The sequence below is a fragment of the Dipteris shenzhenensis genome, chromosome 15, assembly GCF_047967505.1.
Source record: "Dipteris shenzhenensis isolate YYH24624 ecotype China chromosome 15, Dip_SZ_1.0, whole genome shotgun sequence".
NCBI lineage: Eukaryota > Viridiplantae > Streptophyta > Polypodiopsida > Gleicheniales > Dipteridaceae > Dipteris > Dipteris shenzhenensis.
The window spans coordinates 46,072,257-46,216,435 of record NC_141610.1 but is presented as its reverse complement, the minus strand read 5'-3'; the positions used below and the strand labels follow the sequence as shown (position 1 = coordinate 46,216,435).

Sequence of the window (144,179 nt, the reverse complement as noted above, 5' to 3'; positions counted from 1 at the left end):
GGTTAAAGGTCATTGTGCCTTTACCCTGGTTATGTACAATACTCAAACACATATATAAATGAATGAAAAAGAAGATTAGGGTATTCTGCACTCACCAAAACTTGTGTGGCTCTCTGTTTCTCTCTCTCCCTCTTCCATTCTTGCTTCCACCATTGAGAGCACTCTTAACTGGTATCAGAGCCCGGGTGATCTAGCTAAGCGTGCGTGAATGCTTGAAGCTCAACAGCTCTATGAGAGAAAGGAGAAGCTCTGTGGGAAGCTTTGTGGGTGACTTTACTTACATCTGAGTATGTAGAGACCTTGAAGGAACCTTTGGAAAAGTCACTTTGGTTTTGCGAAGTGGTTTTGAGAGCTTGTTAAGTGTTTTCAAAGAAAAAGTCGTTTTTTGAGCTTTTCCCTGTTCCGTTCGATGACAGAGACTCCGTATTGACTTGTAGAGGTAACTATTGCTTGCTTTTGGTGTCCACTTCACTTCAGGAGCTTGGAAACTCCTTCATTCTTGAGTCTGGGATCATTTCATTGGATCTCTGACTCACTGTGTCAGTTTCTACGTTTTTCTGCCCAGGTGTTGGAACTCAAGTTTGGAGCAACCATTTGCAGATCTGTCAGTTCTGTTGGACTCAGGAGGTCCTAAAACTTCTATGTTGCTCATCATTTGCACTCTAGTGGAGTTTACAAACAGCTTTGTTTCCAAAAACGTTTTTCAGTCCGTGTGTTGGACCCAGTGATTGAGACCACGGTTTTCAAAACCGTCTTTCCCAGTGTGTTCCGGACACCTAAAAACCCCTACCTGTCAGTTCTTACGTGATTCGGTGGAGGATTTTCAGAGTTATAGATCTCTGTGTATTCGATTTCGTCTCTCTATTTTGCATTTTTCATTCTAAGGTTTTGAAATCTTAGATTTATGCCACATGGTAGTGGATAAGTGTTGACTCCCATTTCTCACTCATCGGTTGGGATTTCGAAGTTCCGGCAGAAGAGAGATATTTGCAGATTTTCTTGCTGAGTCTGATTATGCAATGGCGCCCATGTTTTGAGGCATCTCATGTTCTATTTTTAATAGCGGTCATTACTATGGGACTATGATTTCTTGAGCATACCTTATGCAAATCACTCTGGTTACAGTTTGAGCAGTGTGCGCTCATTCGTGGTGTGTATTGGGTTGCAGTGGATGATTTATAGGCCATTTAGATGCATTACGGTCCTTATTGGATGCGCTGATAGGCCCAAATTGCCTTGTGGGATGCTATTTTTATGGACGCTTTGCACATGGATGCTATTTTATGCTGAGGGACAGCTTTGACACATTGCAAGTGATGCACTGATAGTGCTATGCTCTCTTGGATGAGATATTATTGATGCATATGCTAGTGGACGGTGTTTATGCTTGAGTCATTTGGCACTTATTGGCATTTTGGATTGCCATTGCAGTTGGCATTTTCTTTTGGGCCAGATTTGCTCATATGGATGCATAGTATATGCACATGAGTCAGATGCATCTTTTGATGCTTTGAGCTTTGAGTTTTGGTGATATTTCACTCTATTGTGGCATACACATTTGGGTGCACCTGGTATTTGGTGTGATTCTCTCTCGTAGGCACTAGCATTTGGGATTTTTGTTTCATTTGCATCATGGCATTCTCTTCCATGTCTAAAAAGGAGTTTTTTAGCATTAAAAAGTTTGATGGGACAAACTTTTCTTTGTAGAAAGAACAAATAAGGGATGTGCTTATTCAAAAGAAGCAAATTAAACGCTTGGCAGGTATTGAAGCTAAACCTAGAGATATGTCTGAGGATGATTGGAATGAGTTGGATGCATTAGCAAAGTCTACTATTAGACTTCATCTTGCGAAGTCAGTTTATTTCATAGTAGTAAATGAGCAGACTACGGAAGATTTGTGGAAGAAATTGTGTGCCACTTATGAGAAGGAAACTGCCTTTGATAAAGTTTACCTCATGAAGAGGTTGTTTGAGCTGCAGATGAAGGAAGGGGTCTCCATTGCTTCTCACTTGAATAAATTCAATATTTTTTTCAGCCAGCTTCAGGCTCAGAAGATGAATTTTGATGCAGAGACTAAGGCAATATTTCTCTTATGTTCATTGCCATCCTCATGGGATACCTTCTGTATAGCTGTCAGTAACTCTGCACCTGGTGGAGTACTAAAATTTGATGATATTGTGGGTAGCTTGTTGGCCGAGGAGATTAGACGAAAGTCTATGGACAGCAACAAGCAGGATGCAACCTTAAATGTGCAAAGGGGCAGATCACAGTTCAGGGGGAAGTCCCAAGAAAGAGGGAAGTCTCGTAGCAAATCCAAGGCACGGAACATTGAGTGTTACCACTGTGGCAAGAAGGGCCATATGAAAAAGGATTGCTACAAGCTGAAAAGAGAGCAAAAGGATAAGAAAAAGAATGCAAATTGAGGTACAAATCAGAAGGAAGAGAGTCCAAGGGAGGACAAAGGAAAAGTGCTCTCAATGGAAGCAAGAACGAAAGAGGGAGAGAGAGAAACAGAGAGCCACACAAGTTTTGGTAGGTGCAGATCAGAAGGAAGAGAGTCCAAGGGAGGACAAAGGAAAAGTGAAGATCGAGGAGATCAATGCAGTCACACATGATAGTGACAATGACGTTCTCTTCATGTCTAGTTTATTTGCAGAGTTGCTTACCACTTCAGATGATGCATATTCCCAGGATTGGATTTTGGATTCTGGTGCTTCATTTCATGTTACTCCCCATAGGGAATGGTTCTCCACTTATGACAGTGGAAAGACAAGTTGTGTGCATCTTGGAAATGACTATGCATGTGACATAGTGGGAGTAGGTGACATAAAATTTTCTTTTGCAAATGGGTCTGCATTTACTTTGAAACATGTGAGACATGTGCCTAAGTTGACCAAGAGTCTTATTTCAGTGGGTCAGCTAGATGATGCTGGTTTTCACACCACTTTTGGCTTTCAGAGTTGGAAAATCCAGAAGAGTCTCTATGATCTTAAGCAAGCACCTAGAGAATGGTATCAGAAGTTTGATGCTTTCATTCGGTCCCAGGGTTTTAGAAGGAGTAAAATTGATCACTACCTCTACACTAAAAAGGCTAAGGATAATAGCCTGATAATCCTGGCACTATATGTGGATGATATGCTATTGGCTAGCAAGAATACTTATGAGCTAGATGCATTAAAGGCCAAGTTGCATGAGGCCTTTGATATGAAGGATTTGGGACTTGCAGGTCATATTCTTGGTATGCGTATCACGTGTGATCGGAGTAGGAAACTCCTTTGGCTTTCACAAAAAGAGTATGTTACAAAAGTATTGCAGCGTTTCAATGTGGAGGGGGGGAAGGCAGTGAGTACTCCATTGCCTCCATATGTGAAACTGAGTCACACAAATAGTCCCAAATCAGATGAGGAGAGGGCCATGATGGCCAAGGTTCCCTATGCATCAGCAGTTGGGAGTCTTATGTATGCTATGATAGCTACTAGACCAGACATTGCATTTGCAGTGGGAGTTGTTAGCTGGTATATGGCTAATCCAGGAAAGAGGCATTTGGAGGCAGTTAAGTGCATCATGAGGTACATGAAGGGTACCAAGGAGATGTGCATCTACTTTGGTAGAGGAGACATGCGTGTACTTGGGTACACAGATTCAGACTATGCAGGGCATGTGGATAGGAGATCCACTTCTAGTTATGTGTTCACCTTTGCAGGTGGTGCAGTGTCATGGATGTCTTGCGCACAGAAGTGCGTTGCTTTGTCTACCACAGAGGCTGAGTATGTTGCAGCCACAGAGGGTTGCCAGGAGGCTATATGGCTTGATCGGCTAGTGGGAGATTTGGGGATTCATACAGGTGTACCAACATTGCATAGTGATTCCATGAGTGCTATTTCAGCTAGCACGGAATCTTGTCTTTCATGCAAAGACCAAACACATTGAGGTCAGGTACCATTTCATCAGGGACGTACTTGAGGACAAGCACATAGAGCTTGTCAAGGTTCATACAGATGATAACCCTGCAGATATGCTGACAAAGAGTCTGCCTAGTCAGCGGTTTGAGTATTGTCGTGTATTGATGGGCATTGGATAGTATGCTCACTGGTTGTTCTCCCTTAAAGGCACATTGTCCTTTAAGTGGGAGGTTGTGGGGGTTAAAGGTCACTGTGCCTTTACCCTGGTTATGTACAATACTCAAACACATATATAAATGAATGAAAAAGAAGATTAGGGTGTTCTGCACCCACCAAAACTTGTGTGGCTCTCTGTTTCTCTCTCTCGCTCTTCCGTTCTTGCTTCCGTTGAGAGCACTCTCATATTGTACATAACTGGGATAAAGGCACAGTGACCTTTAACCCCCACAGGGAGAGGCAGATTTGTTCCTTATGTGATCTACAATAGATTGAGTCAGAGAAGCATTTCATCTTCAGGTGCCCAGTGTACTATGAGATTCGAGGCCGCTACTATCGTCTCTTTAGAGATAGCTTCGGATGGCTCTCCCACTTCCTTTCTTATCCAGATCAGAGCTGCTTAGCCACCTTCATTCATGAGGCAATTAGGCACCCAGAGGGCTTACTCAAGTTACAGGGACAGGGATAGGGCATGCAGCCAAACTCATCTTAGAGCACCAGCATTCTTTCAGCCAAATCACAAAAACCATCTTTCTTCGTGTACTCAACAAGGTAGAGTCACACCCGATAGAGGGAGGACACACAGATCATGCTTGGAGACATCCCTTCCATGTTCAGAGCCAGAGCGCAACTACGCAACCTACAAGAGTTACCATGGCCCTTGTTAGACGTACAACCACAACCAAGAGGCCACGTCGGACCACACCCATAGATAGCCACCAGTGTTCTATCTTTGATCTTATACTACCACAGCCCCACCAGCCACCATTGGGTCCATCAAGACATCCCTTCCAATGACTAATGACCTCCAGCAATTGTTGTATCAAACCAGACTTGACACTGGATTTGATGTGATACGATGATGATACATATGAGGTTGATGTTCTGATTATGTAGTACTGATGCTTTTATGACTATGTACCATTTAGAATCTAGCATGGGTGATGATGCTCGTTTGGTAGCTTCACCCTTTCAGCTTGTTGTACCAGGTTTCTTATAGTCTCATAGACCCATCAACCTTCCAAAGACTTTAATAAACTCTCTCTCTCTCTCTCTCTCTCTCTCTCTCTCTCTCTCTCTCTCTCTCTCTCTCTCTAGATGACAACTTCACCCTCCTACAACAAGAGCATCGAAGGGAAGGCATGGTACAAGTAATGGCAACAAGAGAAGCACAGAAATGGGTAGCATACAGGGATGGTAGAGTGATCATCCGAGACAGAGGAGACAAGAAAGAGAAGGAAGAGGGAGAATTATGATGGTGTCGAGCCCATGGGATGAGTACACACACTGGGCAGAAATAGCAGTATGTAATTGTAATGGCACATTACGGTCTGATCCGGGAGGCTTCCTGGAAACATACACTGATAGGGACATGATCTTTTACACTGAGACACAGGAGAACCCAGAGAGAGGGCTGCCCACAGTGATAGGATAAACATGCGAGCCAACTCATAAGAGGGAGCTGAGGAGAGATAGTGGAGTGCAAAGCTCTAGGGGGGTAGCTATCCTCTTCAAACCACACCTGAGGCCATTCATATCTATGGTACGGCGAGAGGAGCATGCATGACACCTGGATACGAGTTCATCTCCCGGATGCCCAGTCTGTCTTTATGGCGATATGCTACTTTCCTCCAGACATGTCTTCCTATGCACGAGAGGTCACCGCAAAGGGACACAGCCCATATGAGACGATGATCCATGATGACATCACAAAGTTCTCTAGACAAGGAAACACCCTCCTGCTAGGAGACTCTTAGCAGTGATACAGAGGCTCGAGGGCAACGAGCACTAGGACAAGCACGTTTCCGGAGGCAGCATTCTACCTTAGACCACATATTCACTTTGAGAGCTATCATTGAGGAGGCGAGATTCAGACACCAAAAAGTCTACACATGCTTTACACGGTCCCACGTTCCCGCATGGTCAAGCAACTACACAAAATGCAGATTCCAGAGACGCTAATTTGGGGGTGGTGAGCTTATATGAGTCAATCGGAAGCAAAGTGCATGCCCCAGGCAGTCTATTGGACAGGGTTGAGAGCATGATTGGAGGCGAGGGTTCATCACTCTTGGGTGACCTCATGATACAGATGTTATACGCTGATGACATGGTCCTCATATCATCCTCAGTGGAAGGGTTGCAGAGACATATGGAGGCACTAGAGGTGTTTTGCTGACAAAGAGATTTGACAATCAACCTTGGGAAGACCGGTCTTTGACACCTCACATTCAGTGACTCGTCGACTCAGTTTCACCTATAGTGAGACGAGCCAGTGGAGATATTACAATCCTACACATATTTGTGAGCAGTCTTCATAGGACCCCTCTTCACGATGACACATATGCAGCTCAGGCACGACTCACACGAGGACAAGGTGCTTTGGCCTGACTAGAGAGACAGTGCTTCCAAGCACACTTTCAGGACCCACAAACAAAGAGCTGGCTCTTCGACACACTAGTGCGACCAACAACCATTATGCACAACCATTCTGATGTGACTTACATAAGATCGAGTGGAGGAAATTTGAGCAACTACAGCTGACTATGGGGTCCAAGATGATTCAGAGTAAGCCCTTAGTTCCACATGAGATAGTACAAGCAGGGTTCACCAACCACATGACTCCCCTACAAATTGATGCCATCTTTCAAACAATGACTTCATCCACAGAGTCTGGGACTTGCCTCGATGGAGATTACCGAGGCTGGCCTTGGAGTCATCTAGACAACTAGCACAAAGTGGAGCAGACACATGGTATGCATGGATATCCACATGGTTTACCAGGCATGGTATCCAGATGGACAAGCTCCGCCCTTTTCGGTACAGCATAGACGCACCCCCTGAATCGATCCTGTGAGATGAGATCAATCATATCATATGGCTAGATCTCCTTCAGCTTCGTACGTCTCAGACTTGGGGGGGAGACCAAGAGCTCCCCACCAAGTCCCAATTCTACCGCGACCACTTCCTGAGAGTATCGAAGGAGGGATTCATCATCAGACCCCAGTATCTAAAGGACAGAGGAGTCTTGCATGCACTGAGGTTGCATGCACTGAGGATTGCCATTGGACAGATCTGTATTTCATCTCATCAGTTGAGGATCGAGATGGGGTGAAACAGACATACCCAGGGAGCAGCGGCTATGTATGCTTTGCACACTAGGAGTGACTGAGACAAAGGAGCATTTCGTATAAGTTAACCAGGCCTATTATGAGATCAAGGGACGATACCATTGCATCTACCAAGAGGGGAACGGCTTCGGTCCACTCTCACGATTGATCCACTTCCAAGATCAGGTTTGCATTGGCCTATATTTACTTGAGATGTGCCAACACAAGGAGATCCTACTACGACAGATCAGAGAGTAGTAAGAGGCGATCAAGCCACAGGATAGAGAGGCTGATAGAGCACAACGTCACGTCACAGACTTCTATGCATTTGAGTTAGCCCCAAGACACATCGGGATGGGAGGTGGAGGAGATAGTTGACATGCGGGTGGCCCGTATTACTGAGAGAGGGATGCAAAGACCACCTGCAACAACACGGAGAGTGACCAGAGCACACTCTCTTGAGGTCCATCCTATCACAGCTTTCCTCAGAGGAGAGTGCCCGAGGTGAGGGGTTACTCTAAACATAGCCAACGGGTTCAAAGATCGAGGAGACCATGTCCCCCTCCGCCACCACAGCATGGCACAACCCGACAGATGCAGATTTGAGACATTTTCATCGCTCACAGGCGAGCTACCATGGTGTCGGGCTTTGGCTTCTAAGCCTAAGTCTCAAATCTTAGCATGTTACATCTCTCAGATAGTTGCTAGTTGCTAGGATCCGAGTTATGTTGGGATATCTCAAGGTGTATGCCTCAGGCACACCTTATGTTTCTATGTGTGAGTGCTAGAGGCACAGTTAGGTGCCCACAAGCACAGTTAGGTGGTGGAAAAGCCACATAGGATGATTGAGTGAATCTAGGAGCAGATTGACGAGATGATTGAGGAGCTTTGAGGTCATCAGTGATGTCAGTGACCTTGTATGAGGTGCCTACTTAAGGACCTCTTTCTTCTTCATTCTGTGAGCAAGTATTCTGATTTTGTGTAAACTCTACTCTTTCCTTTCAGTGTTCCAACATGGTATCAGAGCCATTTGATCCTCCTTGAGCCCATTTCTGCCACATCATCATCATCTTCTTCTTCTTCTTCTTCACCATCTCTCCCTCTTCTCCCAAAATCTTGCTTGAGCTTGTTCTCCTTCAATCCTCAACCATTTCCCACGTCCTTTCTGCTGGAGATCCCTCTGGTTGGGGCGAACTTTGGGCTGGAAGGAATTGACGAAATTCGCGCGCTGCTCGTCGCCATTGCAGAAAAGTCGTCGAAATCCTCTACTGCAAGTTCTCTGCACCTGCTCTGTCTTTTCCTAATTCCTTCCAGGGCAAGCTTCTCCATACCTAGAGCTACCTTGTGCTGAAATCTGAGCAGCAATGGCTGCATATTGAAGGAGAAAACAGAGAAAAACCAGTCGACTTTATTTATGAAGGTGAAGGCGACCTGACGCATATTTTCGCCTCTTCTTCCCAGAGGATCTACTGTGGTATACCAGCTTTCTTTTGCCTCAGAAAGCCCTCTTTCTTTTGCTTTGAAGAGTGTGATATGAGCCCTCCAAGTTCAGCTCTCTAGTTTTGACAATTTTGACATACTTTTGAAAATGATGCTACATAAAATGCTACTCTAGCATTTCTGGTCTTTTGAAGTTCTTAATAACTTCACTACAAGTGTTGCTTCAGCTTTGTTTTGACTTGCTAGACTTGGATGTGATTGGAAAGTGCTTATTTCATTCACTCCTATGAAGCATGCAAAAGTAGCATCATTGTTTGAAAACTAGTCACTACTATTTGCTACATCAAGTGGCTATACTTTGGAAGTATTTCAGTTCTTTTTGCCTTGTAAGAGAGATAGACACTGCCCAATATCTGGGTTAGACCCTCTCATGGCTACTTTATATAATCTTGAGAAGTTCAATGGAAAGGGGTTCCATACATGGCAAATGAAGGTAAAATTTGCATTAATGCGGGAGAACTTATGGGGACTTGTCAAACCTACTCCTACCGCTTCTTCTACGGCCTCAAATGCTGGGGAATCTTCAGCTCCGACACGACCGGCAAGGGATCCAGCAAGAGAAGAAAAAGCATATGGTATAATTGCTTTAGCTTTGGGTGATGATTACATACATCATATATCTGACTTGGAGTCTCCATCGGAAGCATGGCAGAAGCTAGATTTGATTTTTGGTGCAAGCTCTCATATTTCTAAACTATCACTTAAAATCTCTTTCTTTGAATTAAAGATGGCAAGTGATACTACTTTAGCTGCCCATGTCAACTATATGCGGAGTCTTATGACTCAGTTAGCTTCTATCAACTCTCCTATCACCCCTGATGATGCTATGGCAGTACTACTTAAGAGTATGCCTGAAAGCTTTGATCACATTGTAAGCACTTTGAAGAATCTTCCCAATCCAAACCTTGAAGGCATTATCTCAGCTCTCCAAGAAGAAGAAAGACACATGGAGTTAAGGAAAGGCAATGACACTGCTTATGTTATGAAATTCCAGAAGGGCAAGTATTCTCCTTGCAATCACTATGGAAAGACAAATCACCTTTCAAAGGACTGCTTCAAAGTTAATCCATGTAAGCACTGTGGCAAAAACAACCATAGTGAGAAGTTCTGCAGAGACAAAGCAAAGACAGAAAATGCAAATCTACTTACAGTGAATTTGCCTCCACAAGATGAGGCATCCCATGAAGATTATGCATTTTAAATCATCTCTATGTATGCTCCAGATCACTCTTTTTATGTCAAGGTACTCAGCCTGGATAGTCCTCCAAAATGAATGAAAATAAATTATTGTGTGTTGTGTTTTGTGTGTTTTGTAAACACCTCTGGTCACCTTATGATGTAGGCCATGTGTATGTTTGTTCCATGGTACCTCCTACAGACATTGTGTGCATGTACATGTAGGAGAGATAACCATTGGAAGGTCTGTTTGTATCCCTTTCTGTTTACCTTACACCCAAGGAAACCCTTGCTAGCATGAGAACCTAGCCATAGATTTATCCTTGACCACCATGAGATGGCATGAGAAACTATGAGACTAGATGTATCCTTGACATAGCTTGAGGCATTCCCTTGAGGGGGGGTTTGTTGGGATATCTCAAGGTGTATGCCTCAGGCACACCTTATGTTTCTATGTGTGAGTGCTAGAGGCACAATTAGGTGCCCACAAGCACAGTTAGGTGGTGGAAAAGCCACATAGGATGATTGAGTGAATCTAGGAGCAGATTGAGGAGATGATTGAGGAGCTTTGAGGTCATCAGTGATGTCAGTGACCTTGTATGAGGTGCCTACTTAAGGACCTCTTTCTTCTTCATTCTGTGAGCAAGTATTCTGATTTTGTGTAAACTCTACTCTTTCCTTTCAGTGTTCCAACAAGTTATATATCTGATTTTGCTCCATCTATTGAGCTCTGGAGAGTTACCAGGTTATTAGGTTATCAGCCTATCAGCTTATCAATTTGGTAGTCTTAGCACCCAACAAGGGCCTTAGTTTGCCCTTTGCTCTAGTCCACTAAGGCTTGAATGAGATCATACACTTGGTGTACTTTATACCTTGTCCCATAGGCCCGCGAGGTCTTCCATGGACGTTAATACTTCTCTCTCTCTCTCTCTCTCTCTCTCTCTCTCTCCATCTGGAGGCCTTAGGGATATTCTACACACAGAGAGACCTGATAGTCAACCTTGGGAAAACCAAGGTTATGATCTTTGACACCTTACGTGTAGTACTTCCCTGACATAGCTTCACTTACCGAGGTGAGCCAATGGAGATAGTACAATCCTACTTATACCTAGGGGCAGTATTCATAGGCCCAATTTTCACGTGACCCATGTATCCAGAGCACGACTCACACGAGGGCATGGTGCCTTGGCCTGACTAGAGAGGCAGTGCTTCGAGGATCCACCAACAAAGGGCTACTTTTCGACACCCTAGTGAGACACACTACCATATGGGGGAGATTTGAGCGGCTACAGGTGACACTGAGGTCTAGGATGATTCGGAGTAAGCCCTCAATTACTCATCACATAGTACAGGAAAAGTTCGCCATGACCCCTCTCCAAGTTGATAACATTTTTCAAACTGTTTCATTCCTCCACAAAGTTTGGGCCCTACCCCACTAGAGATAACTGAGCTTGGCACTAGAGTCATCTAGGCAACTAGGAGAGAGTGGGGTTGATATAGTAAGATATGCATGCATATCCGCATGGTTTGCCAGTCATGGTATCCAGATGGACCAGCTTCCCCCCTTTCAGTATAAAATAGATGCACCGCCCGAGTCGATCCCACAAGATATTATACGGTTCGATCTCCTCCAGCTCCATACATCTCGGACTTTGGGGGGGACCAAGAGTTCCCCACAAAGATCCAGTTCTATTGTAATCACTTCTAAGAGTATCGAAGGATGGGCTCATCATCATACCCCAACACCTCGAGGACAGAGTCTCACATGCACTAAGGATCGTTATTGGGCAAATGCAAGTCCCATCAGCTGAGGATTGAGGCAGGTAGAGTTGCAAGGATACCCAAAGAGCAGCGGACATGCACGTTATACACATTGAGGGAGGTCGAGACAGAGGAGCATTTTCTAAGCACCTATCCAACCCACTGTGAGATATAGGGACGATACCAGTGTCTCTTCCAAGAGGGGCATGGCTTTGGTCCACTCTCATGACTGATCCACTTCCATGACCAAGTCTGCATTGGGCTTTATCTAATTGAGATGTGACGACACAAAGAGACTATTAAGATAGATCAAAGAGCAACAAGAGGTGACAGTGCCACTGGTTATTGAGGGAAACCGAGCATAGAGGCATGTTACGGTTTTCTATGCATTTGAGTCAACTCCAAGACATTGAGGTGGAGGAGAAGCTAGCTGAAATAAGGGCAATATGGATCAATAGAGAGCCGAAACGATACTATCGAGCGAGGGATGCAGAGACCACACACGACACGAAGAGTGGCTAGAGCAAATAGGATCGAGATCATGCCTATCTCAACTCTCCTAAGAGGGGACTGCCAAAGACAAGGCATCACTCCTGACATAGCTCATCAGATCCAGAGATTAAGGAGACCATGGCCGCCGCCATAGCGCGAGAGAGCTCAAAAGACGCAGATCCAAGATATCCTCACATCCCACCAAAAAGCCACTATGGTGCCGGGTTTCAGCTTCTAAGTCCCCGCTTTCACTTTGTATTTGAGTTTTGTTTAAGCTCTTTAGATTAGTATAGCAATCAACAAGGGCCCCAGAATGCCCTTTGCTACAGCCCCTCGAGGATTGATTGAGTTATTTTCGCTTGATGTACTTTGTTCCATAGGCCCACGAGGCCTCCCAAGGACCTCTCTCTCTCTCTCTCTCTCTCTCTCTCTCTCTCTCTCTCTCTAACAAAGGAGTCCCCCATGCATTGAGGATTGCCATTGGTTAAATGTGGGTTTCGTACTATCAATTGAGGATCGAAGCAGGGAGAGCAACAGGTATACCTCCCAAGGACCTCTCTCTCTCTCTCTCTCTCTCTCTCTAACAGAGGAGTCCCCCATGCATTGAGGATTGCCATTGGTCAAATGTGGGTTTCGTACTATCAATTGAGGATCGAAGCAGGGAGAGCAACAGGTATACCTAGAGAGCAATGGATCTACACGCTATGTACGTTGGGGGCGGTTGAGACAACGGAGCATTTTATTTGTGTTTGCCCAACCTACTACAAGATCCGGGGGCATTACCACTGTCTCTACCTGGAGGGAAGTGGCTTCGTCCCTCTATCACGACTAATCCATTTCCATGACTAAGTCTGTATCGCGCTCTATCTCATGGAGATGCGTCAGCACAGGGAGACACTACTGCAATAGATCAAAGACCAACAGGAGACGGCCAGACAACCACAAGGAGCAAAGGATGACCAGGCACAACGACGTGTCACAGACTTCTACACATTTGAGTCAGCCCCTAGTCAAAGTGGAGTGGAGGAGGAGCTAGCCGACATGAGAGAAGTCTGGATTAGCCCAACACGGTACCACTGAGAGAGGGACGCTGAGACCACATGCGCAACAGAGTGTCCCCACAGTACTCTATTGAGGTCCGACCCATCACATCTTTCCTCAAGGGAAACAAACAAAGAGGAGGGGTCACTCTGGACATAGCTCAGAGAGTTCAGAGAGCGAGGAGACCGCATCCCCCACAACAACACGAGACAGCTCAACAGACACATACGAGATATCTTCACAACCCACCAGAGAACCATTACTGAACCAAGCTTTTGATTCTATTTCTTAGTCCCAAGGCCGAGACTGACTTGTTTTTCAGTTTGTACCAGATATTGGATAGATTGATTGGGTCCACTATGCAGTTGCAATTGGCTATGACTATTTCTATTCACTATGATTTTGTTAGCGTAGATTAGTACTCAGCAAAGGCCCTAGCGCGCCCTTTGCTTCAGCCCACTGAGGCTTGTATGAGTTCGCTTTTCTGTGTACTTTGTCCCATAGGCCCACGAGGCCTCCCGTGGACGTTAATACATCTCTCTCTCTCTCTCTCTCTCTCTCTCTCTCTCTCTCTCTCTCTCATTTTGGAAATAAGAAGGCCTTAGGAACCTTGGTATGTGGCCCAAACCCCCTTGTGGTATATGTGGTTAATGGAATTAAAAGAGATGCCCTTGGCAAGTGAAGATATTAGGGGAATGAAATCCCATAAGCAAAGGTAACATAAAGAAATCCTTGGATATAATTAAGGTGATGAGCCCCTCTCCCATTGTCCTACCAATTTTTGGACAAGGGAGAGGCAATGGCGTGGCTAGGAGGAAGGGGCTTCGGACCCCTCCACACTTGGGACTCATCTATGACGTGGCAGGTTTCGATTGGTGGCACAACACAGGTATCAGAGCTTTCAGGAAACCCCTAGTATGTTACATAAATTCACTTCCTAAACCTGGATCTTGGTTGCACAATATCATTCAAAAATGTGACACTCGTCAAAATGTGCAAAATGTCTAGCAACACTCTTTCGTTTTTGCGAAAAGTATTACTTAAGAGAACGGTATCACCAAAAAGAACCTGTTAGGAACTACAATTCAATGCAGCCTTCACTACATGTTACGGTCACTCCCTTTCTCAATGATTGATCTTGTATCTGGACCTGCCCAATTCTCTCTCTGAACAATTAGATTTCTTTGCCTTTGCTAACACAGCCCCTATACTGTATGAGTCTTCCACAGACACATCATTTTCAGTCTTGGTTGACACAAACAAAGAACCAAGAGACACTCTAACCAAACACAATCATCCCAAGAAAGATGTAACCCAATCCTAAATTTTGGAGAAAGCCCCACAAATATATTGTTGAGACGATTACATATTGATAGGGTTGTGCAAGAACGTCATGCAATTAGGTTATGCGACTATCTTCTGCATTATCTGAGGACATTAAAGACTAGCCTCAAAAACCTCCAGCCCTTACTTCAGTGCACATCACACCCTTGTCAGCACATGGGACTATAACGGAACATATTATATACGTATGAATAAATACAAACACTGCAAACAGCTGCAGACACATATCAGAACAAAACAAAGGACTGGGAATGAATTGTTACCACATGAAACAAAAGAATTCTGTGGGATTGTTTCCTCTTATCTCTGCAAAATCAAGTGCAGAGGTCCTCATGTTACTGCACCTTCTCATCTCACTACACTTTAATGTTGAACATTAAATTTGCTGACCTTGATGGCCTGCAATTGCTTTAGAAACATGTAGCATTCTTGTTCATGGTTTATTTGACATAAGTCAACCTGATGGCCACATGAAGCCAGGAAAAACACGCCCAATGTACCATACTAATCGTAAGCCTCCCGTCCAAAATCCAATACAACTTCAATCTGCAGACTCCCCCCAACCAAAAACGGAAGAGTATTAGATCGTCATAAGCCACAAAGATGCCAACTCAAACAGACACTTAACAGGAATGCATACAGGACCTTCAAGCATCTTACAAAAGAGTAATGATACATTGTCGCCCTTGCAAATCTAAGAAAAACAGTTGTAGAAATATAAAGCTATAGTGAAGAGGTAGTACTGCCGCGATGGCATGGAGATATGAATGAATATATATTTCACTAGGAAAAATAGATGTAAAACGAACTAATGAGATAACCCAAACAATCAGTAATCAAGTCAAATTAGCAAGGACAAGAATTATACTTAAGTCAAATTAGCAAGGACAAGAATTATACTTTCTCCCAGAAGCCGAATAATACCTACAGACAAAGCAGCTTTTACATGATATGCATCCTTCAACGATACAAGTAGGTTATCTATGTCTTTGTAAAAGAAGAATGCATGGATGTGTGAAGTAATATCCTGCCTTATAGAAAGGGATTGCGGCCTGGGGAGTTTCTAACAAACAGAATGAATCCTCTAAACTGTTCGCAGGTAGTGGAGTATAGAGCTAAAGGACTAGAAATTCTACATATTGCCAACTGCAGATGAGAAATTGGACTAATAATGCAAACCAAAGTCTAAATCTATATGCAAGATATGCCAGTTTGCCTGATACTAAAAATATGCAACACCTACATTTGCTTGAGCAAAATGTGCAAAAGAGGAAACTATCATTTCCCATGCCCCAAGAACAAACCAAAACCTCACAAAATAACAGAGGACAACGAAACATGTCTTTCTAAAATGCTACAGCTATTCTCATACGAGAGACAGCTATAAGGACATTACATGGACTCCACACATCGAATTCTCCAAATTACTTTTGTAGCGGGGCGACTGCACTATTTGTTGTTGATCTTTTATTTCAGGCCACCACCAAGTGAGCAGTATAGGATGGGAAACATGATGTACTTCAAGATCATCTTTGTGAGCTAATAGACGATTGCAAATCTAAGAATGCCTGACTAAATGGAAATGGACGAAATTTAAGTGTTACACACACCCAACTTAAATTTATATGGGTCGCTCTTAGTAATGTTGACCAGGTGTCGCTACCTTTGGTCACTATTATGTCATATGATAACGCATGATAGAATTTCCTTCCACGAGTTATCCATCGCACATGAGGATTAAATCCTTTCCCCAAGATCAGGATAGAGATGCCATATCTTGCCAATACTTACAATATTCCAATGAGATGAGAATTCACCATGTAGGTGGGTTTAAAATCATTGCACTTTCACAAGCTGAAAGTTCAGCACCTTAGACATATGCTAGACTGTATCCTGACACTGAGTATTATTATTATTGGTCTCTATATATCAATCCTCTTTTTATATCAAGTTCACATGCTTCTACATTAAAAGATATGCATTGTTGGTCCAAGCATTGGCTAGTGAGGCAGTGTGATTTTGTTGGTGCAGTACCATCCACAGCACGTCAATTAGTGGGCAACTAGTGCATACATCTGAGATGGTTCATAATCACAGTTTGAATCCAGGAAATATGTTTCGGGTTGTAGCCCAGGAGGATACATTGGGGAGCGCCAATTATTCCCTGTGGGGTTTTATGGTGAAGAATCCCTTAGTTGAAAAGAGTCATTAGAGCTTTGTCACAGGTGAAGAGGCCTGCCCAAGAGATGCAGTTATTTGCTCATGTTACACCTCAGAACGTAGATAATGCACATGATAAAGCAGCAAGCTCAGGTAAGGTCACCTGCGCTTGCAGCTCTTGCTAAAGATCAAAGGAGATGGAATGCTAGAGATGTCCAAGCTATGTCTCTTATTGCCTCATCTGTTATGAGCTCACTATACCACATAATCGTTCCTCTGGAACTTCCAACCAAACTTGGGATACTCTGCAGAAGATGTATCAGACAAGGAATGAGGCCAAGGTTGCTTACTTGAAAAGACAGCTTGATAGTGCTAGATGCAGAAAAGTGATTCACTGTTGAATCAATTGACTAAGATCCAAGATCTTAAAGAACAGTTGCTGAATATTGATCACGTGATACCTGACAGCTAGATTGTGTCCACTACTTTGAACTCAATGCTAGATCCTTATTTGTCTTTTCATCTTCTCTAAATCTGCCCACGATGGGTAGTACAGGTCGAAGAACTAGGGGGGACGATGATGGGGATCAAGCGCTGTTTGCAAAAGCCAAGAACAGCCTTATTTTGGTGGCCACTCGTCCAAGACTGATTCAGCAGAGCCACCACAGAAAAAAGTGTCATTACTGTAAGAAGCCTTGCCACATATCAACGAGTGTAGGAGGAGGTTGAAGAAAGAAAAGAGAAGGAAACTGAAATGAATGCATCAAATGCAAACAAGAAATGTGCTTCCGCAAACTCTGTGGCTAAATATTTGTCCTTCTTGGTTAGCAGTTGGAATGACATGTCTAATGCCAATCAAGAGATAACTTCACTTAGTGTGAGTGGGGCTTCAGCTACAATCTTAAATTTTTGACGACATGATTAACAGCATGCTCCAGAGAGAGTGCCTTGAGCCAACAATTCTTCATACCCTATGAAGGGAGTTGGGACGATGTTGCTAAAATCAGTTGATGGAACTGGAGCAAACTATGTTGATACAGCCTGGATGAGTCCATTGTGTGATAGAAAAGAACTCGACATCTCTGAGGATTCTCTATACAGTGAGCGTTGGATATAAGCCATGAAGTTGGATTCTATCCAGAAAAACAATACATGGGATCTGGTGGATTTACCCATTGGAAAGAAAGGTATTGGGACAAAGTGGGTATACAAGATCAAGAGAAAATATGATGGTACAATTGACATGTACATGGGAAGGTTACTTGCCAAAGGGTATCCTCAGCAAAAAGGGATAGACTATGATCAAACCTTTACCCCCACTTTGACAATGACCACTATCAGATGTGTTGTTCCAATTGGCTTCTCATGATTCAGCATTGGTATGTTGTAAAGCGTGCTTTCAGATATCTGCAAGGTACTCACTCAATCTCTTGGTTCTATGACCGTGGGGTGACTCCAAGTTGCATGCTTTCAGTGATTCAGATTGGGCTGATTAAGACACTCTACCAATGGCAATTGTTTCTTTATTCATAGTCCATGCATTTGCTGGTTGACCAAGAAACAATCCACTGTTGCTACATCATATTGTGAACCTTAGTACAGGTGTATGGCTCTGGATATTGATGGCAGATCTTCGTGGTAGTTTACAGCCATCTGATCCTACTCTCCCTGACAATCAAAGTGCTATTGCAGTGGCACCGAATATTGTGTTTCATGCCCGTACGAAACATAGTGAGAATTCTCAAGATGAATTCTTTCCATGCAGCTCTCTCAGAAGGGTGCACGCCACCCTCTTCCCCCCCTATTGGCAATTGGTTGCTCTACCAAATTGAAGTTGCCTCCTCCTATCCAAGACTCAGCCTCTAGACGAATTGGAAACCTCATAGGAGACGGATATCCAAAGTCATTTCTTACACCTCTCAGCGGATGGGTTCATCATACGGCCGAGCTACATAGATACCCCTTTCACATGGCATACGAGTGGCCATCGGACAACTATGGACCTCATCGCACCATCTGCAGGTAGAGACTGGCAGATGGACACGTGTGGACGTAGAGCAGCGGATATGCTAGCTTTGCAGGAGCGAGCCTAAGACAAAGGAGCATTACATATGCAGATGCACCATTTACTACGATATCCAGGGCAGGTATCATTGCTTGTTCTGAGAGGGTTTTGGGCCTTTGCATTAGGTTATGGAGTTTGAGGACCAGAGATGCCTGGGTCTATTCCTACTAGAGATTTGACGTCGCCGATCGGCCATCTTGAGAGAGCGGACCTTTGTCAAACCCACTCCACCCAGCCAGAGATCTATCACTAATTTCTCCATAATAGTCCCTCCACCCGTATCGTGCCATCTACACCAGTAGTAGCCTCTGCATCGACACCCCTCACTTGCCAGCAACCACCATCTTTCAGCCGGGATCACTTTGGATAGAGCACTTGCACTCAGTCGGGCACGGCGTCCCCGACTATCCAAGCCACACCCCAAATGCCCTTTTCATGGACAGATTCGGGCCATCATTGAGCAGCATCGGAGGCGTTTGCCGAGACATGCTGATCTCTCTGGCCTACATAGCATCATGACGGATATACTGGATGAGCAAGAGAGAGCAGTATCTTAGATAGTTTAGATCTATACAGTTTCCCTCTTCATTGCATTTCCACCCCTAGTTAGAATAGAGTTGATTCCAATATTGTCTCTCTCTTTCACTGATGAGACTCCATTAGTTTAAAGATGTATTGGTTTTGGTCTCATAGGGAGAGGCCAGAAAGAGGACAAGATTCCAAAGCAACTAAATATAGAGGACGTGAATACACGCGTCAACAGGAGCGGGCTAGGAGTGGACAGCAAAGCAATAACGAAGAACGCTACATCATCCACCTTGGCGGTATCATCATCGTCATCATCCTCGTCAACATCCACCTCAGGGTCTTCTACTTTAACTTCGACTTCGACATCCACATCACTCAATACATCACCTACAGTTGTTACACCAAGTTCACCACCTACTTCACTGTCTCTGGATACCCATGCTGACCTACAGTACTCTTCTCTTGAAAGGAGGGCTAGCTAAGAGGGAGGGGAGTCACCTCTTCATTGGTATCCCCTCTCTCTGGTACACTTGCCTCAGCACCATCAGGAGCCACCCACACCAAGACGCAATACCCCTCACCTTCACCCTCGCCTCTCCCTCTCAGTCAACCACCCTCCTTGTTCCAGCTTCATGGGATGTCTTCGCCATTGCCACAAACATCTCTCCACCTCACCCAACTCCATCCCCTTACATTCATATCAGCCTCTTACCAGTTCCACCTACCACGAGGACCTAAATACCCTAGGGTCGAGATGCCTACTGCATGGGAGTCCCTGCTCATAGAGGTACATAGCATACGAGTGCGAGAGGAGCAGGCCAGAGTCATACAAGAACAGGCCGTCCTCATCCAGGAGCTCAACCGAGACATCGTATAGATCAGGGAGGAGAGGAGGTGACCACCCTGAGGACAGCCCATGTATGTACTGCATCGGCGGCTATAGAGGCTCCGAGTGCCACTATGTCAGTCTGCCATTGCAGAGACGACCAAGTGGGTAGATGTGGCAAAGCGGGAACCTGCAAAGGCAACCATTTCGGCCACCCTCTTGGAGCAGCAGCAACAGAGGGCCAGTAAGGCCCTCGACATCAGAGTTCGTGTTATTTCCCGCACAGATACCGGTGACGCAATTACCTTTGTGACCACCACCTTGGGGCTCAGAGCATGAGATCGAGGAGGCCTGCCGAGTAGGGAGAGATCCCAACCGAGAGCAGCCCCTTGTCATACGTTTCAGGGACACCCAGGCACGATTGGCAGCACTCCGATGTAGATAGGCCCTGCGTGACCACCATACGATATCCATGGATGAGGACATGACACCCTTGCAGGTCGAGGAGAAGCATGTTCTCTTACAACAGCGGGATGTGGCTCGCAAGGAGGGGAAGTGGGATGTGGTTTGAGATGGCCAACTTATGACACACCCCTGTAGGGCACCCACTCTTTCCACATAGGGAGGCGAGGAGCAGGGCATCGAAGAAGCTCCATCTGCCAAAAGACACAGCCGGACCACTGTCGCACTGTGTCCAACCAATGTGAGTCCGCTGTCCGAGCATACACCCCTCCTGATCTCGGATCTCTGGGGGCCTGCTGGCATAGAGCCCCTCTGGCCAGACCAAGGGTCACCACCAAGGTTTTCTTTCGCCTTAACAAGCAGAAATGCTCCCACTACAAGGAGGAAGAAGAAAAAAAAGCGGGGGTGAGGAAGAACGTCGGAGGGGAAGGGGGATCAATGCTCATAAACAGATATAGAAGCAACTCTTTATATTTCCGTCCGTCCACAAAGTAGGACAGGATACAATACCAAAAGATTCTCCTACTAACTGTCAAGCACTCCTAGATCTCTGAGCCCGTGTGCTCCATCTCGAGCGCACAACGGAAGACTAATAGTAATGCTCAGGAGCTCACACAATGTGGTGTGGGATGTGGAATCACAGACTTCTTAACTTAATGTGTATAGATGTGCAAGCCAGTAAATAGACAATGCTCATAAACAAATATAGAAGCAACTCTTTATATTTCCGTCCGTCCACAAAGTAGGACAGGATACAATACCAAAAGATTCTCCTACTAACTGTCAAGCACTCCTAGATCTTTGAGCCCGTGTGCTCCATCTCGAGCATATGTAGACTCTCTGTCTAGATCCCTTCCACCTTGCTGTCCAGAAGCCAGCCTAGGTGGGCAGCACCTTGAGCTCAGTCTGCAGCCCTATGTCAGTTCCTTCTCCTGTGTGTAGGTCCAAGGGTGGGCTTGCTGCTGCTGCTGTCTGCTCCCCAACTCCCCAACTGCTGCTCCAGGTGATGAGATATGGAGGCCTGGAGGCCCTCCTTTTATAGGCCCAAGAGCCTGGCCAGCCAACCGACCCAGCAGCCCTAGAAAGGCCCGACTGCTGGTTGGTTCAGCCCCTGGCCGACCTACTGACCAGGCCGGGGGGTTTGCCAGCCCATTTGCTGGCCTCTGCTCCCCCGCCTTGCCACGTGGGCCTGTGCCACTGTTTGCCTCCATGTGAGGCCTGTTCCAGCCTGCTGTGCTGGCCCGCCATGTGCTTCTAGCATGCGCCTATGAGCCCTGCATGTCTTGCCTCCCGCCAGGTTACTTTCCAAGCCCCAAAGTGCTGCTGTTCCTGCTGATGTCACTGTGCTTTGTCTAGGGCTTGCTACAGGTCGAGATCCTGCCCACAACCCTTGCCATCCGGGTCGCCTATTACGTGACTGCATCCTGCCATGAAGGCGCCTTGAGCTGCCTCTGCCAGGCCCTTCACTGGCACCTGGGTACCATGCTTTTGTGCTTAGGTTCACCCCCCCGCCCCCATGCTCTCCTCATATGGGGGCTTACAGATGGGGAGGTGATGATTCCAACACCCCCTCTAACCGACACATCCAGGCCCAATGCCAACACGTCGATGACGATGCTCCAGTAACTCCCTAGTCGTAGTCCTCTGGAACTTTTCGATGTCGAAATATTTTCCTGGCTTTTCATCCAGTGGCTACTGCTCCACCAAGTCTGGTTCCGCTTCCGCACACCATCCTGGTACCTAGGTCCATCTTTGCTTCAAGCTCCTCTCTGTCTACTACCATGAGTATCTTCCCTTGCCTATCTACCATGTCCTTAGGCTTCGCCTCCACTCCCGTTGTCACCTTCCACAACTTCCAAGCCACTAAATGACTCCGGATCTTCACTTTCCAGATCGGGTAGTTGGTCCCATCCAGTTCCCAAGACTTTCCGAAGTTAGGAATAGTGAATGAGAGAACTGGGGGACGAGGAACGGAGAGCAGGGGCTGAAGAGGCTGTAGCGGTCAACATCTCTGTTGTTTATACCACACAACAAAGTCAACCAAACTCAATTTTCAGTAGACCAGAACTCTGAACGCACCTGACTAAACCTGACTAACCCTCCTCGCAAGTGCACTGTCCTCCAGTCATGAAAGTCGATTCCCTAGAGCTTCTGAATAAGGGTCGTCCTTCAGCAAGGTCCCTCCCTTCAGGCTCCCACACCTATGAGCCTCCTACTTGGGCTCTGATACCATGTTAGAAATGACCCAACAGAGGGTACGCACAGCGGAAGACTGACAGTAATGCCCAGGAGCTCACACAGTGTGGTGTGGGGTGTGGAATCACAGACTTCTTAACTTAATGTGTATAGATGTGCAAGCCAGTGAATAGACGATGCTCAGAAACAAATATAGAAGCAACTCTTTATATTTCTGTCTGTCCACAAAGTAGGACAGGATACAATACCAAAAGGTTCTCCTACTAACTCTCAAGCACTCCTAGATCTATAAGCCCGCGTGCTCCACCTCGAGCATATGTAGACTCTCTGTCTAGATCCCTTCCACCTTGCTGTCCGGAAGCCAGCCCTAGGTGGGAAGCACCTTAAGCTCAGTCTGCAGGCCTATGTCAGCCTCCTCCTCCTCTTGTGTGTAGGTCCAAGGGTGGGCTTGCTGCTGCTGCTGCTGTCTGCTCCCCAACTGCTGCTCCAAGTGAGGAGATATGAGGGCCTGGAGGCCCTCCTTTTATAGGCCCAAGAGCCTGGCCATCCAACCGACCCAGCAGCCCTAGAAAGGCTCGACTGCTGGTCGGTTCAGCCCCTGCCCCTGGCCGACCAAAACTGACCCCCTTGGGGTCATCCTACTGACCAGGCCAGGGGGTTTGCCAGCCCATTTGCTGGACTCTGCTTCCCCGCCTTGCCACGTGGCCCTGTGCCACTGTTTGCCTCCATTTGAGGCCTGTTCCATCCTGCTCTGCTGGTCCGCCATGTGCTTCTAGCAGGCACCTATGAGCCCTGCATGTCTCGCCTCCTGCCAAGTTACTTTCCAGGCCCCAAAGCACTGCTGTTCCTGCTGATGTCACTGCGCCTTGTCCAGGGCTTGCTGCAGGTCGAGATCCTACCCGCAACCCTTGCCATCTAGGTCGCCTATTACGTGACTGCATCCCGCAATGAAGGCGCCTTGAGCTGCCTTTGCCAGGCCTTTCACTAGCACCTGGGTACCATGCTTTTGTGCTTAGGTTCACCCCCCCCCCATGCTCTCCTCATATGGGGGCTTACAGATGGGGAGGTGACCATTCCAACAGGGCGGAGCGGGCGGGGGGTGCAGCGAGCGGAGTCTGCACATCTATCCTATGCACATAAGTTTAAGAAGTTTGTGATTCCACACCCCACACCACACTATGTGAGCTCCTCGGCTATTCTATTAGTCTTCCGTTGTGCGTACCCTATGTTGGTCGATTTCTAACATTGCACTCTATTCACAGCGGCGGTGTCAAGGATGTGACATTGAAGCTCCACAACGGCTGAGCGAAAGATCACGAGGGGCTATGCACTGAGATTGGATTGCTATCCTAGTCACGGGGAGATCCCATGAGCCTGAAAAACTACAGGACCATTATGATTGGGCATGTCATGTCCAAGATCTATGCATCAATACTCGACACGGAGGTCAACAAGTTTGCAAAGATGCGAGGACATAGGGCTGATGGCTAGGCAGTATTTCAGGGACCACGAATCAAGTACTTGCACTTAGGGGTGTCATAGAGGAGGCCAGGTCACGGAAGCAAAGAGTATACTGTTGCTTTGTGGATTTCCGCAAAGCCTGACACAGTCCCACAAGCCTACCTCATCAGACGCTTGCAAACATTGGGGTATGACCAGGAGATCATATTGGCTGTTATGGCACTCTATGAGAGAGTCCCAGGCTGAGTTCGGGCAGGTGCCGGATGGACGGAGGAGATTATGAGCACCATTAGAGTCAAACAAGGTTGCCCACTATCACCAACCTTGTTTGGCCTCTACATAGACGGAGCTCGAGGCCTTCATGGGATCAATAGGGGGGGCTGGTTACTCTCTTGGTACTCTGATTCAGATTCTCTTATACACAGATGGCGTGGTTCTGATGTCCTCTTCTGCTGAGGGCCTCCAACGACATTTGGATGCACTACAAGTTTTTTGTGAGTCACATGATTTAAAGGTCAACCTTGGCAAGACCAAGGTTATGATCTTCAACACATCTCGACAGTCATGCAGAGAGAGCAGTTCACATTCGATGGATCACCGGTCGAGATTATCTCCTCATATACCTAGGTGTCGTCTTCTTTGGCCCGATTTTCACGATGAGGCCAACGATGCAGGCCCATTTGACCAGGGGATATGCCTCGCTTGCTTACCTGGAGAGAGTGCTTCCATTCACACTTTCAGGACCCCTGAACCAAGGCTCTTCTCTTTGACTCCTTGGTTGAACCAGCAGGCATGTAAGGCAGCCCTTGTTGGGGGACGGATCTCTAAGACACGGAGTGGACTCAAGTAGAGCGACTATAGATCCTCTTGCTCTCACGGATGATCCGAGGCAAGCCATCCGTGCCACATCGTATCATTCAGGCTGAGTTCAGCGCGTCTCCACTGCAGTTAGATGATGCATTCCAAACCATTACCTATCTACACCCCGTCAGACAGTACGGGTCCAGTACAACGACGTGGCGCAGGTTGCCATGGCTAGCTCTGTCTTAGTCCATGGACCTCGCTAGTGGGGATGAGAGAGGTTGGTATGCCCAGACACGTAGGTGGTTCGAGAGATTGAGGCTTCACATAGACTGACTGCCTCCCTTCCAATACATAGACTGACTGCCTCCCTTCCAATACAGCTTAGATGCTCCCTCTATCCCGCTAGGATACCATGAGGTCAACCAAGTCATTCAAAAAGATCTACTACAATTGCATACTTTCAAGACCTGGTTGGAAGCTCAGTTTCTACAGAGACCACTGCCCGCGCATCTCTGAGGAGGGCTTCATTGTCTTACTAGAGTACACTTAGGACCACTTGCCACACTCATTGAGGATCTCTATTGGACAGTTTCGAATCTCATCACACGACTCCGCATCAAGAGCGGAAGAGCTGAGGGGATACCCAGGGAGAGACGCCTATGCACATCATGTGATCGACAGGAGGTGGAGTCAAAGGAGCACTTCGCGTTCAGATGCCTTGTGTATTATGAGATCCACGGTCAATACTAGTGCCTTTTTAGGGCCGGTTTTGGGCCACTATCCAAACTTCTCTCATACCCAAACCAGGGATGCCTCGCTGCCTTCATCCATGAGGCAGTCCGCCACAGGGAGCACTTACTCATCAAGACGCAGAGACAATCTTCAAGCACATGGCCCGACCCTTCTTAGAGAGGGATCACAGAGTTCTTCCAGTCAGATCACACGAGCCTCGCTGCGATTGCTAGCAGGCGCAGCAGAGATCCAAATCCTGAGACACGCTGCACTCGACAGCGGACGGACATGCAGATCACATTGAGAGACACAGAGAGAGAGAGAGAGAGAGAGAGAGAGAGAGAGAGAGAGAGAACTTTACTTGAAAGAGGGCAAAACATAAGAGCATTTCATCCAACTAGCATCAGCTCAAATACAAGTATGAATTAGAACTATAGACCCAAAGCTCATGATCACATTCCATCAAGGTAAATCAGAAAGGAAAGTATACCTCTGGCGGTACAGGTGGATTTCGTGCCCATTTAGTACCTCCGGGAGCCCAAGGAGCTGTACAAAATAAGTGTTACTCTCTCTCTCTCTCTCTCTCTCTCTCTCTCTTCATCCATCTCTATCTCTCCCTCCCCCTCCAGCTAAACACAAAGATAGAAGAGGTTGTAGTCCATTAAGGGCACGAAAATAGAGAATTTGCTTGTTTGTAGAGGGATTGAAAGGAAAAGACACAGAGGTCCTTAATGAGAACTCAACCATTGCTTCAAAGCACCAATGCAGATATCTAACCATCAATCATAAAGTACCTTCAAGCTGGGCAGCAGGAAAACATGAATAATGACATTAATGTATACACAGCCATAAAGACATGAGAACGTGAAGGCAATGTGAAACCATAGACGGCTTCAATTCAACTGTGGTCCATAATTAAAACTATAATATTTGGTTACGATATATGCATTTTGATTTCCTCACTATTAACGTATCACAGATGCTATTTGTATCACTTGTCCTTCATGCAATAATCAATTATTTGTCTAGAGGTTTCTTGCTTCATGACATTGCACAAACCATGGTTACAAATTTAGAAGAGCCCGGTATTCAATGTTGAACATCAGGGCACACCTAGTGTTCATCTAGTGAGACTAGAGGTGGACCCTTTGCCGAGGGTTAGAGCCAAATCAAGCCTCACAAAACGTACACACTCAGTGGTCGTACAAAGGCCACAGCCGGATCACCCGCTTGTGGGGATTATCGTGTCACCTCCCCACCAGTGAGCCCCAAATGAGGAGGACATAAGGTTGGTGAACCAGCAGCATAGATTCGGTCTAAGAGAAGCCACATGGACATATATGACGACTGCCACGAGGGTGGATCAGAGAGAGAAGGTAGCCTGCCATGTAGGCAACAAGTGGATCTGCTGTAGCAAGGTCTACAGAGGTCAGAGAAGCGGTACGGAATCTGTACAGTAGAAAAACAGGGCTGTCGGGCCCACTCAGAGGCCATACCTGCTCAGGGGCATCAGGTACACTTGTCTAAAGCATCAGTTGGTACTGCGACTGGAACAGACTGGGACTGTACCAGTCAGCAATACAGCAGCAGAGTCAACCTCCACATGACTGTTGCAGATTCTAACAACTCCAGGTGGTCGGTGCAGGTCCAGCAGGCAGCAGATGGGGTGGGGCAGGTTCCAGCAACAGGCGCCTCAACCAGTGCCTTAAATAGGCCTCTATGCAGGTCAGCTATCCAGCTTCTACCAACAAATCGCAACCCTTTGGTCAATTCGCATTGATAAAAGATGTGGACAGGACGGGCTGGGATCCAATTCACAGCAAGGAGAACCAGCCCACAGCACCCTGGGGCGCATCACACTTTATAGAAGGAATTTGTCTAGAAGCTGGGAACTCCGAACAGCAAGCAGGAAACTCAAAAATAGGGCCGGGAAACAAATCACAGTGGAGAGACAATGTGGGAGAGGAAGGGGGGGAAGAGAAAACACAGCACTGAGGGCCAGAAATAAGGGCTGGGCTCCCCCAAAGGTTGCAATAGCAATCTGTTTGTACAAGATGCCTCACGTGCGTGCACATTATACAAAATATATTTAAGCACGAATGACATTTTTGGTAGATATAAAATGTTTCCATACCCCTTGAAAAGCTAAAAACGTGATTGAGTGTTAAGCAGCGCTAATGTGTGAAACTCTCCCACGGACTAGAAAACATCCTGTTCTTTGTGAATGTCAATAGAACGATATCTAATCTTGGCATTCTAAATCATTATCAATCACTCAAAAGGCCCTACCGTCTCTAATTCCTCACCAATATATGGATCAGGATGTTGCTTTTTTGCAAGGCGTTGCTCCCCCAACAAAATCATCCTATCGATCGTTTCGATATCAGCCTGCCCAAAAGGAGGTGCAATGTGAACCTTAATTTGAAAAGCAACCACTTGTATGGAAAAACACTTTTCAAACTAACTAGTTGAGATTGATCAAAACAAAGTATTGCAATCGCATAACTATAAGAAAGCTCTAGATATTTACCTCATCTCTGTTGGCTTCGAACTCTGCTCTTCTCTTGTTTGCCTGTAGGCATTATGACATGTGCCAATTCCATGAGTAGAATCAAAAGCAGCCTAAACAAGATTTTGTGTTTCTATAAAACTTGCAAAGATAAGAAAGTTTTGTATATGCATGTTACAACAATGTCACTCCCAAATACATGCAAGGTTTCAAAGGTGTTGGTATTCTTTAACAAGGCCAAGACACCAACTTTTTAGAGTAGGTGAGCTAGAAAAGGCTCAACCACATAACAATCTAAATACCTTGTCTTTGGTTGTCAATTTAACCTTGATTCCAATGTAGCTAGTAAGAAAAACCCAGATTTCCACAATGTTAACAAAACATATCACCTTTCAAAATCTTCATTATGCAATAAATCCAAGGCTTCTCCATTCTATATAACTCTTCTCAATAAAAGGTTAGCCTTTGGACAATTGTTATGTGCATAGATTGCACGCTTTGAAAGAAACATAGCATAACAAGGTGAGAGCAAGCAGTGGCCTCAGCACACTTTAACAGAGCAGCAACAAATCTTGCAATGTTCATTGTCCGTGGATTTTTTGTACATAATTAACTTGCTCTTTGTTCTTAAACGTCTTTCTAATTCTTAGACAGCTGCAAAGCAAAAACAAATTTATGATAGGGATGGAAGACTAAATAATGAAATTGGACAACAGCTAGTAAGTCTTAAGCATGACAAACAAGAGGACACGCTCCTCTAAGGAAGCTTTTCAATGTAGCAATGAAAAAGAATTTTATGATGAATTGGGAGGATAAATCATGAAGTGGGACAGCCAGCTAGCAAGAGATAAGCATGAAAGTCTTGATGAGGATGATAATATAGATCCACTGAGAGATTTAGCTCTTCACAATGGGTAAGGGCTGCTGGTCTCGCTGGTGCCTTTGCTGCACCTGCTAGAACCTGCACAAATGCACTTCGAGAGGCTGGAAGAGATCTGGATTCCCTGCCATTGCTGGTACCACTCACTGCTCTCCGCTAGTGCCTTTGGTGCACTGTGGAGAGGTCCTTTACAGTCTGCAAGGCTGGCTGTCTGATGCCCTCATGTGGCCCCAATGGGGGCCTTCTATAGGGGCTCAAAATGCCTCCACAGACTGGCTGACTGGCCTGCTGTACTGGCCAACCCAGTATGTGGCAGTGCAGACCTTGGGGGCCCATGAAAACCCCCAGCTCTTCTCCAATTCTGCCCACCAACAGGCCTCTCTGCCTGCCTCTATGCAGGCCTGTTCATAGCCTCATCTGCCCCTCCAAAGGGGCTCAATCTGGGCTGCTGTTCCAGCCCAAACAAGGATCCATGTGGGCCCCAAAGGATGGCCACCACCATGGCTCTCCTGTGGACAGTTCTGCCCCTGTGGATGGATCCACACAAAATACAAGAAGAATAAACCCTAAAAAGGATAATATATGCTGCATGCGTGGGAGGCTATATGCTGCCCATGTGACAGCATGTCCATCCCTCATCCCTCCCCCTATTCCTATACAGATGTCGATACCCCATGCTCTCCACTTTTGGACGTTTACAAATTGAGCGTTGACCCATACTTTCTGACAATATAGGCCTTTGAGGCTGTCCTGGCCGGCCAGTAGGGCAGAGGCAGCAGCAGCCAGGTCAGACAGTGGTCAGCCGGTCAACCAACCAGGTCAAAGGCCTGGATCTTTTCAGCCATCAGGTCAGCAAGATCAAAAGGGCTTGCAGCCCAATATATCCCCCCCATCAAGGGGGCAGAGAGCAATCAGTCGAGCCATATTGCAGACTCCAGAGTACATTCCAGGCAGAGTGCTAAGACAAGTTTGGGGCTCGCCGCTCCTCCTTAAGCCACAGAAGACCATGCTTGGAGGCACACAGCAGATGGAAAGAGCAGGAGTGTTGGGTAACACCTGTGGCCTCAGATCTACCATCAGTGGAGCAGCATCCCGCTGTCCACGCAGTGTATCTTGTGAGTAACCTTTTGTACTTATCTTTTGGTCCGTTCGTTGCACATATATAAAGTTTTGGTTGCTATATCTCACTGCCTATCTCCAGATCTTGTATGATAGTGGGAGCATGGCAAGTGGGGAGAGACCCCAACAGAGAGCAGCCTCTTGTTATACGCTTCAGGGACACTCGGGCACGCCTAGCAGCTTTGCGTCGTAGATCAGCTCTATGGGATCAACCCACTATATCTATGGATGAAGACCTGACTCTTTTACAGATAGAGGAGAGACGTCCCCTTTTGCAGCTGCGTGATGCAGCTCGCAAAGAGGGGAAGTGGGCAGTAGTGCGGGATGGAGGTCTCATTACCGGACCCCACCATCCACCTAACCACTCCTCCACATAGGGGTCTATGAGACTCAGGATACTAAGACCCTTGCTTGCACCATTTGGAACTGCAATGGTACCCTCTGGCCTGAGCCTAGGAATTTTTTGGAGCCATACATAGGAAAAGACATAGTCTTCTACATAGAGACACATCAGAGCCCAAAGCACCCCTTACCAGTGGTCACAGTCTATATATCATCTCTTATTGGAGCGATCTCAGTGGAGAGGAGTGATCCACATTCCAAGTTTCTTTGGATCCGACTACGACGCACCACCAACCGTGATATCTTCATAGCAACCTGCTACTTCCCACCAAAGACCTCACATTTTTCCAAGGCAGTATGGGAGGAGGCTGAGACATCACCATATACACCCTCTATCATGATATCATAAATCTCTTGAGCCGCAGAAATGTTCTCCTAGTGGGGGACTTCAACGTGAGGACAGGAGCACGCCAGGTGCCACTACTAGATTTTTGAGAGGATGTTTTACTTCTGGACATAGATCTAGCTGACACTGACATATCACGATTGTCTGCTGATAGATGGGGCCCTATCACTTCTAACGGACATGCACTACTAGATCTAGGTACGATACACGATCTCATTATCTATAATGGTCTTGAGCGATGGCCGTGGCTTCACATGCTTTCCACATGGAGGGGGGTCTAGCATAGTTGACTATATCTTGGGATCCCCTGCCTTCACTTCACATTCACAGACTTCTCCGTTTCACCACCGTCACCTGGGGCTGATCACACATATCTCTTCTTCAATATCACCACTCCCCGCCTTGCTCTACCACTCATCACACCATCCACCTACACTACCTATCACGACATACACTTTGACCACAGCCTCTCACCCATATACTCTGCACACCTCTACACTTTACTCACCTATATTGACCACATTCCACTCCAAGAGGACTGGGCCACATTGATTAACTGATCACTGCACGAAGCTGCCCTTCACGCCTTCCCGTACCCCACACGTTCTAACCGTCCACCGCCTTTAGGTTCTGTGCCATGTAATAGGTGGTACGATGATGAGTGTAAGGCTCTTCGCCAATGACTCCGACTCAAATCCCAACATGGCCTACCAAGTGAACCAGACACGTTACGCAAGTACCGCCATCTAGTTCCCCAAAAGAAACGAAACTTTGTTCGCCCAAAGGAGGATAAATTATTGAACATCCCACTCACTGACATCTCTCTCTTCAAACCTGGGGTGCAGCCGACCGGGGTTACAGTGGCGCTCGTCATACGTCGGATAGCGGCCAGGAGGACACGACAAGTTACTCGTCCAGATAGCAGATAGTGATCCATTACGGGCTTCTTGCCTACACTACCTAGCCCACCGTTGAGTGTATCTTGATGTTATGTATGCCTATTGTATTGTATTGGATCAGACTATGTCTCCACATGAGGATGATGATGCCAAGATGGCTGCATAGGTTTATGGTGGACATGTACTATAATATCACTGACTATGTCTACACAGTTTTCTAGCATGGGTTGGGATGCTCGCTTAGTAGCTCCACCTTTTTGCTCATTGTATCAGGTTTTTCTTCAGTCTCATAGACCCATCGGTCTTAAGCAGACTTTAATAAAGTTTCTTTCTTTCTTTTTCAGCTGCATATAGGGTTTGGGCTTGGCCTAGCAACCAAGGCTGATACCCTATAAATACTCTCACACGCTGTTCATATTGTCCAGCCCTCCATGGTATTCCTTGCATGCAGACCCATACTCTAGACCCTTATGTTGCCCAGGTGGCAGCCATGATGCTGCCCACATGGTAGTGCATCTAGAAAAACCCAAGTTGCACCTACATAGTATGCCGACATGGCAGCCTCTCTTACACCCATAATACCTACAAATATTAGGCCCCTAGGTAGATCCTCATGTGGAGAACCATAGTGTTTTGAAAATTAATGATGCAATATGTATTTTCCACTGACCTACCCTTGGGGTCATTTGGTAGTTAAATTGTCAATTTGCAGTAGAACAGATGTCAAGTGTTATTCTGTGAAGATTCAAGATGAACAAGAAGCCGACCATCGCTACCATCTATAAGAAGAGAAATCTGCAATAGCTCATCAACACACCTGTAAAATTGGGGCAAATAAAGCACTGGCAAAACCAACAAGCAATAAAACTTCTCAAAGCCTTGCGAACAAAGAGATTCACCAGTGGAAAGCAATTGTAAGTAGAAGAGCAGCAGCAAGCAGATCTAAGGCGGTGCATCTTGTGTTAAGTTGTGAGGAGATCTGCACAGGAATCACAAAGCTAATGCAAGCACACAGAAGGTGATATCGCAACAACAAATGCAAACAGAAGCACCTGCAAACCATCCAAACTTGCAATCAACAATCGTGTCTACAATCGTTTAATAGTGCAAAGCAACAATAGATCTCCTGCAAGTAAATCATAGAGGCTTGGCACTGCTACTCCAGTAAGGCAGCCACACAGCAAGTAAGCTTGCAAAGCAAGCCTGAAGGAGCAGCAAAGGTATCTTCAAGAAGATAGAACTTGACGGAAACCTACGCATAGGCAAAAAACACTTTTTCCTGACATTCATTGTAATCCAGAAAGCACCTCAATAGAAACCTAGTGAAGAACACACACTTGCTAGTGTGTTTCAGCATCATCTTCAACCGATCCCCGATTGTAATTTGGTTACCCTGATATGAGAGAAGGGCTTGCAAAAGGGAGGAGATTCTCTCTTACGATATAGAGAAGAGCATGGTTGTGCTAGGAGGCAACTGCGGGATTAAGGATGTTACCTACCAGCTTTGAAAAGGTAAGAGCTCAAGTCTTATTCTATTTGTTTCCTAATTCTGATGTGCTTTCATGGGAAAGGCATTAATCATTTGCTTAGGTGCCATACTTGCATTCGATTGACCTGCCCTTACAAAAGCATAGACATCACCCACGTTTGTGTGACACAAAAGACACTATGTGAGTGTCTCTTTCCAGAGAAAATTAAATTGAATGGAACCATTGCTTGGCAATAAAAGTATGGCAGCTTCAAGGGAAAATATACTTTCCTAGATAAACTTATCCAATAGATTTAAAAAGTTTAAATATGCAACAATGTTAGCCTGTAAAGACTCTTATGGATGCCAGTGAAGACCTAGATGGTAGCCTATGATGGGTTAGCTTTAGTTGATGCAACATTGAATTGGCAGCTTGTGGGAACCTTATTTACCTGATAACAACTAGGGTAGGCATCTCATTTGCTGTGCATAGAGTGAGTTGGTTTATGAATCAGCCTTGCAAGCTTCATTGGAGACAGCAAAACTATTTTGATGTGCCTGAAGTGTACTATGCCTTTTTCCCCTTCCCCCCGCCCAAGAAGGGTAATGCCTTTGACCATAGTTTCATGGATATTCTGTGTCGATTGGGATGGATGACAGGAAATCATCAGACCAGGTATCCCATTCCATTGTGCCTCTCGCTTGCCCTTCCAAGGTCTAAGGTCCTATGAAATCCAAACAGACTTCATTCCATTACATCTCCATAAGCGAAAAACCCAAATTCTTAATCCATATTGCAATAGAACTGAAGGAGGCTAAGGTGCTCGATTCAGAACTAAGGTGTCAGCATGTCATCAACTGAAGAAAACAGGCTGCCCTTGCTGATTTTACTCCATCCGCGAGTTCTAACCTTCAAGTGTATTCATTCTGACACAAATGGGCAGATCCATGCAGTTCTCACATAAGACCTTCAATGGTCCCACTAGATCCAGCCTAGCGAAATTAAAATGTCACTATTTTTGGTGTTGTAAAGCAGTTAAAGCGGAGATTTCGAACCCACCCAGTTAAAGCAGCTAAAGCAGAGATTTCCAACCCCGCCCAGTCTTTGATAGCAGATTGTTCACTTTTTGACCACACTAAAGGTGGGCCAGTAACAAAAGAACACGGTGCGGCCTCTTTAGCCTAAATCAGTTTGCAACATTTGCAAAGCCTTGAGTATCAGGAAACTCCACACTGCTTCAGGGTGGCAGATTATGTCATTTTGGACGTGGCTGAGCAAGCTTTGCCCAAATTTCAGCAAGTTCTTGAGCCTGGAACAACTTGCAGGTATGGTACCACCTTAGTCACATATGATCGCCACTTTCAGCATAATGCTTCAACTTGGGTGGAAAAACTATGGCCATGAGTTAGGGCTGATTGCTAGAGGCCAATCATAAGCTGGAAGTCACAATGGTTATTTCGAGATGAGGGAGGTTCACAAGCTTAAGGAATCCAGTCCTTCTAACTAGACCCGCAATATAATCCTATAAAGAAGATCATCGGCATTGTGGAGCTACAAATGCGAGCCAATCAAATGGCCCAAAGACAAGCCAATGATGAAGAGCCAAAAGTAAATACTGCAATATACACAAGTGCTTCAGGACCCCAACAGTTTCAGCACATGCATTTATCTCTCTTAGCACAAGAATCTAATCAAAGGAAAAAACAAGTTGCCGTAAGTGAATGGCTCACTTAACTTGAGACCAGTTGGTTCCACATGGATGGTGAGTTCATGAGGTTCAATCAGCTCAGTAGGACCACAAAGTAAAGTTTTCATTATCGTTCGGACTCCACAAAGCATAACAGGACCTTGCATCACAGGTAGAGAGGCATAAACTAATTTGTGCCTACTAGTTTTTCAAAATGATGGGAAGAAGCCAACTGCTCTCAACCCCATCCGTTGCAGGCACTATTTAAACATTAAGGAGAAGGGATGTCACGTGCATCATTGTAGATTAGAGTGGCGTGGACAAGCTACTTCTACTGCTTGTACACAGTAGAATATGTGAGAAAGTACGTTTGGGACATTTTGTGAGCCCTGACCCAAGGAAAAGAACCGGCATGAGAGGCTGAGCCCTCATTAAAAGGGACAAAAGGGATGCCTTCAATCCGTAACTTGTTATCATCACTCGTGAATATATCATACTAGAAGCCTGAACACATGCCATGATGTCATGTAGCAAGAGTCACTATGCTTAACATTTTTCGAAGAGCTTATCACTTGTCACAGAGAACCCTGGACCTGTTCTTTCTATAATCCCCCAAGGCCCAATTTGAGCCAGCCTCTTTCAAATTAGAGTTCCCCTCACTGTCTATTAAAAAGGCCTTGCCTTCATTCATTCTTACTCTGTAGAAGTCGCTACCAGGCTATCATCAAGTTCATCGGGACACCAAACACTGGCGAGACGTGTGTTCTTAGCATTCTGGCGACGAGTGCTCTCTTGCCATGTGACCAAAGCTGCATGCACATTTTATTCTTCAAATTTCCTCGCGGAATATATATTTGTCGCCATTACAAACCTCGATGTAAAAAAGGTCACGATGCACTGCCCAGAAAAGGGTCGTCTTAAGCGCACGTCTATACAGCGAGCACACACGCTGGCGCTGCTGAGCACGGTAAGCCGCAAGAGCGCTGGCACTCATTGTCGATCGTCTTCGATGAGCGCAATGCCGAGGATCTACGGGCACGAACTGCAAAATCCTGTGATCCAAAAAACGGCATTCCAAAGTCATGAATTCAGCTCCTCCAAATTGACAACATTCTCTTGCAAAATACGCAAATGCACACCAAATCATCTGTTCTGAATGACAGCAGAAGTGGGCTCGGATTAATGCAAGCGAATACCTCAAAAAATTGATGCGGCAAATAGACAACAAGACGAACGGAAATCCTACCCGGGGGCGAAGGACAACTAGCCTCCGAACAAATATGCCCAAGATTCTCAAATTAATGTCCCTTGTTCTCATCTATATATTTGTATATATGCAATTCTGTGTAATTCTAGTTGGTTCTCTCTCTCTACAACTCCACGTTTCTCTTCACACGTGTCACCTTCACAACGCTCCCACAAGTAAAGGTTTTAAAAATCGAAACAAGGTGAATGATTCATAACGCCTGCCCAAGATCTAAAAAGAAGACGAATTGAATGTGCAGCATAGAAAAGGGGGCAGAAAGCTGAGAGAGAGAGAGAGGGAGAGGGAGAAAGGGAGAAAAAGAGAGAGAGAGAGAGAGAGAGAGAGAGAGAGAGGATTTGAAGGGAAGAAATTAGCAATGAGAAACTTGGACTAATAAAAAAAGTGGCACTAATTCGAAGCGTTGGTGTAGCACGAATCCCATAAAAAAATGAGCTTTCTGAAATATGGCAGGCCAAAAAACATTGCAAGTTGCTTCGCAATTGGGAGAAGCTTGCGTGGCTGCCATGTAGGCACTATGGCAGGCATGCATGACCGCCTTCTCATGTGCACAGCTACATTGCCACCCAAAATTCAACCACTAGGCTAACAAACCAATAGAGATACTCTCCTCTGCCACGTAAAATATAATCTAAAACTATTCCTTCAATTTTTACATCCTTTGCCCCAATCCTGTTGTGCCGCAAACAACAACATTCGGGTCTCCTACTAGTTTCCACAAATGTAATCAGATGTGCCCCTTTTGATGGACCATGGGGGTGTAAATAGGAGAGTGAGTGTGGGGAAAAAATATAGAATTTCCTTTTTTCCCTTGAGCACGAGACCATCTTTTGCACTTAATTTGCGAGACCCCATGGAATGAGAAACATCATAGGTGCTTACTAATGGGAATTTAGATGAGGTCTCCTAATCCTAGTTGTTGACCTCGTCAATCATGCTTGGTAATCCATAATACTTCCTTATTCAATATTGATACTAAATGTTGAATCTATTAATGGCTTACCTTTTTCACTTCAACTAAGAGTTCATAGCTAACTCTAGCTCCTAAGAATAGGCCATGATTAGCCAAGCCCATACTCCAAAAACATAGATCCCTTGACCTCTTGCTCTATACGTAGTATATACTTGTTTCCTCTCTTCTTCTTCCCTTTTCTTTCTTTTCCTTTTTTTGTAGAAAAACCCACAAAGCTTTTTAAGTGAAGGCCAAATTTCCAAATACAGGTCCAATGGTTGGGAGCAAGAACACTACCCAAATGATTCTCACAAGTAGAAACGTATATGGAGCCTTATAGAGCCGTGAAAATGAGAACCTATTATCTTGTATGACACTCTACATATCTTGATTATAAATACCATTTGGATTGACCATTATTCTCAACATAGTATCTTTGTCTTGTTTAGCTTTATGAGGAACTTCCAAGCAGAGTACCTTCAATTAGTTGCTGTCAATTTAGGGGAATGTAAGAGACCTACATCATCCATTGATCATTCTGTGGGTATTTGTTTCGTTTAGTTATTTTTCCACATGCTTACAAACCACACATGTAAGTTCTTACTATATGACTCATGTATGAGCCAATTATATTAGCCAACAAGCCTTGAGTTTACTTTTAGATAAACAACAAGCACCTTCATTAATTGCATGCACACTGAACAGAGAACACTGAGACCTAATCATGGTTTTTGATTTGAGTTGTCTAGCTCAGCAAGTTAATACTAATCTTTTGTTAAAGGAAGGATGTTTAATTAACTTTGCATGAGTAGGGAAGTCATAAGGCAATCTATTTTTAAAATATAGGATTAATTAATTAACTAATAAGTTTCTTTATGCTAAACTAGTTTAGAATCATTATTTAAATATTTCTTGTTAATCAAGCTAGCTAAAGCTTCTTTTCTACTTAGTTCTTTTAGCTTTTTCTCCCTTAATTTTATATCTCACTCTTAATTCTCTTCTTCTTGGCTAAATTGTGATTTGCTCCCTCAATTCCTCTTGATATTGATTATTGCTATTGTCTACCTACCAACCCCTTTGTATCCTCCCCTCTTGATTTTAATTCTCGCTCTTAATTTCTTTTCTTCTTAGCTAAATTGTGATATGCTCCCTCAATTCACCTTGATATTGACTATTGCTATTGCTCAATGCTATTTACCCTTGTTTTTCCTACTCCAATGCTTGCAATAGCCATCAACTCCATATTTCTAAATCTTTTCAGTGCTTTTCAAGATCAAAAAGTAGGGCATGGAGTTATACCTTTAGGAATTATAACTAAAGATTGGGACTCTAGTGCATGATTGGGGTAAATTTTCACAAAGAGAGACAAGAGTTCAAATATTGGGGGCATCAATACATAATATCACCATCCATGATCTCATATGTAGGTTATTGATTGTAGATATTGTATTGTGTAGAGCACATATTGTGGCCTTGAGTACATGTGGGCAAAGTGGCATGCTAGCATGATCTTGCTACTTATATAACATGCTTGTTTACATATGTGATTTGTGCAAATGCAATAGCTTTGAAAGACCAAGAGGCAAATGTGGAATCATGAGTGCATGTTTATAGATGGAAGGCTCTATGCTTATCAATTATTGATACAATTTTATGCTTCTAGAAACTCATGAACTTCTGGAGGAAGGCCTTACGTATTGTTGGGCTTTGTGCTCATCCTACAAGCAACCATTGCCTCTCCTCATAGACACGTATTGTTAAGCCTTGTGCTCATCCTACAAACAACTATTGCCTCTCATCATAGACACTCCTACTCCCATGCATCCCCCCACAACACCCCTACTCCCATGCATCACCCCATAACAACCCTACTCCCATGCATCACCCCGCAATCCTACCTGTCCTTTTAGTCTTTGTTTCCAATCCTTGCCTCTATCTACCTAATACTTTTGCCACATATTGTTCTCTATGAACTTAAGACATTCTCATTTAAGCTTTCCAACAATATTATTATCAAGTGGGTTGTACCTTACATTGCAACAAGAACCTAAATGAAGTAATTATATGGTAGATGGCCACAAAGATTCAACAATTATTAATATTTTTTTCCTAAGGATGCAACATAGTTAGTGCCATAAAAAGATACATTGAAAAGACCTAGAGTAATCATAGGTAAGGACTAAAATAAATAAATAAAAGGAAGGGTATCATTGTGAAGGGGTGTGATGGGATGCATGGAGATTTGCAAAAAGAGGCAATATGTGCTTGTACACACTAAGCACACGACTATGTATTACTTAAGGGGTTCCTCCATAATAATATGTGAACTTTCAAAATCTCAACCCCTAATTATTTTCATCAATCCTCTTTTTAGATTAATAGAAAAATTAATTTCATTGCTATGCCTCTAGAGGAATCTTTGAGCATTTATCTCGTGTCTAGGATGAATTGTATCAGTACTCTAGTTTGCCTTGAGACTCTGGATGGTTGAATCGAGAGGTATACACATTTTGATAAATAAAACATCTTTTTGATTTGGTAATGTACGACATGTCTCACACTCTATTATGGATGGGGGGAGAAAGAGAGAGAGAGACAGAGACAGAGAGAGACAGAGAGAGACAGAGAGACAGAGAGAGAGACAGAGAGAGAGAGAGAGAGGGGGGGCGGGGGGCTAACGTGTACAAGACTCCAAAAATATGTAGACTAAAATTACATTTCAAATAAATAAGTACGCATATGATATAGAATTCAACTTAGAATAGCAAATCAATTGCATATCCCACTTAATCCAATTGAATCAACATTGCAAATCCCTTCATGCTATTATGGGAAACATCAAAATTAAATAGGATCCATCATAGAATGTACCATTTTGGAAATACAAAATACGCATTCAAGGAACAAAAACTATATGGGTCATAAAACTTTTTCTATATTCAGTAAAGAATTGAACGAGATCATCTCTACGGCAAATGATTTCTAATAACTCATAAAGCATATGTGTGAGGAGTTAACATCCACACCCAACACTTGTGGCTCTTCATATCTAAATATAAAAAATTATGTCCTTATCTATTAGGCTATTTTGCAAACAAAATGATGTCCTTATCACACATTTCTTAAGAATATTTGGAGTATATTTATCTCAATGATTGTGATCTACTAGTTTAATGGTTGAAATTTTTGTCGAGGCTAGATCCAAACCCAATAGACTAATGTGTTTGTATGTGAACTATGGTGATATGTAGCACTTGATCCACCATCTAGTAATGTCCCATGTAGCTCTTAACCATCGCACTGCATCTTTAGAGGTGGGACCTTTTAATCAACATCCTCTAGTTTAGCTTGAAATACTAACGGGTTGTCTACTATCTCTTGCAACTCTTTACTGGATTTCTCCACATCGTGCAAATAATTTTTTGATAGAAGCTATTAAATCAACTTTTCCAATATTTTGGTACCATGTTTAATACTTGGTCCAATATTACCTAGATCTGTTGCCTGCTTCAAAGTTTTGAATAGATTGACAGAAAATTTTTATAGTACAGGCAGCTTACCTCTGGATTGCGTTCCTCAAGAATCTTCTATCTAGCCTTCCATTATCATATTAATTGTATTATTGGACTATACCCCATTGTGCAGATGCACCCTTACAAGTGGCCAAATTGTGTTGGTCTCATCTTTCCCCAAGAAATTTTGAATTTTATTGAGTACCCCTGTTTTACTCTTCCTAATCCTTCCACCAGAGTTGTTTGTCCTATTCAAATTCTTGAACTGAAACGTTGGATTGGGTAACTACAAAAACATCAACTTTTTTTGGACCTCAAATAGCTTCATGCACCTTGATCATTACAACACTCATGGAGATCAATTTCAGTGTCAAAAGAACAAAAGTCTTCTTATCAGATGTAGCTGCCAACTCTTGGATGATTATAGCATTAGTTTGTGGCGCTTGTTACTCGAGTCAATAGTCTTGTTTCTAACCATTGTTGCTTTTGAGTCAGCGGTCTTATTTCTAACCATTGTTGATTATCAAAATTTCCTTCTCTTGTTTGTGTTTGTACCATAATGGATAGTTTGATCTTGTGCAATGTCCTTATAACTATTAGTTATTGCATATTTGATCTATTCCCTAATTCTAGCTCTAGGTATTTCTTTGTTGGTTCCAGTTATTCCTTTATTGGTTCTAGTTATTCCTTTGGTGAGGTGGTCAAGGACTCGTATTTGGCTCCAAGGTGATCAGATTTGTGCAAATAATTTCATGCTACTTCTTGCATTAGATTCATTCTTGCATTGGCATTGTACTAACATACCTCCATGAGGTGATTCTTTTGGCAAATCTAGTATTCCAACTTCTGATTGCCTTTGGTGAGATCTAAATTCTTCAACATTTCTTCCATGAGTTTCTCCACTTTCCACAATCTGGTTGCTTTCTTAGATTTGTGTTTATTCTTTTTGGATTTCTTTGGCTCCATTTTGTATTTCTTTTTCTTATTCTTTAGTTTCTTTTTACGCTTCTTGTCATCATCATTAGGCTCACTGTCTGACATGGTAGTATTTGAATGCGACTCTTCTTTAGACTCGAAATTTGAGTCCCCCAACTTGGAATCAAATCACTATGCAAATTAGGCTCACTATCTAACATCTCGGTATTTGAATATGACTCTTCTTCAAGCTCAGAATTTGAGTCCTTCAACTTGGAATCAAATCACTCTACAAAATTTGATTCATCCTTCTTCAATTTGCTATCGAAAGTATCGCATCTTATTTCCCCTCATTTCACGTAGCTGATGAGTGCATTAAAACCGCCTCTACTTGCGGACATATATAATTCTCCAACTACACTTTGGATATCTAGAAATTTTTCATAAGTATGGCCTTTTGACGATCTACATGAAAAGGGGAGATGGGATCTACATGAAGAGGGGAGATGGTTATTGAAAAGGCAACTCATTAAGATACACTTTATTGGGTCGATATTTATAGAAGACATATAAGGGAAAAGTATAAGTGATCACACAAGCAAACAAATGCCATTCAATTAAGAGAGAAATAATGTGACATTGATGCTCAGAAAAACGACCTCCAATTCAAACTTCTCTTGTGACAGTAATAGTAAGGGAATATAGTGCTCTATGTTTGATGACTCTTGTCATTCAAAGTAAATGAAGCATGTAGAGATGTCCATGGTTGATTGTACAGGTGTGTAAAGTCAATGGGATCATGGATGCACTAGCTTTGATGATAAAAATTAAAGGGTTTAGACTTCAAAACGAGCAAAAGCATCGTGTGAATGTGGGTATCACCTCGAGGGCTTCAATCTGGTCGTACCAATAGTATCAAACCAAAGAAAGTTGAAGACATCACAGTGGGGATCACGAGGGCAAAAGCAAGAGGATATCCTTTATATGAATGTATAAAAACAATGCCCTTTGGAGGTTCTTCTTGGAGGTTGTGCTAGTCCATTAGATGCTGGTGAGCTTGTGATAATCATTAGAAATAAATAAACTCAAGAGTACTTGTGAATATCTCTTTGTGCTTTTTGGAGAGGTTAGGTTGCCCTCGTCAAGGTGAGCAATACAAATGCTTGATTGATAGTGTGAGTAATTTTAAAAACTTGTGATTTGCCTTAGACGTTGTGCTAGTGCATTGGATGCTTGTGAGCTAGTGATTATCATTAAAAATAATAAATTCAAGAGTACGTGTTTGTGACATCTCTTTGTGCTTTTTGGAGAGGTTAGGCTGGCCTCCAATGTCAATAGAAAACATTTTTCTCAACACATTACAAAACTTGGAGTTTCAAGGTTTTTCTCGGATTTTAAAGCTAAAATAGAACTGAATTTCCTAATAGATTTTAAAAATTCGAGAAAATATTTTTTATGGATTGCACTTTCATTGCATATAGCTTGCACGTTTTTTTTAGTGAGCATTGTTAATGCTCTCATGGGAGTAAGGAGCTCAATGGCTTGAGTGAAATTGTATGTGTGAATTTTAGAAACTGCAAAGTGCCGGCCGTAACTGACCCATCACTCTCAAAAGAGCCCTACGTGAGGTGAGCCGAGAGCGGGAGGAGGGAGAGCCTCTAGCCAAGGAAGGGGAGAGGAGGGGGCGATGGAACAGAGGAAGGGGAGGAGTTTTAAAAGAAGAAAGGGAGGAGGAAGGGACACGTGGCAAACAGCCAAAAAAGCGAAAAGAGATGTTAAGCATGTGACCAAAAAGACTAAGCATTTGTATGTGACATCGTCTCTCTCAAGTAAGCCTGTTCGGGCAACACCTCAATTCTGCAAAATCCATGTTTTGCCTGCCTCAATCCAACCCTTTTTTCCATATCTTCTTTGCTTCTTCTCTTCTTCTCTTCCTCTTCTTCAGATCTCCATTTCCCCATCATCGATCCATTTCATCCATTTTCATCCCTTCCTTCCCACCATTTCATCCATCCCCTTGGCCGCCTTGCCTCCCTTCCTGCTCTGCTCCCATTTTCCTCCCCCTACCTCCCTTCTCTCGACATCATCGTGCCAGTTTCCTCCCCCTAGCTCCAGTTTCTCCATATGATCGTGCCAGCCCTGCGCTGTTTTGCTTTTGGACGATCGCGTCCCGTCCTATTGCGGTCTTGACTCTGAAGCTCCTTGCAGTGGAGGGCGGCGACATTTGGACTCGTTGAATTACCTGCTGCCTTTATTTAATGCGAAACGGTAGCTCGCCACTCCCTTTTTTTGCAGCAAATTTTCGTAGATGGGTCGGTGAAGGCTGATAACGCTAACTGTGGCAAGCAAAGGTTGAGATCACATGCTATTCACCACGTTGTGGCTCAATAGACACCTTGCGTCTCGCCCGCCGCCCCCCCCCCCCCCCGTACTTTGAACCACCTTTGTCTTCTTAGGCTGTGTCACGCCTATGCCAATATAGAGCCCTTGGACCTGTAATTCTACATATACTTTTATTGTCGCTTCACCCTTGGCTACCTTCTAGCATATACTTTTATTGCTTAGTATAACATTTAGTTGTGTTTTTATTCCAAAGTCTCTTTATCTCTACTCAAGGTTTATTTATGGCATTTAATGTTTCTAATCCTTGGTTGAAAACGATAACGGAGAGAGCGAGGCGGGAGTTCATGAGCGGGGTGTTTGGGCGTTTTTTCCAGGACCATAGGCGTGAGTGTTGGGAGGGTGTTGTCTTTGAGGAAGTTCCAGCACAGGCTCCGGTGTCTTAGTGCCTTCAAGGGAAGGATGAGGGTGTGTTAGGTAGTGAGTGAAGCAGAGGGTGAGAAGGTACGCATGAAGCCAGCCTCCTTCATACGCTGATACGGTGAGTAGGTGGTTAACGGGAGGGTTTCAGATGAAGACGTGCATTTGTTATTGCATGACACTTTTCGAGGCGTTCCAAGGAGACGGAGAAAGAAAGAAAGAAAGTTTAATAAAAGTCTTCAAAAGACCGAAGACCGAAGGGTCTATGAGATTGAAAGAAATCTGATACAATAAGTTGAATGGGTGGAGCCTCTCCTCGAAGCGTCAATACATAAAAGGCTTCGAAAGACGGAAGGGTCTATGAGATTGAAAGAAATCGATACAATAAGTTGAATGCGGACCCTCTAAGTGGGCATCAACACTTAAGACAAGTACAACATAATCATAATCATCAAAGCACCAATACATAAAAATCTCGGAGCCCACGGAGAGGAAGCTGTGGTGTGGCATCATTGTGATGATCACCCGGAAGTTGGTGGAGAAATCAAGTCTAATAGGGAGCCTGGTGGTGACATAAAACCTATGATAGAGTGTTGGTGATGGTGTTAGAAATGACCCAACAAAGGGTACGCACAGCGGAAGACTGATAGTAATGCCCAGGAGCTCACATAGTGTGGTGTGGGATGTGGAATCACAAACTTCTTAACTTATGTGCATAAAATAGATGTGCAGACTCATCAATAGACAATGAACCAGCCAGAGAGAGAAACCACCAAAATAATATATTTCCGTCCAAAGCTATGGACACAATACAAAAGAGAGATCTAGAGTCCCACCAATGGTGTGGTCCTCTAATCTTACCACAAGGTACTTCTCCTATCTGCTAGCTATCTCTAGACTCGAGCCTATGTGCTCCTTGTCGAGCGTCTGTAGACTCTGTCCAGACTTGATCTCTACACCTTGCTGCCCTGGATGTCAGCCTAGGTGTGCAGCCCTAACTCAGCTTGTCTGCAGCTCTTCAGCCTCCTATACACCTCCTGGATGTAGGCCCTATAGGTACTGATCTGCTGCTCCAGATGATGATCAAATGAGGGCTGGAGGCCCTCCTTTTATAGGCCCCAAGGGGGCTGACAAAAAACCGACCAGCCTGCAGCAAACTGGCTGACCAGTCTGTGGCTGGTCCAGCCCTATAAGGGCTCACAACCCGGGGCCTTTTGGGCCCACACTTCTAGGGCCTTGGCCCTCTTATCAAGGCAAGGGCCCAGCCTATATAAAGGCAGGTCCCTGCCTCATGGCAGCCTCTTTTGCTGCTCTACTAGGCCTCATCCAGCCCTGTACTTCTCCGTACAGCTGCGTGCCACCTGTCCCGGGTCTGCACACCCTCCGTACTGCTCCATACAGTTGCACGCCACCTGTCCCGGGTGTGCACACCCTCCGTATTGCTTCGTACAGTTGCACCACCTGTCCTGGGCCTCCTCTAGGTGTGCTGCCTTCATGACAGCCATGATGCTGTCCATGTGGCAGCCCCTTCCTCTCTTTTTCTGTGGGGTACTGCCCTAGGTCTCCCTCCCCCATGCTCTCCTCATATGGGGGCTTACAGATGGGGAGGTGACCAATCCAACACCCCCTCTCACCGACACATCTAGGCCCAATGCCAACACGTCGATGACTACTTTCTCTTCCCGGCTTTCCATCGAGTGGCTCCTGCTCCGCCAAGTCTGGTTCCGCTTCCGCACACCATCCTGGTACACAGGTCCATCTCTGGTAGCTCCTCCTGGCACCACCTCCTTCAGTTATGTTCCCACCTTCGAACTCAAGCAATCTAGCCGTCACGATTTTCCAGTGGTCCCCCTCATAATGAGTGAACAACTTGGAGTCTTCCAAGCACCATGCTCTGAGGGTTTGTTTCAACCTGTCCTTCCTTTGGCAAGGTCTGCAACCAATGAATATTTCCAGATAACCTGGACCATGAACTCTCATTGAGTTCTGAAGCAGGTACTCCTTTGGCTTCAATACTTTGTGTCCATCACCTTCTAGCAATCTGCGTCCGAGATTTGAAGAAGCCCCAATACTTCCCCTTCTGCCTTCGAAGAAGGCCGATTCCTTCCAATCTTGTATCACTTGAGATAAATGAAGAGCAGAGTTTTTCCACAGCATGCTATGAAGGCTCAAATGCAAAATATCAAGTACATACTAGACTGTTGTACTGCCTATATGTTTGCTCTGGAAGCAAACCCTGTACGTCAATGAGGCACCCGCCAAGAGCCTGTGTAATCCTTCACTGTCCCCTTCTGAAGTAGAGCATCCATCTGACCATGAGACCCCAGGGCCCTCCATGGAATCCATCCTTGTGTTAGTGTCAACAGCCACACACTTGGAAGATACCAAGTGCTCCATGCTGTCCTTCACCTTCACAAAGGCATCTGACTCCTCGTCGACCCACATCTCTAGGTCAGACATCCTCACTGTGATTTCCGGATCAACATATGTGACCTTGGTAACACTCGGTGATGTCACCATGAACAACTCTTTGATTACCACATTTGCTTTGGCCTCTCCTTCTGAATCTGAGTCGGACTCCTTTTTGTTTTTCCGATCCGCCTTTTTCTTTCTGCAGTCCTTTGCAAAATGTCCTAGCGTATCACAGTAGAAGCACTTCTTCTTCAGCTTCCTTTTCGAAGTCTCCTTGTCGTCAGAGTTGTTTTTCTTGGACTTGCCATCGTTAGGCTTGCCCTTTCCTTTGCGAGTGTAATCCTTCGCCAGCATCTCCTTGTCGTCTTTGTCCTCGTTGTAGAGCCTCTCCTGAGCTTCCTCTTGTAGCAGTAATGGACCCAACTCCTCAAACGTCAGAGGTTTGGTCCTCTGTCCTACTGTCACAGTCATACCAAAGCACTTAAAACTCCGAGGTAGTCTCCTCAATACCATCAAGGCCAAATGGCATGAGTTTGTCTTCTAACCAACTGCTGCCAGCTGATCCCTCACCACCTTGACCTTCGTTAAGTGGCTATGTACTGTATCTCCTTCTTCCTCCTCCCCCAGTTTTCTCTCATTCACTATCCCTAACTTTGGAGAGTCTGGGAAACTGGACGGGACCAACTACTCGATCTGGAAAGTGAAGATCTGGAGTCATTTAGTGGCTTGGAAGTTGTGGAAGCTGACCACGGGAGTGGAGGCCAAAGCTGGAGGACATGGTGGACAAGCAAGGGGAGATAGTCATGGCAGTAGACAGAGAGGAGCTCGAAGCTTGGGAAGATAGAGATGCCCATGCCCTGGCATTAATCATAGTCAACTCTACAATCTTGATATGGAAGAAGTGCTAGAAATTACCCAACAGAAGGTACCCACAGCGGAAGACTGATAGTAATGCCCAGGAGCTCACACAGTGTGCGTGTGGGGTGTGGAATCACAAACTTCTTTACTTAATGTGCATAATATAGATGTGCAAGCTCAACAATAGACAATGAACCAGCCAGATAGAGAAACCACCAAAATATATATTTCTGTCCAAAACTATGGACACAATACAAAATTGATAGATCCAGAGTCCCACCAATGGTGTGGTCCTCTGATCTAACCATAAGGTCCTTCTCCAATCTGCTGGCTATCTCTAGACTTGAGCCCGCGTGCTCCACCTCGAGTGTCTGTAGACTTTCCTGTCCAGTGTGTTCTTCTCCACCTTACCGCCTGTGAATCAGCCTAGGTGGGCAGCCCCTGCCAAGCTGTCTGTAGCACATAGGTCCCTGTTCCACTGCTCCAACCTGCTTGTGAATGGCTGCTCCAGAAGGTATGATGATCTCAGCACCTTGCTGCCCTAGAAGACAGCCAAGGTCCAGCCTCTCCCTAGAGCTAAGTCTGCAGCACCTGTTGCACTCTCTCACCTCCTGTAGATAGGCCCAGAGAGTAGGCTTCCTGCTGCTCCTTTCTGCCCTGGAACTGCTGGCTATGCTGGATGATGAATGAGGGCTGGAGGCCCTCCTTTTATAGGCCGAGGGGCCTGTCATAAAAACCCACCAGCCAGCTTCATACTGGCTGACCAGACTGGCCGACCAGTCTGCTGCTGGTCCAGCCCTTTAAGGGCTCACAAAACTAGGCCTTTATGGCCCACACTTTAGGGCTTTTGGCCCTCCAATCTAGGCAAGGGCCCAGCCCCTAGGTCAGCCCTATATAAGGCCTGGTTAGCTGCCTCAAAGCAGCCCAACCAGCCTCTCTCCTGGCCAACCCATGTGCTGGTCTGTCCTGCCTTCTGGTCATCTGCATCTGCTCCGTACCTTGCTTCCAGCCCTCCGTACTGGCCCGTACAGTTGTGCTGTCCGCCTGCATGTCTGCTGCAGATACTCGCAGCCCAAAGACCTCGCTCCAGGCTCTCCAGGATGCTCTTGAGCAGTGCTGCCCACATGACAGCCTTGCTGCTGTCCATGTGGCAGCCATCTCTTTCACTCTTGGCTGAGGTGCTGCCCATGTGGCAGCCCCCTCTCTCACTTCTCTGGGCATCTTCTGCCCTAGGTCTCCCTCCCCCACGCTCTCCTCATTTGGGGGCTTACAGATGGGGAGGTGACCTTTCCAATAAGAAGGAGATACGGTACATAGCCACTTGACGAAGGTCAAGGTGGTGAGGGATTAGCTGGCAGCAGTTGGTCAGAAGATAGCAGACTCATGCCATTTGGCCTTGATGGTACTGAGGAGGCTACCTTGGAGTTTCAAGAGCTTTGTTACGACTGTGACAGTAGGACAGAGGACCAAACCTTTGATGTTTGAGGAGTTGGGTCCATTACTGCTACAGGAGGAAGCTCGAGAGAAGCTCTACAACGAGGACAAAGACGACAAGCCGATGCTGGCGAAGGATTACACTGGCAAAGGAAAGGGCAAGCCTAATGATGGCAAGTCCAAGAAAAACAACTCTGACGACAAGGAGACTTCGAAAAGAAAGCAGAAGAAGAAGTGCGTCTACTGTGATACGCCAGGACATTTTGCAAAGGACTGCAGAAAGAAAAAGGCGGATCGGAAAAACAAAAGGGAGTCCGACTCAGATTCAGAAGGAGAGGCCAAAGCAAATGTGGTAATCAAAGAGTTGTTCTTGGTGACATCACCGAGTGTTGCTGAGGTCAGATATGTTGATCCAAAAATCACAGTGAGGATTTCTGACATAATGATGTGGGTCGACGAGGAGTCAGATGCCTTTGTGAAGGTGAAGGACAGCATGGAGCGCTTGGTACCTTCGAGGTGCGTGGCTGTTGACACTAACACGAGGGTGGATTCCATGGAGGGCCCTGGGGTCTCATGGTAGGATGGATGCTCTACTTCAGAAGGGGACTGTAAAGGATTACATAGGCTCTTGGCGGGTGCCTCATTGAGGTACATGGTTTGCTTCCAGAGCAAACATACAGGCAGTACAACAGTCTGGTATGTACTTGATATTTTGCATTTGAGCCTTCATAGCATGCTGTGGAAAGACTTTGCTCTTCATTTGTCTCAAGTGATACGAGATTGGAAGGAATTGGCCTTCTTAAAAGGCAGAAGGGGAAGTATTGGTGCTTCTTCAAATCTCGGACGTAGATTGCTAGAAGGTGATGGACAAAAAGTACTGAAGCAAGAAGAGTATCTGCTTTAGAACTCAGCGAGAGTTCATGGTGCAGGTTATTTGGAAATATTCATTGGTTGCAGACCTTGCTAAAGGAAGGACGGGTTGAAACAGACCCTTAGAGCATGGTGCCTGGAAGACTCCAGGTTGTTCATTCATTATGAGGGGGACAACTGGAAGATCGTGACAGCTCGATTGCTCAAGTTCAAAGGCGGGAACGTGATTGAAGGAGGTGGTGCCAGGAGGTGCTACCAAAGATGGACCTGTGTATCAGGATGGTGTGCAGAAGCGGAACCAGACGTGGTGGAGCAGGAGCCACTAGATGAAAAGCCAGGAAAAGATTATGACATCGAAAAGTTCCAGAGGACTACGACTAGGGAGTTACTGGAGCATCTTCATCGACGTGTTGGCATTGGGCCTGGATGTGTCGGTGAGAGGGGGTGTTGGAATGGTCACCTCCCCATCTGTAAGGCCCCATATGAGGAGAGCATGGGGGGGGTGAACCTAGGAAAAGAAAGAGGGAGGGGGCTGCCACATGGGCAGCACCTCACACAAAGAAAGGAGAGTACTTGGCAGAAGGAAGCTTGCCTCGAGGGCAGATCTGGCAGAGAATGGCCAGGTGACTGTCAAGGACAGGGCGGAGCAGATCTGCGCAGCATCTCCATTAAGTAACGAAGGGGCGATGACGTCAGCCACTGTACGGATCTGTACAGACTGCTGCAGGACAGTGTATGGAAGGGGTACGGGCAGGACATGGCGCCGGAGAGCAGGGGCTGAAGAGGCTGTAGAGATTGACATCTCTGCTGTTTATACCACATAGCAAAGTCAACCAAACTCAATTTCAGTAGACCAGAACTCTGAACGCACTTGACTGAACTTGACTCACCCTCCTTCTCGCAAGGGCACAATCCTCCAGTCGTGGAAGTCGATTCCCAAGAGCTTCTGAATCAGGGTCGTCCTTCAGCAAGGTCCCTGCCTTAAGGCTCCCACACCTGTGAGCCTCCTACTTGGGCTCTGATACCATGTTAGAAATGACCCAACAGAGGGTATGCATAGCGAAAGACTGATAGTAATGCTCAGGAACTCACACAGTGTGGTGTGGGATGTGGAATCACAAACTTCTTAACTTATGTGCATAAAATAGATGTGCAGACTCATCAATAGACAATGAACCAGCCAGATAGAGAAACCACCAAAATAATATATTTCCGTCCAAAGCTATGGACACAATACAAAAGAGAGAGAGATCCAGAGTCCCACCAATGGTGTGGTCCTCTAATCTTACCACAAGGTACTTCTCCTATCTGCTGGCTATCTCTAGACTCGAGCCTGCGTGCTCCTTGTCGAGCGTCTATAGACTTTCTGTCCAGACTTGATCTCTACACCTTGCTGCCCTGGATGTCAGCCTAGGAGTGCAGCCCTAACTTAGCTTGTCTGTAGCTCTTCAGCCTCCTATACACCTCCTGGATGTAGGCCCTATAGGTACTGATCTGCTGCTCCAGTCTGCTGAGGCTCTGCTGCTCCAGATGATGATCAAATGAGGGCTGGAGGCCCTCCTTTTATAGGCCCCAAGGGGGCTGACAAAAAACCGACCAGCCTGCAGCAAACTGGCCGACCAGTCTGTGGCTGGTCCAGCCCTATAAGGGCTCACAACCCGGGGCCTTTTGGGCCCACACTTCTAGGGCCTTGGCCCTCTTATCAAGGCAAGGGCCCAGCCTATATAAAGGCAGGTCCCTGCCTCATGGCAGCTTCTTTTGCTGCTCCACTAAGCCTCATCCAGCCCTGTACTTCTCCGTACAGCTGCGTGCCACCTATCTCGGGTCTGCACACCCTCTGTACTGCTCCAAACAGTTGCGCACCACCTGTCCCGGGTGTGCACACCCTCCGTACTGCTTTGTACAGTTGCGCCACCTGTCCCGGGTCTCCTCTAGGTGTGCTGCCCTCATGACAGCCATGATGCTGTCCATGTGGCAGCCCCTTCCTCTCTTTTTCTGTGGGGTACTGCCCTAGGTCTCCCTCCCCTGATATGGGGGCTTACAGATGGGGAGGTGACCATTCCAACAGATGGTTGGTATGTGTGATCCGTTGTGGTCTCCTAGCTGTGGCCCTATGTCCGACAAGTGCCATTGTCACCACCGTGGGTGGTGCCTCAGATTTGGTGAGCATGGAGGGAATGTCTCCAAGCCTAATCTGTACCTCAACCTGCTAGCAGTCTGTCGTGTCACTCACGTTGGTCCTCTTATCTACTGTCTCTGTGGGGCTTGCTTGTTCGTGCTGTTTGATCGGAAGGACTTAGTGATCGTGCTTTGAGTGGAGTCTGGCTGTACAACTTGATCTTGCCTGTGTGTCCTGAGCAGATGCTTCCTATGTTGGAGGTTCTCATGAATGAAAGTCACCAGGCATCTTTGATCTAGGTAGGACAAGAAACTGGATAGGGGTCTGAAGCCATCCCTGAAGAGACAGTGATAGCAACCTTGGATCTTAGATACAGGGCATTTGAAAGCGAAGTGCTCCTCCGACTCGTTCTCCTGCGGATCACATAAAGTACAGATGTGACCTTCTCTGAGTATGCCCTCAGCGTGCCCTCTCAATACGAAGTCGGTGTGATGGGACATGGAACTGCTTGATCGATTTTTTGAAGGAGTGGGGGAGGTGGATTCATGTATATCCTGGCGGGTCTATGAAACCCTCCTTTGAACTCTGCAAGCAGTGGTTCCTGTAGAAGCTGAGCTTCACATGAAGTTCACCGGGTGCCAACCAGGTCCCGAATGTGTGTAGCTTGTGGTTGGCACTTGAATGTGTGTAGTTGGCAAAGGAGGGCCAGAGGTGTTGCAGACTTAGCTCACTTGGGGCTGAAGCCAAGGTTGTGGGGAGTAATAAGGTGTTCAGATCATGGACGGAGAGTGTACATAAGCTCGAGGTGGAGCACATGGACTGAGAGATCTAGAGGTACCAAGCGGATAGTAGGAGAACCTTTGGGTAAGATCAGAGGACCATGATTTGGTGGAACTCTCGATTTGTGTTTTGTATTGTGTCCATAGCTTTGGACGGAAGTATATTGTTTTGGTGGATTCTATATTTGGCTTGGATCACTGTCTATTTGCTAGTCTACGAAGTTTGTGATTCCACCCACACCACACATTGTGTGAGCTCTTGGGCTATTCTATCAATCTTCTGATGTGCATACCCTCTGTTGGTCGATTTCAAACCTGGTATCAAAGCCCATATAGGAGGCTCACAAGTGTGGGAGCTTGAAGGCAGGGACCTTGTTGAAGGATGACCTTGATTCAAGGGTCTGACTATACTCTGTGGATGTTAACATGCCCCCCTTCCTGTTGCTAATCTGCCCTCGGGTCAGCCGCGCTAGAGGAGGTGCGTCGTGAGGACTGTCAGTAGGACTGCATAGCGGTCTAGCTATCGTGGAGTGAGGTACGAGCGATACTTCCAAAAATGGGTGGCGTGCATATCCCTGTACGTGCGGATGTGATGTCCGTGGATATTGTGGATGCGGATATAGAGGCGGAGGTCTTGGAATTGTGTAGGATCGATGTCGGTAATGTGCACTATCCTAGTGCTCACAAGACTAGAATAACCTTGGTATAAAGCCCTTGGAAGAAGCGATGACGGTGGTGTTTGCTTTTTGATTTTGTTGTGTGGTATAGCAGCAGAGATGTCGATTTCAGAAGCAGAAACCTCTTCAGCCACTCTTCCTTCTTCCTCCTCCCATCCACTTCGTTCGTTCACCATCCCTAACTTTGGAGAGTCTGGGAAACCGGATGGGACCAATTATACTTTCTGGAAGGTGAAGATCCGGTGTCATTTGGTGGCTCGGAAACTGTGGAAGCTGACAATGGAGTGGAGGCGAAGGCAGCAATCGAGTGTTTTCCTAGAGCAGCCACATGAGCCACCTAACCCGCCAGAGTTGGTTGTCCAACTGTCATCCAAGAGGGCTTTGATGCCTATTTAGGGCTGGATGTGGGGCTGAAAGATGCCCAACCATGGGCCCAATTGAAGGCAAAAAGGCTGGAACACGGCCAGCAAAAGGATACCGACATAGCAGCGCTGCCCAGGCCCCATACAGGTCCTGAAAAGGGCATGACATGTCGACAACAGACTAGAGTATGCTGGTTGCAGGTTCGCAGCAGAGTAGAGCAGGACTGCAGTGGTACGGATATGTTATGAGACCCCAAGGGACAGATGCCCCCCACAAAGTCTACCGACCAGCAGGCCCTTGATGGCCGCCTGCCCAAAATAGCCGACCCATGAGGGTCCATTGGTGCCCTACCTTAGCGTGTTTTTGCTGCTGGTGTTGGTATATATTCGGCAGGTTTCGTACCTGCTTTTGGCATGTATATACGAGATTGTTTTTGGCTATACATCTGTTATATGGTCTCTGTTGGAGTGGTCACCTCCCCATCTGTAAGCCCCCATATGAGGAGAGCATGGGGGAGGTGGACCTAGGGAAGTATAGACTGCCACATGGGCAGAGAATGGGGCTGCCACATGGGCAGCACATGACCTGTCATGTGGGCAGCACAAAGCTATGGAATTCAGGTGCCAAGGAAGGGCCTGGCAGAGGCTGTACAATGGCGAAACAGGGCGCAATTGGAGGTGCAGCATGGCAACCTGTTTGGGCAGGCTTGTGCGCAGGGTTATGGCGTGCAGCAGGTCTTGAACATGGCGGGACAGGTACGGACCTGTATGGCTGCAGTATGGCTGTGTGGCGGGGGTCTGAGGGCAGGTGTGCGGCCTGCAAGAGGGTCTCCAGCAGCAACAAAAGGGCAGCCTAGCAGCAGCCCAAAAGGGCCTGGCTAGGGCCCTTATATAGGGCTGGTCGGACCAGCCAACCAAGTTGGACAGCAAGCAGACTGGTCGGCCAGGATGAGGCTGGCTGGTTGGTTCTATGACAGCCCCTTGGTGGCCTATATAAGGAGGGCATTCAGCCCTCACTTTACATCATCTGGAGCAGCCTTCACAGAAGCAGCAGGAGCAGTCTTCTACCCATCTTGGAGCCTATACTTTGGAGAACCAAGAGACCTAGAGAAGCTGCAGACGGAGCTTGGAGGGTTGCCCACCTAGGCTGATCTACAGGCAGTAAGGTGGAGAGGATCACTCTAGATAGAGAGTCTACATTTGCTCATGGTGGAGGACGCTGGCTCAGAGATCTAGAAGTGCTTGACATCTAGTAGGAGAACCTTTTGGTATTGTATTTTATCCTACTTTGTGGACGGACGGAAATATAAAGAGTTGCTTCTATATTTGTTGCTGAGCATTGTCTATTTACTGGCTTGCACATCTTTGCACATTAAGTTAAGAAGTCTGTGATTCCGCACCCCACACGCACACTGTGTGAGCTCCTAGGCAATACTATTAGTCTTCCGCTGTGCGTACCCTCTGTTGGGTCATTTCTAACAGTCTCTGGATCAGAAGTGTTTTCTTTCTATACATGCATGCACACAGATTGAGTTTGTATTTGAAGTGATGTTGTGTGATCTATCGTTCAAATATCTATTCTGCTGTGTAGGAGTTTGTTGCAGCAATTGATTCTATTTCTGGACACCAAGCAGCAAGAAGTCCTCTTGCAAGTCCTTGCCTTGGATGTCTATCTGTAGAGTGGAGCTGAACATCAGTTGCAGAAAGATATGGTTTTGGGGCTCTTCCCTAAGCCACTGAAGACCTTGATTGAGAGGCACACAGCAAGAAGGAGAGATCAGGAGGATGGGTTACACCTTGTGGCTTCAGATCTAGCATCACTGGAGCAGCTGCCATAGATCTAGTCTCTAGAACTAGTGAAGCAGCATCTTGCTGTCCATGTGCACTCTCGTACTCTTTCTTTGGTCCTAGCCAATTCTCACTATGTATCTTCAGATCTAAGCGTTGGTTTTATAAATACATGGAGTAGGATACATAATAGTACGTGATCTTGTGGGCTAGTAATATTTTATTTTTGGTTGTGTTTTATGGTTTGGGCTAGGCCTAGCTAAGTAAGGCTCATTCACGAGTTTGTGCTGTTTGGTAACATATGATACAAAGAGAACAATGCAACGTTGGTTTGGATATTCAACTATCACACTCACACCTAGGAACCTTGATCGAACCAGCAATGATATGGGCCTTAGATTTCATAGTACCTTGGGCATCTCATCAGTGCATGCCCCTTCATCTCCACTCATATATAAAACATAGAGTGCATAGAGTTGAATCTCATCGATGCTGTGCGGACTCAATCTCACTACTTGCATTGATTTTGGAATTGATGGGATGAAGTTGAGAGCCAGCCCAGCTAGTTGACCAATAGCATACTTGATCTGACTCTTGGTTGTTTGGAGGTGACTACATCAGCGTGGAGTCTGTGGAAGATAAGCTAGGTGGGGCAACTTTCTCTAAGATGATATATTAAAGGCTAAACCGCTTCTATTTTGGAGGCTGGCAATGCAGAGAGGGGGACCACAGGTAGTCTGGCTAGCACAACAATGTTAGATTATTTGCTGATTGTCCTATGGCTGGACCAGTCCTATAGGTTCTGTTAGAATTATAGATATAATTCAGCAGTGACCAATGTAATATAATAAGTTAGTTAGGGGCACTTTTCCCTCATTTAGAGGTTTTTCCCCCTAACTGCAGTTAGTTCACTAACTATGGTTAGTGACTACTAAGGTTTTGTCACTAGGACAAAACCTTATCCTACTCACTTTGTGTTGTACTTTTTTACACTCTATTTTGCAACTACAGCTTCCAAGCTTTCGACTCTCTCACTCTCTCTAGCTCTCACTCTCTCCATTTCCTTCATTTGGTATCAGAGCAGGTTCTAGGCCTTTGAGCCCTCTGCTCCTTCTCGTACCAGCGCCTTGCCTCCAGCTCCAGCCCGCTCCAATCTGTCCGTACAGTCCGTACGACTGTACGGAATCCTGACGCATAGTGTCGTACAGCTCCCGTAATACCTCCGTACAGCTCCCGTAAAACATCCGTACTGCTCCCGTACGGATTGCCGTACATATCGACGTTGCTCCGTCCAGATCGCCGTACTGTGTCGTACAGATCGCCGTACAGCACAGTACGGGTCATCGTACCTGAGCAGTATTCCGTACAGCGCCGTCCGTACCGCGCCGTACATCGCCATCCGTACATCGCCGTACTTGAGCAGGAGCACCTGGACAATCTTGTCGTACTGACCGTACAATCCGTACTGTACCGTACCACCGTACAGTTAGTACTGTACCGTACCTCTTGCACTCTTTACAGATTTGTGTGCATTTCTGCATTTTCAGATCTGTACTTGCAGATTTTCACAGGTTGCATTTAGCCACAGGTGTTCTTTGGCAGGCACATCTTGCAGAAAACCATAGTTTGGTTCAGTTGTTTGGGAGTATATTTGAGGCATTTCGCAGTGCCCTGAACTTATATCCGTTTGGTGATTGATCAGCCTTGTACATGACATTGGCACTACAAGGGGGTGTTAGAATTATAGATATAATTCAGCAGTGACCAATGTAATATAATAAGTTAGTTAGGGGCACTTTTCCCTCATTTAGAGGTTTTTCCCCCTAACTGCAGTTAGTTCACTAACTATGGTTAGTGACTACTAAGGTTTTGTCACTAGGACAAAACCTTATCCTACTCACTTTGTGTTGTACTTTTTTACACTCTATTTTGCAACTACAGCTTCCAAGCTTTCGACTCTCTCACTCTCTCTAGCTCTCACTCTCTCCATTTCCTTCAGGTTCCTCCTCAAAGGGGAGATAAGATCCCAGACGGTCTCTACGAGGACGAAGTACACCAGGGCATTACACAGATCTAGATAGTTGGGGAGACTCAGCCACCTGAGGGTTTAGAGTGTTTTGAATAGTAGATGCTATTCAACACGGCTATGCAGAGCTTCAGATGTAGGTGCTTAGGCATAGGAAATCCCTCTTTGAGCATGAGAGAGCACTCAGGAGAGACCTCGACTCCATAGAGAGGTTTTGGGAGCAAGAGCTAGGCTCATCGTGGATAGCAAACAGTTTTAAGTTCGCACGACCTGCACTTCAAGCGACTTGAGGCTGGATGAATAGAGTACTCCTTCCACTTCTCATGGTCCCTGTTGGGTGCAGTAGGGTGATAGGATGACACACAAGTTTTTTCAGAGTATGGGACCTAGATCGGCAAGGACTCAGATCCTGTGGTTCAGAGACAAGGAGGGTCTACGCCAATTTAATCTGCATGAGATATGGGAGATCACCACTTCCTTTATAGGCAGCTTTTCAAGGCAAGTGACCACCCCGAAGATATTACGCGTGTGGGAGAAGATCTAGGCAGGTGCCTTTAGTGGTCATGCCTCATATGATGTGAGAGTTAGAGGCACCTTTCACGAATGCCAAGAAGCTTAAGGTTTTGATCATTTCCATCGGTCTTTTGAAGACTTTAGTAAACTCTCTCTCTCTCTCTCTCTCTCTCTCTCTCTCTCGTGGGTGGATGTGCTCGATCCCCATTCGGCCGTGTCTCATCCCCAGTGACATAATCCCACAAATGTTTGCCAACTAAAAGATTGCGTACCATAAAAGTCCATAAAGAGTAATTGGTACCATCCAACTTATCCTCCTGTGTGAGGACGCCAAAGTTCAAACACTTCATTGGGATTGTTTTGAGCCATAATTGCCAAAGAAAACCAAATGCAGCAACTGTCACAAGAAATATCCCTTCCTGGGATTTATAGGTGCACAACACAAATCCCTGCCGGGATATAGTTGCAAGCTGCCTACTGCTCAAAAATTATCCAATCAAAGGCTCAAAATGCCACTAGAATGTCCTTCAAATGCCCAAAAAATGCCAAAATAAGGTGTGGGGGGGATAGGATAGATATTTGCTAGTGGAGGACGATCACCTTACTGGACATGCTCTGTTGGAAAGGTCACCTCCCCATCTATAAGCCCCCATATGAGGAGAGCATGGGGGAGGGAGACCTAGGTCAAGACACGCCTAGAGGGAAATGCCTGGAGAGGGGGTTGCTACATGGGCAACACCTCTCTGCAAAGAAAAGAGAGATAGAGGGGCTGCCACATGGGCAGCCTGTTATGGGCAGCAAACAGGCTGCCATGTGGGCAGCATATTCATGGACTTACTTGGCCAAGAGTGGAACCTTTGGTGGAGTAATCCTGTACAAGGTAGACACATGGCTGGAGCAGATATGTCGCACAAGTTTGGGGCTGTTTGGAGCTCTAGATAGAGGCGGACAGAGACGAGCAGGTACATGTGCAGTACGGCAGCAAGGCAAGGACTATGGGCAGGGTCGTGGCCTGCATCAGACCCCTGGAAGCAGGCCGTACAAAGGTGCAACCATGGCGCTGCAAATATGGCAGGCTGCAGCCACCATAGGGCGGATATGGCCTGGGCCAGTGGCGCAGTGCCACGTGACCAGGCGAGTACAGATGGGCCAGCAAGGAGAGCCCTTGTAGGGCTGAGCCAACCAGGTCGGTTGGCCAGCCAACCTAGCAGACTAGCCAGTTGGCCCATTTAGGGCTGGCTGGTCGGTTGGTTCAAGGGTGCCTTGGCCCTGTATAAAGGGGCCCTTTGGGGCTCCATAAAACATTCTCAGGAGCAGCAGTTCAGGGAGCTGCTCCCTGAGCCAACCAGGTCGGTTGGCCAGCCAACCTAGCAGACTAGCCAGTCGGCCCATTTAGGGCTGGCTGGTCGGTTGGTTCAAGGGTGCCTTGGCCCTATATAAAGGGGCCCTTCGGGGCTCCATAAAACATTCTCAGGAGCAGCACTTCAGGGAGCAGAAGGAGCAGCATACCAGCAACCTATGAGCCTACATCCAGGAGGACACAGAGGCTGGAGAGCTGCAGACCTAGCTCAGCAAGGTGCTGCCCACCTATGCTGATACACAGGCAGTAAGGTGGAGAGGACCATTTTGGACAGAGAGTCTACTACGCTTGAGGTGGAGCATGCGGGCTCAAGTCTAGAGATATCCGGCAGGTAGTAGAAGTACCTTGTGGGAAGATCAAAGGACCACGCTCTAGTGGGACTTTGGATCTATCTCTCTTTTGTTGTGTCCATAGTTTTGGAAGGAAATATATTGTTTTGGTAGCTTCTATATCTGGCTGGATTATTGTCTATTGATGAGTCTACACATCTATGTGATGCACGTTAAGTAAAGAAGTTTGTGATTTCACACCCCACATACACTATGTGAGCTCCTGGGCTATTCTATCAGTCTTCCGTTGTGCGTACCCTCTGTTGGTCGATTTCTAACATGGCCTAGAAAATCTTAGCTAAAGTCTTGGGCTTGTAGTTGCATCTAGATCTTCTTGATATCTTTCATGACACAAATTGGTTTTGTTCAGGATAGGAGCGGATCGGGCAACATCTTCACCTTTTGGGAGGCCACTGATTGGGCAAGATAGGAGTCTATAGTCTCTTATGATCCTTCTCTTGGATTTTGAGAAGGCTTATGACAGCGTGGGTTGGGCCTTCCTTGAGGGAATTATGCAACAGGTGGGGTTTTCAGCACAGTGGATACGTGGGATCTTTTTTATATGCTGGGAGCTCTCACAAGATCCTTAGTGGGCTACACTGTGGCGAGACTGTTCTCCTCATGAGCTCGGTGAGGTACGACTGTCCTTCGGCTCCCTTTCTCTTCCTTTTTGTGGAGGCGGCCTTGGGGACCGGGGTATTACCTATGTTCTTAAGGGGCAGGGTTAGGTATGCGGCTCCCGATTCATTATGAAGAGGAGCTTTTAGAATTGGAGTTCGCATGTGATATGGATCTTTTTCTTGAGGGGGCGGTAGGCTCCATAGAGGGAGTTGTATTGCTTGGGTTTTGGGGCCAAGGTCTGTCGGCTTTCGCACGGAGGAGGAGCTTTCTTTTTTGGGGAGGAGGGGGGGGGACTTATCATGGCTGCCAGGTCGGGACTGTTTCAATAGAGCAGCAGGTTGCCCTGGTCCTAGAGAGTGTTTGTGACAAATTGCTTTATTAGAGTCCCACCAAACTTTCCTTGGCAAGAAGAGCTTGCGGTCAATCAGGTACTTCAAACCACTGCTTGGTACATTGCATGTTGTTGGTGTTTTTATAGAGGATTTACGGGGCAATTCAAGTGCTTGGTGTGCAACCTTTTGTGGGAAGGATCTGATGGCACGCAGAACTCAAGGGTGAGGATGGCTTGGTAATGATTATTTTACCTCATGCAGAAGGGGACCTAGGCATCGTTTCCGAGAGATGGAGAGTAGGGCCGTCCATGGAAAGCTTATTGTATGAGGTCTTACTCCATGTTAAAGTTGCGTAAGGTCTTGCTCCAGCAAGGGCTTCTCAAGAACATCCCGCAGATTGGGGGTCAATGGCAGGCCTCTCAATATCGGATTTTCACATGCACCACTGACAAGGAGCGGTCTCTCCTTGATGAGGAGCTTTATGAGACTTTGGTTTTGAGAGGGCCGCCCTTTGTGGGAGCTACAATGGGATTCCAAAGAGTGGTACTAGCCATCCTTGGTGGGCAGTTGGAGAGGATAAATTGGATCCCCTTTTTGTCCTATACCATCCGTAGTGTGAGAGAGTAGAGTATCTGGGTGTGTGAATGAATTCATGTTGTCAATATTGTGTGAGAGGTAGAGTATCTGGGTGTGTGAATGAATTCATCTGTATTATGCTTCTAGGTAACAAGGGAACGAGGGCATGCTAGTGTTTTAGCATCTAGGTTATGTCACTTTCTCTCAAGCTAAGAGCAGCCCCCTTGTAACCAAGCCGATCTATAATCCCATTAGTGCTCCACTATGCTATGTGAGGAGTACCACATTTAACACCATTCACATGCTCAGCTCCTCTCCTCCCACTCCACAATCTCAATTCATTAGCAAGAAGAGAGAATAGTAAAGGGTCTTCAATCTTTCATTCCACCTCCCAAAACGATGTTTGTAGCAATCCAATGTATCCATTCTTTAACAATGCATCCTTGTTTGTAGCAAGGCCTCCATGAAGCACAAGCTTGTGTGTTTTTAGAGGGCCTTGCTTTCCCCATCAAGGAGGAACTCTCAATTATTAGTATGATTGCCTACGAAATTGGCTATGTCCATTATTGCACCATACATTGAAGTTACACCTAGTACACTTTTTTTCGATGTCAATGGAACACTGCTCTGTCCGTATTATGACTAGTATGTGGGATAGCAGTGCCTAAAAACACATGTCCCATTGCAGGAGTTGGTTTAAGGTAATAAATCCTAATTCTTCAGTTTTGGTTGGTGATAATAGGAATTGCCAATGCATTGGGAGCATTCCTTTGAAGACTGGTACGTGAGAGAGAAAGGTACTGCCCAGTGTCCTTTAGGTACCCGTCTCTATAAGGATTTATTGTCTCCATTAGTCAAAGAACTAAAAACAGAATGAGAGCCGAGTTCTATGACAGAATTGCTGATCCCATCAAAGGTAAATAGAAAGGTTATTGCACGAGGGGTAGATGATAGACCATACACAATTCATGCTTTGCAGTCTTGGAAGATGCATATAGCTCAAGATTGTGGCATGAGAGGTTTGCCCATGTTAGTTATGGAACACTCTTAGAGATGCAGCAAACAAGCAACACGGAGACTCCTTGCCTAAGGAGGCCACATTTAAGGCCAAGGTTACAATGGAGTCCTACACTCAAATATGTGTGGACACATGTCTACTAGGTTGTTTTATGGGGCTTTTACTTTGGAATGACATGGGTGTAAAAGAAGCCTCATGCCTTTGTCTAGTTTCTTGAATAGAAGGCTAGAGTTGAGAATAACCAGGTAAGAAATTAGAAACCTTCTGTTGTGACAGAAAGTACCCCTCTATAGCATGGGATTTAAAGACAGCTAACTTCAGCGCATACAAAAACCTGGTGGCTGAGGGAGAGAATGACATGATGGGACACATGTCTACTAGGTTGTTTTATGGGGCTTTTACTCTAGAATGCCATGGGTGTAAAAGAAGTCTCAGGCCTTAGTCAAGTTTCTTGAATAGAAGGCTAGAGTTGAGAAATATCCAGGTAAAAAGTTCAAAACCTTATGTTTTGACAGAAAGTAAACATCTCAATCAATGAGGGTAAATTTCAATTAGTTAATAAAGGTCTGAATCTGTAATATGGGGAAACAGAGGCCAAGTTGGGGGAAGGTTCAAACCTTATCTAACCTACTTTGCAACCGTGGGTTCAACCCAGCCCTAGTTGGGCTAGAATAGTTTGGTCCTGACTGCCTAAGTATTAGATGTCCTACGTCACTTCAGAAGTCTTAGGTGATTTAAAGCTCCTAGGTAACAGAGGGATAAATTGCGGCCTCCTCGCCTTTCTTGGCACCAATGACTTCATACACCCCCGATAAGATATTACTTCTATATATAAGTGCATTGAAATCATCCAAGTTTGAGGGGAGAACACTTATGATATATTTATCCTTCTCGATGTGCATGAATTCATTGACTCTAGATAAGACATCGCTTCTGAAATCTTTTGCCTGCATACGTGTGGAGATGGGGAAGGGGAACGGTGACAAGGCGAAAACACAAAAGCAACTCCATTTGGAGGACTTCAACAAACGCAGCAACCGGAGCGGTTTGACAGTAGACAGCACCCGGGCCTAGAAGAAAGGGGCCCACCCAAAGCCCATGCCGCTCACCACATCCTCGACCTCTATGGTTACCACCACTATTTCACCACCATCATCCGCCTCATCATCTACGCCACCTCTCTCCTCCCCCTCTCCTGCATCATCATCACAAGTCTCCTCTCTAGTAGCCTCACCATTGGCCCCACCGGCCACGGCTCCATAGTACTTTCCCCTCGTATCACCTCTACCTCTCAGTCAGCCACCCTTCATCACCTCGTCCGGCCTCGCTACTCCTACATACCACTCCCCCGCCTAGATCATCCTGTCCCCACCCTTAGTACAACCTCAGCAGCCCACCTTCATTCCAACCCCTCTCGAGATCCAGTTCCCACTTGGACCAGGACATTTTAGGCCCCCACCAGATGCTTGGGACTCCCTATTGGCTGAGATACACAGGATCCAGGCCCCTCATGCAGAGCTGACACATTACACCCAGGAGTAGTCCCGATATACCCAGGAGCAGGCCCACATTATACACGAGCAGGGCACCCTTATCCAGGGACTCAAGCACGACATCACACAGCTTCGAGAGAAGCTCGGGACCCTTAGAGCAGCGCCTGGAGGGACCCCAGTCACAGAGATGGAGGCACAGATAGCCACGATATAGTCGGCTATAGCAGAGACGACTAGATGGGTGGACGTGGCGAAACGGGAGCCCGCAAAGGCAACCGTTTCAGCAGCCATACAGGAGTAGCAGCAGAGGGCTTCGAAGGCCCTCAACATCCAGATACGAGGGATCACGCGAGACAGCACCAACACCACTACGTCGCCCACGGAGGAGGCGATCACCTTTGTGACCACCACCATGGGGGTCCCCGACCATGGCATAGAGGGAGCATGGCATGTTGGGAGAGATCCCAACCAAGAGCAGCCCCTAGTCATTCGCTTCAGAGATTCACATGCTCGACTAGTGACACTCCGACGCCGAGCCGCTCTATGAGAGCATCCCACCCTGTCCATGGACGAGGATTTGACACCACTGCAGATTGAGGAGCGACGAGTTCTTTTGCAACAGCGGGATGTTGCCCGCAAGGAGGGAAAATGGGCCGTGGTACCCGTCCGGCTCCCATCCGTACTCCCTAGGGGGACGGGGCCTATGAGACTCAGGTTTCCGAGACCCTAGATTGCGCCATTTGGAATTGTAATGGTACCTTATGGTCAGACCGAGGGAACTTCTCGGAGTCTTATACAGGACGAGACAGTCTTTTACACGGAGACACACTAGAGCCCAGAGCGTTCGCTATCGATAGTCAGTGGCTACACATGGGAGTCAGCCTTCAGGGATGAGACGAGGGATACAGGAGGAGTCCGAGGATCAGGCGGGGTCGTAGTATTGTACATGTCTTCCCTCGCTGGAGCCATCTCCAGTGAGAGGAAGGACGCACACTCCCGATTCATGTGGATCTGGATCCAACGCACAGACACCCGTGACCTTTTCATAGCAATATGCTACTTCCCGCCAGACACATCCCACTTTGCCAGAATGGCACGAGAGGAGGGTGAGACATCGCCATATGCACCCTTACATTAGGATATCCCAGACATTTCAGCCCGCGGGGAAGTTCTCCTTATTGGGGACTTCAATGACAGGATGAGCACGCGCCAGGCACCACTCTTGGACTTCGAGAGACAACTCTATCATGCTACCAGACATGGACCTAGACGGAGCAGGTATGACCAAGACCTCATCGGACCGACACAGGCCTATTACACCATATGGACACGCGCTCCTTGATCTGGGCAGGATGCATGATCTCATCATCTACAATGGGCTTGACCTATGGCCCTCCTCAGGTGGCTTTACTTGCTTCCCACACGGGGGGGGGGGCACTAGTGTAGTAGATTACATCATGGGATCCCCTACCTTCACTTCATGTATCACCAACTTCACCGTAGCACCACTCCCTCCAGGAGCTGATCACACATACCTATTCTTCACTATTGCCACCCCATGCTTAGCCACACCACACACACCACATAGGAAGCACGACACCTACCACGACATACACTTTGATCACAGCCTCTCACCGGCCTACTCTGGACGCCTAAACAGACTTCTAACCTACATCGATCACATACCACTCATAGAGGACCGTGCTGCCTTGATTAGTTGTACACTCCACGAGGCTGCCGTCCAAATCTTTCCCCACACCACACGGTCCACTAGACCACCACCTCTTGGTTTTGTACCCTGCAACAATTGGTATGATGCGGAGTGCAAGGCTTATCGCTGACAGCTCCGACTTGAAACCAAATGTCACCTCCCGAACACACCAGACATGGTACGCAAGTACCGACGTCTCGTACGTCAGAAGAAGCAGGCATTTCTTCGTCGAAATGAGGAGTTGCTGCACATTTTGTATAGCAACAACTCTTAAGGATTTTTGGCGGAGATTCGTTGAGCGTAGGTCTCCATCACCCCTCACCGATACGAGAGTCTGGCACACGTATGCACACCATCTTTATGATGTCCCACACCAGCCCACTCTAGATCTCATACACATACGTCGCCCCACCACCTGCACGTTGTTCACCAGAGGGGGAGTCAAGGATGCGACATTGAAACTGCACAATGGCCGAGCTAAGGATCACGAGGGGCTATGCATTGAGTTTATCGCATATGGGATCGACACGTTAGCCCCGATCCTAGCAAAGCTATTCAATGACGTTGTTTGCCTTGGCTTCCCTCGCACCTGGACAATCAACACCATCACCCCCATCCACAAGGCAGGGGATCCCATGGACCCGAGTAACTATAGGACTATCATGATTGGACATGTGATGTCCAAGATCTATGCAGATGTATTGGATGCATCGGTCAACGTGTTCGCAGAGATGAGAGGGCTCATAGCAGAGGGTCAGGCCGGTTTTAGGCGAGACCATGGGACTATGGATCACATACTCACACTCAGGAGTTTCATTGAGGAGGCCAGATCACGGAAGGAGAGGGTGGGACATGTGATGTCCAAGATCTGTGCAGTTGTATTGGATGCATCGGTCAGCCTGTTCGCAGAGCTGAGAGGGCTCAGAGCAGAGGGTGAGGCCGGTTTTAGGCGAGACCATGGGACTATGGATCACATGCTCACACGCAGGAGTGTCATTGAGGAGGCCAAATCACGGAAGGAGAGGGTATATTGCTGCTTTGTGGATTTCCGCAAAGCCTTTGACACATTACCTCGAGCTCATCTCATCACACACCTACAGACACTGGGATTTGATCAGGAGATCATCTGGGCAGTCATGGCACTGTATGAGAGTCTCAGGCCGAGTTCGGATAGGCGCAGGCTGGACAGATGAGATCATGAGTACCATAGGAGTCAAATAGGGTTGTCCCTTATCACCGACCCTGTTTGGCCTCTACATCGATGAGCTTGAGACTTTCATGGGGGCGTTCGGAGGGACCGGTTGCTCACTTGTCGGGAGCATCATCAGGATTCTTCTTTATGTAGATGACGTGGCACTCTTGTCGTCCACACTCGAGGGGCTCCGGCGACACCTGGATGCACTGTAGGTTTTTTGTTTATCCCATGATTTGGAGGTCAACCTTGGCAAGACCAAGGTCATGATCCTTAACACCTCTCGAGCAAACATGCAATGGAAGCAGTTTACTTTTACTTTCGGTGGGTCAGTAGTTGAGATCGCATCCTCATACACTTACTTGGGGGTCATCTTCTCCGGCCCGATCTTCACGATGAGACAAGTGATGCAGGCTACACTGAGCAGGGGATACGCCTCACTGGCTCGGCTAGAGAGACAATGCTTCCACTCCCACTTCCAGGACCCTCAGACCAAGGCTCTTCTCTTCGACTCCTTGGTCCGACTAGCTAGTATGTATGGCAGCCCTTGTTGGGGGCTTGACATGTCAGAGATAGAGTGGACACGGGTGGAGCGCCTGCAGATCCTCATGCTCTCACGGATGATCCGGGGGAAACCGTTTGTACCACATCACATCATTCAGGCCGAGTTTGGTGCTTCTTCACTCCAGCTAGATGCAGCCTTTTAGACCATTATATATCTACACCGGGTTAGATCAGAGACAGAGGCTGCCATGGTTGGCTCTCGATTCCTCCATGAGGTTGGCAGCAAAGGGAGACGAGCGATGCTGGTATGCATGGACTCATAGATGGTTTGTGAGACTAGGGTTCCACATCGATAGGATACCTCCTTTTTCGTACAGTTTAGATGCCCCTCCGGTACTCCCACCCACCATCCCGATTGGGCCACACACCAACCAGGTCATTTGTGAGGATCTCCTGCAGATACACACCTTTAGGACCTGGTTGGAGCCAAGGGAGCTTTCAGTGAAGCTGAGTTTCTACAGAGATTACTGTCTTCGTATTTCAGAGGAGGGATTCATCACACCACCGGGGTACACTGAGCTTCATATGCCTCACTCACTACGGATCTCCATCGGACAGTTTCGGGTATCATCACACCGCCTCCGCATAGAGAGCGGCAGAGCAGAGGGGATTTCTAGGGAGCATCGCTCATGCATATTGTGCGATTGTTAGGAGGTCGAGTCGGAGGAGCATTTTATTTTTAGGTGCCCAGTGTACTACGAGATCCGAGGTTGCTACCACTGTCTCTTCAGAGACAGTAGCTCTGGGCTTTTTTCAAATTCCTCGCCTATTCAGATCAGAGATGCCTTGTGGCCTTCATTCACGAGGGGGTCCGACACAGAGAGTACTTACTCAGGCGACGGGGCTTGGCCACATCATTAGACACCTCTCAGAGCAGGATCACAGAGTTCTTCCCATCGAGTGACATTGATTGCTCAGTCTCTAGCCGCAGACATGACGGACCCCAACCCGACGATCGCAACACGACACACGAGACATCGAGGGGACACACTGATCACTTTGGGGGACCTCCCGTCATTGTTTAGACCCGGGATACGTCCCACGGGAGTCACGGTGGCTCTGGTCTTGCGTCGAGCCTCGTCCAGGAGAACGAGACGTATAGCACCCCTTGACGGGAACCAGCGTCCCATCACCGGCTATGCACCAGCTAGGGCGACATGACATACGGAGGATTCTGCTCCGCTCCAGTCCTTTTCTTTTCATTGTTACATCCAGATGTATTTGATTTGATTATGTATGATCAGACTCAGGATTAAGCATGGGTGATGATGCTCGTTTCAGTAGCTCCACCCTTACTGTGATTTGTATCAGGTTTTCTTTCAGTCTCATAGACCCATCGGTCTTCCGAAGACTCTAATAAAATTTCTTTCTTTCTTTCTTTCTCTCTCGTGGGTGGATGTGCTCGATTCTCATTCGGCCGTGTCTCATCCCCAGTGACATAATCCCACAAATGTTTGCCAACTAAAAGATTGCGTACCATAAAAGTCCATAAAGAGTAATTGGTACCATCCAACTTATCCTCCTGTGTGAGGACGCCAAAGTTCAAACACTTCATCGGGATTGTTCTAAGCCATAATTGCCAAAGAAAACCAAATGCAGCAACTGTGATAAGAAATATCCCTTCCTGGGATTTATAGGTGCACAACACAAATCCCTTCCGGGATATAGTTGCAAGCTGCCTACTGCTTAAAAATTAGCCAATCAAAGGCCCAAAATGCTATGAGAATGTCCTGCAAATGCCCAAAAAATGCCAAAATAAGGTGTGGGGGGGATAGGATAGATATTTGCTAGTGGAGGACGATCACCTTACTGGACATGGTCTGTTGGAAAGGTCGCCTCCCCATTTGTAAGCCCCCATATGAGGAGAGCATGGGGGAGGGAGACCTAGGGCAAGACACGCCTAGAGGGAAACGTGTGGAGAGGGGGTTGCCACATGGGCAACACCTCACAGCAAAGAAAAGAGAGGTAGAGGGGCTACCACATGGGCAGCAAACAGGCTGCCGTGTGGGCAGCATATTCATAGACTTACTTGGCCAAGAGTGGAATCTCTGGTGGAGTAATTCTGTACGAGGTAGACACATGGCTGGAGCAGATAGGTCACGCAAGTTCGGCGCTGTTTGGAGCTCCAGACAGAGGCGGATAGAGACGAGCAGGTACATCTGCAGTACGGCAGCAAGGCAAGGGCCATTGGCAGGGTCGTGGACTGCATCAGACCCTTGGAAGCAGGCCGTACAAAGGCAAAACCATGGCGCTGCAAATTGGGCAGGCTGGAGCCTGCAGGAAGGCCCACAATAGGGTGCATATGGCCTGGGCCAGTGGCGCAATGCCACGTGACCAGGCGGGTACAGATGGGCCAGCAAGGAGAGCCCTTGTAGGGCTGGTTGGGCTGAGCCAACCAGGTTGGTTGGCCAGCCAACCTAGCAGACTAGCCAGTCGGCCCATTTAGGGCTGGCTGGTCGGTTGGTTCAAGGGGGCCTTGTGCCCTATTTAAAGGGGCCCTTTGGGGCTCCATAGAAGATCCTCAGGAGCAGCACTTCAGGGAGCAGAAGGAGCAGCATACCAGCAACCTATGAGCCTACATCGAGGAGGACGCATCGGCTGGAGAGCTCCAGACCTAGCTCAGCAAGGTGCTGCCCACCTATGCTGATACACAGGCAGTAAGGTGGAGAGGACCATTTTGGACAGAGAGTCTATTACGCTTGAGGTGGAGTATGCAGGCTCAAGTCTAAAGATATTCGGCAGATAGTAGAAGTACCTTGTGGGAAGATCAAAGGACCATGCTCTAGTGGGACTTTGGATCTCTCTCTCTTTTGTTGTGTCCATTGTTTTGGACGGAAATATATTGTTTGGGTAGCTTCTATATCTGGCTGGATGATTTTCTATTGATGAGTTTGCACATCTATGTGAATTTACATTAAGTAAAGAAGTTTGTGATTTCACACCCCACATACACTATGTGAGCTCCTGGGCTATTCTATCAGTCTTCTGTTGTGCATACACTCTGTTGGTCGATTTCTAACATGGCCTAGAAAATCTTAGCTAAAGTCTTGGGCTTGTAGCTGCATCTAGATCTTCTTGATATCTTTCATGACACAAATTGGTTTTGTTCAGGAGAGGAGCGGATCGGGCAACATCTTCACCTTTTGGGAGGCCACTGATTGGGCAAGATAGGAGTCTATAGTCTCTTATGATCCTTCTCTTGGATTTTGAGAAGGCTTATGACAGCGTGGGTTGGGCCTTCCTCGAGGGAATTATGCAATAGCTGGGGTTTTCAGCACAGTGGATACGTGGGATCTTTTTTATACCGGGAGCTCTCCTGAGATCCTTAGTGGGCTACACTATGGCGAGGCCGTTCCCCTCATGAGTTTAGTGATGTAGGATTGTCCATCGGCTCCCGTTCTCTTCCTTTTTGTGGAGGCGGCCTTGCGGTATTACCCATGTTCTTAAGGGGCAGGGTTGGTAGATAAGCGGTTCTCCATTCATTATGAAGAGGAGCTTCTAGAATTGGAGTTCGCAAGTGATATGGATCTTTTCTTGAGGGGGCGGTAGGCTCCGTAGAGGGAGTTGTATTGCTTGGGTTTTGGGGCCAAGGTCTGTCGGCTTTCGCACAGGCACAGAGGAGGAGCTTTCTTTTTTGGGGGGGAGGGGGGGGGGCTTATCGTGGTTGCTAGGTCGGGACTGGTTCAATAGAGCAGCAGGTTGCCCTGGTCCTAGAGAGTGTTTGTGGGATGGCATGCAAAACTCAAGGGTGAGGATGGCTTGGTAATGACTATTTTACCTCATGCAGAAGGGGACCTAGGTATCGTTTTTGAGAGATGGAGAGTAGGGCCGTCCATGGAAAGCTTATTGTATGAGGTCTCACTCCATGTTCAAGTTGCAGAAGCTCTTGCTCCAGCAAGGGCTTCTCAAGAACATCCCACAGAGTGGGGGTCAATGGCAGACCTCTCAATATTGGATTTTGACATGCACCATTGACAAGGAGGGGTCTCTCCTTGACGAGGAGCTTTATGACACTTTGGCTTTGAAAGGGCCGCGCTTTGAGGGAGCTACAATGGGATTCCAAAAAGTGGTACTAGGGCAGTTGGAGAGGATAATTGGATCCCTTTTTTGTCCTATGTCATCCGTATTGTGTGAGAGGTAGAGTATCTGGGTGTGTGAATGAATCCATCCTCAGTAAAGTGAAGGAAGTGTTGTCTATAGAATGCCATTTTGGTGGTATGTCCGACCTATGTCCTTGAATTTACACGTGCCATTGTTCGTCTTGGATGAATGATGAACCTCTTGATGTGTGAGGTGTGAGGTGGGAGACTCCATGGTGTACTGGTATATAGGGAGATGATCAAATGGACATGCCGCAAGAGTGAAACCATATGGGAGCCTAGAATGTACGGAGACGTTATTCCCTTTAGTTGCAAGCTACATAGATGATGAGAGAGCCCTCCATGGTAATCTCTTTTTACGTCCTTGGTTTTGCCTTATGTCTGTGCTGTGTTGAGGTAGATTATAGGATGAAAAGTGGCATTCGTGAGTGGGTGTCTTGCTCATGAAAAGCCAGTAACAGATTGCAAAGTACAAGTTTGCCGATGGTGCAATGTGATTTGGGCTGTGTGCCATGACCATTTAATATGCTAAAAATGAAAATGATGCTTCATTATCCACTGATACAGTGGACATCAATGTGTCCAACCAATCTTCCCTCATGTCCTTATGTATGTGGATGATTATAGAAGATAGAGCTGCATGACTGAATGGGGATATTGAGCAAGAATGATAGTCGTCGTCGTTACATTTTCAGCTTAGCAAGATTTCCTCGAACTCTCTTTTTCATGTATTTTGATTCAGACACAGCAGCCTTCAGTGCACCTGCGGCATTGCTCCCTTTTGTTCTGTACAGTCATGTAGATACATTTGCTCTTTTGTTTACGTTTCCTTCATAATATTGGATGTTTTAATTATTGCTTGTTTTTCCGAATTTGGGTTTTCCATCTTTGTATTTGAGCATTTTCTATTATAGACTGTCAAATACTGTGTAATCCCAGGTGGAAAGTCAATTCGATTGAAAGGAAATAATTGTCATCTGAATTGTATAAAAGCTGTGGCATGTGGATGTGGTTCTTTCTGTGCTTTTGAACTTGAAAGGTAGCTACGTCTCAGCAATGGTCTCTTTTTGTATGCATTTCTTACTCCTGTGTATGAGTGAATGAAGACCTGGCTTATGTGGGCATACTTTGCTATTGTTGTTTCCTCTTTACATGTTGTCTTTCTGAGATCCTTACGTAAGCATAAGGACTTTATATTGAAGGCTGACTGGTTTGTACATTGCCATACAGCCGATCTTTCCATTTTTGAACAACTTGCTGGCAAGACGGCGTGGAAAAAGGATCCTTTGCGAGTTCGGCTCACAGCAGCCAGGTCCATAGAGGAGACAGGGCTTGACCCATACCATGGAGGGTTTTTGTCTCCGCATGGAACACCACCATCTAACAAAGAGATCTGGAGCAAGGTGTTGCTGGGTGAGCCGAAAGCAGAAATTTTGATGGGCCAAGAGGGGTGTGATACCAAAACATTTGCTGTTGTTGCTGCGTCTTCCAAGTCCCAACATTCCTCAGATGAAGAGGATAGACATATTGAACGTGAATCTGATGTATTGAATGTGGAAGCAAAAGGTAGAGATTCTCTACCTGAAAATGGACATGAAAAAGAGAAGCAAAGCCACAAGAAAGGCCTTAACGAGAGAGTTAAATCACATTCCAAGTTGTTCAAAGCAGCCAATCTGGTTACCACTGAAGGCAATGAAAGAAAAAATCTCAATCCAGGCGTTTCAAAGCTGGCCATGACTGATTCATCAACTGTGGAAGTGCATGCTAGGCCCCAAAAGTTGGGGAACATAAATCTGCCTACTCAAAATAAAGAAAGAAGTAGGAGGTTTCACAACAAAATGGTTGCAAGGCGTGTTGACAGAGGAGCCTTTTCCCATGCTTTGCATGAAACACCAAAAGCAGATATTTTGACGATAGTGAATGAGGATGATGGGGCAGTTGATGGCAGGAATGTTGTTGATGAAACACCTCCTACAGCTACCTTGCATCGCAGTGAAGCTTCAACAGAAATTGCCTTGTCTACATCCGAGGAAAGAGCTCCTTCAGTTCCAACAGAACTATTGCTAGAGGAAGCATGTGACTCTGCACTAAGACACTCTTCTTCAGAGTTGTATACTTCTGAAAAGTTGGGTGATAGTGAAGGTCCTGCAGTGTCCATGGATTCAGCAGTAAGTGTAAATGCTGCAGATGGATCAGTTAACAATCCTGATGGAGAGAGAGTGGATTTGATAGCTCGCAAGTTGAATGCTCGTAGCAGATGGAAACGGGTTACACACACTGTCACACTTATAAATCATATGGCTGCAAACATAAGGTCAGCATCCTCTGATCTGATAGAGGATACACCAGTAGATGAAATGCTACAGCAGCAGGCCACCCAAGATGATGCAGGCGGGGTTGGAGCAGCTGCTTTTGAAGGTGCAAAAACTGCAGCACGGTCCAGATCTCATGGCAGGAAGGGGATGGAGGGATTGCTAGTACGGCAAGACAGAGGCTTCATTACATTTTTCCAGGACTTTTATGTTGCTTGCTTAAAGGTTCCTTAAATGACTCAAATTTGCACTCTCTGCCATGGTTTTTGCTTGTGATGGAAGCTTGAATGGAACTATTGGACGTATCTCGTGTTAGCAACTCCATCCTTGGTGATTTCTCTGAAAGCGATTTTTTTTGTAGTAAATGTTGGTCTCAATTGTTTGTACTAATGCTTTGTACCTGTTTTCTCAAACTGGTATGTGAGCCACTGTTGCAAAAAGCCTTCACATAATGGATCGAAGGGCTGTATGTTCATCTGTGCTGGGTGAGCTGACAGACCGTGCTGATGTATCTGCGGCTATTGCTTTGGATTTGGGACTGTAGGCATACTCTTGCAGCTTTTCCATATTGATATTTGTCCATCAAATACTTCAGCTTGTGTGGTAACTCTGTTGGAAACGACACTGCTCAATCTATGTCCCCTGAAGGGTTATCTTACATTGCAGTTCAGTCTGGCCCGTTTTAGCAAGTTCCCATATGAGGAGGCACAAGAGGCATTAGGTTTAGGTTAGTTGAAAATCGTGGCCTGTCAGATTAGCTGGTTGGCAAGCCCCTCTGCCAAGTAGCTGACTATGTCGTTGTTCAGGTAGGACACCCTGATGCCAGCTTAGTCAGCCATGTAGGCAGCCTTAGGGCTGCCACCCAAGGCTCCCAAGGTCCTTTATGGTGGGGTGCATACTTATGCTACTTTGTCACAACGTTGAGCTTAAGGATGGCAGGACGGGAGGAGACAAGTATTTGCAGCAGTCAGCTTTGTTTTACCGGGGGGGGGGGGGGGAGCAGCTTATGTGTTTAATTTGTTTGCTTCATTATTGGAAGTTTCCTTGTTTTAAAGTAGATCTCCTTCTGGCTTTTGTACTCTCTTTGCATTAGAGCGTGCGTTTCAGAGAATCTGTCATGTGGTATCAGAGCCTTGTTGATCTATGTGAGGATGTGGAGCTGAATTGAATAAATGCCTCTGTCCATGTGAAGGTGATGCTGATGCTGGGTAAGTTTGCAAGTTCTCATTTCTTGTGGCGGTAGAACTTTGAGCAAGCCTCTAGTGCTTGTGTGAGGTTTCCAGCCAAGTAGAAGCAAGTGGAAGAGATTGGATGTTACAGTAAGAAATTAGCAAATATATCAGTAAATAATGTGTTGGAATGTCTTGCTATTGATTCTTTGGTTTTGGCATCTCTTTGGCTTTCTCAAGTAGCTGAAAGTTCCCTTCCCTTTTAGGATAGATTGAAATTGAGTTGGTGCTGATTTTCTTCATTGACATTCAGCATATTTGAACCAGAATCGAACTCCCAAGAAACAAAAATCGGGCACCAAGAAATGCCGACTATCGAATCAGCACATCTTGGAGGTCCATTAATTCCTGTTGTTTGCTGTTACATGAGCCCTACATGTTGTGGGAGGCTTCCTTGCAGAGCAAACATCATTTTGTGGCCTTGTGGCACACGGCTTGAGCCTGATTTGACTTAGGTCCAATTCATTGATTCTCTATGGCTTCCTCCATTGCCCTACCTCCATTGGCCACCTCCTTCAGACTTTGGGGAGGCAGCGAAATTAGATGGCAAGAAATCATCATTACGGAGATAGGGGTAAGAGTTAAATTGTAGTTTGCAGTCTCTAAAGAGGCCTAAGAGCTTGGCTGTAAAGCTAGGTGACACAATGGTGGGCATAACTTCAAAAGAAGGAAGCTGAAATAATGTTAATAGGTGGGGAGAAAGAAACAAAGAAAGTATATGAACGTGAAAGACTGAAGGGTCTATGAGACTGGAAAAAGTCCAAAAACAATGAAAGCTAGGGAAGTGGGGCACTAAAGTAGGCATCCACACCCAAGGCTGGTTTCTGAGATGAGAAAATAGATGCACTGAGCTGTTGCTATGGGAGAGTACCCAGATGCAAAGGACAAATGTTACGCTCTAGCCGAGGTAGCATGACCTCGGAAGAATCAGTCGACATTTCCCTTAAAGGATCTATGTTTGTAATATATTTGTTTGCGCTTCATGTAAATGATCGAGAGGGAGTTAATGTCAAGATCCTAGGTGAGGGTTGATAGCACCAGACTAGGTGGATCTAAGGCTAAGGGCCTAATGCAAGAAATGTGCCTAGGGGCAAAGGAAATTAAAGTAGCCCAAGAGAGGGGTGAAAAGATGCATTAGCAAGGCCCTATAATGATGACATGTGGCATCTAGATCCATTTAGGGAGATGGGGCTTGTTGGAGCTAGTGAGAGAAGGAGAAGTGGGCTTTTACGTGAATATGGATCTTTGGACTCTCTGTAAGCTCTCACGCTTCAGCAAGGTTGGCTGGGTGGAATAATATTAGTGCTCCTCCCGTGATCTGCCTGTAGTTAGAATAGAAGAGTTTAACATTTGGTATCAGAGCCCAGGCTAGGAAGTTGCGTGTGAAGGAGGTGCGGGATTGTTCGTGGGTTTGACGGAGGGGCTTGATCGGTGCTGGCCTACGCAGACAGCGTCGAATTGAGAGACCTGCGAAGGAGTGAGGGGATTTGGTAATCAGACGATACGTGATCGACGAATCTTGGGGCGGACAGCAGGTTGGAGCGCAGGCGTGACGATGAACGACGTATTTGTTCGGTGGTCCTCCCGCGTTGGCTAGCAGGAGCTTGTGGTGTGTTAGGTGACTGTTCGTAATATTTGCTCGTGACCTCCACGCGATGGGCTGATCGACGAATTATGAGGTGTTGCTGCCCGTGGTCTACGACGGAGTGAAGGCTTAACAGGGGCTCGTGTTACGGGTGGTCTTTGATGAGATTCGTAGATGGGCGACGCGCAGGCAGTATTATGGAGGATCTGGGAGCCTGTGAAAATATGTTTCGTCACATCTCCGCTCTCTGGCTACGTGACTAGCTGGCCCGTAATAGAATTCGACCTGTTTCCCAACGGACTCACAGTCATAGCCTTCTAAGGCCAAGCAGACAGCTTGTAGGCTGAGACAAATTCCAAATAGAGAGCTACGCCTTGGCAGAGAGAAAAAAAAAAAGAAGAGCGCATCATTTGTTTGTAGAGCTGAGGCGTGTATACCGTCTGTTTCATTTGATATCACAGGGGTATCAAATCGAGAGGCAAGAGCGAGCAAGACCAGGGAGCATCAATTTTTCCTTCATTATAAAATTTCAGTTTTTAGTATATAGCTTATTATTCTGTACAGCAGAGTTTGCAGTTTATTATGCCTGTGTATGGACCCGTGTGTTTCAGTCAGAGTTAGTTTCCAGGAATTTCCCTAGTATAGGGAAAAGCGGGATTTGGATATATGCCTGTGTCAAATGCCTAGTTAGTGTGAAGCTGGGATTGCAGGTATTCCCTAGTATAGGGAATTGTGTCAGAGTGCCAGTACCCGGAATTTTGTTAGTCTGTAAATACAGTGTTCTAGCGGTGTTTTGGGGGGGAAAAAAAACACCCATTGACCTGAATGGAAGCAGAAGAAGGGGCAGGGACCCTGGTGAGTCAGGAGTCCGGCCGACCCAGCAGGTGTTGTGCCCAGTAGCTCACACCTTATCCGGTAGGATTGCATTACTTGAGGATGCCTTGCAGCAGTTATTAGCGCAACAGTTACAGGCCAATGCAAGGCAGTTTGAACTTAGAAGAGTAATACAAGTATGTCTGCCAGACCTTCTCGAGATGAGAAAGGAAAGGCTCCAATGGAACCGGAGTCTAGTGTCCATACGGTCGAGCCTAGAAAGGCTAAAGTACCTAATATTGCCAATTACAGGCAGGAAAAGTATTTTGGTCGGATGAATGACCGTAGTTCATTGAGACCTGGTTACACAAATGGGACAAGGCGTTCGCTATTTGTGAAATCAGAAATGATATCAAAAAGATCCGCGAGGCCACCCACATGTTTAGTGAGGCAGCGGATCGGTGGTGGATTAAACAACAGAAAGATGGTATAGCATCCACTACCTGGGAGGGGTTTAAAAGAGAATCCAGGAAACACTTCTTACCTCCTGACGAAGCATCCCGAGCTTGGGATCAGTATAGGAACCTTCGTCAGAGAAATTTGTCAGCGGTAGAATACACTAATAAGTTTCGAGAGAGCGTAATGAAGGTTGATGAACCCCTGCCTCAATCAATCCAAGTGAAAGATTTCATATTTGGATTGAATGATAGGATTAAAATGGAAGTTCGAGCTAAGTATGCGAAAATGTTGGATGATGCAATAGCCATAGCCCTGAACTATGAAGATGCCAAGGGCAGCAAGCCAAGTGGGTTTGCGCAGGTCGGAACCCAATATGGGTACTAGAAGAAATCTGGGTTTACAAAGAAATGGATTAGTAAAGGGAGTGGTTCTCAGCCGAGTGGTCAAGCCAAGCAGGAGAAACCAGCGGAAACTCCTAGATCAAGTACCACCATTGGAGTGAAGAGGAAAGTAACACCAATGGCAGCCCGGGCTTGGTCTAAGTCTCCCTTAAACCGAGAGCAAAGAGAAAGAGCAAGGAGAGAAGGCTTGTGTTTTGGATGCCTTCAGCCTCATTAGTGGAAGGATTGTCCACGGAAAAAGGATCGTCGGATGGCTGAGATGGTAGTCTCAGAATGCAACGTGGAAATGGAGGAAAGTCCCAGAGCGGAAGAGATGCAGATTCAGCTAGCGGGATCTTCTCAGAGGTCAGTACCTTGTTTGTTATGTGTGTCTGTTGCTAAGCTAGTAACGAGTGCACCTGATAACATCCTATCTAAGCCCGCAGCAATGGGGTATACAGCCTTTAATGATACTGAGTTAATTAAAATGAAAGGGCAAGTGGCCAATCATGATGTCATTGTGTTGTTTGACTCAGCGTCAACGCACAATATAATTAACTCCAAGCTCGTGAAGAGGCTGAAGTTAAAGACTAGCCCATCTGACTATGCGTATACAGTCAAGATGGCAGAGGGAAGTTCAACTGAAATAGGGACCAAAGGGTTACCCAGTTGGAGCTTCGTATTCAGGACTATGCTGAGAAGCTTGATTTTGAAATGACTAAGCTTGCTCATGCAGATATAGCCCTAGGTATGGCGTGGCATTCTAGAAAGAATCCAGCCATTGATTGGAAAAAGCACGTATATCAATTCAAGATGAATGATGTGCTTTATGTCTTACGAGGTGAAAAAGATATACCTCAGGGACCGTTGGTTTCCGTGATGGAAATCCGAAAAGCTCAAGAAGAGTTTTTATTCCTTTGTACAGCATCGGTAGAGCCGGTTGATGATTCTTCGGCTAGCACTGATGTTGCGCAAAGTGGTGAGATGGCCAAGCTGGCTAATCTAATAGCAGAGGAGTTCTCTGAATGTTTTAGGGATGAGTTACCTTATGGGTTACCTTCAGAGTGGAATGTTCAGCATAAGATTGAACTGATCCCGGGGGCAGAACTTGTGAATAGACCTCCCTATAGAATGAGTTTTACTGAAGAGGCGGAGGTGCGTAGACAACTGGAAGACTACCTCAAGTTGGGGCAGACTCAACCAAGTTTCTCACCTTTTGCTTCGCCAGTGATATTAAAGAAGAAAAAGGATGATACGTTTCGCCTCTGTATAGATTACAGAGCATTGAATAATATCACTGTTAAGCACAGGTATCCGATGGCTTGGATTGATGATTTGCTAGATGCATCACATGGAGCCGTGATTTTTAGTAAGATAGATCTTAAGTGTGGCTACCATCAGATCGGGATTAGAGCCGAGGATGTGCATAAAACCGCTTTCAGAAGCAGGTTTGGTCATTATGAGTTTTTGGTAATGCCCTTTGGACTTACCAATGCTCCAGCGACATTCGTCATGCTTATGAACGATTTACTACGTCCGTATATCGGAAAGTTTGTAGTACATTTTATTGACGATATTCGAGTGTTCAGTAAAAGTATTATTGAGCATCGTGAACACTTAAGAATAGTGTTCAGTATTTTAAGGAAAGCCAATCTTTATGTAAATAAAAAGAAAACTATACTGTGTATGGTTAGACTTGAATATTTAGGATCCATAATAGAGGGGGTAGAAATGGATCCGAAGAAAGTGGCTGCGATACTAACTTGGCCAATCCCTTAGAGTCTAACCGCATTGCGATCATTCTTGGGATTTGTCCAATTTTATAGAAGGCATATCAAAGGATATTCCGAAATAGTATCACCATTGACTGATCTGACCTTAGATAAAGTACCTTTTATATGGGGATAGAATCAACAAGAAAGTTTTAATACCATAAAACAAGCTGTGGTCACAGGACCGGTGTTAAAAATAGTTGATCCCCAGAAACGGTTGTTCCTAGAAACCAATGCACGCGGCATTGCGGTAGGAGCAGTTCTCCTTCAAGAGGGAAGGCCAGTAGCCTTTGAAAGCAAGAAGCTTTCTCCCTCTCAAAGGAATTGGCCAACTCATGAATTGGAGTTGTATGCTGTTATCCATGCTTTGAAAACATGGAGGCATTATTTGTATGGTTTAGAGTTTTATGTGGATGTGGATCATGATACTCTGAAACATTTTTGTAAATAGCCTGACTTGAGGGGCCGCCAAGCTAGGTGGGCAGAGCTCATGTAGGAAAAGATAATAAGGTTGCTGATGCGTTGTCTCGCATTATGCACAATATGAGTTTTACGGTATTAGAGAGTGCTCTAATGACCGAGATTAGAGAAACTCAAAAGGTGGACGAGTTTGTCCAGAGCTTATGACCTAAAGCTCATGTGTTTAGACCCGGGGAAGAAAAGGATGACCTGGCATCCAGAAAAGGCCAAACATATGCAAGATATACCATAAGGGATGGTATGCTGAAAAGAAATGGCAAGGTAGTAGTACCTAGTCAGAATGATCTTAAGCAAAGAGTCATTCGACAGTGCCATGATAGCCCATGTGCGGGACATCCAGGAGTCGAGAAGACATATGATCTCGTGAAGCGAGATTTCTTTTGGCCAAAGATGAAAAAGCATATTCATGAATATGTGACACGGTGTTTTTCGTGTCAGGTAAGCAAGGCTGAGCGGGTGAAGCCACTCGGACTTTTACAGCCCTTGGAGATACCACTAAGTAAGTGGGAGAGCATTTCCATGGACTTTATTGCAGGGCTGCCTACGACACAAGGAGGGTATGATTCTATCCTTGTGGTAGTTGATCGTCTAACCAAGATGGCTCACTTCATTCCGACTAGAGAGTCTGTTGGTGCCTCGCAAGTAGCGGATTTGTTTATTAGACATATATTTTGTCTGCATGGATTGCCTAGATCCATAGTGTCGGACAGAGATGTCAGATTTACCGGTCATTTTTGGACAGCGGTATTTGAGACACTAAGGATTGAGTTGGGAACGAGTAGTGGGGATCATCCTGAGACGGATGGTCAGACGGAGAGAGTCAACCAGACTTTAGAGGATATGCTGAGGGCATATGTGTCATTGAGGCAACATACATGGGACAAATGGCTGCCATTGTTAGAGTTTGCCTACAATGATAGAAAACATTCCTCTACAGGGTTCAGTCCGTTTGAGCTGAACTATGGTTATAGACCAGCGAATCCAACTATAGTTGGAGTATCTCAGAAAGTGCCTAGTGCCGCGAACTTTGTGGTTCAGATGCGGGAGATGCTAGCACTTGCGAGAGCTAATATCCGCCAGGCTATGGATAGAGCCAAGGTGTATGCGGATGAAAACCGGTCTATAAGAGTATTTAAGGAAGGAGAAAAAGTTTTTCTCAAAATTCCTTCGCACTCGAAGTCGTTAACTTCAGGAGAGTGTGCTAAGTTATCACCTCGATAGTGTGGGCCGTGGTTAATTCTAAAGAGAATAGGCAAGGTAGCCTATAAATTAGAATTGCCACATGGGTGTAAGGTGCACCGAGTGTTTCATGTTTCGCGCTTAAAGAAATTTTTGCATACAGGTGACTCACTAATCGAAGGTGTGGTTTTGTTTCAGGAGATAGAGGATAATGCAAGGCGTAAACCAACAAGAATCCTGGACCGAGGAACAATGCAAATACGAAATCGGAAGATACCCACGGTGTTGGTTGCATGGCATGGTCAGCCTCTATCCAAAGCTACCTGGGAATCCGTATACCAGTTGCGGAGAGTGTTCCCAGACTTTATCATCGAGGACGCTGATGTCTGAAGAGGGAAGGATTGTTACGCTCTAGCTGAGGTAGCATGACCTCGGAAGAATCAGTCGACATTTCCCTTAAAGGATCTATGTTTGGTATATATTTGTTTGCGCTTCATGTAAATGATCGAGAGGGAGTTAATGTCAAGGTCCTAGGTGAGGGTTGATAGCACTAGACTAGGTGGATCTAAGGCTAAGGGCCTAATGCAAGAAATGTGCCTAGAGGCAAAGGAAATTAAAGTAGCCCAAGAGAGGTGTGAAAAGATGCATTAGTAAGGCCCTATAATGATGACATGTGGCATCTAGATCCATCTAGGGAGATGGGGCTTGTTGGAGCTAGTGAGAGAAGGAGAACTGGGCTTTTATGTGAATATGGATCTTTGGACTCTCTGTGAGCTCTCACGCTTCAGCAAGGTTGGCTGGGTGGAACAATATTGGTGCTACTCCCGTGATCTGCTTGTAGTTAGAATAGAAGAGTTTAACAACAAAAGGGAGAGAGATCCGTGGCAGTTGACCATCTGTGTATGCTGTCTGTGGTACTAACTCCATCGGTTGGCTAAGGATAGAGGAATGGCCAACTTTGGATCCTAAGGGTTCTTTGCCCCCTCTTGGGCCCAAACCCCCAAATTCACCCCAAGGCGCAATTTGCGAGGGGTTCTAGCATGTCTCGCTCTTTGTTTTCCCAGGGTCCTGCCCATATGCAGGACAATATGCATGCGCCAGAAATCACGCCCTCGTGATGGTGGCCAAATACATTGGTCGGCCCACTGTCTATGTTTGGCCTAAGGGATTAGATCAAGGCAGGAGGTAGTCCCCGTCAGTTGATGTACAAATTAGTTTTTTTTAAGGCATTATATTCTTCCTTCATCATATCCTCCTATATGTTGATCCTAGCATCCTGTCAAAATAATCGAGGCTACCTTTCTAGAGCCTAATCCAAGTAGAGGAACATTCCCAAGGTCATCCAATACTCAAGGTCTCACTAATAGTTGACGTATGTGCACAAGTAAACTCACTTTTTTTGGGAGGAGTACAAAATACTATTTCATTATAAAAGTAATGTCATTCATACCTGGCCCAGAAGGGAGCAACTACTACTTGAGAACTAGGAACAATGATTAAACACTTCCAACTAGGTGAGAGGAAGATCTCCGAGAAATTGGGCATCTTGGAAAGACTAATGCACAGAAGAACGAAAGAAAGCATAATCAGCCACCGAGGAATGCCCGTATAGCTGAATGTTACCGGTATGATATAATGACCATAGAGCTCAGTAACGACACTGGTAAAATAAAGTGATCGTAATCTGGTCTGGAGGCATATCTCCCAAACAACCAAAAATTCCAGCCAAAGGGAAAATCCTAGGAAACTGGGCATAAAGAATTGGTGCCAATATAGAAAGAAGATCACAAGCAGTAGGACAAGTCCAGAGAATATATAGCACAGTCTCCTTCAGTTGCGAACATGTAGGGCAAGCCAAGGAAGCAATACACCCAACAAGGAGCCCACTGGTAATGCACCCATTAAACAGCACCACAAGAACACCTGCTGCTTGCGAGGAAGTTTATTGCTCCATATGAGTTTGAGACAAGTCTTCCACCAAGCAAGAGACTTGTCCAGATGCTAGAAATGATCATTATGCTCCTGAATCCACTGCCGTGGAAGTAAAAGAGAATAAGCCTTTTTGGCTGAAAGATCTGTAAAGGAGAATGGAGAGTAACCTGGAAGCACCCGATCCTATGTAGTGTTTGGATATTTTTTGTAAAGCATTTGGGTCAAGGATTAATCATACAAAAAGTGGTTATGCTACTCTTAAAGGAAGAGTCGGGATTTATTGAAAAAGCTTGAGGTCATTGATATACGATGTTTTTCATAGCGGCACATATGATGGGGCCCACCTTCTAGATGGATATGAAATTGACATTTTGAATGGATATTCTGAAATGTTGTGAATGTCTGCAAGAATGCAGAGATAGGCATTGTAGATATCAATTGGGTCATGTGGAAGTGAATTTGGTTATAAGATTCATGGTTTGGATAAACTAGGGGTCTACGCACGTGTGGATGGATATGGTGATGGCTAGGTATGTGCGATCGGCCCTTGGTGTAGGGCTGAAACGTAGAGGTCTGAAATAGATGAGGCAAAGTAGGGGGTCTCAATGCAATAGTGTGTGTACCTAACCTTCAATGTTGACGTTGGTGGAATGTGAAAAGTAGTTATCCTTTGTTATGCATGGAAGAGGTAATGGTAACCATGTCGGTGATCACCATGAAATTAGACTTGCATGGTTTGGGTCTCTTACTTAACATGATGTGTAGTTGGAGCGTGCTTATCCACATTGCTATACATGCATTGCCTTGTTAGCTATCTTTCTATGCCTTTTTTTTCGGTTCGCTTGGAAGTTTTTGGGAAATAAAAAAAAGGAAGAAATTGGTTTTCATTGGCAATTGTGGCTTGCTTGAAGAGAATGTAGTGATCAACCTTTTCCTTAACTGTTGCCTTTGTCATAGCTCCCTTTGTGAACTCTTACCCCCCCCCCCCCTTTTCCCCTCCCAAAACAAAACACTCACGTGCAAACCCCCCCCCCCCACCCCGCCCCCCCTCCCCCAAAAAAAAAGAAAGAAATAGAATTCCTTTAAGTATGAAAGAAACAATCAAGAGCAAAGCACTCAATGGAGAAGTACATCATGCAAAGCATGAGAAACAATTGTTAAAGGACCACTGAAACTATATGCGCATATGCAAATCCCAAGAGAAACCAGGACTGTGCTGAAAGTGCCACGAGACTCAGGGGAGAAAGGACTTTCTCTCCACAGTCTCAGAAAAATTGTCCTTCTGGCCGATGCAGACCTAAAAGTCCCTGACATCCTCGACCAAATGGCCGTCAAGGTATGTACAAGGTCTGTCCAATTGCTAGACATGATATGATCTAGGTGGACCTAGGTGCTGTCTATAGCCTTTGTACATCTGGATCTCCAAAGCCTTGGTCATAATTGAGTGTATCCATCTCGGGAATTCTGACATAAAAACAATAAGCAGATGTTTGCATAAAACTTTGAAGCTTATTTCTTGGATACTTTTGTGATGCTAGTTTGAAGTGACAAGCAAGGTTGTTTCAAATATGATGTAGCTCGCTAGTTAAAATTCTCTCTCGTGATTATCTGTGTTGAATTATGGTTCTGAGAGTTCGCAATGATATTGTTTACATGTTTTGTTGATATGCAGATGCCAATTGGCCACTTTTTAATAGGGGTGTTTGTGGCCCCCGTGGCCTTGGGACTACTTTTCACACCTTTGTATTTTTTGGATGTTCATGGGCTTTCCTTCGATGAAATGGGACCACAGGATGCAGCAACAGACCCTTTTGTGTCAGCAACACAACGCTGCTTATCTTTTCTTAATGTCTTTTTATACGCGTAAGTGCATCTATCTTCAATGGTGTTAATGAGTCACGTGTTTTAGGTGTGCCTAATAGTTTGAACTACATTTCATTGGTTTTGTCTTTGTGCACATAAGCTTCCATTTTTACTTGTCATTTTTTTCTTGTTGCACTTGAAGACCAAAAAAAGAAGCAGCTATTTCAAAGGATTAGAAAATCTCTTGTATGCAAATTTGTAAAGTTTGCTTTAATACCAAGCCAATATTTGAAAATAATATCATTCGAGGCTTTTAGATTTTAGACTTGTAATAATAAACAAATTTAAATCTGGAATTGCAGTTTTGAATTGCCTATTGATATTGGTTTTGTAATTTGTCCATGACCATAACGACCCTGTCTTAAAGTAGGACCTTAGATTGCCCCGTCCTATGAATCTCTGCTGAACATTAATAATACTACTTTTTGAGGACTAGAGGTGTAACCGGCCTTCAGTTTCCTAAAGGGCAGTAGACCATAACTTGCATTACATATTCATAACTCACAGCCACATTGCATCATTTCCAACCACTTAACTTTAAACAATACCACTTAGAAACAATTTGAGAAATAATTGGATGGAGGCTAGAGTGCCCTTGCTCAATGAAACCAAGTACAAGACACCACACTGGCCCCAAACTCTTGGCGCCCCTTCCGGTATTTGTTTATTTCTTTAAGAATGAGATTTGTACATACAACAAGGGCTCACCCTTATGCTCTGCCCCACGGGCAATTCCACTGTCCAAGCCAAACCTTGGCTATAACCTGCATTCCATCCTAGTGCACACACTAGTATCCAAGTGCCAAGGCAAAGCTAAGGCATTCACTATTTGTCCATGACCAACTGTAAAGGTGTCCAAGCATAGTGTAACCAATTGTTAGTGACAAGGCATCCATACACTTCCCAAAATGCTCAAGCAGCCTCAAGGCATCCAAATGCAATACACTGCCCCTCTGGCACTCTCCCAGGCACACTCTCTATAACTGAGCGTCTGCTTAAGCCTGTAAGGCCAGAGGAAGCTCCAAACAACAAATGCACCACAAGGAACTTGAAAAATTGCAAATGGAAAACAAAGGGGAAGTCAAAACGACTGTACCCGCTGTCCGTGGAATAGGGGCAAGCTTTGCTCTCGCACCTTTCCTCTGTCCAGGCCCCCAGCAGAGTGCAGGTGACTTCCAACCACGGGGTAGAGGGAGAAAGAGAGAGAATGAGAAGACTGGAAGCTCAGAAGAAAGGGATGAAGAAGCTCAAGTGTGCAGAAGACCTCCAGGCAGGAGAAAACAAGCTCAACCAGCAGCCATAATCTCGAAGTGTGAGAAGCAAACACCACCGTACAAGCCTTGGAAAGAGTGCCCAAACATCCCGTTCAGCAGCATCAATAAAAGACCCGTACAGCCAGCATGGAGTCATTCGTTCAGCAGTGTTGAAAGGCCTGTACAACAGGTATGCATGCAGTTCCTGCAGTCCGTACAGCTGCACGGACTGCCTCGAGATGCGTGCAGGTAAAAAAGGCAAGGAGTCAAGCCTTGGAATACCTGTCCGTCCATACGGATTCGTACGGCGTCTTGTAAAACATGCCCCTTTACCTCGGGATGCGTGCAAATGAGCAAAAACCAAATCAACGTCAAAAGAAAACCGTACATCAGCCTTGGAAGGAGAGGAAGAGGGTAGGTGTGCATGAGGGGCTGCCACATGGCCCCCTCATTAATGCTCTAACCCACACAAACCAATGAAACTTTGGTTTACCCGTCACACTTAAGTTCCTAACCAATGAAACATTGGTTTTATTGGGCCTAACTTTAAGGCCCCTCTAAACCTTGCCTTGCCCCTAGCAAGTAGGCCTAGTGTGTGCACTGAGGGACTTCTGGGAACTGTCGGCCTAGTGTGTGCACTGAGGGACTTCTGAGAACTGTCGCTTCCCCTGGGCTAGCCCCCTAAGCTCAAGTTAGTCACGGTTCAGAACTTCACTTTCCCGTGACAACAGGTATGTATTGCTGCTGCATTTTGGTTTTGGTTATTTGTTTATGAACACAATAACCCTTTCTCTTGTAGTGGAGCCTCATCTTACCCCCTTTCATGGATCCATATCTCTAAATTGATTCACAAAGTTACTAGAATTGTTTCTAGAAACTTTGTGAATCTCATAACTTCATGTCCGCATGGCAAACTATCAAGTATGTTGATATAAACATAAACCATTAGCAATGGTGATATGGTCTAGGAGAGCGCGTGAGTCGATCGATATATCAATGGATCATCCGTGTGGAGTGACTAGTACACTCTTTTCTCATCTGCTTGGCTCACCATCACTTTTGAAGTGGATACAATAACAGATGGCATAAGCTGGATGCCGCAAACTGTAAGAATCTTAAAAAGTATAACAAAAAGTTCTTGGAGGCCTTATTGTGAGTTAGTTCGTATAGGATGGTATCACTGTCTGAGTAGGTAGAAAAGTATTGTTGTGGGCTACCAAAGGAGCTTCGTGACTATTTCACCAAGACAACTCCAACATATCTTAGCTGATTGAGAATGCTACTACAGGCTATGCTCTCATGCAAGGTTCTTGGAAAAGATGGAATTTACAGCACTTATGAAAGATAGGCCAACCCCTGAGATTTTGTTTCAGATCATGAATTATTGCTTGCAGGGAGATGCAAAAGCATGGATGCAGACTCAAGTTGCTACCTTCAGGACTGCTCATCCTCAACAGCAAAATCCGGAGTATACAGTGGTGAGAGCAGCTTTCCTTGCACGGTTTGCACAAGCCAGGAGCTCTAATGAAGTTTGGAAAGAGCCGTGTAAAGTGAGGTAGGAGGAAGAGCATCAATATCTAATTCAGTTTGGGAGATTATGGAGTTTATGGTGTTAAGCTCTTGTTCCAGAGGTACCGCCTCAAATGATCAAGCGTGATCGTTTCATAGCTGGCCTAAAGCCTACACTTAGATTAAAAGTGGAGCTGAAGAATCTGGATAGTTTTGAGGATGGTGTCAGAGTGGCCAGAGAGAAGGAATGGAAAGTCCAGAGATTGAGGCAGTTTGGCATGTAAGAAGAGCCTAAGAATCTGATTGGAAGTCCAAGAGTAATAAAGGCTTATGCAGAGAGAGAGCCATTGTCTATTCCTATGCAGGATGACTCCCTGAAGAAGGACTTGCATGATGCTGTAGAGCTTATGAATTCACTCAGCCTGAATTGGATGGAAACTGCAAGAAGAGGAAGAGGCCGAAGTGTCCAAAATAACAGGAGAGATGTACAGGCTGGGAGTGAAGGAAATTTAGCTGGAATAGGTAGAGGAAGGGGATACATGAGCAATGTGAAGTGTTGGAACTGTGGAGAGGGGGGACATATCAGCCCTCACTGTGATAAACCAACAAGAGTAGGTGGAGAAGTTTATCCTATAATGCAGAAGACAAATGATAGGTCAGGAGACTTTAATGTGGAAGTGAAGGATTTGAATCAGCCCTCTACCGGTGTAGTCAAATGGAAAGATAAGGGAAAAGGGAAGGCAATCAACCTGATTAGGGTGGAGATGATTCCGGAGATCATGCTAGTGGCAAAGAGAACAAGGAGTGCAATAGGAGAAAATGAACCCTGTGCAAAAAAAGGGAAGCATGTGGAGTTTGATCTCAGCCCTCAGTCTCCTAAAAAGAAGAGTCGGAGGCCCAGGGTATGAGAGAGAAGAGATATTGCTGTCCATGCTGAATTCCAATATGGAGGAAGTGGAGGAGGATTATATGAAGGTCATTCATCAGTATCCAAAGCTGTTTATTACCTCACATGAAGAGATCAGGGGTTTCAGATGTGAGCCAATGCACATTGAGTTAAAAGAAGGCAGTAGGCCTGTTTTTCAGAAGTTGAGGAGGACACACAGAGAGCTTTTGCTTGTGCTGAGAGAGGAGTTGAATAAGTTGCTCAAGGCTGGGCTGATATATAATAGTGGAGCATTCAGATTGGGGCAGTCCAGTGGTAATCATTCCTAAGCATACAGGAGGATAGAGAGTATGCATTGATTACAAACCTCTCAATGCAGTGACAAAAAGCAATCATTATTCTCTTCCTTTTATTGATGATATATTGGATAGAGTGGCAGGGTATGAAAAAATACAGTGTGTGTGATGGATATTCTGGATACTTCCAGATTTTAATTGCAAAGGAAGATCAAATCAAAACCACATTCATCACACCCTGGGGTTGCTTTTGTTACAGAGTAGTGCCATTTGGATTGAAGAATGCACCAGCATGGTATCAGGAAAATACTGATGAAGTGTTAGTCCCTTTCATTGATAAATTTGTGAGAGCGTTTTTGGATGATATATGTGTGTACAGTTTCAAGAGAGAGCATGCATGGAGGTTGGATCAAGTGTTCCACATAATGGATGAAGCAGGAGGACAATTCAATCCATGGAAGTGTCATTTGGGATGTTCCAAAGTGAAGTTATTGGGACATATAGTATCTCAAAATGGCATTGAGCCTGATTCTGAGAAGGTGAAAGCCCTTATCTTACTTCCAGCTCCCTCTACATCTAAACAATTGTAGACTTTTGTGTAGAAAGTAAAGTATATGACAAGATTCATACATTTAGTCTCTCAGCTGTTGTATTCTTTGCAACAAGCTATGAAAGAAGAACCTCTTCAATGGAGTGAGGATTGTGAAGGAAGTGTTGGGAGTGTGTGAAAGCTCCAGATTTCTCTCAGATCTTTTATGTGAACCCTTCATTCGGACCAGATGCTGTGGGAGCCATCTTATTGCAGAAAGGGGAGGAGTCTCGTTATATGAGGCCTGTGTATTATGCTAGCAGAGTTAAGATAGAAGCAGAGAGAAGATATACAGATGCAGAGCTTGGCTGTCAAGCTTGGTGTATGCTTGCAGGAAGTTCAGGGCATATTTTATCTCAAAGCCATTTGTGGTTTTGACTTGCTACCCTTTATTGCCTCAGCTTGTTAATAATTCAACACTTTCTCGAAGCATGATGAAGTGGTTGGTTGAGCTACAAGAATATACTTTCTCATTTTTGGTGGAGAGCACTTCCAGAGCGACATTGGCAGATCTGTTAACATACAAAGAGGGTCCCATTTTGGTGAAGGAAGTGGAGAAGAAGATAGATAAAGAGGAGCATGCTATCATTCCAGGAGCATCTATCTTGCATTTTGATGGCTCATACAGGAAGAGTTTACATCAAGCTAAGGGAGGCTATGTGATTACTGATTCAGAGAGCAAGCTGATACAGAAGGAGGGAGTACATCTGGAAGCCGGAAGCAATAATGAGGCGGAGTATGCAGCATTATATGAGGGGTTACTGGTTGCATTTAAGCTGAAAATTCAGAAGATAATGATCAAGGGAGATTCTCTACTAGTTGTAAAGCAGGTCATAGGAAGTTGGCAAGCAAGAAACTTGAGGTTGAGAGGGTATCTAGCCAAAGTAAGAAGGTTGCTTCAACAATTTACAGCATGGAATATCCAGCATGTGGGAAGGGAGGATAATCAAATGGCACATGAATTGGCTCAGGAGATGAATGATCAAGATCCAGTAATAGCAAAGCTTGAAGATCCACTGTACAGAGGGAGAGAATTCCTGGCTCAGATAGTGGATTTCTTACTTACTGGACATCTACCTCAGGAGCTTAAGAAGAGTCAGAAATATCACTTCATACGGAAGAGCAGACAGTATATGATGATTGATGATGAGCTTTACATGAGAGGGGCTGATCGGATTTTGAGGAGAGTGCTCTGGAGAGAAGAAATATATTATATACTGTCATCCAGTCATAAAGGAGCTTGTGGAGGATACTATGCTTTTAAGATTACACTGCAGAAAATACTTTTGGAGGGTTATGTGTGGCCTTCAATATATAAGGATGTGCAGCATTGGTGTAGATCTTGCCATGAATGTCAGAGGATGGGAAAAAGAATTCTTAAAATGGAGCCGATAAATATTATGCTGGTTTATGATATTTTTGAGAGATGCGGATAGATGCAGTTGGTTCTCTACCCAGAACTGCCAGAGGAAAGTGTTATATGCTTACTGCAGTGGAGTACTTATCAAAATGGGCAGAGGTGAAGGCAGTAAAGAGAGTAGATAGCAAAGGAGTTGCTGATTTTATATATGAACATATATGCTGCAGATTTGGGATTCCCCTGGAGTTACTTTCAGATAATGGTCCTGGATTTAGAGGAGAAGTAACGGATTACTTGTGCAGTAAGCTGAATATAAATCATAAATACATCACCCCATATTATCCTTAGTGCAATGGGTTGAATGAGAATTTCAATGGAGATTTCAAATTGATGATGACTAAGATGACGGGAAGCCACACAAAAACTTGGGATTTGGAGATGAATCGAGTTTTGTGGGCATACTGGATAGCGGTGAAGCACAACACTCAATTTTCTCCATTTCATTTGGTATATGGGAAAGAAGCAATATTGCCACTGGATGTGGAAATTTCAGCTTTGAAATTTTTGGTTGAAGAAGGATACGAGTCTGTAGACAATTACAGGGAGAGATTATTGGCATTGCAGGTGATGCAATTAGACAGGTATTTGGCTTTTGAGCATTATGCCCGAGTGCAAATGCGAAGGCAAGAGTTGGAAAATACAAAAATTAAGAAAAAGGAAATCGAAGATGGAGACTTGGTTTGAGAAGAAATTTGAGAATGGAACTTATCAATTGATTGATTTAGATGGTAAGAAACATAAGAAGAGAGTTAATGATGTCCGGTTGAAGAAATACTTTGCACGATTGATGGTAGCAGTGAAAGAGGAGGATCATGAAGATAATGAGTTGTAGCAGAAGCGGTGGAAGTCAGTGCAAAGTGAAGAAGAAGAGAATCTGGATCTTTCCTCTCTTTTCAGCTCACGGTTGGACATGAATGTCACAGTAGAAGAAAGGGGTTGCTAGAGATGTGTGGATAAAATTGTAAATATGTTTCTCACTTGTTGCACGCAGATGGGTAGGTGCATAGCTATGTACATAGCTCATGGGTGGTGGCTTTGAGTTATGGACATTCTCATAAAGACTCTACATTAATGTAGATATTTTCTTGAGGATTGTAGATACTTTTGCAGGGACTCTCAGGATATGATGATAGAGCAATGTGGGTGCATCAGGCACTCAAGAGCATTTGGTGTGGGATGACATGTCTTTCATTGTTGTCCTGAGTTATGTTTATCTTGCCATGAGTGGTTCCTGATTTGTAAGTCATGTGAGCAATTATATCATGGGTTGTGGGCTTCATGAATGTGTGGTCATATGCGGCAATCAAGCACCCAAGGTTTTGCTTGAAGGTTGTGAATAAGGATGTGCTTAAAGCCTAAGGTTTGGGATTAATGGACCTAAGGTTTAAGAAAACCTTTGAGAGGGGTAAAAAAGCATGGGATGACGTGTTTAAAAAAAAAGAAAAGAAGATAAGCCATGCATGCAAACTGGCCACGTGTTGATCTAGATTGAAAAACATGTATAAAAGGAAGGCGGTGAAAAGATGGTCCTGGAAGGAGGAGGGTGTCTCGACTTCACGTGGAGTTGGATGAGCTTTGGGAGAAAAAAGGGAAGTTGCGTTGTTGTGGATTGGGAGGTGAGGGAGAGGGTGAGCTCTGTGAGATGCTCTTGTTGCTTGGCATGGCTCAAGCAGTAAATCTATTTAGTACATGCCCTTTGGTATTTGATTTGAACCATGAGGCAAGGATCCAAGTCTAGCATAGATTGGCTGAACCGATTCAGCTTGGGGTGATGCAAGTCTGAAATGATATCGAGTACCAGGATCTCTGCCCCTAGGCTCCATTATTGCCATGTGTGTGTGGTTCAAGTTTTTGGAGGCGAGTGAACTAGCAGATTTCACTCAGAGTGGTGTAGTCCACTCAGTTGTTGTGCTTTGAGCTGACTTCGGTTGTAGCTCCTTCAGGCTTGGCAGAGACTCAACCCAAGTGTTAGGGGCGTTACCCTGCAAAAGCAAATTGGTCCACCATTGGAGTGCATTATCCTTCAAGAAAGTGGCTGCCTTTCGTACCTTGGAAGACTCAGTGAAATGACCACCGGAATAGGCAGCATCAAATTGTTGTACAAATGTCAGAGCCTTCAATCTGTCTTGCATCCCATTGAAGGTTTCAACCTTTGGGAGTAAGATTATCATAAACTGGGGGCTGTAAATATGGTGGAGGCATCGTGGATCCCATATACTATACCATATTGCCTGTGCCCATGGTGGGATTGACCATTCCATATCCCATTCCCTGCATCTGTGGCTTACTCCAAGTGCTACTCATCATTCCAGGCATCCTTGTTTGCATACCGGGCTGCATCCCTATGTTTGCATACATCATATTGGCATTTGCCGGGGGCATTCTTCCCTCCATGTGCTGCTGGAAATTCTGCATTCCTGGCTGGAAACTACATACTGAGCTCTTCTGTGGGCTGTCCCACCATTGCCTGAAAAACTGATCCTCCGCCAAAATATCTGGATGCTTCATGGGCTGAGGGAGGACTTGCTGTCCTTGATTGATTGAATGAAAATTATTGGCATGACCCACTACAGGGGTGACTGTGGGCATCTTTTGTGGCTGTCCACTGAAAGATACATGCCTGTGAGTCTTCTTATGTTTCTTCTGCTTCTTCTGAGCTGTCTTTTTGCTTCCAGGGGGAGCAGAAGCTTGCATAATCTCCATGAAAGTCTATTGTAGTTGTGATAGGGCTCCCACTGCACTTTGCATTCGTAACTGAAAAAGGGCATTGGGATCAAGCTCCTTTGCCTCATCTAACTCGTCCTACGAATCCTCAGTGGCATGCTCAGGAGAAACATGCTGTCCCTCATCATTCTGTTCTTCTTTACCCTCATTGGTGTTGTGCTCCTCCTTGCTTCTTGCTCGGAGATAGTCAATGATCTCTCGCGGTGTGACATGATTGTTGATAATATGGCTGTAATAAAAATGCAATGGGGCTTTCTTCACCCAACACTCCCAGGGCTCACCTCTGTAGGAAGATGGTGATGTCCCGCCAACAGAACCATTGTAACCGGCCTTCAGTTTCCTAAAGGGCAATAGACCATAACTTGCATTGCATATTCATTACTCACAGCCACATTGCATCATTTCCAACCACTTAACTTTAAACAATACCACTTAGAAACAATTTGAGAAATAATTGGATGGAGGCTAGAGTGCCCTTGCTGAACCAACTAAAAGACACCACACTGGCCCCAAACTCTTGGCACCCCTTCTGGTATTTGTTTATTTCTTTAAGAATGAGATTTGTACATACAACAAGGGCTCACCCTTATGCTCTGCCCCACGGGCAATTCCACTGTCCAAGCCAAACCTTGGCTATAACCTGCATTCCATCCTAGTGCACACACTAGTATCCAAGTGCCAAGGCAAAGCTAAGGCATTCACCATTTGTCCATGACCAACTGTAAAGGTGTCCAAGCATAGTGTAACCAATTGTTAGTGACAAGGCATCCATACACTTCCCAAAATGCTCAAGCAGCCTCAAGGCATCCAAATGCAATACACTGCCCCTCTGGCACTCTCCCAGGCACACTCTCTATAACTGAGTGTCTGCTTAAGCCTGTAAGGCCCAGAGGAAGCTCCAAACAACAAATGCACCGCAAGGAACTTGAAAAATTGCAAATGGAAAAAAAAGGGGAAGTCAAAACGACTGTACCCGCTGTCGCTTCCCCTGGGCTAGCCCCCTAAGCTCAAGTTAGTCACGGTTCAGAACTTCACTTTCCCGTGACAACATGTATGTATTGCTGCTGCATTTTGGTTTTGGTTATTTGTTTATGAACACAATAACCCGTTCTCTTGTAGTAGAGCCTCATCTTACCGCCTCCTATGGATCCATATCTCTAAACTGATTCACAAAGTTACCAGAATTGTTTCTAGAAATGCTTTCTAGAGGTTTCGAACATAAACTTTTGAAATGCCAGACATGCACAATATATAGGGGGTACCCAGGGAGAGTCGTATCTGCATATTGTGTGAGCACCATGAGGTGGAGTCAGAGGATTACTTTTTTTTTCGTTGCCTAGTCTACTATGAGATTCGTGGACAATACCATTGCCTTCTCAAAGGCAGATTCGAGGGCCTTTCTAGACTCCTCCTATACCCAGACCAGAGATGCCTGGCAGCTTTTATGCACACGGTAGTCTGACATAGAGATCGTCTCATTAGATTGAGGAGACAGGAGCAAGGGACCGTGCTCGGTCCATCCCAAAGTATGATCAAAGAGTTCTTCTAGGCAGAGCAAGTTGCTATCCTAGGCACAGTTAGCAGGAGAGGCAAAGACCTTGAGACTGAGACGCGACACACTCGACAACGGATAGACACAAAGATCACACATTGACATCTCCTGTATTTTCAGACTTAGGGTGCAGCCGACTGGGGTTACAGTGGCGCTCGTTAGATGTCGGGTAGCGGCCAGGAGGGCACTACAGGTTACTCATCCAGATAGCAGATAGCGATCCATTACGGGCTTCTTGCCTACATTGCCTAGTCTGCCGTTGGGTGTATCTTGATGTTCTATATGACTATTGTATTGTATTGGATCAGACTATGTCTCCACACGAGGATGATGATGCCAGGATGGTTGCATAGGTTTATGGTGGACATGTACTATGATATCACTGACTATGTCTACATAGTTTTCTAGCATGGGTTAGGATGCTCGCTTAGTAACTCCACCCTTTTGCTCATTGTATTGTATCAGGTTTTTCTTCAGCCTCATAGACCCATCGGTCTTTAGCAGACTTTAATACATGAAATTCCACCGGATAGACGGCTGCCAATCACCCCCTCTCTGGGGGATACACGAGCTGAGACCATGCTGAAGCAAGAGCTTCCACGTCTGCCCTCCTGGGGTCAGACCGCAGATGACTAACTTGCCAAGTAATGCCTGACTTTGCAGTTCTAGATCTATGATGCCAAGACCGCCCTCTGTTTGGGGGCGAATGACTGTCTGCCATGCGACCCGGGCTTTGGTGGTGCCGGAACCATCTGAGCCAGACCAAAGAAAGTTCCGCACCAGTCTCCTCAGTTGGGCTACACACGATCTCGAGAAACACCAGCAAGATGCCACGTACCAAGCGGTGGCAAGAAGGACCTGATTGACCACAAGGGGTCAATCAGGGCCCTGCCTGCCAAAGATAGCCATGACCATTATGATTGGACATGTCATGTCCAAGATTTACGCATTAGTACTTGACTCTGAGGTTAGCAGACTTGCAGAGTGTCGAGAACTTAGAGCAGCAGGACAAGCCGGATTCTGGCGTGATCATGGAACCATGGACCACATTCTCATGCTCAAATGTATCATCGAGGAGGCGAGGTCACGGAAGCAGAGGGTTTATTGTTGCTTTGTGGATTTTCACAAGGCATTTGGCACGGTTCCGAGAGCCCGTCTCATGCTGCGCCTACAGGTTTTGGGTTATGACCAGGAGATCATTTGGGCTGTCATGGCACTTTACGAGAGAGTTTTAGGTAGAGTTCGGGCAGGATCCGGGTGGACAGACGAGATCATGAGCACCATTGGGATCAAACAAGGGTGTCCTTTGTCGCCTACCTTGTTTGGCCTCTACATTGATGAGCTTGAGACAGTGATGCAGACACAGGGGGTTATAGGTTGCTCTCTTGCGGACACGTTGATCCAGATATTGCTCTATGCAGATGACGTGGCTCTCTTGTCTTCTTTAGCAGAGGGGCTTTAGAGACACCTAGACGCACTACAGTCCTTTTGTGAGTCTCACCTGGGTAAAACCAAGGTCATGATCTTCAATACATCTTGAGCCATCATGCGCCAGAAGTAGTTCACATTTGAGGGGTCACCTGTTGAGATAGTTTCATCATACACTTATCTTGGGGTTATCTTCTCCAGACCCAACTTCACTATGAGACTCGCGATGCAGGCACACTTGAGTAGAGAGTATGCTTCATTGGCCAGACTAGAGAGGCAGTGCTTTTGCTCGCACTTTCAGGATCCACGCACCAAGGGGTTGCTTTTTGGCTCCTTGGTTCGCCCAGTAGGGATGTACGGCAACCCTTGTTGGGGGCCAGGCTTGTTGGATACAGAGTGGGCGGCCCGTGTGGAGCGGCTACAGGTTCTCATGTTATCACGAATGATCCGTGGTAAGTCATTCCCCTTTATAGCTAGATGCTGCATTTTAGGTCATCATGTATCTATACCGAGCTAGGGAATATGGGGATTATACCTCGGGGCGTAGCATGCTATCATGGATAGCTCTATCCTCTTCTATGACACTTGCAACAGGAGGAGACCAAAGGTGCTGGTATTCACGTACAGAGAGATGGTTTGAGCGATTGGGGCTCCACATGGATAGACTACCTCCCTTCTAGTACAGCATGATGCTCCATTTTCTCCCCTCCTATCACACGAGGTCAACCAGGTTATCTGTGAGGATCTTTTACTGCTACACCGAGTAAACTCCCAGTGAAGCTTAGCTTCTACAGAGATCACTTCTTACATATTACAACGAAGGGTTTCATTGACCCACCAGGATACACGCAGAGTCACCTACCCCACTCGTTGAGGATCTCTCTTGGGCAGTTCCAGGTCTCTTCACACAGACTTCGCATCGAGAGCGGCAGAGTAGAGCGACTACCAAGGGAGAGGCACATATGCACACTGTGTGACATGTAGGCGGTTGAGACAGAGGAGCATTTCATCTTCAGGTGTCCTGTGTGCTATGAGATCTGAGGGCGATTCCACTACCTCTTCAGGATAGTTATGGGATTTTGGCCCGTTTCCTCTCCTACCTAGAGTAACGGTGTTTGGCAGGTTTCATTCATGAGGCACTTAGACACTCTGAGAGGATACTACGATCACGAAGACAGGAGCAGACTTCTTCCTTGGTCCCTCTCAGAGCTCTATCACGGAGTTCTTTCAGCTAGATCACATGGACCCCCACGAGATGAGGCCTCGACATGACTGTGACCGAGAGCCTGTGACCCGACAGCTCAGACAGAGGATCGACACACAGATCACGCTTGGGGACATCCCCTCCTCGTTTAGAGTTGGAGCCCGACCGACGGGAGCCACAGTAGCCCTGGTCAGACGCAGAGCTACGACTAGGAGACGTGCCAGGACCGTACCTCTGAGTGGCCGACAACACTCTATTGCCGACTTCATGCCTCCACTACCTCATCCATCCTGATATCTTGCTGTTGCCGATGATGATGATGATATTGATGACGATGCTGAGATTGATATATAGTCGACCATAGACATGACTATGTTGTACTTAGGACTTAGTACTGCCATTCTGCATTTTTTCATTTTGCATTGGTATGGATGCTCGTTTAGTAGCTCCACTACCACAGCTTGTTGTTTCAGGATTTTCACAGTCTCATAGACCCATCGGTCTTCCGAAGACTTTAATAAACTTTCTTTCTTTCTTTCTCTCTCTCTCTCTCTCTCTCTCTCTCAGTATACTTTGCTCACCTATCTCTGGTGCTTGGAGAGACGTGTAGGCAAAGGTGTGTTATTGGTGGCACCTGGCAATCATCTTGATTGGATTATATGTCTTGACCCAAATACCTTGGGCCATCCTCACAAGAACGAGTCACCTATCCTTGGTAATTTCTAGGTTGGTCCATCGTTACCAACTCAAGGATTCTCACCCCAAAGTTACCATTGGGTTGGACAACGAGTCGATCCCCATGTATCTAGCTTAATAAGAAAAATAGAGGAAAAATGCAAAAAATTAAAATAATTCTTGAAAAGGGATATTTCATTGCTCTGGCTCAAAACAGTGCTACTATTGATCAATCTCTCTATTTGTCCCTAGCCCCCTCTAGTGGGGCTCTTTTTGGAAGCATACCAATGGCCTAACTTGAAAACTAAGGGTATTTTGCCCTCTTCTTGGGCCAAACCACAAATTTCACCCCCAAGTCACACTTGCTAGGGATTCTAGCACACCAAGCAACCCATGAGCTCGTTCCTTGTTTTCCCAAGGTCCTGCCCACATGCAGGCCAACATGCATGCGCCAAAAGTCACGCCCTCGTGACATACCCCTCTCTTGAAACATGGCAAGCGACCTCGATTGCATCTAAAATACATGTGAATATACCATCATTAAAGCATCTATTACAAACTGTCATAGCCCGATTGCTCAAAGTCTAGGGTAGCAATCCATATACACTGCAAAAACCTCATAGTGACTAGTACACTGATCATAGCAGTCCCAAGGCAGATAGACTATCAGCAAGTAGTACCGCGGGTGAAACATACCATGTCACCAATCAACTTCTAGATATGACAAATAGATAGAGGTTCTACACCTCTCTTGAGCATTAGACAATGCTCTAGACCTATGCTTTGCTAAGCCTAAAGAAGCCACAACTGGAGTTGGCTCAAGCTAAAAAAAATTTCCAAGTAAACCTATAACAACTGAGGTGTATTTGCCAGATCACCCTCGTCTAGTTACTTTGCATACAATGGTGAATGATTCCAAAACTTCACCAGATAGAAACTTTACCTCTGACTTTCCTTTCTTTATGTGCCAATACCTGATCTGGAACTAAGATCTCATCAAGTCTCAACTTTTGACTACACACAGAAGGCATAACGTCTGGCACTTCTCCCTAGAAAGGTTTGAGAAATTCACATTTCAAGCATTATGAATCCTCCAAAGATCTAGTAGCTTCAAGCAGGAAGCTACATCATTGATCTGCTAACACATGATGCAAATTCCTTACAAAAGCATCCATCTCTTGTCACAAAGTTGGCCAAAGAAAGTCTCAACTGCTTTCAGTAAAGCATCAACACATTGATGCCCTGCACGCTAGGCTTAAACTGCTTGTAACACCAGAGACGACCATGCATCTGAAGGAATCCATCTCTGAGAGTATAATGCAAATGCTGTTGTCCATCAAACAACTGATCATAGAACCTTCCAGAATCCTCAACCAAGTCATGACTCAAAGCATATGCTTTTGAGACAACCTAGTCTGAGTGAGGAAAGTCTCTCAAGGTCTGGTGATCTGTCTGCACAGTAAAATCAGCCCCTAGCAAGTAATGCTCCCACACAAAAAGAGCAAGAGCCACAGCTAGCAACTCTTTCTCATATAATTGCAAATTTCTTTCAGCATCCTGCAACATTCTCCCTTGTAGGCAACAACCCGTCCATTCTGCATGAGGATTGCTGTTCCCACATACATCATAGTGGATAACAAAAGCCTGACCAACATTCCATTACCCATAGCAGGGTTTGCTATACCTGCCCCAATACCTTGCATACCAAGCATGCTTACAAGAGCTCCCATAGTGCCATGCATTCCACTTTGCATCCCTGGCTCCATGGCAGTGTTTTCATAACTCTCTGCATTCCGGCATGGATACCCCCAAGCATAATCCCTTGCATACCTTGCATTCCAGGCTGAAAACCAACAAGGTGATTTCCAAGCATTCCTTGGCCATTCCCAACTTGGCCAGCCATGGCTCGAAACACTGAACCACTACCAAAATATCCTGGATGCAACGTGGGGTGCTTGCTGTCCCTGATTTGCATGCTGAAAACCATTGCCTTGGCCTTGCAAATCAACACCAAGACTATGAATAAACTGTTGCATTGGAGTCTGGAGCACCTTGTCCATTTGGCATAGTTATTGGTTGTCCATTCAATGGCATAGGTCAATAAGGCTGCCTATCAGCATTCTGATCATCATCAACACAAGCTCTTTCAAACAAAGATTGTCCATCTTGAGAGGACTCCTGTCCCCTATCCCAATCTTCGTCACTATGTGACATACTTGCTGAATTCTCCTTGCTGCAATTCGCTGCAATTCAATTACAGCAAGCAATACTTGGACGTGAGACACCCACAAACTCACCTCCTTAAAGAAGATGGTGATATCTCCTCACCAAATCAACCACGGACTCACCTCCTTGAGGAAGTTAGTGATTGTCATGACGAGAAATGATTATTTAGTTAATTAATAGTCATTAGAAACTTATTATTGTTAGGCGCCAATTTGATGGTGCGGTTATACATTTGTATTTATGATCGATCAAGCGGTGTAAATAGTACCGCCAAAACTATGTAACATTGGCCATTAGTAATAAAGATGTGCACACACGTGTCTAGGTCCTAGGGGCAATAGGAAAGGGAAAGGGTGCATTAGAGTGCATTGAATGGTAGGTGCATGGGTCATAGGATAAGGGTAGGTGTAAATGGGAAGATGGAACTTGAGTGATCTCAAGGGACATTAATGAAAGGGTATCACCCTTTCATTGTGAATCTCACCAGTCTCTCTACCACATTGCATTCATTTGCCATCTCTTTCCCACCTTGCATGTAGGTCGAAATAGAAACAAGTACTCTCACGAGGGCGCTCTTCCCCATTGGAGGGCCAATTGGCATTCAAATTCTGCATGCATTGCACACATTTGCATTCTCAAAAAGTTTGGTTTTTCACAGTGATGTCTTGGCGACGGAACCATGAAACCGGCCTTCAATAAATTAAAGGGCAGTAAAACTAACAAGTACCCAGCCAACACTGTTACATTAACAATTCAGTAAATATACAACTAGCAGATTGGAATCTAGAGTGCCGCTGCACCAAGACGAAGACTCGGAATGGCCCCAAACCTTGACACCCCTTTCGGTATTTCTTTAATTAAGTGAGAGACCCAGAATTCCAGGCTACATAAAGGATACACTCTTTCTTACATCTGGGGCATTCCACATCCCATTAGGCATCCGCACACCTTGCATAGCCTTAACTGTTCATTGCTCTCACTAAACATGGCAGTAAGCATCCATCTCTATTCCAGATTGATTGCACTCAGCCTGGAATTGTTATTAGCAGCCCACTCAGCCACTCAGTTCCCCACAGCTGTCACTAGTGCCCAACTAGCCATCCATCTGCTCAGTGTAGAGAAAGAAAGCATACATAAGTAGGACTGCCATGACAAATAGTCTCTCACCCTATGGGTCGCACAAATCCTGATACCTCAACTTGTTTCCCAAAAGATAACTGGCATCACAACACAACAAACAATATGGTAGTCATACAAGTACCACCCCTCTGGCATTAATGACATTACACAGCCCATTAGGCACCCATGGCCAAAGCATAATCTTTGCTGCAAATAACTCTCACCAAGAATGGCAGAAAGGCATCCATTTCAGTTCCACAACAGTAGAACTCAGCTAAGGATTGTTCCTAGCAACCACTATTGGGTCACACAGTCTCCCTTAGCTGCCTCCAGTACCCTCTTGACCTCTTACCTGCCCAGAGCTCAGTTAGAGAAGCATAAATACCCAACTAGCATCCAAGCAAGCCTTGATAAGGATCAGGAGTATCCACAAAGCATTCTCCAGAACAATACCAGCATCAAAATGACCGACCAGCTCTTCCAAGACAGCTTGCAACCAATCAAAAATAACTCTTCGTGGCCAGACCAGCTCTTGACCCAAAATGCAGCTTAGTAACCCGCCTTTGTGACCACCGAGGGTCCCAGGCCAATACTCAATGAAAAGGCTCGCTTTAGCGACTAGCCGGGCTCTCCCGAGTTAGCCCAAAGCCTCCACGGAATCCTTGACGATAAGCTGAGCTCCCCTTTAGCAACCTGCAATCTAAGGACAGAGAACCAGAGCCTGCGAGCAAGCCGACTAGCTCCCACAAGGTCAGATAGCACCGTCAGACTCAGCCATGCAAGCACGTCGGTACGGGAATCAGCGCAGCCACTCGTACACATGTCCATACGACTGCCAGCAAGGAGCTCTTGATGCACGCCATACGGGATGATTAGCAAAGCCTATGTGCTTCCACTCGTTCACCAGCCAACCCGTGTACAGAGTGTACATCGACCAGCTGACTAGCCTATGGCCGAACCAGAAGCTCAAAAGATCTCCTAGCTAGCACGATCCAAACGCCCAGCCCGTGAGCTCTCGCGTGCGCCGTCAGCCCGTTACTGCTTTGGCCTACCAGCCTTCAGGTCCGTCAACCCGCATGATGACTAGTCCGTCCCTCACCTATTTCCATGTGCGCCCGTTGTCTCTTTTCTTCCTAGTTCTTTACCCCAAGGAACAATTGCTAGGGGTTCTAGCACACCAAGCAACCCATGACCTCACTCCCTGTTTTCCTAGGGTCCTGCCCCCACATGCAGGCCAACATGCATGCGCCAAAAATCACGCCCTCATGACAACTTGCTTCTGTATTTGTGACCTAGGTCGCGGATTTGAAACTTCCTTATCGTGGATTCAAGCTATCCTCACTTCATTCCTGCCTTAAGGTTCAAAGCGGTTGCCAAGTGCGCCTTTTTCATCCATCGAGCCAAATGTCTTGGGGAATTGACACAAGAGAGAGCAAGGATGTGTAAGGAAGGAAAGAGGAGAGAAGGCTGAGGCAAGAGAGAAGGATGGGTAAGGAAGGAAAGGGGAGAGAATGCTGAGGCAAGAGAGAGCAAGGAGGGGAAGGAAAGCAAAGGGGAGAAGAGGGGGAGGGGGGATGTGAGGGAAAGTTGAATGGGGAGATGAAAACAGTGAAGGGGAGAGGATTGGCAAAGAGGAGAAGCCAACAGGGGCAAAGCAATGCCAAGGTATGGGAGGGGCAAGAAGGGCAAATCAGCAAGCTGAGAGCCAGCCCATGGGGGGCGGGAAAGGCTCAGTCTTGTCTAAGACAGCAGGCTGTGTGCTGCCAGGCTTTGGCGAAAAAGGTCAGACAGCAGCCAGGTTGGGTCGAAACCAAAGGGGTACCATAGCTTACAAAGGTGCACCAAGCAACCAACAGTGGGCTGGGTAGGAGTAGAAGGAAGGGGAAGGATGGAAGGGGTTGCACTAGTAGGAGCATGAGGAGCAGGTTCTAGTAGACCTGGACTGTGCACTTTGTAGTTCCTAACCTCAATTTCCAAAAGGACAAATACAAATTTGGCAAAGAATGGGTTCTATTGTTGAAACTTGAGCAAATGGAGGATAATAGTGGAAATCAATACCATTGCATGTATTCTATCACATTTTGTAGTGCTGGAAATGCAGTGATTTTCTTTAACTTGCAGATCTTTCATTTATCACATGTGAACCCTTTATCATGTTTAAAAATTTATTTACATGTTCTTTTGCGCTCAGAAAGATATTCTGTGGATTTGGTCTAATTTATGGTCAGTACAGGCTCTCTCTTTCGACAACTTTTGGTGGGTCACCGGTTGCTGCCCGCTCCCCATTTTGCCTCCTTTTGGCAAATGTAAATACATTGATGGCACAGTTTTTATTTGTCTTTCTTAGTGGTGCAGGTTAGTGATTTTGCAGCTCCATTCATTTGTGGACAAGTACAATTATAAGACAACTAAATGTTAAATCTTCTAATTTTTGGCATGAATGTTTCTTTCCCTCTTGAACTTCTACTGTTGTTTCAACAACAAAGACAACATTTCGTAGTGCTATAATGCTAAAGAAATAAAAATCCAAGCTTGACATGTATGTGTCTCAAATTTGAGCACACACGTGCGCTTGCACGCTCACACACACATAAATTCCACTCAATGGATCCAATGCTACAAAGACATCCAATAGCCATCTTGAAACTTGATAAAGGTCTCCACTATAAGGACATGTACTATCCATTTAATACTTGCTAAAGCTCCCCAAGCATATCTACAGTTCAACATTGGCCATATCTAGTAACTCCATATTTCTGGTATCCCTTAATGTATACAAGGAAGCACTGTGAATATTTATCATAGCTTGAATGCAAGGAAATGGTCTTTGTCAAATGTTGTTATTCCTTGAAATGAGGGTTGGCATACAAATAGCGCTTATCAACCCATCACTTTCGGATGTTTTTCAGTTTTTTTGTTGGTTTCTCTCTTTTTCAATTGAATTTGAGAACCCGTTTTTCTATTCAGGTCCAAGAAAATGACGTCCCATGATGAGTTTTTGTCATGTTTGTGTACTTCGATGTTGAAATGTTCACTTGACTTTGAAAGTGTAGCTTTCAGTGTTTGGTGAAGACAAAACTGAATTCTGGTCAAGGATGATCAAGGTATTGCCATAACTGCCAAGTAAAACATCAATAAAATTCTTAGATTTGTTTAGTTGGAGTCTTGACTTATTATCTAGATAGAGCTCTGGTCTCTATCTTTTATGTATTGTACAAGATCCCAACTCGAGGAGTCTTCCTTTCAAGGTATTTTGGAGGAAGGTTGGATGCAAGCCATTATGCCCAACCTAAAGCTCCCTTTTAAAATGGTTTTGGAGCAGCTAAAGGACAAAGACAATTCTGTTTCACTCTTCTTGAAGAACACGTTTCTAGTAGGAGGGGATCCCCCCATGTTATCTTTTAGGTGAGCAAAGGTAGCACAAGGGTTCACTTTGTCTATTATGGTTGTGACATAGGTTCCTCACTGTTCTTGAGAAATGTGAGAGCCAATCTGTATTTTTGTTTACCATTCAAGCAATTATAATGAGCCTTGGGAATATAATTACCAGGGTGGTTTGTAAGAGCACATTAATCCATCTCAAGGATTGGTGGCACTTTGCTACATCCATGAAAGGTCAAGCTTATGCAAGCAATTGCATTTTGAGTCCTTGCACGTATGCAAGAGATGATCCATGTGGTCAGAATTTTAGGAAGCATCTGGTATATTACAAGGAAAGAAAAGATTACGTTGGCCCCTTAGAAGAATTGCTGTTAATTTGGAAGATTTTGACTTTGTGGCATTATTATTGCTGTTAATTTGGAAGATTTTGACTTTGGATATAATATTTAGGCTTTAGGCGAGTTGTGTTCTATAGAACCTTCCTGAAAGGGCCATCTTTGCATGATTGGTTGAGCTTGCATCTTAAAATGTTGGGGCTTGTGACTCTCTCTTCTAGGAAGCCGAAGACTATGCATGAATCCATATTTCTAGCAATTTTGACTCAATAACAAAGGACTAGAAAGTTTTAGAGCCGTACACATAAAAAGTGTGAGCGTCTTAAGGACGTGTTACTCTGATGTGTATCTTCTTGCAACAGTCCTACATTATTTGATGGGTTACTTCTATACTTTCATTTCCATCATTTTATTATATTTTGATGCATATGCTTTTGTGCGAGCTCTTTTTGACAAGACTTAGGCCAATAATCAAATTGAACCTGTTGGTAATTTGTAGTAGAATACTCTCAACATAGTTTTCACTATGTTCTACTATATCCAGTGGTGCCTTTTGTAAGGGAAACCACATTTGTAGCGTTCGAAAGCCATCGCCTGTGACATGATGTTGCGCCTTAACCCCTAACTCCCCTATCATGGAACGTATATCTATAGTTTCTATTCTTTCCCACTATTTCCGGTTGCCCAGGCGAGCATCCATAAAGAATGACTGTCTGCACAAGCATGGTGAATAGAAACTTTCTCATTTCCCAATTCCATAGATGTGCCTTCTTGCATTTATTTTGGAAGCTATATAGAGCTTTCAAACCCCCCATAATCCTTCTTTCCACGCATGCATTTCATTTGTAATTGTCCGTGAAAATATTTATATGAGTTGACTGTTTCTAGGGGGTCCCCTCCAAATGTGACATCTGCTCTTTTGCTGCGAGTCCCGATGACCATTACCTTTGTCTTATCTATATTGGCCTGCATCCTCGAGTGTTTGCAGAAATCTCTCAGCGCATCCAGATGTGATTACAGGTCATCTGTTTAGATAACAATTAACAAAGCGTACCCTGCAATCTGAACCCCTTGCTTTGCATTCTCATCCACTCTTCCAACTAATCAATAAAAATACCAAAGAGTTTCGATAGAAAATAGGCTGAAAAAGCCAGCGAATGGGAAAGCTCCAGACACACAAGGCTTATGAATATGGCTCTAGAGGAAGGGTTTCCATTAGATCGGTAGATAAGCAAGATTGTACGGGTCCATAAGGGGGGAGATAGCAAGATGGCAAAGAATTATTGGGACGATCATGGTAAGCGGCCTAATGGGAAAGGTTATATGGCACTATCCTTCAGTAGAAAATCGGCAAATGGGCTGAGGAACAAGGAGTGAAGGCACCATCCTAGGCAGGGTTTCGTCCCAAGAACTCAACAGTTGATCACTGGTTGCCATAAGGGCTGCAATTGAAGGAGTCAAAGGCAAGAAAGAGGCTATCTACTGTTGTTTCATAGATTTCAAGAAAGCCTTCGACACAATGCCCCATAGGAAACACTAAAAAAGCTCAAAGTTCCTCAAGAACTCAGAGAAGCCACATACCAAGTCTATGAGAAGGTACTAGCTGAGTTAGAACAGCCGCTAGTAGATCGTTCATGCTCCAAGGGGAAAGCTGTAATAAGTAGTGACATAGGAGGTTAAACAAGGCTGCTCTCTGTTTCAGCTCCCCAAAGCCCTCAAGCTGCTTGCTTCTGAGATATATCCTTTTTTGTGCCTTACTACATCTTCCCTTGCTTTTAGTGAAACATTTTTGAGCTGTTGACAGCAGCATATTTGTTATGTATTTGCTCATTTCTTAACACATTGAAGGTATTTTCCCTTGTGCCATTGCCGCCTCTATCTCCTTTTCATAAATATGCATTTTTTTGTAGTCCATTCTTAGCCTGGGATGTGCATTAATATTGTTTTTCACAGCATTGCTTGTCCCCATTATGCCTATAGACATTGCTCTATGGTGTGACTCAAGAGACGACTCCTCGATCTTGGTGTATGTGAGTTTGTGGTCACATAATCAACCACACTCTGTCCGAGCATACGCCCATCTTGATCCCTGATATCCGGGTGCCAAACAAAGGCTGACGTTCGAACTCCTATCTGCATCGGGGCTGAGCACGAATTAGGTGCCTTGCTAATCTCTGCCAGACCCTATGGAGGCTCCTCATCAAGGGGGGGCTGCTGGGTCGGCCTAGGGGTCTTTGAGAAGATCCATTTGTGTGAATGCTGCCACTGCCCCCCAGTACGTGGGGTGTTCTTGAGAAGCCCTCGCTGTAAGAGGAGCTTGCACCTGGGGTGAGGCCGCGCACAACCAACTTGCCCAAGAGGGCTTTGCTCTGTATCTTCGGATCAATGATACCCAAGCCTCCTAATGCCTGCGGCATGATCGCCATTTGCCAAGCAACCCAGCGTGTGAAGAAACCTATGGATCTTGTCCAGGTCATCTACGCACCCAAGGCCTCATAGTAGATAGACAGGGCTCCCTTGACTCTCTATGTACAAGGCCGTGTCATCTGCAAACTCAGAGTCTAGCAGCTCCTCCTCCTATCTGATTGGGAGCCTCAACCCTATGAGGCCCGCTACGTGTGATCTCAAGTAGTAGCCCAGAGTCTTTGCCACAAACAAGAAGAGAAAGGGAGGGAGGGGGCAGCCTTGGCGGACCGAGTGAGAGAGAGGAAAGGCCTCACCCGTGTGTCCACCGATAAGCATCTGGGTAGAGCTTCCCGCATAAAGCGCACAAAATCCTCGGATCCACCTGTCTAAGAAACCCAATGTCCGCATGGTACCCTCCACGAAAGACAACTCCACCCTGTCGTAAGCCTACTGAAAATGCAAGAGGACGGCCAAAGGCTGTGACTCCTCCCTGGACTAATCCAATCCCTCCTAGAACATGAAGATGTTGTCCAGGATGCTACCCTCCTATCTCCCCCTTTCGAGACCAATCAATTTGTGTAAGTGTTGTGGATGGTTGGTCTCCATTGCTAGATGTCTGACCTATCTCCCCCTTTCGGGATCAAAGTATCCACCCCTTGCTTAGGGACTAAGGAAGGGAGCCGGTGTCGAAGATCTCTTGGCAGGCTAGGCGAAAAGGGGCGGAGAGGATCTCCTAGAAGTTTCGGAAGAAGGCCAGAGTCAAGCCATCCTCGCCAGGGCACTTTTGGGTCGGGAGAGCCTTGAGGGCTTCCCAAAGCTCCTCATCTGTGAAAGGCTCCTCCAAACTTCTGCACAAATCTTGCGAGACTACCGTCGGAACGTGGTCCCAAACTAACTCACGGGCCACAAGACAAGTTAGAGTCATCCTCTCTATGCGAAAGAGCTGGCTGTAAAATTCTGTAGTCAGGTCTAAAACCTCCTGCGGATCAGTGTGCATGATGCCCTGTGGATCCCGTAGACATTGCAACTGCGTGCCTGCCGATCGTGGCCCCCAGTGGTCTGAAAGAATTGCTTTGTCATCTAGTCCCCCTGCTGTACCCACCGGGCCTAGGAGGAGTGATAGGAGAACTCAGCTTGCCGAATCTCCGTGTCCTGAAGCTCAAGGTGCGCGCTCTCAAACCTACCACTAAGCCAATGGGATTTTGGGTCTTGCTCCTTGAGCCTCTCTATGGAGGCGAGGTCTCTCCGCAGTGCCTGCTCGCGCTCCTAAAGAGCCCTCCTCCGTCTAAGGGCATGAGCCTGCAACTCCTCACTGCTCCTCTAGATCACGTTGGCCACCCACGGAGCCCAGCTCTCGCAAGGTGCCGTCTCTGACCGTTGCCAAATCTCTGCCATGACCTACTGAATCTACCCATCCTACAGGAGGTCCTCTGGAATGCGGACTCCCTTATGGGGAAGACCTTGGCGGGGCTGCTCTAAGTGGAGTACTGTTGGAGAGTGGTCTGACATCGTTGTGCCTGCTAGAATCCTGGTAGAGCCGCCTCTGTGCAGTGCCCAGTCCCCAACGTAGAAGTGGTCTAGCCTCTCAAGGAGTCCATCATGTCTCTCTGTTCGAAAGAGAAGAGAAGGCTGCCAGGTATCCTGCTGAACTTTGGCTCTCGCCACGGGTCTCTACCACTGATCATGAAGATGAATTGCTCCTAGGTGCTCCGCTCTGTTGCTGGCATATGAGAGAAAGAGGCACCGCCTTGCTTGTCCTCCCCAAACTCCAGGTTGTTGAAGTCTCCTCCAACAATCTAGGAGTCTACATTCGGAAGACATTCTGTCAGCCTCCTCCAAAAGGCCGGACGGTGCTGTCTGCATGCTGGGGCATATACATTTAGGATTCCAATCTTGGACTCTCCCATCCTAACTCCCATCCAAATTACCCGTCTTGGGATAAGCTCGCCCTGATCATAAACCTCTGGTGCCACTGTCTGTGAGACCCCTCCACTCTGTCCTACTACGGGGAACCACACCTCCTGGCCTCTCCTTAGGAGGTGGTGTCGCCGTCTAATGTCCAATGTTGAGAACATATGCTCCTGAATCAAAAGGAAGTCCACTGCTTGCCCTACCACTACCCTCTGTAGCTCCTTCCGAAGGATCAGGTACTGCGGTTGACTACAAGCATGGTCATGGAGCCTGTGCACGTTCCAAATCACTATGGTCCAGCTCATGACGACAGGGATGCAGAAAACAAGGCTCTCTTGTGAGTGGGTGCCTGTTCCAGAAAGACTGTCTTATGTGACTTTGTTGGGGGTTTGGAGGGGGAGTAGTCTATGTTTGTATGTCGGCGTACTAGTAGGGTGGATACCGGCTCAATGCTCGTGCCTACTTCATCATGAAGGAGACTTCCACCCTAAACAACTCCGCACACTTCTGGAGTGGCCAGTAGTATGCTTGATCAACCTTTGCCTAGGGAGAAAGAAAGAAATTTTAATAAAGTCTTCGGAAGACCAATGGGTCTATGAGGCTGTGAAAAACCTGGTACAAATGAGCTGTGAGGGTGGAGCTTCTAAACGAGCATCCACACCAAGGCAGAATGCAAAAAATGCAAAATAGTACAACATAGTCATGTCAGTGCTTGACTACATATCAATCTCAGTAGCGTTGTCATCAACATCATCATCATCATCATCATCAACATCATCATAAGGACATCAAGGTGGGTGAGGCGGCATGAACGCGGTGATAGGGTGTTGTCGGTCGCTCACAGGTGTGGCTCTGTGACGTCTCTTGGTCATAACTCTGCGTCTAACAAGGGCTACAGTAACCCTTGTCGGTCAAGCTCCGACTTTGAACAGAGAGGGAATATCCCCAAGTGTAATATGTGCGTCAACCGTCTGTCTGAGCTGTCGAGTCACTGGCTCTGGGTCACGATCATGTCGAGGTCTCGCCGTGTGGGGGTCCCTGTGGTCTGGCATGAAGAACTCCGTGATGGAGCTCTGTGAGGGGTCTGTCAAGGGAGAGGTCTGCTCTTGTCTCCATGATCGAAGTAGCCTCTCGCAGTGCCTGACTGCCTCATGAATGAAAGCCGCTAGGCATCTTTGGTCTGGATAGGAGAGAAAATGAGACAAAATTCCAGTGCTATCCCTGAAGGGCAGTAGAAGCGCCCTCGAACCTCATAGTAAACAGGGCACCTGAAGATAAAATGCTCCTCCGTCGGCACCTGAAGATGAAATGCTCCTCCGTCTCAACCTCCTGTGTGTCACACAATGTGCATATGTGACTCTCCCTAGGTAGGCCCTCTGCTATGCTGCTCTCGATACGAAGTCTATGTGAAGAGATCCAAAACTGCCCAATAGAGATCCTCAGTGAGTGGGGTAAGTGGATCTGCGTGCATCCTGTTGGGTCAATAACCCCTCCTCTGTAATATGCAAGCAGTGATCCCTGTAGAAGCTGAGCTTCATTGGAAGCTCGCTCGGTCCTACCTAGGTCCGGAATGTGTGTAGCTGTAAGAGATCCTCGCAAATGACTTGGTTGACCTCATGTGGCCGGAGGGGAGAAAACAGAGCTTCCATACTGTACTGGAAGGGAGGGAGTCTATCCATGTGGAGCCCTAGTTGCTCAAACCATCTCTCTGTGCGTGCATACCAGCACCTTTGGTCCCCTCCTGCTGAGAAAGTCATAGAAGAGGACAATGCTAACCATGGCATCCTGTTGCATCCAGAAGTGTAATCCCCATACTCCCTAACTCGGTACAAATATGTGATGACCTGAAAGGCAGCACCTGAGCCTCCAAATGAGAAGCACATCGGGGGGGCAGACCAGAGAGAGAGAAGGATGTCTGAGGGGCTGCCACATGGACAGCAGCACTTGTAGCTGCTCCACACGAGCACACTCTATATCCGACAAGTCTGGCCCAGAACAAGGGCTGCCGTACATCCCCGCTGGGCGGACTAAGGAGTCAAAAAGCAACCCCTTGGTCCGTGGATCCTGAAAGTGCGAGCGGAAGCACTGCCTCTCTAGTATGGCTAATGAAGCGTACCCTTTGCTCAAACGGGCATGCATTGGGGGTCTTATAGTGAAGATGGGTCCGGAGAACTCATGTACCTTGGACATGCCATTTCGATAAAAGGTGTCTTTATCAACTATGAGAAAGTCAGAAAGGTATGTGTGGCCCATTTTGAGAACAATTACCAAGGTGGAATCCTTTCTAGGATTTGTGAACTTCTTTTAGGCTCACATTTGGACTCATGCTAAGATAGCATTATCCCTGTCAGACTAGTCAAAAGGGGTGGAGAAGGGTAAATACAATAAGTATTGACTTAGTGTGTGGACAGAGGAACTTGACACGTTTTTTAAGCAATTAAAACATGCTGTTACAACAGCTCCTATGCTGCAAATAGTCGATCCCAGTAAACCATCTATGTGGTCAATGCATGAAAAGGAATTGTATGCTGTTACTCACACCTTGAAAAATTGGAGTGGCTGTCTACTTTTGTGGTCTATGTTTATAATTCTTCTCTAAAGTACTTCTGCAACTCTTCTGATCTAGGGAGCAGGAAAGCTCAGCAGTGGTCGGAGTTGGACTTGATCCGTTATTAAAAAGGGTTCTACCAACAAGGTAGCCGATGCCTTGAGTGGAATTGGTAGTGTGAATCAACTTTGCAATCACACATAAGACATTGCATGAACGAAACAAATCATTTGAAGCTCTAGAATCAAGAGGATAGAGTTGCTCTAATACCAAATGGAACAGCCTATTGTACAGCAGGGTTGAGATGGCACTATCAGCCTCAGCCTTTGTCTCTTTCTTGTTCACTCTAAGGAGCTTCTTATTTGCCCCCTCTAGGGTGTTCTTTTTCATGCTTGCATGATGTATTTCCGCCTTGGGCTTGCTGTCACGGTTTTGTTCATACTTAATAGAAGTCCTTTTTTCCGCGGGGGGGGGGGAGACAGCCCGTTCTAGGATCTCCTCTATCTCCATGCTAACGTGCAAGCATAGCCCATCATTAGTATACAAACACAAGCACAGGGACACATATGGTGTTGGCTAGTTCGTGAACCCAACCGTAGATTTCTTAGGATCACCCTCGAGCTAGAGGTCAAACAATCTCCGATCATAGTCCATCCTAGGTAAGGCTACATCTACCATACCATGCATCCCCATTGACGCATAGATGTCGTTAAGGAGACACATACTTGGATGGGCTTTCAATGTGGCTGGGTATTCTGGAGAGGCCCACTCCCAAGAATAACCTAATTGAACAATGGCTCTTACTTAAATAGATGTAGGGTGTCTTAGGTGTATGAATCCTAAAACTCCCCTTAGTGTACCAAAGGTACCACGTGTCACCAAGTTGTAAATATTCCAAAGTCAAAGTTCTAGTTGACCCTTTATAATTAGAGAGTCTCTCATTTATTTAATTATGTTCAAAAAGTTATCTTTTATTGGTCAAAGTATTGACTTCTGTCAAAGATACTTAACCGCGGTTAGGAAGACTTGGCTTATGCCAAGAGGGTTAATTGCGGTTAACCAAAGAACCTCTGACTTTGGTCTTGCTGACTTCGGTCAACAAGACTTGCCTTCGGCCAAAGCTTGTTGACTCAGGTCAACCTAGATTATTACCGACTCCGGTCGGAGAGTTCTAGCATTAATTAAGGCATCTTGACCTCTTTGTGTTTCCCCCTCTTGGCTTTACCAAGTCAACTACTTCTTGGAAAGTAACTACAGGCTTCAATTCATCCGTCCTTGTAATTTTCCATTATTTTGCCTTTGCCAAGTCAAAGTCCCTAATTATGGCTAGAAGGGTTGGGTACGGTCAACTGTCGCAGAAATAGTTGCTTTATGTGCACATGTTTTGCTTGGTGGGGACGCCCACAGTGACTAGGATTAGTCCATAGGTTATTATTACATGCAAAGCGCTGACCATTAATGGGTGCCATGGTTGTGAGCTTTAGTTAATGGTTGCAGGTACCAAGAGGGATTGAAGACCCCAGCAATATGGAGCCTAGCAAGTGACCAGGAGGTGTGTGCGTGACCACGTGCTACGAAGACCCAAGAAATTTCCCTTTGAGGCATGTAATTAGACTTAGTTAGAAAATTTGACACTTGGCATGTTGCCAAGAAAGAATGAGCTATAAGCTCTTTGAAAACACGTTCACATACGCATAAAGTTTCAGCCTGTGTGCTGTAGTGTACTTTTATATTCAGAATTCTCCTTTGGGGGGGTCCAGCCCGACATGTTGTCTTGGGCCCTAATGTGTTGCACAGAGAGAGAGAGAGAGAGAGAGAGAGAGAGAGAATTGAGCTACACTGTTTTTATGAAGGATTTTGTGAGCAAAGAAGGTTGCACTCAACTCAAGTCCTAACAGATGGAACCGAGGCGCACAGTTGGCGTGGGAATGAAGCGTGTACCCACGCTTGTGAAATGTGACGAACGAGAGCCTTCCACACCATCACGTATGTTGTGCTGAGTGCTATTCATGGAGGCAGCCCAATTTAAGGCTAGACGAGCCTAACCAGATTGAGAAATTCAGCGCAAGGGGCCTCCTGGTTGATTGTGGCGGTTCTAGAAAGTATGTCTCTGAATCAAACACCGATGGGGAATAATGAAGCATACTGTTTTGCATTTTGGTTTTGCTCATGAGAGTTCACCGTGGGCGAATGCAAGCTGCCAATGGGCTATCATAACGTGGGCCAAAGAATTAATAGCAGGGCACGGGCATTTCCTTTGAATCGTCCATTTCAAAGAGAAGGGGATTCTTCTCCCACAATCAATGCCCCACCTGCTTGTTAAGGCATTGCAAATTGGGACGGAGGAGAAGCAACGCGAGTCTGGAAGAAATTTTGCGCAGGCAGATTGGAGGCGTCGTCCATGCGCAAGCATCATCACACAACAGAGAAAACCAGTGTTGGGTTTACTCTACCAGGCCCTGGTCAGCAGGTGTTGACGTGGCAGCACGTGCAGGTGATGACATGGCATAAGGCGTTGACACATGGCAGACACATGGAGGTGACGTGGTGCTGATGTGGCAGTCAGCCTTGGTCCAGTTAACCCTGGTTAGTTGACCTTGGTTAGAGGTCTAGCTACAACTAACTAGTATGTTCACCTAGCCAGACCAGAGTAACTTAGTCTGGTTAGTTTAACCAGCCAGTTACTCAGTTTACCCCCCCTCTCCCCCTCCCCAACAGAAAAAGAAAAAGAAAAGAAAAGGAAAGAAAAAAAGGGGTTTCACCTGTCAGTTTCTAGTTGTTAGGGGACAGGTTCTACTGTCAGAAATAACACAGAATCAGAGATTTGCTGAAGTAAAGAAAATGCATGCCTTTGAGCAGAGAAAAGAGAAGTCAGATGCATTTTGAGTGTTATCTACAGTAACTAGAAAAGGGAGTCCATGTGAGACCCTTCAGGATCTATCGGATTGGTGATCACTATCAACTAATAGTGATCCCTTACATCGAGTGAGAGAAAGTATTGCAAACTTGTCATGTATTGAGTTCTTGTTGGGCTAGCTTGTGTGCTAGACCCGGTACCTTGTTGCGATGTTTCAGCCTCCTAGCTTTTTGGCTAGCTGCTCCAACAGATTTTTTGGATCTCAGCTGTCCCCATAGCTTTCTTTGATGTGTGCTGCATAGGCTCTGCATCTCAGGAGTACATGATTTTGATATTCTACCTCCCCTTTGGGGTAGATTTTACAGGTTCTTGCCGGGGATCTTGGGTCTTGCCCATCTACCCCTCTCTACCTCGAGATCATGTGAACTAGTTCTGATTTTGCAGATTAGTTGCCTTTTGAATGTTGAAATGTCTTCCCCAAGGTATTTCTGCATTCCGTAGCTGTCCATTTAGTTAATTTCCTGCTTATAAGACTGCATTTTTGTTCTTGGGGTATGCCAGAGTTTCTGTAGCATTTTTTGTGACACAATCACCCTTATTTCATATGCATCTTCGGGTATGTCGGTGGCTGTTATACCCCACGATTCCATCCATTTCGTCCCCTCTTTGTGCCAGCCCATAGTCTGTGTAGCTTCCATTGCCTTGTGTCGTATCTTACTGGTGTCCATCTTCTCAACTTCGTTGAGGTAAGCCATGAATTGACACAAAACTTCTCCTTCTAGAGGTATCATACCAGTTTCAGCCAGTAGGATGGGGTAGGGTGTCTGTGTCTTAACCCCTAACTCCCCTATCTGATGTAGAGTTTCTATTCTTTCCTAGTATATCCTGGATAGCCTCGGGTGCCCAAGCGGGACATCCATAAAGGATGATTGTCTGCACGAGCATGGTGTACAGAAAATTTCTCATTTCCCAATTCCATATATGCTTATTTTGGAAGCTATATAGAGCTTTCAAACCAAGGGGCATTTCATCTTCAGGTGTCCTATTTACTATGAGATCCGAGCACGTTTCTACTGCCTCTTCAAAGATACTTATGGGATGTTGGCTCGTGTCCTCTCCTACCCAGACCAGCAATGCGTGCCACACAGTGTGCATATGCGCTTCTCCCTAGGTAACCGATTTGCTCGGCCGCTCTCGATACAAAGTCTGTGTGAAGAGACCCGGAACTGCCCAAGGGAGATCCTCAGCAAGAGGGGTAGGTGAATCTGCGTGTATCTTGGTGGATCAATGAATCCCTCCGTTGTGATATGTAAGAAGTGATCTCTGTAGAAGCCCAGCTTCACTGGAAGATCACTCGGGCCCAACCAAGTCCGGAATGTGTGTAGTTGTAGTAGATCCTCGTCCAGGAGACCGATACGCACAGCACCCCTTGACAGGCGCAGTGTCCCATCATCGGCTATGCACTGGCCAGGGCAACATGACATACGGAGGATTCCGCTCCGCTCCAGTCCTTTTCTTTTCATTGTTACATCCAGATGTATTTGATTATGTATGATCAGACTTAGGATTCAGCATGGGTGATGATGCTCGTTTCAGTAGCTCCACCCTTACTGTGATTTGTATCAGGTTTTCTTTCAGTCTCATAGACCCATCGGTCTTCCGAAGACTCTGATAAAATTTCTTTCTTTCTTTCTTTCTTTCACGGATAACCTGGTTGACCTCGTGTGATAGGAGGGGAGAGAAAGGAGCATCCATGCTGTACTGGAAAGGGGGGAGTCTGTCCATGTGGAGCCCTAGTTCTGCAAACCATCTCTTTGTGCATGCATACCAACACCTCTGATCTCCCCCTGCTGCAAGTGCCATAGAAGAGGACAGTGCTAGCCATGTTATCCTGCTACGCTCGGATGTGTAATCCCCATACTCCCTGACTCAGTACAGATATGTAGTGACCTGAAATGCCGCATCTAGCTGTAATGGGGGTGACCCAAACTCCGCCCGAATGATCTGGTGAGGGACGGATGGCTTACCACGGATCATCCGTGATAACATGAGAACCTGTAGCCGCTCCACCTTGGCCCACTCTGTATCCGACAAATCTAGCCCCCAACATGGGTTGCCATACATCCCTGTAGGACGGACTAAGGAGTCAAAAAGCAACCCTTTGGTCCGTGGATCCTGAAAATGAGAGTGGAAGCACTGTCTCTCAAGTCTAGCCAATGAAGCATATCCTCTGCTCAAGTGCGTCTGCATCGCGGGTTTCATGGTGAAGGTGGGTCCGGAAAAGACGACCCCCAGACAAGTGTGTGATGAAACTACCTCAACAGGGGACCCCTCAAAAGTGAAATGCTCATTGCGCATGACGACTCGGAATTGAAGATCATAACCTTGGTTTTACCCAAGTTGACCTTCAAATCATGAGACTCATAAAAGAACTGTAGTGTGTCAAGGTGTCTCTGGAGCCCCTCTGCTGAGGACGATAAGAGAGCCACGTCATCTGCATAAAGTGATATCTGGATCAACGTGCCCGTGAGAGAGCAACCTACCCCACCCTGTGCTTGCATCACTGTCTCGAGCTCGTCGTGTAGAGGCCAAACAAAGTAGGTGATAATGGGCACCCTTGTTTTACCCCGATAGTGCTCATGATCTCGTTTGTCATTCAGATCCTGTCTGGACTCTGCCTTGGGATGATGTCAAATGCTTTGCGGAAGTCCACAAAGCAACAATAAACCCTCTGCTTTCGTGTCCTCGCCTCCTCAATGATACATCTGAGCGCGAGAATGTGGTCCATGGTCCCATGATCCTGCCTGAAACCGGCATGTCTCGTTGCTCTGAGTCCTCAACACTCCGCAAATCTACTGACCTCTGAATCAAGTACTGATGCATAAATCTTGGACATGACATGTCCAATCATGATGGTCCTATAGTTCTCCGGGTTCATGGAACCCCTGCCTTGTGGATGGGTGAGATAGTGTTGATGGTCTAGGTGCGTGGAAACATGAAGCAAACGGCTTCTTTAAATAGCTTGGCTAAGATCGGGGCTAGGAGGTTAATCCCATATGCAATGAGCTCAGTGCATAGCCCCTCATGATCCTTCGCTCGGCCATTATGAAGTTTCATTACGGCATCCTTTATCCCCCCCCTAGTGAAGAGGGTGCAAGATGTGGGGCGAGGCATGTGTGAGAGATTAGGGACTGGCTAATTTGGGATGTCATAAAGTGTGCGTTCATAATCAAAGGAGATCTAAGTGTCAGTGAGTGGCGGAGGGGACAGTCCTTCTAGAAATCTCCGCTAGAAGTCCTTAGAGTTGTTACTCAACAAAATGTTCAGTAGCTCCTCCTCGTTCCGACGAACGAAGTCTAGTTTCTTCCTCCGTACCAGTCTACCGTATTCGTGTAGCGTATCTGGTGTGCTTGGAAGACTGTTTTTTGTTTCGAATCTGAGTTGACGGCATAAAGCCTTAAACTCATCGTCGTATCAACTATTACAGGGTACGGTTCCAGGGGGTGGTGGACGGGTGGAGTGGGTGGTGGGCGGGGGGGTAGAAATGCTAAAGAAAAGATAGGTATGGTCAGCCCCTAGAGGGAGAGGTGCTATGGTAAAGTTAGTGATGCGAGATGTGAAGGCAGGGGATCCCATGATGTAGTCCACAACACTGAAGCCTCCCCCATGTGGAAAGAAAGTGAAGCCACCTGACGCGGGCCATTTGTCAAGACCATTATAGATAATGAGATCATGCATCTTGCGGAGGCTTAACAGGGTTTGTCCATAGGATGTGAGCGGTCCTCGTCTGTCAGCCGAAACTCATAGCATACCTGCCTCCTCAAGGTCAATGTTTGGCAGTAGAGTGGAATCATCCCTGAAGTCGAGGAGTGGTACCTGACGAGCGCCTGTTCTTGCGTTGAAGTCCCCAACTAGGAGGACTTCCCCACGGCTAGAGAAGTCAATGATGGACTGATAAAGAGCAACAAATGGGGATGTCTCATCCTCCCCTCGAATATCTCTAGCAAAGCGGGAGGTCTCGGGGGGGAAGTAGCAAACTGCGATAAACAACTCCCGGCTATCCATGTATCGGATCCGAATCCAGAGAAACCTGGAGTGTGGATCTCTCTGCTCCTCTGAGATGGTCCCCAAAAGTGTGTATCTGTAAAGCGCTACGACTCCTCCTGATCCTCGAACCCCTCCTGTATCCCTCGTCTCATCTTTGTAGGCAGACTCCTATGGACCACTGGTAGTGGGCGCTTTGGACCCTGATGTGTCCTGTGTAAAAGACTATGTCGTGACCTGTATAGGATTCCGAGAAGTTCCCTGGTTCTGACCATAAGGTACCATTACAGTTTCAGATGGTACAGGATAGGGTCTCGGATGTCACAAAGAGAGAGAGAGAGAGAGAGAGAGAGAGAGAGAGAGAGAGAGAGAGATATGATACGATATAATATGACATGATCGTATTAATGTCCTCTTGAGACCCTTCAGGATCTATGGGATTGGTTATCACTATTAACAAATAGTGATCTTTTACATGCAGTGAAAGAAAATACTATAGACTTGCTATGTAGCTAGTACTTGTTGAGCCAGCTTGTGTGCTAGTCCAAGTACCTTGTTGCGGTATACCGAAACTTCTTTTAGGTAACTTCCTAGCTTTGTAGCTAGTCATCTAATAGATTTCTCAGATTACCTTTGCTGTCATCATATCTTTCTCTGAGGTGTGCATAGACCCGACATCTTAGGAGTACATGCTGTTCATTTTCCACCTCCTTTGTGGGGCAAATATCTTTCCTTGGGACCCTAGGTCTTGCCTACCTTCCCTTCTCCAATTCTAGATCATGTGAGCTGGTTATTATTTTGCTATAAGATGCCTTTTAAACATTGATGTCTTCCGTGAGGTTTTTTTGCAATCCATAGCTGTCCATTGGATTAATTTCGTGGTTATAAAACTGCATTTTTGTCCTTGGGTCTTGCCATAATTTTTGTAGCATCTTCTGTGTCACTAACTCCCTGACCTCACATCCCATCCTGTGGTATGTCAGCAACTGTTATATCCCATAATTCCTTTAATTTTATCCCGTCTCAGTGCCATCCAATGGTTTATGTAGTTACCAATTCCTTGTGAGGGGTATCCTCGTGGCATCCAGATTTTCAAGTTTGTTGAGGTAAGTTTCTTTTCTTTTCCAGTATTGTCCTAGAGAGCCCAGGTACTTATGCTGGACCCCCATAAAGATAACTTTTTTTGTACAAGCATAGTGTAGAGAAACTTTCTCATTTCCCAATTCCACAGATGTGCTTTCTTGCATTTTTTTTGGAAGTTGTACAAAGCTTTCAAACCCCCTAGGAATCTTCTTTCTACCCATGTATTCCATTTGTAGTTGTCGATAAATTCCAGCCCTAGATATTTGTATGAGTTGACTGACTCAAATACTCTCCCTCGAAAGTGACATCAATCTGTTTATTGCAAGTCCCAATCACCATGACTTTTGTCTTGCCTATGTTGAACTGCATTCCTGAGTGTCTGCAGAAGCCCCCCAGTGCATCCGAATGTTCTTGCATTTTCTGCTTGCTTTTTGCGAAGAAGACTGCGTCGTCTGCATAAATAAGCAATATGAGAGCATACCCTGCAATTTGGACACCACCTCTACAATGTGTTTACATCCAATCTTCTAGGTCATCGATAAAAAGACCAAAAAGAGTTGGCGAGAGGGGACAACCCTGTTTGACCCCTATGTCACTGCTTATGACAGCTTTCCCATTGAGCATGACCCATCCACAAGTGGTTCTGTTAGCTCAGCTAATACTTTCTCATATAGATAGTATGTAGCTTCTCAGAGTCCGTGAGGGACTTAAAGAAAGTTGTTCTACTCTTTCCCAAAGTTTCTCGTATAGACGGTATGTAGCATCTCGGAGTTCGTGAGGGACTTGAAGCTGTTCTAGTCTTTCCCATAGTTTCTAGCATGGGAATGTGTCAAAGGCTTTCTTGAAACCTACAAAGAACAAAATACAGCCTCTTTTTAATGCTTGGCTTCTTCTGATGCAGCCCTTATGGCAACCAAATGGTCTATTGTTTGAGTGTTTGGGATGGAACCCTGCTTGGGATGGTGCCTTGAACCATTTGCTGATTTTTTGCTGAAGAATAGTGCCATACAGCTTGGCCATTAGGCTCCTCACCATGATTGTGTGGTAGTTTTTGCCATCTTGCTGTCTCCCTTGTGGTTCTGCTAAGTGGCCAATCTTTGGGAAATCCTTCCTCTAGGGTCATATTCATAAGCCTGGTGAGTGTTTCCTTTTTCTTCTCCCCCCCCATGTGAGCATCTTTGCCACTAGCCCTTGTGTGTCTAGAGCCTTTCCATTTGATAGCTTTTTCATCCCTTTCCCTAGGTCTTCTTCTGTGATGATGTTGTTTGTTACGTAAAAACCATGATTTACTTCTCTTCCCCCTCTCTTTCGTAGAGGTCTTTGATGAAGTGTATCATGTCTTACCATGTTGCTTTCCTCTCTTGAGGTTTATTGCCATGTAATTTGCGAAAAAACTTCTTGGAGTTTCATTTGAGCTCCTCGAAACTTTCAAGGTGCTTGCTGTCAAGAAATAATATTTTCTTGTTTCTTACCATCTGTTTGGATGCTCGAGCTTGTCCTCTTTCTGGGCTGTATCTACTGTTTTCCAGGCTCTATTTGCATTTTCGCATTGCTGGTCATACCAGTGATTGCATGGCATTCCAAATGCTCCTTTGCTTGCTTTTATCAAAGCATTTTTGGCTCTTGTCTCTGTGACAAATCTATTATGGATTTCTTCAATTCATGGCAAGTAGATGGCATTTGACATCGTGATAGTGTTGTCTCTGTTTCACTTGCATAAATAGGAGCCTTTTTGTAATCCATCCTCAGCCTTGGTTGCGCTGTAATTCCCTGTTTTTCAACAGCGTCTTTTGTTCCTATGATGCCTAGAGACATTGCTTTATGGTCAGACTCGAGAGTCTCCCCTTCAATCTTGAGGTATTCGAGTATGTGCCTTACATGTGGGCTCATGATCACATAATCAGTTACACTTGATCCTTGAGGTGTTTTACAGGTATATCCCTCTGTTTCTCTGAAATATGAAGAGCCATTGCAAATTTGCAATCCAAAGAATCCACATAGGGTGAAGAGGTGCCTCCCCATTTGGGTGATTTCCCCATTTGAGAGAGAGAGACAGAGAGGGAGGGAGAGGGACTCTCTCTCTCTCTCTATACTTCTACTTCTACTTCTCTCTCTCTCTCTCTCTCTCTCTCTCTCACGTTCGTTGTTCAGCCCATTTCAGCCCGCTCAGGCCGTCGCTCACTCAGTTCGTCGCCCACAACGTGCTGTGTTCGCCGCCTAGCAGCTGCTAGTTGCTCGCTGCTAGCTGTGCTACGAGTTAGCTAGCTAGCTAGTTTGCAGCACCAGTAGCGCCACCAGCCAGAAGCGCCGCTGCCAACCTCTACACCCTGTAGCTTCGCCGTCACCTGCCAGCAGGAAAACCTAGAGTCAAACCTGACCCCAGGCTAGGGTGAGCCCTTGGCCTAGTCCTGGGGGGTTAGTGCTAATTGAAGGACAGAATAATTGCACAGGTCATTATGGAGTTTCCCAAGACAAAGATGTTCCCCTCGACTCCAGCCAACAGGAAGCCTTCCTACGCTGATATGGCCTCTACACCGCCCCCCTATGCCTTAGCATACCACAAATTTCAGAGCAAAGGAGACCCACTTGAGAAGATTTACTTCCTACAGCAAGAACTTAGAGCAAAGCTTCGCATTGTTTCTTTGGAGAAGGCAATCTAAGAAATGAAGAACAATGGCAAACAAGAGGTAATCCAAGAAGTCTTATAGTAATGTAGTATTGTAGCCCTTGCACCACAGCTTGTGATGAAGGTACAAGAAATTGTCACTACTCAGCTCAAATCTATGGGACAGGAAATTACAGCAACAATGCATAACAAGATTGACAAATGTGATGTTTATGGAGAGGTACAAGAGCAGTGAGCCATAGCAAGAAACAAGAGGATCTTACGCATTGGGGGATTGCAAGACAATTGCACTAATTGTTTTGATGATGAAGGTGGTTACACTGAAGAAGAGAAGCATACCACAAATCGAATGGGATGAGAAGGACATTGGCCTTATCACCCAAAAAGGGAATCAAATATAGGTTTATTTCAAAGAAAAGATTTCAAGAATCAAGATTCTCAGACAAACCAATAAGCTGAAGGGTACTAGAGTCTGGATATCTGAAGAGCTCACTCGGACTCAGCTCAAGCAAAGGACAAATGAACTCAACAAAATGAAGGAAGCACGCAAAGAGGGCAAATGGGCAGTCTATCGAGATGGGCAAGCACTCATCCGAGATTTCAAACCTAGACCCAAAGACTCTTAGTCTTAAACTGATGTTATTCAAACCGATTTCAAAGTATTACTTTTTAAAATGTAGTTATGGTACAATAATTTCGAGCTGAGCTGCCATGAGCAATCCTCGACTCTCTGGTCTATCCAGATGTTTTAAGTCATTTTGACATTTTGCATGTTGTCCCATAGGCCCGTGAGGCCTCCCGAGGACGTCAATATGACTTTCTTTCTTTCTTTTCTCTCTCAGCTCCCTTCGCCTCGACAGCTCACTTCATTGCCTCAGTTGCTTCTCGTTGCCTCAACTCCCTCCTCGTCAACTCCTTCCCCCTTCGACTCAGCTCCCTCCTTCTCTGCCCCAGCTACCTTTGTCTCAGCTTCCTCCATCTTGCTTTCCCTCTCTTCCCACTCTGCACAGCTGCTCCCTTCCCACTCCGTGCATCATCAACTTCCCTGAGCATCTCCTCTCCCATGGAGCTGCCACCTGATCCCCTTTCTTGCCGCTCCCTACTTCTAGGCTTCCTCCACAACTTCCCTTGTCTGCTCTCCCCATGCCCGTGTTGGGCTGAACCTCCAGCCCAACCCTAGGTGTCAGCTTCAGTAGGGGGTTCAGTCAGATATCATGTCCAAAATGGAGTAGAAAAGCTCCTCAAAATGTCTTGCAACCTCAACTCCATCCCTATACTTTACCGTTGCTGCCTCGACACCCTCTCCTTACGTAAAAACATACCAACTTGGGGCCTTAACCGGCCCATAGTTGGACCTCAAGAGCAGATTTTATATCTATAGCAAGAAGTATGAGAACTAAGGCCATTTTGGTAAGGGCCCGAAAAGCAAGCTGTGATCGCTGAGGTAATACATTACCTGCAAGGCCTCTCCTCCTACCCCCCAACTAGTTAAGGAGCTTGTTCAAACAGAAGTCCAAACAATCAAGAAGGAAGTGATTGTAGAGGTGGACACAAAGGTAAATAAAACTGACATTCAGGCTGAATGATAGGAGGCCTTCTTGAAGGGTGGTTCAACGAGGAGGATACACATAGTGAGACTCTTTCATACATCAAGGCAGCCACAAGGCATACATCAAGGAGCTTGTTCTAACAGAAGTTCAAACAAGGAGGAAATCGCAGAAAAGCCAAGGCCGAGCACTTCAATGAATTCGAACGAGTCCACGTCAAATTTTACCTTGCAAAGTAAGCTCCCTCAAAATCAGAACCACCGCCACTTGAATGGAACCCTGAGGGACTGGAAGGAGTATGTGCAGCACATGAACCCTTACTTGGAAACACCTTACCAGTGGAAAAGTTACCCCATAGTTCCCAACGTAAGAAGTTTCGAAAATATAAGCCACATGTGCAGATGAAGCTCGATCAAGCGACTTCAAAAAAAGAAAGAAAAGAGCCTAACAAAGTAATAAATGCAACTATGCCACCCAGTACACATGACACATGTCAGGCTCGTTCAACCCCATCAGAGGCCGATCTTCAAGAAGTGCCAGAAGGAATTGATTGTGGTTAATGGTAAATTTAAGGCTATACTAGGGTACTACATATAGTATGTTATATCTGAACATGGACTTGCAGGAATCATTTTGCTAGGTCTACATAGACTGTCTCAAGAGCTTATACAACTGTTGTTACATCGTAGGGGAATTTTCAAGGTTGTAGTTTGTAGGTGTGTTATGCCTAAGTACAAGTTCATACAAGTGCTGAGTCGAGTGCAAAATTTCATTTGTGTTAATGAGTTTTTAAGTACATGAAAAGTTTTGTGAACTAGAGGACCAGTATCGGGCACATAATTTTAACTATTTAAGTTCCTCATGCAAATTTTGTTATATAATACAGCTTCTTGAGTATATCCATATGGGCAGACACATTTGAAAGAGCAGGAAACAATGAACATAAAAGTGCTTGGAGCTTCTTTGATGCTGGATGTGCATTAGAGCAAGGAAGAAGAAGACCTATAGCGCACACATTATTGAAACAAGTAATAAAGAGACATAAAAGTAGAATGAAACTTCAGTGGGTTGTTTTGTTGGATTTTTGGAGTAAAGGCTCCGTCCCAAATGGATACAACCATTGTAGCCTGTGTTGAATAAAGCCTTGAATGGTACTACAAGTGCTATGTTTAGTTCTGCTTGTTGGGTTGTCATTTTCTTAATCTATGAAATAAATTAAAACGTAATGTAATCTCTCGACCAGAAAAGTCCAACTGGTTTCCTAGTGCAAGGCGCAATCGGGTCTATACATTTTAAGAGCTGGTCTGTTGTGTGCGAAAAGTTACCCACCTTAACTCTGTGTCCTTTGCTATGTGCAGTTTTCGCCCGTATGTCTCAACCATCTTATCCGATACGGTGCTCTAAGAAAGCTATAATCAAGACTGATGACCTAACACCAGTTCTAGGGATCGAGCAGGCAGAAAGCTATAAGTAAAAGACAAGACTCACATTTTGTCAGATCTATAGTATTGTATTGTCAATTGTAAAACATCGTGGGTCATATTTAAGAAGGGCTATGATTATCATTTATATGTTTGTGTACTATGCAGAGCTTTTGCGGTGCGATTGGTGCTTACTGGGGCATCGCCTTGTGAGCTTGTCGATGCAAAAATATCTTTGACTTTTAGGATATTTGTTAAGCTTCCTTCCGGTTCTGTCTTTTGCTCTACCCAGGACTTGGAGGTTGTTCGACCAGAGGTAATGTTCCATTTGTTTGTTCCTTTCAATACTTGCTTTAAGGAGGATTGATAGTGAGAGGCCAGCAAGATCCTAGCGTTAATGAATGGATCCTCTGTTTAAAAATCAATAGGCACTTTCTCTGGTGGTTTTTGGTTTCAAAACTTTGGATAGATCTTCTCAGTGAGCATTCATATGTACATTGTGTCTATAGGAAGTTATGCATTATTTAGCAAGAAAGAGTGGCTAATGAGATGATCCTTGAAACCTGTCTAACAAGTGATTGCTTGAAGATTGTCTTGCTCATACTGATGTTTAGTGCAACAGAGAATAAGAAAGAATATAATTTCAAAAGCATTTGTTGAGACTAGATGTATTGGACCACTAAAAAGTGTTTCACTCATAATTTGTATTCAAATGGTGGATTTAGGAAAGAGTTTTGCAAGGACTTGCAATTTCAGAAACGTTTTGGAGTGATCCAGAAACAGTTGAATTTTCAGCCTAGAAATGATGGGGCAACTAATTTATAATCTTTCTGTTTGACTAGGTGTCATATTTGAGATATGGACTTATGGTACGACATATTATAGATAAAAAAAGCCCAGTATATGGTCACACACAGGAATCTCTTTATGAAGGAGATGCTTCTTTCTCACTTACAGTGATGGGTATGGAGAGGTCCTCAATGCAACCAATTTTTCATCTAGAGGTAAACATAGAAAATGATTTTGTCCTTGGGATTGCTTAATGGTTTCAGCACTGCGTTTTTGGAGTCAATGAAATAAATTTTTTTTTACAAAACCAAAGAAATGTGCTATAGATTCATCGTTGTGCCACTGTTTCCTTTTGTCGATTGAAAATAGCGCCTCCTGAACTCCTCCACAGCATGCTGGTGAGGGTCCTTGTCTTTTATGTTGATATTTTTCTGTGTGTCTGAAACTTAGTTGATGGTTGCTGGACAAAGGAATTGCCATCTACAAGTGGGATGGTTGATTCTCCCACTGATTAATGTTCACACAAAAGTGTGCAAGGAGTGGTGGGAAGTCCTATTTTACCTCAAGAATGCAGTTAATCTGAATAATTCTTGAAGTCAAATTGTAAGCTTTCCATAGGTTTGTTCTTTTTGGCTGCTTTTATCAGATATTCATGCGCTTGATGTGCTACATATACGCACAAATTATTGTTTGGAATCATAGCCTTTCTAGAATTTACAGGATATTCATAAGCTTTTATTCCAAAAGTTTCTAGTTTAATTTGAAGATTTTATCAAAGTGTACATATCCTCCCCATAGCAACTAGGTCCTTTTTCCATCTTCGATGAAGTGTTAATGTGGATCCAGTATGTGGGGATCTGATTCTCCATGCCCTTATTTAAGATGTCTGCACTAATAGACGAGAGTGTGATTTGCACTCTGCTCGTACTGTTAAGCTTCTAACTCTGCTAGTTTGTGGCCCTTGTAATGTAAAATCTCACATTGCACAAAGTGTTGGGTTGGTTGAAAAAATAATGTGGCTGGATTGAAGCATTTACACTGGAGCACCATAATTCCACCAGGTCTAAATATTGAGGACACTCTGAGAGTATTTGCTGGGTGGCCCTTTTCAAAGCGAAGACAACTTTTTGGGCACATCGGTCTTCTTAAGACTTTGATATGCATATAAAATATGTTATAGAGGATGTTTGAAGTTGTTGAAGCTGGGATATACAGTTTTTGGCATCAATCCTAGTTCTTGACAAAACATTTACATCAGACATAATGAATTGATTTTAGGTCCCCGTAGTTACTGTTGATGCATGTTGCAGATTGAATTTACCTTAAAAATAATCTCCTTGACAAAAAAAATACTTAGCACAGAGGTTCTTTGTTAGAAACAAGGATGATAAGAAATCTACATGCTATAATGGTCTGTTGGATGGTGGGAGTCAAAAAGTTTTCCATGTGCGTATTAAATGTTTCATATGCTCTTGTTCGGCAGTTCTTCCAATAAATTCTGGTACCTGTTGAACTTTTCATATCTAAATAGTTTTTGCAACAGCTTTTATCAAATAGTTGTTCTGTAAGCTCTATAGATTCTGACCGACGTAGCATCAAAAGAACCAATAGGAAATGGGTTGAATCTTATGTCGACATTTGATCGAACTGTTCTGTCTATTAGAAAGCATTGGATTGTTACAGGACTCTCTCTTCTGAATGCCAGCATATTGTGAGGGTATTGACGTTTGTGGAGGATTATGATATATATATATATATATATATATACCAGTGCAAGGTTATCTGATATTGTTGTCCGTCAGAATAACATTGCATTCAGCCATCAAGTGTACTTCAAGCTTCTGAACGTTTGACAACAGGACTATTTTGTTTGTGATGGTGATGTGATTTGGGAGGGAGACTATGTTGACTTCATTCACATAAATGATAAGGGTCAACGTGTGCTTGATCACTCTCAGATTGATCTCTTGAAGCCTATGAAGGTAAATTTTGATACTTTTGTGTAAAAAAGAAAAGAATGTCTGTCTTGCCTATATGCCTCAAAAGCTAAATTGCTGCAGTGATGTAGGCTGTTGCAAGAGCATCTCAAGCTGTTTCTCGTATGAAGAACCTGTCCTCTGAGAAACAACATGGCCAGGAAAACCACAGCGTCGAGGGCCAATTAAATGAGAATGTGAGAGAAGCATCAAAGGGTTTGTCGATAAGGAACTGGATATCTCAAATCCACAAACGCAAATTGTACAAGTCAAAGTCTGTCTCATTTACGCGAGCTGACTGGTGAAAGAATCTGTGTCATGTATGTCTTCAAATGCATTCTTGGACTCCAAGTGATTATTCATTTGTTTCTATTCTTATGCGCTTTCTTGATTATCACAGTGCTCTGGGTGCTGCCCAATGTTCTCAGTAGCAAGTTTATGGAATCTGACACATTTAAGCAGCTTTTCTCCAAAAAGTTAAGCAATTTATCAGGACGAGAACATGTATTTTCTGGGTGATGTGGACATTAAAGAGGTAGTACATACCCTCATATGATGCATAAGAATAACAGACAATGTAAACTTGTTCCTCTGAATTTCAGGGTCTAGAGAAGCTCTACTCTTTTTTGCCATATTTGCACGTTAAATATTGACTCAGGTTTTCATGCAACCTGTAATAACTTTTTCGGCTAAGCATAAGTCAAATCCATGCCCACAAGGATGAAGCGTGTGGATTATGGTGTGACATTCTTTAAAGTTTAGGTTATCTAAGTATGATGTAAGTATCAACTATTCGTAGCATCTTATATTGTGATGAGGCAAGAGTCTGATCTTGTTCTTCTTTAAGCTTTGGCCCAAGAAAAAGAAAGAGGGATATATTAGTAAGTGAATGGAGGACCATGGTAATCGTTTTATTAAGATTTTACTGGCATTGTATGTGGCATAGATTATCTAAGAAAACAAACTGTAATGCTCATCTATGGCTGAATTGTCTACTTTAGAAGGGCACACACCATTTAGTACACAGTTGATGAAAAGTGATTATTGGAAGGTGTGTTCACCTAATGGACCGTAATATAAGGTGCAGACAATTTTGCACATGTGCAGATGTAAGGTGCATAATTTTTTTTGTTTTCACCAATTAGACGTCTATTAAGAAACAGACAAGAGAAGAAACTCAAGGCAGGAATACATCATGCAAAGCATAAAAGAGAGGACAGCCTCTTTACTCTCTGAGAAACACCGTCCTCCTATTCCAAGCTGACCTAGAAGAACCCTGTAGCATAGACCAAATAGCCATGAGACTGTATAGAATATCCGGTCAAGGTATGAGCTGGGTTTTGGGTGCCATCAATAGTGTCTGTACATGTAGTTTCACTCAATCTCCCAGCGAGGTTGTATTGAATCATGGGCAGGTCTATACTAAGGAGAAGGGGCAGCTTGAAGTTTGCAAAACTAACCCCTTGGGCCGCACCAAGATAAACCGAGAAGAGTCCCAACTGTCATAAAAGATCTGAGGCCCAATAAGGAAGAGCCAGGCCACGGAACGCCAAGTAATGAAAAAAGGGGAGGAAAATCTGTGCAGCACATTTGCAATCCAGTCGAAATGATCTTGGCCTATCTGCTCTCTCAAAGGTAGTGCTGAACCTATTCAGTAGTTGAAGAGCACCAAGGGCAAGAGGGATCAACTCCAAAAATACTTCTCCACGGATTTCATGCAATGCTTCCATGGATGGAAAACTAGAAAAAAGAGTGACTTGTATTCTCAAGGGGAAACTAGAGTCTCATCCAAAAAGATCTGTAAGGTGATCTCCCAATCATGAGCTCTAGAAGGTGTCCAACCTCTGGCAGGAATCTGAAAATGCTAACATGAAAGTCAGAAAAGGAAGACCCTTTGCGTAGTTGTTTGCTATACTTGCTGAGATCCCATTTGAAGAACTTTATAGGAACATTCCCTAAAAGCCAAAGTGTCCAAGAAGCAAGAGGGATATACTCCAAAGAAGGGCCCACTTTGTACAAAGTGGCCAGAAGCAAAATAACACTGCTCAATAAAGCCCACAACTCTGATTGGCTCCACGTGCACACAAAAAGCCACATCAAAATTCGGGGGTCTGACCAACTTGCCTTCAGACTGCACATTAAAGACTAGAGTATCCTCTCCATTTTCACACAAGAGACTTATGATTTGAAGAGAGATGCTTGTGCTTGAAAAGGCACCTGCCCATCTGATACGCCTACGATGTCATGTATCTGTAGAGGTTGACTTTGTAGGGATAGCAACGTCTATCGGAGCAATCCTTCTACCATTCCCTTTGAAGCGACTAGTTAGTCAAAGTTCGTGATCTTCAGAAAGAGCCTTGAAAACCTTTCAGGAACCCAAAGAAGTAGGACCTCTCTTCCACTTGGACCATTGCATATATCTTGAGGCACCAAGATGTCTCTCACTCATCTTGTATGGAGTTGTTTCACACATTTGGTTGACTTTGTAGGGATAGCAATGTCTATCGTTCCCTTTGAAACAACTAGTTAGTCAAAGTTCGTGATCTTCAGAAAGAGCCTTGAAAACCTTTCAGGAACCCAAAGAAGTAGGACCTCTCTTCCACTTGGACCATTGCATATATCTTGAGGCACCAAGATGTCTCTCACTCATTTTGTATGGAGTTGTTTCACACAATTAAATGTGCGCCAATTGCATCGTATAAAACTAATGAGACTCTTCGTAATGACTTGTGGAAACTTTGATAAGCTTTGACGAGTGTTGTCCATCCAATCACCATCGAAATAGGTAGTGCAAGACCCAATATACAAAAGAAATAAAGCTCGACCCAACGTAAGTCCCTTGACCACAAGCTTGCAAAGCAAAGCTCCACACTACAAATCAATGTCAATTATGTTTAGACCTCCCTTCTAGGTATGAATAACCAAGGTCTCCCAAGCCACTGTGGCTCTAGTATTCGAGGATGCATCAAGCACACTCCAAATAAAATTCTCGATACTCTTAAGCTAGGAAATGTATCTCCTAAAGCGGCACCAGCCTAAAGCATGTCATAAGTTTTCTCGAAATCCGAGAGTAGAATAGCAAGGTCCTGGCCACTCTATCTAGCCCACCCAAAGGCCTTGCAATATGAAAAGATATTATAAAAAATGTTCTTTCAATGCACAAAGCCAGTCTGTTTGTCATGTATCTTTGCTAGAGTTTTATATGTAATGCCCTAAAGTGTGATCATCCACTGATTTATTAAATTCTTGCACCTCTCCTTAGGGATCACATGGATGAGACCCTCAGTGATTGAGAAGGCATAACACTAGAGTCCGGATGAGAACCTCAATAAGTGAAGAAGGCATAACACTAGAGTCCCAAACGGTTTGCCAATAAGTAGAATTGATACGATCACCAATATCGTCCAAGAAAGTAATGAAAAAAGAGTTGGTGAAAGGTGCATCATAAGTGATCTTCATATCTTGTTTCACCAACATTGGGATTATATGTCACATGGGCATTATTTCTATGAGTCCTATGCATATCTATGGTGAGGAGGTAAGCATTATAATCATGCATGATAGTACAAGGGTTTGGTTGCAAGGCCTCGTCAGAGTCAATAAACTGAGAAACACTTCATCTACAAAGTCTAGGAGCAAGAGTAGAGAAAATGTATTTATTGATTCTTTCCCTCTTCTAAACCTAGAAGTACTCTTGTGCATGATATGAAAGCTCTTCTCTATGGTGCATACAATCTCGCAAATATATGTGCGCACAAATAGTTATGTTTTATTTTTATCTATCTATTGTTGTACTTAAGCTACATGTGACATAAAGTTTGCCTTTATAGTGAAGATGCATACCATGTCATCCCCCAACATTACTTTATACGTTTCTATGCATGAATGCTTGCATGATGATTTTTTGAGTGTGGCCACATGAGCAAAAATTTCCTGGAGGGGGCTGAATGGATAAGGCCACAAGATCAATTACAAGAAGCCCCAAAAAGGATAGACAGACACATACTCCATACTAAAAAGATAGCCACAATCTAAGAACTAGCTATACAGAGGAGTGTGTGGAGCCCTCGTTGATCTCCTCAATAATAAGAATCACTTTAGAGGTAGCTATCTCTTCCTTACCTCTGCCTCTACCTCCATCTCCACCTTTAGCTCCACTAGGTCCTGATCCTTTGGAGACTTACCTTGTCATTACTTTGGGCAAATGGAGTTGTAATTTCACTGACCAATCTTGTCAAAGAGAGCCTAAGGATTATGCTTATAAGCAAATCTATAGTCTACCTTGGTTGGCATACGATCAACTACATTTGTCTACAACAACAAGAGTTGTCCATGATAAAAGGGCCATAATGGCTATAAAAAGAATATATCAAACGAAATGCTTCAACTAACAACATTAGGGGAGTTTGGGCTAAAAAAGAGCCTCATAAGGTGAAGATTAGGGCATGGGTAATCTCCTAATAAAGAGGATTAGGAAATGGGTAATCTCCTTTATTAAAGGGAGAGGATTAGGGAAAGGGTAACTCCTTAATTAAAGGGGACTTTGGGCTGAAAAAGGGCCTCATAAGGAGAGGACTAGGGAATGGGTAATCTCCTTAATTAACCGATTTTAACATGATTATGGGTGTCTGACCTTATTTGTCACTATTTGGCTCCTTGGACGGTCTACATGCATGAAGGATGGTTTCAAAATGGTGATCCAATGTATGAAATGGCTCACAAATGGCGCCTAAATGAGGGCCATTAGATCATTTTTCAAGAAGGGCTCGCATGTAGCGGTCAATTCGAGCCGTGGGATCACACCGTGCATCTAAGGGTGCACAAATGGTAACCCCTCTGTCGTGACATAGGGCATGATGCGATGTGGCAAACTACAATAAAGGCAACGATCAAATATCAAAGTAGCGCATAGAGTGCCTCTTCTCCATCGTAGGATCAAGAGTGTGGATCCAACAACGTGCGAATCCTGCCTCTTCCTAGCCATTACATATTATGTAGATCTAATGGCTTGAGTTGCACCTTCTACCACACCCTTTGCAATACCTCTGTGGTTGCACGTGTGACCTAGATGACATCCACTTACTATAGCCGTTGGATCATATATGACCTATAGACCAAGAAAGGGTTAGATACCCCTCGCACTAGTTCGTTTGATTTATATGGCATTAGGATCATGTTTTTCCACCAATGAGGATGAAGAAGAAATCCTCCACATTTTAAGCTTGAGCCCCCTTATTGGTCTAGAGCGTAATTCAAGTTTAGGCCAATTCTTGAGGGTTGATACAAGAGGCCATTTTTAACTCCAAAATTTCCCTAATGAGATAGTAAGTAATAAAGACACTCACAAATACATTGTGAAGCAACCCATTACAAAAAGTTCGGACTAAAAAAAGAACCTTTAGAGAATTACTAAAATATTAGAGGGTTGGAGAAGGAAGTAACAAATCCATCAAGGATTTTATGCCATGTGGACTTTTTTGTAACAGAGGCTTCTTAATTCTAAGAAAAATCCCACTTTTTTTTACAAGAAATCTAAAAAAGATGTCATTGGTCCTTGATAATTAAAAATTGCCATTGTCACGCCTGGCGTGAGCATGTCAGGCCTCCTATTTTCCTCCCATCCAAACTACCCCCTAACTAGAACTATGCTAACTTTTTACTTCTAGTTCAACCATTTGATTGAGAACTTTGACTTTGAAGCTAGATCTCTTATTTCTCTCTCTTCCAAAATGTTACACCTCTTCCACACACCCAAATATGCATTCCCACCTCATCCAGAAATTTTTTTAAAACTATCTTCATCCCACTCTTGATTCATCATTTTCCCTCCTCTTTGTTCATGTTTCTCATCTACCTATATAATATCTCCGAGAAAACTTCTGTCCAAGCTTGGTTTGTTCTTCTTCTCTCTTATTTGGCAATCACGTCAATTCATTCTCTCTCTCTCTCTCTCTCTCTCTCTAAGACCAAGGAGTAGGAAGAACAAAAGGAATCTTCCACACAAGAACGTGTTATCATTTTTGAATCTTCTTTATCTGGTCGGAATATGTAGAACTAGCTTCACAAGAGAGAGCACAAACTTTCCACGTAGTGAAGTGATTTCACTTTGAAATTTGCCTCTTTATTAAGGTTTAAAGCTCATTTGATCTCACACATCTATCCATATGTTTGTTACAGAGACGGCAAGGAGTAGGTGGAGAAAGAGATAGATGATACTATAAACTATGATAATTATTTTGATATTTGTTTCTTCTTTAGATGTTGTACACTAGAGAAGAGAGAGAGAGAGAGAGAGAGAGAGAGAGAGAGAGAGAGAGAGAGACAGAGAGAGAAAGAGAGAGAGAGACAGAGAGAGAGTTGTTGTTAGTCAATTGGTAGTAGAATATTGACTAAATGAGACAAGCTAGATAGGATATGGATTCATCAAATTCATAGGAATTATTCTTGGATCAAAATGCAACTAAATGATCGTGGGTGTTGTAAAGTGAAACAGAAGGATGTAGGGGACTGCTCCAAACATTTAAAGGGGAGAATCATGGACTTTGAAATGAGTCCTACTAGGAAGGTAGCCAGTCTCTATTCAACATGTTTTCATGTCTGCTTATATATATGTGCATTTGGATTAAGCCCTTCCACATCGCAAGTCCAATTGTAAGTACTTGAGAGTGTACTTGGGTCATGCTTAAATGTTTTTGCTTTTAGTTGAGCTTGCAACATGCTTGACTAGGGTGTTTCATGTCCTCCACCCTACGATTGGTAGTGTTGAGTATGAAGGTTGCACACCATCAAAGTTGAAGAAGGATGGGACCTTTTTCATGACTTGATGTTCTTCTTCACGTTCCTTCTTTTGACAGTGGTGAGTGGCCACTTCTAAGTACAAAAATTAGCAAATCTTGTAATAGAATGTTCCATGATGTGAGAATGCTATCAACTCAAGTATTGGTGGAAGAAATTCTAGGTTGAGTTGGTTTCTACTATTCCAATGCTTTGTAGATTTCTTTGCTAATTTGAGGCAATTGAGAAAACAAAGATAACATATAGTTACAAGACCTTAGATCCAAAGTGGTTGTGCAAATCATTTGATAAAGGATAGACAACAAGAACATGCCATGTTGAAGATTTGATATAATTCCAATTGGACATTTCAAGTGTGACACATTGGCAAGTTAGCCTTGCAATTCTTGTTTGTATAAAATATGATAATGTTGCATGAGCCTGTATATTAACAGATTCCAATTTGAGCAGGTACTTCATTGGAAGGCAAAATCTCTGTATACGTTTTATATATAGAAGACATTGACGGAAAAACCTATAGTAGGAAGCTATTGATGGTGACCTAAATAATGGGAGTCATAGTCTCGTTGTTGAGACAATTATTTCTTAGAAAGTACATCCTAATATCATGTTGTAACTAGGAGAGAAGTGAACCATGCATTTCATTAGAGAAGTATAGGGACAAGCCAGACATCTAATGAAATAAGCCCACAAATGAGGAAGAGAACTTTATGCCCAAATGGCTATTAAAAAAGATAGGAAATGAACTAAAGCTATCCATAGCCAAAAACTTATGTTAATAGCCACATGTGAAAACTAGATAAAAACCAATTACAAGAACTCACCAAAATAAGCCACAAAAGAAGAAAAAGAATTCAAGACCCAAACCCATACTAAGAAACTAAAACTAGCCTTCTCTTTAATTGAGAAACCTAACATGAGGATATCAATTAGGTATTTAGCACAGTTTCAAGAGAACTAAAATGCAAGGACATGGAGACGATGGATGACTTGATAAGAAAATGTAGGAGGCAAGTTGGTGGCCATAAGGAAGGAGCAGTATGCTCAATGGTTGAGAGGATGTATGATTGGAAGAGCTTTATTCTACCTTTCATACGAAAGGTCATAGCGCTCCACACTATTCACTTTTTCTTAAAGGATGAAAAACTAGTGTGCCATCATATTGGTTTCTTTTTTTATAAGAGGCATCTCGAGGCTGCCCTTTGTTTTGTGGGGGTGAGGGATGTTGGAGGGTGTTAGATTTTCACAGTAAGACAAGGGGCATCTTGTGGCTTTTTCTTTTTTAGGATGAGGTTGAGGTTGAGAATAAGAGGTATACAGCCCCCCACCTATTCTCCAGGTAGGTGCACCTAGTAACATAAGATGAGATGTATATTTTGTGCTTTGGGATTAAAGATCACGGGCATCCTATGCTATCTTCTCTTACAATCAGTAAAGTCCCAAAGAGACATTTATGAAACAATTTTAGGAAAGTGAAAAAAATCCAAAAGTGATATAATATTATTACATTGAGAGTGATTCTGAGGGATATTTCTCAAAGAAATTATTTTTCATCACTCTTTTTAGGTAATAATAGGGGTACAAAGGATGTGTATGAACAAGAAAATTTATGTTATGTGAAAGTGAATGAGTGACTATTCTGTGTATTTTTATGATAAAGGGGTCTAGTTCTCATGAAAGTTAAGTATAAAAACCTTGTTTCCTATAAATTTTTTTAAAAAAAGAATCTCTTAAAAAACATGCTCAGATAAACCTGCTCATAGGTTTTTTCTTGTACAAATGACACACCCCTCTAAGGTCCACAAAGGCAAATTAAAGTATCAAGGACAAGGGCCTTACAGAGCCAAGAAAATTGCCCCAATTGGCACCATGCTACTAGAGAGCCTGGATGGAGTACAATTTTTGACAATGATCAATGGCAGCAGACTCAAGCGCTACTACGACAACTCACATCTCATCCATGACAACTTGTAGCTCATCCACGACAATAATCAAGATTTGGGAGTCCCAAATCTCCCCTAGTTAGCACTAGATTGCTGCACGAGCACTCACTTGCATATGTTCGTAAACACTATAGGTAGGTTCAATCATACATGGGGTCCCGGAAGTGATGATTGGGTCCCAGGTGTCCTATGAACTCCCAACAATAAGCATATAGATAGTCCCTACCTAGTTGATAGGTCTCATGCACTCACATGTTTTTGCATAGGCGCTAATAGGTTTGCATCAATAAACCCTCTATAGCACTCTTTTATTTCTAGCTCTCAAAATATGAAAGGAATTCCCATATTTCACACCACACACATCATCCGAATGCATTTTCGTAAGAACTGTATGGGCACTGATCCACAATTCCATGACCAAGTTGTGGCGCCATGACGAATAGGAAGAGGATTCGACACAAAAGTCTAGAACCTCAGCATCGAGACCCCTCCACAAGTCAACAACCAACATCCTCTTCTCGACTGTGAAAGCAGGCATTTGTGGTGCAAAGTAACAGTCCTGAGGATGAGTCCTTACATACCCATCACAATGAGATGGGAACAAGAGTTGTACTAGTGTAGCCCAGGTCTCCTTCCATCTTCATAGTCATTGATGTGGCTAAGGCCTTGGAGCTTGTGTGGCCACCTACCTTTACATATAATCTCTCCACAGTAGCCCAAGCTTATCTCAATCAAAGAGAACTTGGAACCTTGTTTGATCGTGTACAGTCCTTGCAAGAAACTCTGACAATGAAAAAATACATACAGGACTTCGTCCGCTCATACCGCACTAAGGAGGACCAAGAAGACAGATATGGCACTATCACCGTCAGTCAGGAGCACCTGAATAGTTATCTCACTCAAGTAGTGATCCAGGAGGCTTTCTCACTTCCGCTTAATGGGCAACTATATCCCAAAAGGCCTATTGATGCAAAGTTTGAAGAAGTTCAACCTTTCCTCTCTCCTGGCACCCAAACACATAGGGATGGCATCTTACTCAATACAATCATAGAACCCATAGGGATGCCAGGAGAGAGGAAAGTTTGAAGAAGTTCAACCTTTCCTCTCTCCTGGCACCCAAACACATAGGGATGGCAACAACCGGGTGGGGAGGAATAAGGGGCAGGGGGACGAGGTGGTAGCAACCACCGGCGAGAGGGAGATGGGGTAGAAGAGAGGAGAAGTTGCCGGGAGGGAGGCGGGTAGCAACCGTCAGGAGGGAGGTGGGGAAGGAGTAGAAGCCATGCAAAGGAGGGAGGAATCGTGGAAGCTCGCCGTGCAGAGGCAGAATCGCAGAGGGCATTACTCACCTTAGGATATCAACCTCGCAATTTTTCATTCACAGTGTTTTGCCTTAGGATAACTTTTAATCACCCGGATTTTGAAGTAATGCTAATTGATTTTCGGGTTTTTCATTGGTTGGGGGGACATGTATATATTGACTTGAAGACGAGAGAGGCTTTGATTAAATGAGAAGTATATTTTACACAATTTCTTTTGTACCGACATCATGGGTTAGCTGACTCAGCATAGGGACACTTGACCAGTTGCCTTTGATACAGTTGTCGCTCCTCAAGCTGGTCGAGTGAACGTCGTGAATACAGACTTTTCGTATGATGTAGGATTCTATCGCATCTCACGACTTCTGGAGAAGGTCCACCGGCTGTACAAATTACTAATACATCACTGCTCTGCACAAAAAATTGTGTCCACCAATGTAGAGTGAAAAAGAATAGATCCCACACGCATGCGATTATACGGTGAAATGGTCCGGCAAAAGGATCTGTAAGCCCTGCAAAACATGCCTGAAACATTTACCGTCTCTGTTATCTGCGCAATCGGACTCCAAAGATACTCAACCTCCATCTCTTCGCTTAATGGGTTCCTCTGCTACTTTTGCTTTCTACCTTGTTTTCTCGTCTGGCCTTCTACTTTCCACAACTCCCGCAGACGCAACCTCTTCTGAACTCGGTGCAGACTCCGGTTATCTTCGCGTCCTTGTTCCTAACATCACTACCTATAAGCAGTTTGTAAATTGTTCCGATCCCTTTAATGTCACCGGATACTCCATCGAAGTCTTCAAGGCGGCTGTTCAGAATTTCTCCGAGTCCACAAAATTCAAGTTCAAGTGCTACAACTTCAGCTCGAACAAGACCGGCCCTGGATACAACGCTTTGATAGCTGAGCTCGCGTCGAACGAGGTACGTGCTCCACCTAGATGTTTCAAAATCTTCTACGCACACGGTGGGTTGGGTTCTTCATGCTGCCCTTGACTCTCAAGAGAGAGAACGGTATTGTTCCTTATCCTGCTGCCGGAAAAGATTATGGAACTATTGCTGTCTGCCGCAGAGCGAATACGATGCAGTTGTTGGAGACGTGACAATTGCAGCACAGCGGCTATCGATGGTGGACTTCAGCCAACCATACCTTCAGTCTGGAATTGTAATGGTAGTAAAGGCTGGTGGGCAACAACCTGCATATTCGCCGTGGACGTTATTCTTCGCACCTTTCACAGCAACGATGTGGTGCACCGTGATCGGATCGTTTGTGCTCACAGGATTGCTGATGTGGCTGTTGGAGCGCAACACTCACCCCCAACATGAAATGCAAACAGTCGGTTGGTGAGCCCGAACTCCCTCTTAACATCTTTCTGCAGTAGATCTTCAAGGCATAGTTGCTATGCTCGTCCCTTCTAATAAGCGCTCCCAAACTTGCTAAGAATCTTTGGAAAGTGGGTGTTTTTTGGCCTGCCCCTATGGGAAGGCCTTTGGGGGACTGGTGGACATGGGAAAAATAGGCATTTTTTGTTTTTTTCGGTTGTTCTAAATTCCCATTGGATGCTCCAAGTCTATTGATGATTTGGGGTCCCAATTTTATAACTTTTTGGGCCATTCCAATTTTGTTCGCATTTACTCATTTCTGCACACTCTTAATCTCCTTCTCCTTCGAGCCTCCAAATTTATGGCTTTCCAGCTCTCTCTGCGCATTTCACTCTGGTAGGGGCAAGCCTTATGAATGATATTTATATCATTCACCTTGTTTAACTAATCTGAGAGATCCTTTGCTTTTGGTCAAGTTGGCCAAATTAAAAGAAGTCTTCAATGAATTATATGTTAAGTGTTAAGTAGATCCATCCCGCAAGGCAGCTATATCGAGAAAGAAGATAGCACTCTGTTCTTTAATTGTGAGCTTGAAATTGAATATCGAACGTGAGAGTAAATGTTGTTGTGTTAGTTAATTGGAAAATCATTTTGCATTTTGCACATAGGAGTGTGCATTTATTAACAAGTAGCAATATGAATGACTTTTGTCATTCATAAGGCCTGCCTTGTTGTAGGACTAGTGAAGAAAAACTAGAATTCGTTCAATCTACAACACGAATTTGATCTCCAGCTTTCTGCTACGGTGTAAGGAAAATAGCTACAATAAAGGATGCGAGGCCTTTGGCAGCTAAATGCTCGTTGAACGTGGAGAGATGCTCGCTGATTAGACCAGTCCAAAAATGATAACATTTCTTGGAACTAAGAAAATCAATAATTAGGAATTTCCCATCTCTAACAATTGATTTTGTTAATAAGGCCTCCTTTCAGGACATGCCAATAACCATAGGTTTTGAGGTGAGAGAGTTAGCACGCTTCCTCTCCAAATGTTATAAGAGTAAGAAGTGTGTCCTTCGTTGTGGACGCGCAATAATTTGCGAAAGTGAGCTTGGAATTCAATATTACATATGTGAGAATATGTTGTATTAGATAGTCAGATAACACTTTGCATTTGCACATAGCACTTTGCATTTAGCACATAACCACACATTTGTGTGTGGAGAGAGTTGGCACGCTTCCTCTCCAAAAATTATAAGACCAAGGAACGTGCCTTTCCTTGGGTTCATAGCACTTTGCGTTCAACACATAACTTGAAATTGAATATTGAAAATGAGAGTAGATGTTGTTATGTTAGATAATTGGAAAGCATTTCACATTCTTTACATAACACTTTTCATTTAGAACATATTCACATGTTTGTGTGGGGTAGACTTGACACATAGTTACTCTAAAAAAAAGGCTCGTATTCAAAAAAATCTTATGCTCCTCCTTTTGAGCGAATTTCAAGAAGCTTAGCAATGCCGTTATGCTTCTCAAGCTCAAAGATGAGAAGCGATAGAAGCTATTTGTTGCTCTACGGACAAAGGGCCTTGTGCACCATAAACTTCCTATAGATATGATGTAGTATCCTCAAAATCGAATATGTCCAGCGTCTGGCGCTTAATATCCTTCTCTTTGAGGTCCTTGGTGGGATTGGTAAGGTTGAAGATCACATAGCACAGAGTCACCCATTGGGAGGCATGACAGACACATACCAAAATGTTTTTATCTCATGAAATCCCCCAAAAGAGTCGAACAGAAGTGAGCCCTTATGCTCTGATTGGAAGCTTGAATCTTTGTTGGTACTTGCTAGAAAATTTCTTGCAAGATGGCAAAAAAACATGGACCATCAACACACTGTGACCTGATTTATCCATACCTCCCAGCTAGTTTGCCAAGAGATGAACCCACCTTTTCATAATTTTCTTGAAGTTCACTTCTCCTCTAAAAAGGTGACCAATTTCAAAGCAATTAGAAAATAGAAGTAGGAGGGGTTCACAATCCCCAAACACGGAGCTAGCACTACCCAAGAAAGAAATATTTACATGGCAAGGACAATGGATGATCTAACTAACAAGAGAAAGTCTCTAGACCAACATATAGATAGGAACGGAGATGCATACTGGATCCCAAGCGAGGGGGTGAATAGAGACAAAGTCCAAAAATCCCTCAAGGGGATGAAAGGCAAGAAAGGTTAGGGAATATGGAGCTGCAAAGATTTTCCACATCGTTGGGCAAAGGATGTGATGCATATTGAGAGAGAGAGAGAGAGAGAGAGAGAGAGAGAGAGAGAGAGAGAGAGAGATGTACTTGGCAAGGGAAGAGATATGGAGTGGAGACGATGACAGGAAGCTTTACATGCACAACTAGAATCACTCTCCAAATCAAAATGGCAATGGTGCAAAGAACAAAACAAGACCAGGAATGAACAAGCATTCAAAGGAGCCATATCGATCACTTGCACCTATACTATGACTATGGAGGTCCTCTTGGAGATTGGCAGATCTTCTAGAGGAACTTTAAACTCTCTTTAATGACGATAAGGAGTAGTACTCATGAGCTGTCGGGTGGAGCCATGGAGGGATCTCGGAGGGATGAGGTGCTATTCAGGGAGTGGAGCTACTAGGGGACATAAAAATTGATATAGAAGTCGCATGGCAAGATGAATTATTAGCAGCTAGTGCAGTGCCTTCTCTCTCTCTCTCTCTCTCTCTCTCTCTCTCTCCAAATTATAATATTACTATCCTTCCACTCGTAGACCTATTTCATAGCTTTCTTGTTTGAGTCCCCTATACAAGACAAGGTGGCAAAACCTATTTCATAGCTTTCTTGTATTGAGTCCCCTATATAAGGCAAGTTAGGAAAACCACTATGGCCCTACTTTTAAAGGAATTAAGAGTAGGCGAGCCACCAATTAAATGCTTAAAAATGATTAGCTAGGCAACATTGTGGGATGAGTGAAAATTTGTGGTCTTGTTCAGCCACGTGTCATGCTATTTTTACAAGTCATCGATAAAATAAGCAGACACTATAAGAGAGAGAGAGAGAGAGACAAATGCAATCCTATCCAATAATAGGTCCCCCAAATTGAAAAGAGTTAAGGAGGTCGGTCCATCAGGGCTACCCCCTGGCACGACTTTTGTTTGTGATTGGGTATGTGCCCCTGATCCACATGATTAAGCGCGATGTCAAAGCTGGCCTTATCAAAGGAGCCACCGTTGTAGGAACTACGTGAACGATTATGTTAGAGATGTACCGCTATTGGTTGATGAAAATTATACCTATCGGTGTATCTCTATGAATCTGGATACTTAAACAATACTCAGCATTGC

The 144,179-nt window shown here is 45.1% G+C and overlaps 3 protein-coding genes across 8 annotated transcripts in view; 2 read left to right on the top strand and 1 right to left on the bottom strand.

Annotated features, from left to right (window-relative positions):
- Positions 1-14,734: 14,734 nt before the first annotated feature.
- CIB22 (LYR family of Fe/S cluster biogenesis protein) lies at positions 14,735-36,450 on the bottom strand. 2 transcript variants are annotated; one of them, XM_087386426.1, is made up of 6 exons: positions 36,282-36,395; positions 35,957-36,137; positions 28,305-28,346; positions 28,081-28,162; positions 26,265-26,320; positions 14,735-15,086 (listed from the first exon to the last, which is right to left on the bottom strand). In XM_087386426.1, exons 2-6 carry the CDS (start codon positions 36,077-36,079, stop codon positions 15,045-15,047), a joined length of 345 nt encoding a protein of 114 aa, XP_087242552.1. In that variant the 5' UTR covers positions 36,080-36,137; positions 36,282-36,395; the 3' UTR covers positions 14,735-15,044. The 2 variants fall into 2 exon arrangements, with proteins under 2 accessions (XP_087242552.1, XP_087242553.1); XM_087386427.1 differs by having other exon boundaries at positions 14,736-15,086; positions 36,332-36,450.
- A 7,101-nt stretch (positions 36,451-43,551) lies between these two features.
- Positions 43,552-130,164, top strand: LOC147893899 (uncharacterized). Of its 3 annotated transcripts, XM_087385920.1 has the most exons (10): positions 43,552-43,996; positions 72,853-74,159; positions 85,436-85,626; positions 104,741-104,862; positions 126,604-126,715; positions 126,835-126,982; positions 127,509-127,670; positions 129,315-129,437; positions 129,524-129,751; positions 129,832-130,164. In XM_087385920.1, exons 1-9 carry the CDS (start codon positions 43,987-43,989, stop codon positions 129,734-129,736), a joined length of 2,388 nt encoding a protein of 795 aa, XP_087242046.1. In that variant the 5' UTR covers positions 43,552-43,986; the 3' UTR covers positions 129,737-129,751; positions 129,832-130,164. The 3 variants fall into 3 exon arrangements, with proteins under 3 accessions (XP_087242046.1, XP_087242045.1, XP_087242047.1); XM_087385919.1 differs by having other exon boundaries at positions 129,524-130,164; XM_087385921.1 differs by lacking the exon at positions 129,832-130,164 and having other exon boundaries at positions 129,516-129,649.
- A 9,691-nt stretch (positions 130,165-139,855) lies between these two features.
- Positions 139,856-144,179, top strand: part of LOC147893898 (glutamate receptor 3.1-like) — a 16,955-nt gene continuing 12,631 nt past the window's right edge. The window contains exons 1-3 of one of the 3 annotated variants that reach the window (XM_087386190.1): positions 139,856-140,409; positions 140,558-140,669; positions 140,766-140,829. In XM_087386190.1, the coding sequence (XP_087242316.1) occupies positions 140,086-140,409; positions 140,558-140,669; positions 140,766-140,829 (500 nt within the window). In that variant the 5' untranslated portion in view covers positions 139,856-140,085. Of the gene's footprint in view, positions 140,410-140,557; positions 140,830-144,179 lie in introns of all 3 variants that reach the window. The other 2 variants (XM_087386191.1, XM_087386189.1) reach the window with 2 other exon arrangements.

Bases quoted from the DNA above. Each gene is read 5' to 3' on its own strand.
- CIB22 (XM_087386427.1), bottom strand. From the start codon at position 36,079: ATGAGTGCCAGCGCTCTTGCGGCTTACCGTGCTCAGCAGCGCCAGCGT. The intron at 28,347-35,956 runs GTTTGTAATGGC...TAATGCCTACAG, and splicing joins GTGACCTTTTTTACATCGAG to GCAAACAAGAGAAGAGCAGA. The intron at 15,087-26,264 runs GTATACTTTCCT...GGGAGTCTGCAG, and splicing joins ATCCACCTGTACCGCCAGAG to ATTGAAGTTGTATTGGATTT.
- LOC147893899 (XM_087385920.1), top strand. The intron at 126,716-126,834 runs GTAAAAGACAAG...TGTACTATGCAG, and splicing joins GAGCAGGCAGAAAGCTATAA to AGCTTTTGCGGTGCGATTGG. The intron at 127,671-129,314 runs GTAAACATAGAA...GTTTGACAACAG, and splicing joins AACCAATTTTTCATCTAGAG to GACTATTTTGTTTGTGATGG.